Raw genomic sequence first — 112614 nt, forward strand, 5'->3', positions numbered from 1 at the left:
AGGCACGACTTCTGTCTCCGGCGGGACACCCTCGACCACCGGCACGTCGGGCTGTGACGCCTTTACAAAGTCAATGGCGCCCTTCCGCGTCAACATGTCTATATTTGCCCGGGCCCCAGACTTCGCCGCTTCGGTCAATGTCTTTTTATACTCCGCCGACATCTTGAACGCTTCAACGGCGGCGGCTGCAGAAGAACTCTGTTCATTTTTCAGGCGGTTGACCTCCCCGTCCAGCCGCTGCATCTCACCCAGTCTGGCGGCAGACTCCCGCTGCACAATAATGAGCTTCTTATCTTTAGCGGCTATCCGCTCCTGCAGCAATGCGATCTCCTGCTCCAACTGGGAGACGCGTTCATTCCTCTCCAGGTCCCGCCTTATGGCCGCATTAAGCTTGCCGCGGGCGTCCGCATAGTCACACTCCGCCTTGGCCAGCCCCTGCTCGGCCTCCGCCAATCTCTCCTTGGCCTCCGCCAGCTCCCTCTGGAGACCTCCGATCTCCCCCCTGAGCTCTTCCTCAATCCGGGGCTGCTTAGACGCCGCCTCGAACATATCATGTAAACCCGCAGATATTTGACCAAACGCCGAGCTGAAGGGCGATTGGTCAATTGCCGTCGGGCGCGATATGCCCGCCAGACCCCCGAACCCCAGCCGCTCGCACAAATGGAAAAGGAACGCCCGCTCCCCTTCTGTCATGAATGGCGCATACTCGGCAAAGGAGTCCAGATCACTGACGGCTGCTGCCTCCCCCTCCGCCGCTGCACCCTTCGACGCAGCTTGTCGAGCCTTCTTTTGTTGGCGGACTCCGATCACCACCTCTTCTTCCTCTTCCTCGACGGGGGAGTCAGGCTGCCGGCGTTTTTTCTCCAACGCCCGTTGTGTCCCAGCAGCGGTCCTCGTCACCCGCACCGGCGGCTCACCACGGGACTCGGTGGCAGTCCCCGTCGGCTGCACCGTCTTCTTTTGAGGACCGCGCCGGGTGGTAGGCATCCGCTCCCGCGGCCTTGTACCAACATTCCCCCTCTCCCCGCCACCCACTTGGGTGTCCGCCTGCACTACCGGCAGGCCATCCTCACCAAGATGGGAGTGGTGCGGCATCGGCAGCTCCACCGCAACCTCAGACTGGCTCAGCACCAGCGTCTCCGGGTTCACCACCGTCTGCTGGGCCGCCAACCCCTCGGCATACATAGCCTCCAGAAAATTTTCTATCTCGGCACGATCCATTGCTTTTTCGAAAGCGTCGCGACTAGATTTGTTACCGGGCGGGGTTTCTGAAAAGAAAAACACAAACACCCGTCAGTCCGGATCAAAAAAAAAAAAAAAAATGATGAGGTGTGGCGGAGTGGCTCTCACCAATAGAGCGAGTGAGCCCCAGGTCGACCAGCAATTCCCAACCGGTCAGAAGACGGAAGTCAAGCAAATTGCGGTTCCGCCAGCAGCCGCGGATCCTCGCCACGCGACACTCCTCTTCGCGCGTCAGAATATACCTTAGTCCCGCTGCACAAACACAATAATCATTAGCAAAAACCGCAGGTTTGTAAAAGTTTGAAACCGCCAGTTAGTTTTAGCGGAAACCAGTTGCCAACCTCGGATGGGCTGGAATTCCGACTTAGTCTTAAACGTCGGCCCCTCCACATTCGACCTAGTATGGTACTCCCAGCCATCTGTGGCGACGCAGAAGGTCCCCCGCCAGTAGGACATTGAGTCCCTTAAGTTCTCAATCAACTTGGGCGCTCCCTGGCGGCGGCTCAGGTTCACGCACCCTCTGCAACCTCGGCGCTTCACATACACTAGCTCGTAGAAGTGAAGCACTTCCGCCACGGTAGGCCCCTCGCACCCCGACAAGCGCCACAGGGAGTTCATCGCCAACAGCAACCGCCACATGTTGGGACAGATCTGCCCAAAGGCAAGACCAAACTCGCACACAAGAATTTGGAGATTGGGCACTAGCGGGAATGTCACTCCTTGGCGGAATATGGCCTCATGCACGGCAGCACATCCCGCTGGGAGCATCGAGGCCTTCTCATCCGCTGTCGGGGGGCGCAGCTTCACCGAGCCCGGCAACCGGAACGTCCGCTTCATCCGGTTAACAGCGGCGGCATCCATCCGCCCACCTGCCTCGTCGACGGCGGTGCCATCTGAGAGGTACCACGCCGACTCGACATTTTGGCCCGGCGCTTCCCCTTCGCCAGCGGAGCCGCTCGCAGCACTATTGCTCGCCAAGCGCTCGTCGCGCCTAGCCAACTCACCCGCCCTAGAGCTCTCTGGACGCGAGCCACGATCCATAGCTATTTCCCAGGGGATGGTCCGAAGTGGCTCAACTTCAAGCGGTTCTGGCAGTGAGGTTCCTGCATGGGCAGACGGACGCAACGAGTCAATAAAGGTCATATCCGCCACGCTGAACGACACGTCAGACCCGGAATCCTCACTGCTCGAAATATCTATGACGTTGGCCATCCCAAACCCTAAAACCCACATCAGTTAGCACAAATACAGATCTAACCTACTCTCACATCAGATACAGCCAAAGATGCCAAGAACAACTACCCACAAAAATACCAAAACAAAAACAACCGCACGCTCAACCCAGATTAGACCGTCTAGCAAAACCCAAAACCCCAACTTTCTGTCAAACACCATAACCTCCCTCAAATCTCTCCCTACACCCTCCGAAAACAGCACAGAGGCAATATCATACCATTAACAGAAATACCAAAACCCAGAAACCACCATTGCAGATTCAATGAAACAGGAAGAGGATCCGAAATACCAACCTCACGTCGAAGACCTTGGAGTGCAGTTCGTCTTCACTAACAGAGTTCGTCCTCTCCAGTCCGACTACTCCACGCAAACCCGGGGATCTCCTTCGCAATTCGCAGGCGAACAAGGCTCGAAGCAGGCAACTCAGATTTGAAGATTTTCCAGAAATGTCGAAACTCGCTCAGTTCCCCCCTTTTTATGTCAACATCAAATAATCCTGAGCCGTCCGCTACAAAACTACATCACGTACCAACCGTACACGTGTCCCACGTCTTCATTAACTCCCTGGATTAACCGAGGCGTCGCCTCGGTTACGAGATCCATCATTACTCGCATTAATGACGAGAAGACGGCTAGGCTTAGGAGGCAAGCCTCCAGACGCTAACCCTCTCAGAGTTAGCCACGTGTCCACCGTCATCATTCTTTGGCTTCCAAGGGAAGTCACCACCTGACAAGTAAACCCCCCAACCATGGCAAGTCTCCGCTGAGCGAAACCCCGCCAGCGGATCCTCACTTACATCTCCCAAGTGACGGAGTCTCCGCTGAGCGAAACCCCGCCAGAGGATCCTCACTTGTCATCTTCCAAGTGACGGAGTCTCCGCTGAGCGAAACCCCGCCAGCGGATCCTCACATCTCCCAACTGACGGAGTCTCCGCTGAGCGAAACCCCGCCAGCGGATCCTCACTTACATCTCCCAAGTGACGGAGTCTCCGCTGAGCGAAACCCCGCCAGCAGATCCTCACTTGCATCTCCCAAGTGACGGAGTCTCCGCTGAGCGAAACCCCGCCAGAGGATCCTCACTTGTCATCTTCCAAGTGACGGAGTCTCCGCTGAGCGAAACCCCGCCAGCGGATCCTCACATCTCCCAAGTGACGGAGTCTCCGCTGAGCGAAACCCCGCCAGCGGATCCTCACTTACATCTCCCAAGTGACGGAGTCTCCGCTGAGCGAAACCCCGCCAGCGGATCCTCACTTGCATCTCCCAAGTGACGGAGTCTCCGCTGAGCGAAACCCCGCCAGCGGATCCTCACTTGTCATCTTCCAAGTGACGGAGTCTCCGCTGAGCGAAACCCCGCCGGCGGAGCTTCTCTCCTCATTTGGTAAACGGGGCGTCCTCCGCTACACAGCGCACCGCTGGCTGACCCCATTTCTCATCTGACAAGCTGCGTACTTTATTCAGCGCAACACCGCTCAATAAAATACCAAGCACGTCTACTTGACGCTGCTTCCTGCTACATCTAGCGGGGGGACTTCCGCCAGCGGCGGATCCCGAGGCCACGCCTCTCTGACAACGCCGCCACGCGGAGTTACGGTCAGAATGTCCCTACGGGACACGGGGACTAGTCAACAGTCTACGACAGCCCTGATCAGGTACGTTGACCCCCGTCACCTGGGTGCTAAGATTGGGCTCGCAACCCAACACCCTCTGCTCCGTGCAGCGCTGCTCCGTGCAGCTCCCCCTCAACAAACAATAACAACGACCATCCGGAGGTCCATCTTAGCCGGGGAGTGGGGGACTCCCTGGGGGGCCTAGCAGGGGCCCACCCGAAAGGGCACAAAGCGTTTGCTCAGTAAATCCATGGTTGACAACGCACTGACGCTAATTATGCTTCTGCAAAGTCTAGCGGGAGAAACGCTTCAAACCGCCGATCAACTCCCCAACCAAGATTGCCCTCCTTGACTGGGGATTTGGGGGACTTGTACATGCATGTCCATTTGCAAGCATAATTAGCTATAATGAGCCACGCTCATGGTACCACCAGGGGTACCAACGCCCACCATATGGGTGACTGGCGTAAAGACAATTAGCCGGGTTACCGCCTGAGCCCCGGATCAACCCCAAAGCACCGCCGACGCGCCGCCACGCGCCGTGTCAAGACGGCATCAGAAGCTACTGAAACTGGGAACTGAAGCACCATCAGTCCCACATCGAAAACAAGGAGAAGATCATCCTCTTCCTCACCTATAAAAGGTTCTCTCCTCTCTCCTCATTTATTACGCATTCAATACTTACCTACTATTACTTTGTCAACATAAATACATTGACTAACTTAGGCATCGGAGAGTTGAAGACCGCCCGGCGCGGTCTCCCTCTGACGCCCATTGTATTTTATTTGACAGGTAACGGGAACCACTCACAACAAAGGTATCGATCCGCCTGCCGGATCAGCGGTAACTAAGGTCCAGCTACCGCTGGACTTTTAGACATTAACAATTAAACATACCAAAACACCACTTCCAAACCTCTAACACTGCTGGGCATCCCAAAAATCACCAATTTTCAATTCCTACCCCACAAAGACTACACCTAGAATAAAGTGAAACACCCATTCTCTGAAGCCTCACATCTGTAAGAATTTTCTTCTGTAAAATTTTCCAAGAGAAAATACTCTTCCGTGGCTGGATCGTTGCATGCCAAATTAGAGAGCCCCAAGCTAACGGGGGAGATAAAGAGGCCAGAGTCAAGTAAGCCTCCCTTGATGTCAAAGTACCAGAAGAAGATTCAGTCCAAACCACTTGATCATTAGTTGGCACTAAAGGTAACGTAATGGAAGTAAGAGACACATCTATCTCAGGAAACACTTGAGCAAAAATGTCAGGAAGTACCCACTTACCCGCAACAATGAACTCACTAATAGTATTGTCAAGGTTAGCTAATTCCTGGGAGCCCAAATTAAATGCTTCTCCCAATATCTCTCCCAGCCAATTGTCTTTCCAGAGCCTGACCAAAGCGCCATCACCAACTATCCATCGAAGCTTGGAGAGGAGAATCCTCCAAACTCCTTTTAGCCTAAGCCAAACTGAGGACTTTTTATAATAAGCACATGGCTGAAACCCACAGTAAGAAACCGGTCATGCAAAAAGCAAGCTGTAGGAGAAGCTCTAGACACCACCTCCCACCCTTTTTTTAAGAGAAGGGACTGATTTAAAACAACCAGATTCTTAAGACCCAAGCCTCCTCTATCCTTAGGTTGACAGATGTGATCCCAAGAAACCAGTGCAACACCTTTTTTGAGAGGATCTCCAGTCCAAAAGAAATTACGAATCCACCGTTGCACCTCCTTCAAGAGAGTACGAGGCCAGGAGTAGATTTGAAAACTATAAATAAGCACACTTTGAATAACTGACTCAATTAATTGCAATCGCACTGCCTGAGATAACAGCTTTCCCTTCCAGGAAGAAAGGTTACATCGAACTTTGTCTGCTATTGGCCTTAAAAAATCACTCTTTGGTCTACCTTGAAATATGGGAACTCCAAGATAAGTAAAAAGAAGTACACCAACTTTGCCTGCCGGTTTAGCGCATACTTGCTCAGGAATAAGAGAGATTTATTTCGATTAACCACCTGCCCAAAATTAGCTCCATACTCCTCCATAAAATGATTTACAGCATTAAGGTCTTCTGGACTAGCCTGCATGAACACCATTACATCATCTGCAAAAAGGACATGCGAAGGGGGAGAACACATACTAGGAGCTGCAATGCGATCAATCATGTTGTCAGCAACCAGTTTAGACAAACCTCGACTCAATACCTCATCTGCCAGGCAAAACAGAATTGGCGATAGAGGGTCACCTTGTCTCACACCCTGTGAGCAAGTAAAGAATCCACAAGACTGACCATTAACCAGAATAGGGAGATGTGCTGACTGTAGCACACAATGCACCCAACGCACAAAGGTACTAGCAAAATCGAAGCCCGAAGAACCCAAAGAAGAAAGTTTCAGTCTACGGTATCAAAGGCTTTAGCAATGTCAAACTTGACAGCAATATTCCCAAACTCACACCTGCGGTCCAAAAGATTCATGCACTCAGAAGTAAGAATAATAGGGTCAGTGATTGAACTACCACGAAAGAAGGCACTCTGATTTTCTGAGATTATTCTTGGGGCAATCTGACCTAATCGATCTGCCAACAACTTGGTTATTACTTTGAACACAAAATTTGCTAGAGCAATAGGCCTGTAGTCAGAGATACCCTCAGCTTCCAAACTTTTGGAATCAGAATAAGAAGATTAGAATTAAAGTGAGGAGGAATGAAACCTGTCTCAAAGAAGCTTCCAACAGCAAGTATGACGTCACTTGAAACCATAGTGAAACCCCCCCCCTCTAATCCATCCGGGCATGGGGAACTTCTACCGTCCATGGACATGACAGCTGAAGAAATCTCTTCTTCACTAGGGATAGAAATAAGAGACAAATTTTCTTCATCTGTAACCAACTGAGGAATTACTCTCTCCACAAGACCCGAGTCAATGATACCCTAATCTCGAGTAAACATAGCCGTGTAGTGTTACACAATGTGATTAGCAATAGAATCATGGTCTTCCAAAATGACCTGCCCGTCAGACAAAGAAGTGATCAATTTATTTAAACGGCGCACCTTAATCATGTTGTGGAGAAAGGAAGTATTGCGATCTTCGTCTTTAAGCCATTTCACACGAGCCTTGTCCTTCAGAAGAGTGTGTTGCAAGGAAAGCTCATACTGATATCGGGAAATTGCTGCATCTTTGCGAAGAAATCTATCTTCTGAAGGTCCCAAGTTTGCAATCTCAGCTTGGATAAAATCAAGACTCTGTCTAGCAACATCAAGCCGAGCATGCACATTACCAAAATGGGATTTATTCCAATACTTAAGCATACCTTTAAGAGCTCGTAGCTTGGAACTCAAAATAAAATTCGGGCAACCATAAAAGTGAAGACCGTCCCAAAAATCTCTAACAAGCTGGATAAAGTTAGGAGCTTACAGCCACATATTTTGGAATCTGAAAGGGGATCTGTGAGAAACCAGGAACTAAGAGAATGAAATTATAATTGGACAGTGATCCAAGGTTGACTTTGTCAAAGTACGACACTCCAGAACCTGCCAAGCCTCCAACCAATCAAAGTTACCTAGAGCTCTGTCCAGTTTGACATCTGTCCTACAGTTAGACCAGGTATAAGCAGGGCCAGTTGTAGGGATATCTATGAGTCCACAAGCAATACACATCTTGGAAGTCTAAGAAAGAAGCCTGATTTGGAGTACTGCCACCTCGCTTCTCATGCGCCCCCAAAACACAATTAAAATCCCCAAGAACCACCCATGGGCCCTGAACATGAGTTGTGCAAATATGAGAAAGATCTTGCCAAAGAGACCTTCTGCCCGCTGTAGTGGTTTTAGCATAAACCGCAGTAACAACGCATAGCAGACCATCTAACATACAAGAAAAAGTGACTTGTTGAGAAGTGGACGAGAGAACTGTAGGCTGAAGAGCTTCCTGACAAAGAATCCATAAATGAAACCTTTAACAAAGTTAAGTTCTTAAGTCCAATTTTGTAAAAAAAACATACACATGTCAAAATTTGGTTGGGGCGTCACACGACTAACATGGCATGATAGGAGCAAAGAAAAATTTCTTGTACTTGTGGCTCATTTACTGTTTGGTTAAAAGCTTTTATGAAAGTTGATGACGAATTTTTTTAGGCGGGAATTATATTTGGTTTGGTTTTGATAGAAAAAGATCTATTTAAATACAGTGACAGTTTTGTTGAGACATAAACGGAAACAAATCATTATCATTATATTGTTTTTGTCTCTAGAATAAAATTGTGTAGAGTAGAATATTCTTCTTGAAAAACAATTCATTGTTCCTATATAATTGTATTCTCACAATTAATTAAATCATTAATATAATAATATCTTTCATAGCAAATTTAATTGGTATCAGAGTCGAATTTGGCTCCTACCACGCATCCTTTAATAAACCCTAGCCTCCATTCACAAGCTTCTGTTCTTAACTTGATTTAAGTACACCTTCAACCGTATATCAATTAAATTACTCCATCATGGTGGTGATATCAAAGCCACTTGTTAGAGATAAACTACGAAATTTAGAGATTACCTAAGTTCTTACTACACCCAACCAACTAAAGTTGTTGTGGAAGTAAAAAAGAAAGTTGCCAGCATAAATCAGGATTGATCAAGTACTTCAATCTTGGAGTCGTTCAGCATAAAAATAAACCAGTACACAAAATCAAGCAAGACTCATGTTTTGAACAAATAAAGTCCATTGTGCGTACTTATAGTATATCAATACAAAGAATCATTGAAGTAGTGTAGCATGAAGATTGCTCTAAAAAACAACTCTAAGAAGATGTTCCTTTTTATTCATTCTCTCAACGCCAATCTAATTTGTCAGATGCTTGGATACTTGGTAGTGGCGCTACTAATCTTTTCACTTGTACATCCTCCATTTTATCAAATAAGATGTCCCACAATGCCATCTGTGCTATTCCCAACGGTGCACAAACCTATATTGATTTTATTGATTCTATTTATTTCAACTCTAATCTCAATCTTACAAACATCTTTTGTGTACCATCATTCAATGTTAATTTAACATCAATTGAAAAACTTACCCGCTCACTAAACTGTCGTACAATCTTGTTTCCTGATTTTTGTCTTTTGCAGAAGTTGGACTCGAAGAAGATTATTGAATTGGGTGAACGTTGTGGTGATCTATATTTCTTTTTCCCTACCATGACCAAACCTCCACTCTCAAGTTCTTAGCCACCAATTTCTCATACCATCTCTCTCCAACATGATCTTTGGCATAAATTGCTTAGACATCTCTCCGCTGCTTGCCGTAGTCTTTTGTCCAAAAATGTTTAAAATATTTTCTTTTGATTCTAACATGAAATGTGATTTTTGCCCTTTGGCTAAACAAACCAGGCTACCCTTCAATCCAAGTCAGATTTTCAGTGAAGAACCTTTTGAAATAATTCATTATCAAATTTAGGGACCCTATAGAGTTCATTCTCATTATGGAGCACGTTATTTTTTTTTTTTACCATTATAGATGATTTTACATGTTGTACTTGGGTATATTTGATGAGTTTTAAATTTGAGACTCAAAATCTTCTAAACTCTTTCTTTGCCTTTGTTGCTAATTAGTTTAATCGCTAGGTCTAAAATATCCATGTTGATAATGGTGTTTCATTTCCTTCCATGAAAAGTTTTTTGTAGATAATGGCATAATTTTTCAACACACTTATGTCTACACCCCTTAACAAAATGACATGCTTGAGTGTAAACATCGACAACTTCTTTAAACGACATGAGCAGTCCATTTTCATGCTCATCTTCCTCGTTCTTTTTGGGGGGAATGTGTTCTCATTGCAACCTATGTGATGCCCCAGAAATTCGTCATTAATTTTTGATGATTTTCCGGAGTTTATTCAATGGTTGTTGGTATGTAGTTCGAGTATGATGTGGAAGTATTTCGGACAAATAATTACTCGAAACGTTTTAATTTTGAGGGGTCAAAAGGTTGACTTTTTATTTATTGAATTTCTTCAAAAACTTCATTCACAAAAGTTGTAGAGCACGTCGATACAAGTTCGTGGACATGCAGCACATGTAAACTAGAGTTCGTATCTGAATGTTATGATCAGCGAAAGTTATTTGCATTTTCAGAAATTTTTGTATAAAAATGAAATTTTCGGAAATATTTCACAAATTCCAAAACTTTCCATTTTGGTACTGTTTCCAGAAAATTCCAGAAACCGATTCTTTCTCAACTTTTCAGTTGACCCGACCCGAACCCTGATTAAAGACATGACTTTTTCAGTGAACTCTAGCCAACCTAGGCCACGGATCGACCCAGTTCTGTTCGCCTCCTCCGTGCAGTCCTCCCTATGGTGGCGACTTGCCCTGATTCCCATCCATGGCTGTAGATCGAGAGGCAAAGATTAGCGGCGTCGGACCCAACCGGAACTCTATCCTTCGGCAGCGGTTGAGCACGAAACTGGTCTTGTTTTGCTCATGGGAGCATCCTCTTTCGATCCATAGTGGTGGTTTTGATCGATTTGTACCAGAGAAGCTTTAACACGAGGTTTATAGTGGATTATAGCTTTCGAGCTTGATTTCGGCTCATCTAGGCAGAACCGGCGAAAACCCCAGGTATTGAAGTTGATCCTTATGGTGAGCTCTCCAAGTTGGACGGTTGGATTGAGCTGGTTTTGAGTTTGGCACGGCGGTGCGTGTGATGCTCGTGCAGCCTCCTGTGGCGGCGTGTCCGACCATGTTTGGGGTAGTTTCTTACTTTATATATCATCTACTCATCGATACAAGCGTTTTGATATATGGGTTGTAACATTTGGAGATAGTATGAGCATGTTAGGATTTTTACTGGCTTTGATTATCTCTGTTTTTGATCCATGAGGATCTGGCTGTTCAATCAGCTTTTAGTTTTGTCATATCGATCGTAGAAGTATTCCGGAGATTTTGAGTGGTCTCAGATGAGGTTCCTCCTCGATTGGCTTTACCTTTAGGGTTTTAGTTCAAACATGGGTTCAAACTTTAATCGCTTTGTGTTTCATGTACTGAGATAAGACCGCATGTGATTAGGTACTTGACAGAATTGTGTTGAGTAGATTGCGACAATTTGTGCTTATTTTAGTTAGCATATGAAGACGTAGTAGGATTCTGAGGTGAGTAAATCTCACAATGTGCATTTACGGGCAAGTTACCATATTGTCATGGAGTTATTTGTTTAACTGTGACTATAGTTGGTATTAGTGACGTTCCTGAGTGGATGACTACGTATATATATATATATATATATTTACGTGAAATATATATGTATTGGTACATTTATTGTGATATGAGCAGTATATGATGTATTGAGTTTATTATCGTTTGGAAATAGTAAAATTGTGTATTGAGTTGTGATTATAGAATATCATTTGTTGAGATTGCAAACAATGATTGGAATTGAGTTCATTATTGTTTGAGAATATTGTGAATTGAGTTATGATTATAGAATATCATTTGTTGAGATTGCAAACAATGATTGGAATTGAGTTCATTTTTGTTTGAGAATAGCGAAATTATGTATTGAGTTGTGATTGTAGAATTTCATTTGTTGAGATACCATGGGTCTAGTATGACCATCTTAATTGGGATTTAAGAATATGGTAGCTTATATAGGAATATCTGCGTAATGATTGGTAAAATCAGTGTGATGATCTTTGTGATGATTTCTGTGTGAAGAATGTGGGAATATCTGTGTGATGACCAGTGAAATTTGTGTGATGATCACTGTGATGATCGCTATGTAAAAAGAGTTGAATTGTTATTGAGTTAACAGTGAGCGAGAGGGTTGCTGTGGTGATTCTCTATGAAGGAGGTATGATTGTTATTAAGTTAACAACTAAGGGGGTGATGATTGCGTGTGAAGATTGGAGCTACCCACAGATGTGTAAGTATGAAGTTTGGATGATTTCTATGATTTAAATAGATTGTTTAATGTAGCCGCCTGAACAAAACTATATGCATGGGTTGCTATGAATTTATTTACCTTTGTTTGATTTATGATTGCCTTGTTTTCTTCTTGGAATTTCTGTTGAGGGTTTGAATGATTTGGAAGGCCATAGTGGCGACGAGCGTTCCCGGTGGGGAGGATAGGAAGGTGATTTAATTGATTTTCACCTTTGATGTCACGTTAGAGACAAAGGCTTCCGGTGGGGAGGAAAAGAGTGTGATTTTGTAATTCGCTGTAGTGCGTTAAAATGATTTCAAACATTACTTGAGGTGGTTTCGGTTTGATTGAAATTGTGTAATTGGATGCTAGGTTGAAACCAGAGCTTGTGGTTTTTAGTCATGAGTTGACCTATGTAAGCATGATATGGAAGGATATGAAACTAATGGTTGTAGTTGTGAGATATGCTTATCGTTTGTTTAGGTTGAGGTGACTTATGCATGTGTTCTCGCTTTATGGTTTTGAGTTTACTCATACAACCTTTCATAAACTTAACGGGTTTGTTGGATGGCAACCCAGTACACTATTTTCTAGTGTAGAGGTTAATCCTACAGGTGAGGGAAATCGTAGCTGAAGTTGAGACCTTATAGCAGCTGATCGTGTAGGAAGCTATTTTTGTGGTTTTACTGTTGTTACGACTGCCGCTGTGTAGTAAGCTTTGAGGAGCGGTTACTTATTATTTTGTTAACGCAATTTAATTTGTAAACTTTATGTAATGTAATATGTGACTCTAAAGAACGAGTTTCTATTTACATTGAGGGTTCGGGACATCGGTGGTTGTCTTGTTTAAAAAAAAATATTAGTGGTATTTTGTATTAGTGTCCGAACCATCACGTCCGGAGTTCTTGGGTTGATTGAAATTGTATTATTAATTGTTATTGAAATTCTGGGCGTGACAACCTATTTGATCAATTATTTATCCACACAAGTTTTGTCTAGTAAACCACCCTATGAATTGCTTTTTGGTTATAAAGTGTATATGTAGGAGTAAGTTTTGCTCTATGATCCGTCCACATATACACAATTACATGTTTTTGGTTGTCTTTATTATGCCACTAATCTTACACCTCCCAACAAATTTGATCATAGAGCATGAAAGTGTATTTTTTTTTGTCATCCTTTTGGACAGAAAGCTTATCGTTTATATGATTTAATCACTCACAAATTCTTTTCTAGAGATATTGTTTTCCATGAAGATACTTTTTCATTTCAAACAGATAATCAAAGCCCTACATCAAAAGTGTCACGCCCCTGATTTTACACACAAGAAAATCGATAAATATATATAATCCCATAATTATACATGCGTGAACGTTCAGTCATCAATACAAAATACCTGGAATCTTTTCCTTTTAACCAAGTACATACTGATGCCCTGAACCCTCAAAGTTAATATACACTCGCTCCATAGAGTTATATATAATACAATGCTTACGAAATAATTTGTCAACAACAAAATAAAACGTAAATGCAGCTCAGAGTAACTATACAATGGAAGTCCTTATCAACGGTAAAGTCACAAAGATGGCTTCCTACCGTAAAGCTGCAAAAGCGCCACCTCAGCTTCAGCCACGATTTCCCTGACCTGCAGGATTAACCCCTACACCATTCCATTGAATAGTGCACCGGGTTTCCACACAACAAAACCCGGTAAGCTTATGAAGCTCGTATGACTAACTCAAAACCAATTACACAAATTTCACCAAAAGCCTTATGCTCATAACCTCAATCCTAGCATCCAATTACACAATTTTAGGTCAAACAAGACTTCCTCAAGCAATGTTTGACATCATCCTAACGCACTACGGCGAATTCCAAAATCACACTCATTTCCCCTTTCCCCCTAGGAGCTTTTGTCATCAACATGACATCAAAGGGGAAAATCAAAGAATCACCTTCCTATCCTCAACACAGAGTACAATTCGTCACCACTATGCTCTTAAGATAAATCAAACCATCAATCAATACAATCAAGAAGAAACAAGGCAATCACATATCAAACAAGCAAAACGAATCATAGTAACCCCTGCATATAATTTAGTTCAGGAGGTCACATTAAGTCAAGCAATTCAAGACAAAGTAGTCATCGAAGTCCCACACTTTGACGTCTGTAAGTAGCCCCAACCATCATAGCAGTCCTCTCGATCTTTGTTAACTTAATAACAACTCAGCTCCACTACCGAGCAATCATTACACTGATCATCACCTAGATTTCAAGGATCATCACATAGATTCACGCAGATCTCGCCAATCATCGTACAGATAGCGATCATCACATAGATTTCGCTGGTCATCACATAGATAGCGATCATCACATAGATTTCGCTGGTCATCACATAGATAGCGATTCATCACATAGATTTCAACCATCCTACTCATATTCCTACACAAGCTACACATGACAATCATCACAAAGATTCACCACGAAGTCACTAATACATGAATATATATGTATATATATATATATATATCCCATAATATATATATAGACACACATAGTCATCCACTTAGAAATGTCACTAATACCAACTATAGTCGTAGTTAACCTAATAACTCCAAGACAATAGGGTAATCATGTTCATAACAAATATCGATCATATTCATAACAAATATCGATCCTGCTCATAACAAACATCGATCCTGCTCATAACAAATATCAATCCTACTCATAACAAATATCAATCCTGCTTATAACAAATATCAATCCTACTCATAACACATATCGTGAGATTTACTCACCAAACGATAAAGGTATTCCATTCATTAATGAACCTTGTGAGATTACTCACCTTGAATCTCCCACTGCGTCTTCAATACAGAACAAGGCAGCCAAATCCACAAAATAGCCGTCCGAGGAGTACTACGTCACGTACCTAAGGAATTACAGCTCTCATTCAGTTAACGAATCACAAGGGATAACGTTCGAAACCCTAAATCGAACCAAAATTCCCAAGGTGACGCCAAATGAGGCGAAACCACATCCGAGACCTCTCAAAGTCCCCGGAATACGTCCACGATCGATGTGACCAAACCACATGTCGATCGAATGCTCAAATCCTCAAGGATCGAATAAATCGATTGGTATGAAACTGCAAAAATCATAACAATTCCATACGAACTCCAAAATTTACATATTATATATCGAAACGCTTGTATCAACGACTAGAACATATATAATACCAAAACCAGTTCCTTAAGTGGCCGGAACACCGCCAGAACGCCAGCCAAAAACACATTATTTCACAAAACTCCCAACATCAAAGTTCTTCATCTAAGCATGCTTGTGAATTCTCATAACTAGCTCGAAGTCAGAAAACAAGCATAAGGGGTCGAAAACTACCTCACAAGCCGTGAACAGTAATCCAATCCGAGTTGATCGAAGTTTCACGTGAATCGATCCAAACAACCACCAAGGATCGATCGACGAGGCCGCTCTGAGTTCAACCAAGAAGACTTGAAGCCTTGCCGACGTCGGAACAAGGAATTCCAACCGGGTCCGAAATCCACAAACTGAACTGCCTTGCAGCATCGCCGTGGAGGAGAATCGGCGCTCGAGGACACCAGAGGGACGACCAGACGGAGGAGAAGATCCTATCTGGAAAGTTTCGTAGCCGGAGACAGCCACAGTTCGCCGGAAAAGTCGGGTCGGATCGACCGAGTCCGGGTCGGGTCAGTCGGTTATGAAGGTGCAGCCGAGAGAGAAGAGAGAGAGAAAGTAAACTTCCGAAAATGGAAGTAATGAAAATAGTAAGTTTCCAACTTGGGAAACTTCTATTTATACCAAAATGGAAATTCCTTCCAATGGCCATAACTTTCTCATACGAACTCCGATTTCTGCGTTCCACATGTCCACGAACTCGTATCGATGCGCTCTACAACTTTTGTGAAGGAAGTTTTTGGAGAATCCCAACGAATAAAAAGTCAACCTTTGGCAACCCCCCTAAAACCATATTCTTCAATTAATTATTCGCCCGAAACACTTCCGCTCCATCCACGAGCCATGAAACCGTCCAATAGTTGTAAAATTAATTCCGGAAAATCCTCGAAAAATAATTACGAATTTCCGGGGCATCACAAAAATGCACAGTCCTACCATTACCCCTACACGAAGATCCAAGTTCAGATTCCTCTTCACCAACCACAGTACCATCTTCTTAGCAAAACAATCAGCCTATACTCATATCATCGCCACCAAGGATTGAAAGCTATTTTTTGATCATGTTTACAAGCCCTCATCCTACATTACCCACAAAAAGGATTGCAACAACAGAAACAATCCCAACATCAAACTGGATTGCAGTACCAACTTCTATCCTACCATCTTCGTCACCACTACCACTAGAACCAACTGGCCATTCCAAGCGAGTTCGCCAACAATATGCTATTCTTAAGGATTTCCATTGTTACCAGACTTCTTTTAATCTAATGTCTTCATTGGGTTCCACTTTTGCAAAAGGTGAAAGCACTTATTACCCAGTTTCTGATTTCTTAACTATCATTAACTATCTTCCACTCACCACTCTTTTGTAGCAATTATTTCTTAAAATATAAAGTCCACTTCTTTTGCCCAAGCTGAGACATATCCTAAATAGCGTGAGGCGATGAACATAGAGATATAGGCCCTTGGGCAAAATAAAACTTGGACACTAACATTTTGCTTGCTGGAAAGAAAGTTATTGGTTGCAAATGGGTTTGCAAAATCAAATACAACTCTGATGGTTCAATTGTGCACTATAAGGCATGCCTTGTGACGAAAGGTTATACAAAAAGAAGGCTTGGACTAAAAAGAGACGTTTTCCCCTACAGCAAAATTACTCACTTTGAAGTGTTTGCTTGCCATTGCAGCTGTGCGTCATTGGTCTTTTTATTAACTTGATGTTCAAAATGCATTTCTCCATGGTGATTTGGATGAAGAAGTACACTTTTACATGCTCCCACCTTGTGGCTTTAGTTGACAGAGGGAGAATTTGCTGTGTTGACTAAATAAATCATTATTTACCATAAAACAGGCATCCAGGATTTGGTTTGAGAAATTTACTATTGCCCTTCAACAAGCAGGCTTCAAACAATCTTTAGCAGATTATTCATTATTTACTAGGTCTACTAACTTCTCATTTACTACCATTTTGATTTATGTGGATGACATTGTAATTACATGAAACAATCCTAAAGTTATCCAGTCTGAAAGATTTTCTTCACCAACGCTTTCACATTAAGGATCTTGGTAATTTCAAATATTTTTTTTAGCATAGAAGTGGCATGTTTCGAGAGAGGAATTTTTATCTTTCGAAGAAAGTATGCCTTGGATGTGGTTGATGATGTTGGACTTCTTGGAGTAGGTCGTATTGTGTTTCCTATGGAGCAATACTTGAAAACTTTATGCCACTAATGGAGAATTGCTATCCCTCACGTAACCGAAGGTTAGTAGGACGCCGCATTGATCTTACACGGCATGACATTATATTCTGTATCCATATACTAAGTCGTTTCATGCACCAACCAAGAAAGCTACATTTAAAAACTGCACTACATTATTTGAAGGAACTCCAGGACACTGACTTTTATTTTTACTAGACAATCATCTTGAATTAGAGACATATTGTGATTCAGATTGGGCTAGCTGTCAAAACACAAAAAGGTTAGTCACTTGGTATAGCACATTTTTAGGGAATTTCTTACTTTCTTAGAAGACAAAGAAGCAAGAACAGAATATCAGTCAAGGGCAGATGCTAGTTGTGAGCTTGTTTGGCTACAATATATCTTGAGAGATCTTGGCATTGATTGTTCAAGCCCAACAAGATTGTATTGTGACAATCAATTAGTGTTATCCATTACAGAAAATCCAGTATTTCATGAGAGAAGCAAGCATATTGACTTAGATTACCATATGGTGTGACAATACATAAAATGAAGGAAGATACATATATATAGCTTACACACCTTCCTCACAACAGATTACAGATTTCTCCACCAAACCTCTTGTGAATTTATCGTTGGCAAGTTGGGAGTTCACAATAATCACTCTCCACTTGAAAGGGAGTGCTGAGACATAAAATGGAACAAATCATTATTAGTATATTGTTTCTATCTCTAAAATAGAATTGTCTAGAGTAGAATATTCTTTTCTTGGAAAACAATTCATTGTTCATATATAATTGTATTCTCATAATGTAATTAAAGAGAAATTTTATTCACACACCTCTAAATACTAAATACACATTCCTTTTTTCACACATCCAACATCACATTTTATGGGTAAGTTAAATTACCAAAAGAGATATTTATATTAACAATAAAGAAACATAGTTTTTTTTTTTAGGAGAAAAGAAAAATTACAAAGAAAAGCCTCTCGGGCAACCAAAGCTAAACTTATCCCAATAAAGAGCAGGGAGAGCTGAAGCAGGGAGACACTGCAACCAAACTCTAGGAGGTGATCCAGAACCCGTAGACGTAATAGCATCAGCTACAAAGTTCGCTTCCCTAAAGACATGAGAGAACGAGATACTAGCGAAGGAATTAGCAATAGAAGCTATGTCTTTAAGGAGAGAGTGTAAAAGCCAAGGAGCTTCACACTTGAGGTTGACACAGTTGATAATCAGGGACGAGTCACCCTCCACTAATAAATGGTCTAGGTTGAAGCGCTTAGCAGTTAACAGGCCATCTTTAAGAGCTGTACATTCAGCCATAGGAATTGTGGAAGAGCCAATTGATCTTGAACCAGCCACAATAGGGTCACCAAAATGGTTTCTGATAACAAAATCCGCAGCAGCCAAGTTTGACGAAGAAACTGACCCATCAAAGTTGAGCTTGACAAAGCCTTCAGGCGGGGGGTGCCATTTAATGACTTCACTTAAGGTAGTGGATGAAGCAGCAACATGGGGGTTGTGGGTTCTGTAGGCAGCACAAAAGGAGGTTGAAGCATGCACTACAGAAGCCGGGCAAAACCCCGAAGCTCTAAACAGAACATCATTTCGAGTTTTCCATATTTGTCAGCAGAGAAGCAAACATCTTTCCAAATCATCAATTTGAGCATTCTGGAACATTGAAACAATCCAATCATCAAAACAATTAAAGGTAGTAGGGTTGTGATTCAGATTAGAAATAGTCCAAACATCCCAAACTTTTGGGCATGACCGAAAAATATGATCCGAGGTTTCCACATCATTGTTACACAAGCCACAGACAGGATTGATATTAGAATTAAAACGAGAAAGTCTTGCTCTAGTTTTTAGTCTATCTCTAACAAGAAGCTAAGCAAAGATTTTTGCTTTTGGAGGGAGATTAAGCTTCCAGATTTTGTTCAGTAAATTTGCCTTAGGATGAACATTCTGATTGCACTGAAACCAGGTGGCTAATAAAGAAACATAGTTGGAATTAAGAAATATATGCAGTTTTTTTTTTTGTTTCCAAGTCTACAGCATATGGATATCATGAATTTGATTCTCAATAATTTAGCATGCATGGAATCGAACCTTCTTATCAATCTAATTTAAAAAATGTATTAACTATCCAAATGATATGGACAAATAAGAGTAAGTGAAAACCGTTGAAAAATTCCTCAAGAATTCTTGTGATGTATTGTTTTGTTTCGCTCCAATTTCATCATCAGTAGTTCACAAATCTCAACAATTGGCATATGAATATTGTCTTGGTCAAGTCCTCAATGACAAGCAATTCCCCATTGGCATTTGAGTATGTTCAACCCAACAAGTAAAAAGCAATTAAAATATTCTTTGGGTGCCATTGTATTAACTTTTGTGATGACCATGTGATTTACCGAAACTCTCACATTGAGCCACAACTGCAGCAATGCAATAAGTAGTCTCTCTTGTATAAGAAAAAAAATAGGTAATCTCTTACCAGATATTTATCTCAATTTATTTCAGCAAAAAAAAAAAAGGATATGTGTTTAATGAAAAGATATTGTGTATTGTGAATGAGGATAGTTTAGGAAGTTTGGAGTTGTGTTTCTAGTAAAATATTAAAATAAAAAAGTTAATAAGTTGTGTATTAAGGGGGGTGTATTTTATATGGAATTAGTAGAACTTTTAAAGAAATCTATGAAATTTAAAAGTCTGGGTGTATTCAATATAGACTTTTAACAGTCCATGAAAGTCTTGAGGTATTCAATTAGGATTTTTAAAGACTTCATGAATTTCACCAAAATCTAGGGGTATTCAATTAGGATTTTTAAAAATGAATAAAAGTACAGAGGTATTCAAAATATCATTCATACTTATGGAATTAGAAAATCATGGACTTTGTAGTGTTAACTATACATACCAAACTCCAATAATTTTCCAGCCTCCAGACCAAAGATTTCAAAAAGTCCATCAAAGTTTCCTCTTCAAAAAAAGAAAGAAAAGTCTATCAAAGTTCTTCTCTCTACGCACGAAGAAGTTTGTCCTTCATCATCTCTCTTTCTTAATTTTTTGCCTTTTCTCTAATCTTTTATGATATCAACCTTTTTTGATACCCAACATGTTCATTGTAGTTGTTGAATGCGATTTTTGTTTTTGTTTTTTTTTTTCAATTGTGATACTTCAAACCCTAATAGCAATAAAAATAATTTATGAAACCCTAAAACTCAAATATTGTGGTCTAACCCTAAGACCTTGAACCATACTAAATTTTATCTTATTAATTCATTATTCTCATTAATTTGAATTTATATTATGGTTCAAAAAAAGGTTGAACAATTGAATTTCAATTGATTGATTATAGATCAAGACATTGACCAATATTGCTACAATATATGTTAATCGGCGAAAACAAAATTGATGAGAATAATTAACCATAAACATCAAGTGATCTATATTGTATATTTATGTTGTTGGGAGATTAGGAATGAGAACAAACTCGCTAGACAGACTAACAATCATTTATTTGAGTCAATTTCTATTAGAAGATACTGGAGCATTGAAGAGACAACAAGTTATTATTTTGTTTTGTGTTTGGGCTGCATTTGTTTTATTTTTTTTTGTTTTTTTGTTTTTTGTTTTTTTAATATTTTGTACATTTTAGGAAATCTGTAGAAGTCATTCATAATAAAGTATATAGATTTTCATGAATCAATAAAAGTCTGCTGCTAAAATCAATGGTTTTAAGAAATCCATAACAGTCTATCAACTTTTTAAAGAGTCTGTGGACTTTTCAAAAAGTCTGTCATTTAAAAAAAGTCTGCACAAATCCAAATACAATACACCCCCCTAAGTAAGAGATATGTATCTATCATTTAGCAATGTATGAATAAATTTTCTCCTAAATAGTCAATACAATAATATATTTCATACCAAATTTAATAAGTTTCATAATTATCAGTATTATAAACCTATTGAATACACAGTGGCAATTAGGTAATTATCAGCAACTTTAATGTTTATTCTGATGTGTCAAGTAGCTAAATGGTCTTCATGGTGCAAATTTGAATTGACTATCTGCATGGTCTCTGTTACCTGTACTCTTTACCTTAATTGTTGGTAAGTGACCTATTTACCTTTATTTTTTTTTACCCTCATCACCTCTTGTCTTCTTCCTCTACACTCTCTTGATATCTTCCTCCTAAACTCTTGACCTTATTCTTCAACTCCATCAAAACACCTCACTCTCCATGAACGTCATCCTCTGCCTTCAGAAACCCCATTTGGGTTCTTCGTTCATGGTTTCTAGGTTTGTAAGTTAATTATAGAAAGAAATTAAGTAATGATTAAATGGTCCATCTACAAATCATGATCCAAAGATCAACCTTGCTATGGGAGTTAGCAACAGAAGCCAACGACAGAGACTTAACTTTCAGTGCTATCCTTCTGATTTGCTGACTCATAGCCCTAACCCCCATTGTCTTGCTCTTCAATTTCCCACCCATCATCGCTTTTTCTCTGGTATCTATATGCAACTTCATTGGAACCCCACCCTTCCACCTCAAATCCGATCTCAGAGACTTGACTGCCTCCAAATTGAGTTCGAAAAAGAATGAAAATTTACCAAGTAAATGTCCCTTATGAGTGGGCACGCCTTCGCCTAATCAGCAGTTATCTTCTCCATGCACAACATCAACGATTCAATCCCGCTTCCCTGTCAAAACCCTAACCTACATGGCAGCTTCCATTGCCTGCATCGATAACTCCCTCAATTGCGAGAAGAAACGCAATCGCAGCCTTCGATTGAGACTGCCTTAGTGGTCAAATTCGAAGACGAGCTGAATTTGCATATATCTGAATTGAGTTGTAGAGATATAATAACAATGGCGATGAGGGTTTGGGTAAAGGACAAGCGAATGTGGCCAAGGCAGAATGGTGTGATTCCTGAGATTCTGCTTTAATCTATATTGGTATGGAAAGAGAATAAATCAGGCTCTAGGAAAAAGGAAAAAGAGAAAGTGAGAGAGGAAAAAGTGTTTTAATAAATCTGAAGAATTTCTTCATTTTTTTAATAAAAAAAGTTCAATAAAACAATTTTATCCTTAAAATTCAAATCATATGTGTGGTATGTGCTTCATTTTAACAGCTTCGTGACGGAAAATGGACGGAGATATGACATTGATAAGAAAAAATAAGTCCAAGTATCACACTGATAACTTTGTAAGTTTCGGATATCATTTTGAAAGTCACATGAATCTCCAGACACTTTTTTTTTAGAGAATCACTGTTAATTTATAATGAATTAGTAAGTCGATAGCTATACATACACTTAAGAGGAATCAGGAAACTAGTCTTTCATGTTGACTTCTTCATTAGGCAATTATCATTTATTACCGTCAAAGTTGAGCATGTTTTTTTGAACCAAACATCATTTCATTCAATCTCAAGCTAGAATGGCACGGATACATACCTTCCCTTGTCATACCTTGGACAAGTTTAGGACGTGATATGCTAGCACCACCCATTAGACAACCAGTGCTCACTTTTTCAAAAGCGAGTCTAAGAACTATGAAAGCAATACATAGCACTTAGGCAGAGTTTAGAAATAAAAACAAAAATTAAATTTTCTCCTTGCCCTTAACAGTTGGGCTAGGAGGTGTGGAGAGATAAGCAAAACAAGTCTCTTGCGCATCTGCAACCTTCTTTGACTTTGGAGGATTTTTATTCTTTGCTATCAGAGGCCTTCCTCTTTTCTTCTTTGTACCAGAGCTTATCAGCATCACATCTTTAGGCACTAAAATATTTCCAGGAGCTTCAACCATACCTAAGGATCTGGCAGAGAACTTAGTTGTAAACATAGGCAGTTTTTACTTCTTTGCCTGGACATTTGGCAGCAATGGTTTGAATAATTCTGGCAGTAGAATCTTTAGTTTTTGGGGAGACTTAGAAGTAGAGGGGGGGAGGTGACGTTGATCACCTCTACTCTCCATGTTCTCTGCTTCAACTGATACAGCTGGTTCTGTATACTTAGTGGCCTTCGTGCTATTGCTTGTAGACCCTACCTCCTTATCAAAATCCATGCCTTCACTTGGAGCGATAAGTTCAAAAGATGGTACCTCCAGGTCCGGAGCTGCAATTACTGCCAACGCTAGAGGTTGGTGCACTTCCTTCCCCATTTCTGTGGAACTCAGGACTCTGTCACGCAGTATGATAGGTTTGCGTGCTTTAGAAGCTTCCTTAGGCTGGAATAAGGACCTGTAGATGGATGGCAAAATAGGTGTCTACACACCTTGAAAACGGAAGGTTCCATCTACAAAAGTGTTAGCCGCAAACCCTAGAGAAGGACCAACCAAATCCTTCCTCTGTTCTCCAATGCTCCGTCTTGTACCTATTGTGGCATGGCTACCAAGAAAAGGGCAATAGTCTCCCTCATGATAAATCAAATTGCAATGATCACACTTGCTCACCAGGTTTTCAAAAAAATATGAAATTTCAACCTCAACTCCAGGTGCTAGTTTTAGGGTTTTCTTGAGGAAAAAAGGTTTCAAAATATCATGTGCCACATGAACCCTAACCTTACCTATATTTGCAAAGAGTTTAACATCCAACTCAAGATACTCACCAGCCACCAAAGCGATACCTCTGATCATGTCAGGCTCCTCAAACAATGGCGGAATATTACTAATTCGAACCCAGAAGAAGAGGACATTCAATTCAACCTCTTCAATAGCCTTGATGCCATCATACTCCTGAAGCACAACCGGAGCCTGATTAAATCGCCATGGTCCACCCTTTAAAACCTTGTTATGATCCTTGCGCAAATCAAATTCCATGACAAAACTGTTTGGAGCCCGCTCTTGAATCTTGAAACCTTTGTCAAGGACCCATACTCGCCGGAAAAAATGTTTTAGATCATTCAAAGTGGCCAGTTTCTTCACTAGAGGACGTGCCAACAGAAAAGATTGCTTGGCACGTCGCTGGATTCCATTCGAGGTTCTTGAGACATCCACCACATCACTACTAGCAAGCGTAAGTGATACAGCAAAGGACGAGGTTACAACATCAATGTTGGACATGTTGACGTGTTTAGGATCAATGGAATAGCGACGGAGGTCGCTTTGTTTGTTTGGTTTGGTGGCGGCACACATAGCGCTGCCCTAGGGTTTTTCTTTTTATGGTCGACCTACTTGCGAGGCAAAGCAACTTAATTAATTAGATTCAAAGTTAATTAAGCATGTTAATAAAAAAAACTATACAAATAAAAAATAACTTTGTGTCTTTTTAAGAAAAGAATTCTCGTAAATGCTGAGAGGGAAAAAATCCTATACTCTTTAGGAAAGTTCTGACATGCCTTGAGGTATCAGTACCTTGAAATTCATAATTGCATCTGGGTCGTCTATTTTACACTAGGAAATTCAATGGTCGTAAAAAGACCAAAGCAATAGACTAGCTACCTGCTATGTAGGTAATATTACCGTTAATCACTAAGAATCGTATTTAGGAGATGGAGCAAGCATGACATCTGATGCGTTTTCAATCATATTTCGCAGGTGTTTCTGGGTTATTTTGAATTTTATGTCTGGTTTCTTGAATAGGGGAGTGGGTGATAAGTTTGGGAAATTTGAATGGATTTTGTAAGAGATTTTGAGGGGTTTTCGAGAATGTGGATGAGGCATTTGTTAGTAAAGAAAATCAATTGGGTTGGGTTTAAAGGTTTAATGCTATGTAGGTAATATTACCTTTAGGAGATGAAGCAAGCACGACATCTTGTGCATTTTCAATCGTATTTCGTAGGTGTTTCTAGGTTCTTCTAAATTTTGTGTCTGGTTTCTTAGATATGGGAGTGGGTGATGAGTGTTTGGGAAATTTGAATGGATTTTGTGAGAGATTTCGAGGGGTTTTCAAGAATGTATATGATGCACTTGTTAGTAGAGAAAATCAATTGAGTTGGATTTAAAGGTTTGATGCTGGGTAGGTAAAATTTGTGAGTTGGAGAAACTTGACTCTAGAGAATTTGTGAATCCTACTCCATACAAGCAGTTAGTTGGAAGTTTTTGTTATTTGACTAGTGGTGAACATATTCCTTGCAGCTACTTGCTAATGTTATACCTAGAATTCTACAATTTAAAGGCATTGGAAATCAATTGAGTTAGGTATGAATTGGAATGTGGTGAGAATGAGGTTGGGAGTGAGACAGCTTTTTGAGATGAGTGTTAAATTCTCTAATTACTGTTTTTCTTTTTCACTCTGCAGATTTCGGGAACATGGTGCTTTCATATTCTCTAAGTAGGTAGCACTGCTTACAATCTCACCAGTCAGCACTCTTTTCACTCTCCTCTTCATATCTCTGCAGTCTCACTATCCTGTCTTTCTTCCACACTCCTATCCCCTCTTTCAAGCTCTAAAACATAAATAGTGATTTTCGTGAAATGATTCATCCGAAGAGAAGGAGCGTATGCCGTAAAATCTTACATAAAAGAGCACACCCACAGACTCCGCATGTACAATTGAGTCTCCATTCTTGCAGTCACACAAAGAAGTGAAGGAATTAGATCTGTCCCGTTCTAAAGCCATGCATCGAATTACATTGATCTTCTTTCGTTGTCTGATTTACATTTATACTTATACTATGCATTCTTGCTCAAATTCAAAAAATTCCAAAAAGTTATATTTGTATTCAATATGTGGCTTTGTTGCCAAAAACTACATATATCAGCAAATGATTTACAGGCCAATAATGGCTTTACATAATGAATAAATGCAATATGTTAATCTAAGATTTTCATTTGGACTCAGGATTCAATCTTAGTTGCTTGGCGGTTGAGACATTTGAGGCAGATGGTAGAGACTGATGGGTTAAAAGAGCCACAAGAGTACCTCACGCATAGAGTAGCCTATCGAAAAAATATGAGGAAGAAATGAAAGAGCCCCAAGAGTACCTATAGCATTGCCACTGTTTTACTTGTGTTTGATCATCCTTCCCCGTAAAGCCAATAAATTTCCTGCTAATGGATTCACATATAGAATGTAGAAGTCCACTACCAGAACTGACTCGGTGTCTGCTATAGTTTACTGTCTGCCTACGTTGAAACGCTTGAATTATCAGCCCAGTCAAATTAGTTTGCGCAGCGACTCACAAAATGGTTGTAGTCACTTTCTTTCCAAAGCTAATAGGCACCACCTCAAACTTGCCTACAAAAAAATACACTAGATCTACGACTTGTCTAACTTGGACTACTACTATGGATACGATGGGCAGCTGGTGATGTCCATGTAATGTCATTATTGGAGTACATGCAAATTGCAGCATAGAAAAACGTATTGCACATCCTCTTTTGCATTTGCACTTTATATAATGAGAGATCTGAGTCTTACCCTTGATCTGGGCCTACAGTTTCGTCAGCCCAATCAACTAATAAGGTCTAAGGATTACATAGTGTAATTCAAAATGGTCATAGACCATTTGTTCCCGCCAGTAGTACTGACGGTCTACACAGAAATGAACATATACTACTCCCTCCCTATTGCGGCCTACTACTCGAAATTTTCATGCATTACTTGTGCTTTTCTTTCATTATATAACATTTCATACAAAAGCAGAAATCCTATAACATTGACACTGTTTTACTTGCGTTTGATCATCCTCCCGCGCAAAGCCGATAAATTTCCTGCTAATGGATGCAAATATAGAACGTAGAAGTCCATTACCAGAATTAACTCGGTGTCTACTTTGCCCGATCAAATTAGTTTGCATAGCAGCTCACAAAAAGGTTGCAGTCACTTTTTTTCCAATTGTAATAGGCACCATTTCAAACTTGTCTACAAACAAATATACGAGATCTACGGCTTGTCTAGCCTGGACTACTATTATGGATACGATGGGCAGCTGGTGATATCTATGTACGTAATGTCATTGGAGTACATGCAAATTGCCACAACATAAATGTATTGCACATCTACTTTTGCATTTACACTGTATATAACAAGATATCTGAGTCTTAATTAACCTTGGTCTAGGTCCACAGTTTCATCTGGGCCTTTAGTTTCGTCAGCTCTGAAACAGTTACTGATTCTCTGCATTTGTATGTAAGTTGTCTATACCGCGATTGTTGCCTTTAAATTCGATCTCTCAACTGCCCGGTCAACCAAGAGGCCACACACACCTGGCCCTATAAATAGACCCATTTGGGAAGTAGAAGTGTATCGGAAACCACAGTGACAATGGCTTTCCAAACAATGTTAATCCTTCTCCTTTTCTAAAGTCTCCCCCATACAAGATAGGCTTCAGCCTCTAAACACTTGGGATTTATAGCGAAATCTCATGCCTCGGATAGGCTTTATAGCTTAATCTCAGGCGGACTCTGCTTGCATCATTGGGGACATAGTTTTATGTCAATCAGTTAAAGTTTGATACTGCAACCACTTCTGATGAGAAGCAGAGATACATGAAGACCTCTAATCAAGATATATTCGAAGGGGGGATGAGGAAGCGTTGGCACACAACATCTCGACTACCAAGCAACCAAGACTGAATCAAAAGTCCACATGAAGACCTCAGATTAAGATATTGTATTTTCTTATTGTGTAAAGCCATTGTTGGCTTGTAAACTTTTATTATATCGTGCTGATATGTATTGCCTTTGGCAGCAAAGCCACATATTGAATACACATAATGCATTTTTTATATTCTTTAGGCATTTTCTTGAAAGAATAAAGCCTAGTGTTTAGAGGTTGCCTAGAAAATATATTGAGGATGTCTCTTTTTTTTTACTTTTTATCCCATGCATGAGATTTCGTTATAAAGCCTAGTGTTTAGAGGTTGAATGCTATTTCATATGGGGGAGATTTTAGAAGGAGAAGGAAAAGGCTATTTCAACAAAGATAAGAAAGCCACTATTGCTTTTAGTTCTGATTCTCTTCTGCTTCCCAAATGGGTCTATTCCTAGGGCCAAATGCGTGTGGTCTCATGCATGATCGGTTGGTTGAGAGGTCAAGTTTAATGGCAGCAATTAAGGAGGTGGTTAATGCCATTATCTCGGAGAGATAACCTACAACGAATTTATTATCGAGATAACCAAGAGTCCAAATTTGATTTCTTGTCCTTCACTTGCCTCCTCGACTCCCAGCCAATCTTGACTTTTTCCAGATTCACTTGCACTTGGCTCTATAAATAGACCCATTTGGGAAGCAGAAGAGCATCAGAAACAACAGCCTCCTTCTAAAATCTCCTTCATACGAGATAGCTTGCAGCCTATAAACATGGGCTTTATAGCAAAATCTCATGCTTGGGATAGGGTTTGGAGCTCGGAAAGCTTGTTCTAAGTTGTCCCTTCTTGTGTCCCTAAAACTCTAATTGAGTTTCACGATGGAGGACTAGGAGACTCTTGAGCTACTAGAGAGATCAGGGACCTTGTCTCCCCAGCGGGTTATTCTGGGCTTGAGGGCATGGAGACATGAAGCTATCATCTGCCTCCAATATCTCTACTGCCAAGCAACCAAGACTGAATCAAAAGTCTACATGAAGACCTCAGATCAAGATATTATATTTTCTTATTGTGTAAAGTCATTGTTGGCCTGTAACTTTTATTATATCGTGCTGATATGTATTGCTTTTGGCCACAAAGCCACATATTGATCATATGCCCGTTTATCCCATTAGGGTGCAGAATCAAACTTCAACTCATTGCACATCGTCAACTAACAGCACATCACATATTGTCAGTATCTCCACACTATTGGGGCACATAATCAAACTTTAACTGAAACCCATAATCAAATCCGACTATTTCTCTTCAAAGAACATAAATTTACAACTGAATCATTTCAGAAACCCCAGCTTGGAACGGTTTCAAGGTCCTTGGTGGCAAGACGGCCAAGGAACAGTGTTTGCGATGCCTAGAAGAAGAAACAGTGTTTGATTTCAAAATTTTGAAATTGCATTGTTGAAACCTGTTATAGCAGATTACTCGGTAATCACATGCAGTGGACGTGCATCCGCATGTCAATTTAGCTGTGTAAAATGGACAGTTTGATGCAATTACTAATTTTAAGGTACTGATACCTTAAGGTTCTTAAGGGGAACCCTCAACCCTTGTCTTTACGCTGCTAGCCTGTGTTCCCCCTCTGTCTAGCGGCTCATCCTTGTGATGTGGTCGTCAGACATGAATCACATGATAATGAAGGAGCCTTCCTTGGTTGTTTGTGTGGACGATGGTCTGAAATCCATGATAAGATTGGGAGAAAGGGAGAACGCAGAGGGTCTGGAGGGTTTGTGAAGGGACGATCAGATCCCTACCTTGGAGTTGGGATGGGAAGCACAGTCAAATACAGGTTGGTTGCTGAAGGGATAAGGATGCGATTGGCAGGGTGCAGGTAGATATGCATTCATTAATTGAAGATGGTGTATCCGATGTGGCGTCGATGACAGAGATCCGACGACAATGGTGGGATGGCAGAGGGAGGCCGCCAGCCGGAATGGTCCATTGCAAATGGTGGTTCAAGAAGGGGCAGAGTGGCTACGACTTAGGTATAATCTCCTTACCCTACGTGGATGGGTCTTGGGCTAGGTTTCAGACATTGGGCCCCATTTGGGTTGTTTTGTTTTCAATTCATTGTTACTTTGGTTGTTTAGTTATAGTTTACTGTTTAATTTCAGTAAGTCTATGCCATACTCTAGTAGGAGTGTACGGGCTTTGTCCCGAGTTGCACACCTTGTGTACCTTGTCTGTTCCAGGTTGGAGGCGAATTCCTTACTTTGTCACTATTGCGTTCATCGCCTCTACGAATTGGATAATAAGATGTTCAATAAGGGTGTCATACAATTTAGGGTTATGCATGATATTGCAAAACCAATTATACTTGAACATGTGATGAAGCTGCCACCAAGAATTGAAGAAAACATTAAATTTGTGTATGAGAATCTGACAGGTCAATGCAAGGATTGGGATGATTTTCCATCCCTCCAAGCTGTGTGGACATAAGAATGAAGCCAAGCAAGTTGCAGCCCCTCCACCTTCTATTATGTGTTTTGAGTTAGGATCCAATTAAGTCGAAGTTAAGAATGCTACTTTCAAGTTTCCTACTCAAGTAGCTAGGAGCATATCAGACTCCATGTTTCTCCAATCTGTAGCAAGTTCTACTCCTTAGGAAGGATAAACATCTGTGATGGTTTGGCAATTTGAGGCTCGACTTGAAAGAGCTCTAGCTTTGGTACCAACGGAGGAGCCCCTTATATGTAAACAGCATAGAGATGCAGTTCTTATTGCATCTCCCAAAAAAGTAAAATCCACAGTAAAGCTAGGGTTTAACTACAGTACATTGATGGAGCTAATAAAGAAGCTTAAACAATCATAATTCACTTCAAAGTTTATTGCAGACCGTTGGTCTCGTTGAAGCACCAAATGGTGTAATGAAGCCAGTAGAGAAAGAAGTTGTTGTAGCAAAAAAGAAAAGAGACAGGACCCTTGGAGCAAAGAACAAGATATATCCAAAGCCCAAGCAAAAGTTAGTTGATGTTCCTCTCCAACTGACGTATCTTACTAGAATTTCTCGCCTTAGCTCTAAGGGTAAGGAAAAACTTGTTACTGGATTGAAGAGGCTTTTGGAGCACCACTATCATTGGTGAAGGAAAACTTATTACTTTTGATTTTGTGTTAGAATGCTAAACATATATAGTAGTGGTAAGCTTGCTGAATAAGTGAGTTTCATTGTACTAGTCGATGTTACTAGTCTTTCCTAACTTGCTTCGCCATGATGTGGGTACGAGCATTAGAAATGATTGTAAGTTCCTTTCTAGCTTGAAATAAAGGGAAAAATCCTTATATGGTACCTAGACTATGGTCTAATGCACATTTTGGTACCTAAACTTTCAAAACTACCCTGATGGAACTTGAACTATTGCTCCGTTTCTCCATATGGTACTTCCATTCAATCTGCGGTTAACTTTGCCTACGTGGCTCATTCTTATAGGATGGCATTCATCTCCCAAAAAAAAAAAAAAAATAGGCAAAGTTAACGGCAAATTGGATGGAAGTACCATATGGAGAAATGGAGCAATAGTTCAGGTATTATGAGGGTAGTTTTGAAAGTTTAGGTACCAAAATGTGCATTGGACCATAGTTTAGGTACCATTTGAGGATTTTCCCTTGAAATAAATGACACTGCTATGATGATGTTGAGGGAGAAATTAAAATTATAAAAATAAATAAATGTTAAAGGAAAAACATATTATGTGCCTTCGTCAAAGTAACTGACGAAGAAGGAATCAAGAAATCAGTGATTACCAATCAATATGCATAAAAGATAGATCAATCAGCATTTAATATCATCATTGTAATCAATATTTCCGTTGTAATTTCTTCCCTATATAAAGGGACTATGAAATGAAATGAGTAGACCATTCCAATCCATTTTTACTTTTACACATTATCAGCACGCTCAGAGTAAATAGCCAAGAGAAAAAAAATCTAGTTTTCTATTTTCATTCCGTCGAACAAAAAAAAAAAAAAAAAAACCCTAGAATATTTTTTTTTTTCTGCCGCAATCCCAAAAAAAAAAAAAATCCCGTGCAGATCGGCCTTAGCCCACCCAGCGACCACCGCCTGTATCACCGTGCCTGCGCTCCCCCTCCAGCCTCGATTCCGTCGCTGCTCCCTATACCCGCGCTGCTGCACCTTGTCTTCGATCCTAGCAGCCCATCGATCGCCTAGTCGCTGCCTCGCCCCAGCCCAGCAGCGCAGCACCCTTCACCGGCCGAGCAGCCCCAGCATCCTTGCAGCCCACTGCCTAGCCCAGGCCACCACCCCGCCTGCGCGCACAGACCGGCCTCACCTCCCTGCAGCTGCGCCGCGCCCGGACACCAGCGCCCAGCTGCATTCCAGATCGACACCCAGCCTCTAGCAGCCTGCTGCAGATCCCAGACCCGGCTGCATCACTTCGATCCCACATCGATCCCAGATCGGCGTTAGCCCATCAGCTCGCTGCCCCACCTTGCAGTCGCTGCCTCCAGCCCACGGGCCTCCAGCGCGCATCCCACATCCGGCCAAACCCCCTGAACTTCAAGAGCAAACTGGAAAAAAAAAAAAAAAAAAAAAAAAAAAAAAAAAAAAAAAAAAAAGCGGAGGAAGAAAAAAGAAAGAAAAAGAGAGAAAAAGGTCTGACCCGGCCCAATAACCAAAAAAAAAAAAAAAACTGGTAGGCCAGAAAAAAAAAAAAAAAGAGAAAAGTAAAGAAAAAAAAAGGCTTTGAGGCCCACTGCTAATAAAAAAAGAAAAAAAAAAGAGGAAGCGGCCCAGTTTTTCTCAAGTCCAAAAACATCGCTACGCACGCTTGCATCAACACGCGCGTGTGCTAGGATTGTTTTATCGAAATCAAGTATGTTTTCTTTATTTTATTTTATGATTTTAACAAAGCATGCTTTATACTTTATTGTTTATGCTTTTATTATATTTTGTTATTAAGCATGTTTAATTAGATAATTTTGATTGTTTTAAGCATGCCTTATTATTTATGTTTTATATCATTATATTTAAGCATGATTAATAATTATGTTTAAGCATGCTTTATATTTTATTGCTTATGTTTTTATTATGCAATTGTGAGCATGTTTTGTGAATTTTATTTACTCTTATATAATTATTCCTAAGCATGCCTTTATATTATGCTATTATTTATATTTTATTTTACGCATGATATATTATTACTATTATTATGTGTAGTATATAATTTGTTGTATATTTGTGAAATTTGAGCATGCCATGTAGTTCATTTTTATATGATATATTTAAATGTACTATGATTATTTTTAATGCAACATATCAATATTGTTTAGCCATGATAATGAAAATTCATGCGCATTATACACACACTTACTGTGATAAAGTATTTTCACATAGCATCGAAAAAAAATGTGACCATTACGAATCTTGGTCTTGAAATCTAATTCATATGTTTGGAAAATAATTTACGTTGATGTCTTTATGAATGCGTAATTTATATCTTCTCTCTTGTTTTATGTAGATGGCTGATCCAACTCGACCTGAGTTTGACATCTTGGACTTAGAAGGACTTGAGTACCATCGTTGGGTTTCCGATATGGAAACTGCCTTTGTGGCAAAAGACTACACTGCCACCATTACTGATCCCAAAGATGATGAATTATCTAATAAGGTAAAAGCAGATGCCTTAATTTTTCTGAGGCGACATATTGATCCTAGCCTACGCTGGGAGTACCTTCAGTTGAAGACACCCAAAGCACTGTGGGATGCCCTTAAAGGACGTTTTGGGAACATTCACCATACTTTGCTCCCAGGACTGGCTGTTCAGTGGAATGGAATCCGCTTGCTTGACTATAAAAAGGTCAATGACTTCAACAAGGACATGTTGCGCTTAAAGGCACGTCTCAATTTATGTGGAAGGGAAATCACAAAAGATGATATGATCTACAAGACTCTTACCACCTTTCCTAATTCAGCTTTTATACTAGCGAACCAGTATCAGTTGGATTATGACAACAAAAGAATCACAACCTTCAATAAGTTGATAAGCCTACTGCAAGTGGCTGAGAGACAAAATGAGATTCTCTTGAATAACAATGCCAGGCCCCCTGGGACAAAGAAAATTCCCGAGGCTAATTATGGCAAAATGAAAGGTCGAAATAACTCCAATGCAAGGGGGTTTAGACGTGTTGTTCCCTACCCACGTGGCAACAATGCACCACGTGGAAAGGGACATGGGGATCATGGAAACAAGATGCAAAAGGAAAGAGTTGACAATGAACCATGCTATAGGTGTGGATTCATTGGGCATTGGTACAAGAACTGCCAAGCAAACAACAGAGTAGCAGCCAATTACAAAAGGTATAGAGAGTCTAAAGAACAAGTGGCTCACTATATGGAAGAAGGAGGTCATGACCTAGACGTCAACCTTACAGTTGCAGACTCCAATGGCAAAGAGGAACTTGCTAAGTCAATGGATGCTCTCAATCTTGACTGATCTGCTTTATTCATTTTATTTTCCAAAGACAGTTGTGAAGGCATAATGCCCCATTTTTAATTAGACTATTGTTTGGTTTTAAAGTTTATTTTCAATCATGGATTGATGAATAAGATTTCTGAACAAGACCTTGATTTGATTATCGTTGGCTTATTAATAAATTTTGAATTTTATTCTGAAGCACTGAATTTATTCAAATTTATTTACTATACACATATTTACATGGTTCGACATAGCACTATAAAGATGTAAAGCAATACATCTAGAGAAAAATTATTAGAATGAAAAGAATACCATTCTACGCAAAAAGAGAAATACTCTAAAGAATATGAGTTATATTTTCTAAATATCTCCCATTTATTTGTAGGAATGAATGGAGGAGAACTTGAGTGCTTAGATGATAGTGGGACTACCCACACAATATTAAGAAATAGGCAATTATTCATTGAACTAATAGCCTATAATTCCTCTGTGACTATGATGATTGGATTATCACAACTAATAAAATGCCGAGGAACTGCCAAATTTTTGCTGCATAATGGTGCAACATTTCAAGTCACAGACGCTCTATATGCACCAAGAGCTAATCGAACCTTGCTAACGTTTCAAAGCTATTTGTGCCAACGATTATCCAGTAAAAACACACCGTGAGAATGGAACTGAATACCTTGATATTACATCTAATGACTATGGAAGGAAACACATCTTAGAGAAATTTATGAGTCAATCTAGTGGACTGTACCTCCCTACGATTTGGATCATTGAATCATATATTGTCACCAACAATGAAATGTGGGACACTGACTCATACAGGCTTTTGCATGACCGCCTATGGCACCGAGGTCGTGACATGATGATCCGTATTTTTAAAGAACTCACACGGACATCCCTTATTTGGAGTGAAAAATGGGAGAAAAATCCGCCACACTGCAAGGTGCCGGTTCTAGTATTGCTCAAATGCAGTCATTGCCTTCTGAAGTACCAGAAGTACTACCTCCCTCCCATTATGCCTCATTGACTATTTCAAAGGCATATCACTCGTTTTGCAAAGCCTGCTCTTTAGCAAAAACAGGATCGAGACCTTCCTATGCTAAAGATACAAAACAAAACATTCCATTCTTACAAAGGATACAAAGAAATGTCTGTGGACCTATCCATCCAGAATGCGGACCATTCAAGTACTTTATGGTTCTGGTGGATGCTTCGACAAACTGGTCACATGTCATTTTATTGTCCACAAGAAATGCTGCAATACTCCTAGCACAGATTATACGTTTAAGGGCTCACCACCCTGATCACCCTATCAAGTCTATAAGGCTCGATAATGCTGGAGAGTTTACATCAAAAGCATTTGATGATTATTGCATATCTATTTGGATCGATGTAGAGCATCTGGTACCCCATGTGCATACACAAAATGGTCTTGCAGAAGCCACCATCAAAAGGCTACAGATGGTGGCTAGGGCATTGGTTATGCGCACCAACCTGCCTATATTTGCATGGGGTTATGCAATATTACACGCAGCTCTACTTATTCGTTTCAGACCCACTACTAGCCAATCATTTTCTGCGTACCAGTTGGTAACTGGATATGAGCCTGACATTTCACACTTATGCATATTTGGTTGCGCAGTATATGTGCCTATTGCGCCCTCACAGCGCACCATAATGGGTCCTCAGAGACAATTGAGTATTTATGTTGGATACTAATTTCCAACAATTATCCGCTAATTGGAACCCTTGACAGGCGATCTCTTTACCGCTAGATTTGAGGATTGTCACTTTGATGAGACAGTCTTCCCGTCGTTAGGGGGAGATAGGAAAAAGGATTTTCCAAAGGAACGACAGGAATTGTCGTGGTTTGTCCCCACTCTGTCTCATTTTGATCCCCGCACTTCACAAAGTGAAAGTGAAGTGAAAAGAATAATCGATCTTCAGAACGTAGCAGATTCGATGCCTGATGCGTTTACTGATATCGAAAAAGTGACGAGATCACATATACCAGCTGCAAATGTGCCTGCAAGGTTAGAAGTCCCCAACAAGGGGCATAGTGCCGCAGATAGAGGCACTGCAACCGCATTTAGTGGAGGTGTGGTTGAGGCAGTGGCTCCCCAAGGAAGAGGGGGAGGTCACTTGGTTCGATTGACACTCACCCAAGGAAGAAGAGGGTGAGTAAGGCACAAACCAATCATCAATGTATAGAATCCCTCTCATGAGATTGTCTCTGATTATATTTATGTCCATGAATCAATACTGGAGGATGCTCCGATGTTAAAAATGATTCCAGAGAACAAAGAAATCCTAAAGGATTACGAGAGTGCGTATGAGTTGATAGAAAGATCTTCCATACACATTGATGATATATACTGTTGCTCAAGGAATCATAGAGCACGATGATATCGAACCACGCTCTGTTAAAAAATGTCAACAAAGAGCAGATTGGCCTAAATGAAAAGAATCAATCCAGGTAGAATTAGATTCTCTGACAAAGAGACAGGTATTTGGTCAGGTAGTGCTAACCCCACCAAGTGTAAAGCCTGTAGGACATAAATGAGTCTTTGTCAGAAAGCGTAATGAGAAGAATGAAGTCCTGAGGTACAAGGCTCGCCTTGTGGCGCAAGGTTTCTCACAACGCCCTAGAATTGACTACGAGGAGACATACTCTCCCGTAATGGACGTTATAACGTTCCGCTACTTAGTTAGCTTAGTAATTTCCGAAGGACTGGAAATGCAGCTCATAGATGTGGTTACTGCATATCTCTATGGGGATCAAAATTCAGAGATATATATGAAAAGTGCCTAATGGCCTTACAATACCCAAGTCAAGTGACTCTAAACCACAGAGTGCGTTTGCAATTAAGTTGAAATGCTCACTTTACGGATTGAAACAATCCAGACGGATGTGGTATACCCGTCTAAGTGACTACTTGATTGGGAAGGGATATAAGAACGATGAATTATGCCCCTGCGTATTCATAAAGAAAACAAGTTCCGGATTTGCAATTGTAGCAGTATATGTCGATGATATGAACATAATAGGTACTTTTGATGAAATAAGAGAAACCGTGAGCTACTTGAAATCTGAATTTGAGATGAAGGATCTTGGGAAAACTCAATTCTGTCTAGGCCTTGAACTAGAACACCGAGTTTGTGGAATACTAATCCACTAGTCTTCATATGTCCAAAGGTCAGGCGAAATAACGTGGACAAAGCACATCCTGCTAGCACTCCCATGATCGGTCGAAGTTTGGATGCAAGGAAAGATCCATCTCGTCCAAAGGAAGATGACGAAAAGGTGTTGGGAGCTGAAATTCCCTATCTAAGTGCAATAGGCGCATTATTGTACTTAGCCCAATTTACTCGACCAGACATTGCATTCTCAGTGAACTTGTTAGCTAGATTTAGCTCAGTCCCAACGCAGCGTCACTGGAATGGTATCAAGAACATTTTCAGATACCTAAAATGAACCATTGACTTGGGACTATTCTTTCCCTACAGAGAGACAAGAGGGACCGCAGATGGAACTGCAATCCCTGAAGGAAATATTGATGGCGAAAGTGCCACTCACTACACCAAAATGCCAAATGATGTTTTGGTTGTTTTTGCTGATACTGGGTATCTCTCTGACCCACATAAAGGTCGTTCCCAAACTGGTTATGTATTTACCATTGGGAACACGGCGATATCTTGGAGATCAACCAAGCAAACCCTTGTGGCTACCTCCTCGAACCACTCAGAGATCATCGCTCTACATGAGGAGGTTCGTGAGTGTGTATGGTTAAGAGCTATCATCACACATATTCGAGAGACTAGTGGTTTGAGTTCTACCACTGAAGAGCCTACTTGCATTTATGAAGATAATGCAGCTTGCATCGAACAGATGAAGATAGGATATATCAAGGGTGATAATACAAAACACATATCGCCAAAATTTTTCTACAATAAGCAACAATAGGCCCTCCTCATGATTCAAGTGAATCAAGTAAGGTCTGAGGAGAATGTGGCAGATTTGTTCACCAAATCATTGCCTAAGGCCATATTTGAGAAACATGTGAAAAGCATAGGAATGCAAAGACTTTCCAAGCTCTCTTGATTAATGTAAAGATCAGGGGGAGATGTAGACGTCAGGGGGGGTCTAACACACATATGTCATTCTCAAATGTAGAAGGTGCGTTGTGCTCTTTTCCTTCGACCAAGTTTTATTTTTTGTCCCACAGGGTTTTTATTGTTACTTGGCCAGGTTTTTAGTGAGGCAACAACTTATGCACCATTTCGTCTTTGACTTGGCACAAGGGGGAGTGTTAAAGGAAAAACATATTATGTGCCTTCGTCAAAGTAACTGACGAAGAGGGAATCAAGGAATCAGTGATTACCAATCAATCAGCATAAAAGATATATCAATTAGCATTTAATATCATCATTGTAATCAATATTTCCGTTGTAATTTCTTCCCTATATAAAGGGACTATGAAATGAAATGAGTAGACCATTCCAATCCATTTTTACTTTTACAATAAATAAATTCAAAAAGAAAAACTTTTTTTTTTGGCCATGGATAAGGCAAAAAAAAAAATTCAAAAAAATCTATATGACTTTCTGTGTGAGTAATTAATTATTGGACTAAATACTTGTTACTCCTCAAACTTTTCCCTGAAAAACAGTTTAGTCCCTCGTCTTTTAAATTAAATTGGATAGCCCTTATTCTCTCTAATTCTCACACAACAGATCCACAATAGGTCCACAATGACTATTATACCCTCACTTCCTCTTTTTTATAATTTTTCTCTTTTTTTTTAAAAAAAAAATTTCGCTCTTTTTTATCTTTCATTTTTTTTATTCTCTCTCTCTCTCTCTCTCTCTCTCTCTCCTTTTATTTCTCTTCTCTTTTTGATGTTCTTCACTTCTTTGAAACCTTAGCTTTGCTTCTCCGGCGAAGTCTCTAGTTTTCCATGACCACTTTTCCAGTAAGGTTCTTCGGTTGTGCCCCAAAATGTTAGATACATTCGGCGAACTTCTTTTTCGATCCGAGACCTGGTTCCACAAGAGATTTGGTGAATTTTGATTGAAATTTGATAGGTTTTGCATCTGTGGATGAATCGGAGACGGAGTGGGATCGAGAAAGTCTGGGCTGGAGAGGGGTTGAGATCGGAGATGGAGTGACGGAGGGTCGGCTGCTGCGGCAGCAGGGAGGAGTTGAAGTGGGTCGGGGACAGTGAGGAAATCTTGGGTGGGTTGCAATAGGGAGAAATAGGTTGGTTTATGACGGCACCGGAGGGGAGTAGGGGTCGGAAATGCAGTGGCGGATAAGGGGGTGGTGGTGGTGGAGAGGAAGGGAGATCTTGGAGTAGCCAAATGGGTTTTTCAATTTCTTTCTTTGACTTCTTGGTTGTTGCAGACCGAGCTGGGTTGGCTGGAAATGGGATCAGAGCTGAGCTGGTCGAAGCTGAAATTGGGGTTGGGGAACTGGAGCAGGGAGCTGCAAGAGTGGCCGGAGCATTTGTGGGTCTTGTCGTGGAGGCCATGGCAGAGAATCTCGAATAGAAAGAGAGAAGCAGGAAAAAAATAAAAAAGAAAGAAAAACGAAAAAATAAAATAAAAAAAGTGTAAATGAGGGGTATAATAGTCATTTTGGACATGTTGTGTGAGAATTAGAGAGAATAAGGACTATCCAATTTAATTTAAAAGGCGAGAGACTAAACTGTTTTTTAGGGAAAAATTTGAGAAGTAACAAGTATTTAGTCCTTAATTATTTTATACTTTGGGACTACCACGTGACATTATCATATATTGGTCTGGGTTAATAATATTACTCAAATTTGGTAAAAAATAAAAATAAAAATTAAGTGACCAATCAAGAATAAGTAACCAATGACATCAAACTCAGACTATCACGTGTACCATAATTCTGGACTGTATACTAATTCGGGCAAACGTTATAAATGGTCCCCGTGGTTTGGGGTCATGGCTACGTTTGTCCCTGTGGTTTAAAAAATATCTAATTTTGGTCATCAAGTTTGATAAATCAATTAATCTTTGTCCAACTATAACAATTCATCTAACACCATCAGGAAAGCACTCATGTGAGCGTCACAACCAGTCTTACAACACCACGTTTCAACTGCATATTTTTCACACTACTCTCAAGAGCACCAACAAGAACTGAATATGGCTCCTTATGAATTGGAATTTGCATCAAGGACTTTATTCGTTGATCATGGTGCAGGTCAAAGTATATCTCTCCCTTGATTTATAACAATTAGTCAATTAGGTTAATGCCTATGAAGAGCTCAAATCATGTTAGATGAGATGTATGAGTTTCAATAAGAGAATCCCATAAATGAAATTTGTGTTTCTTGTTTATATCGATATACCCTGAAAGTAGATGGGTTGGGCTAGGGCCGGCCTTACCCTAAATTTTAGGGCTTAGGGTTGGGCCTAGTGAAAGTCAACAAAATTTAGGGTCGGGCCGAGGCTTAAATATGCCTTACTCGCTAGAAAAGCCCGATTCGCTAGGGCCGGCCTTCCTAATAGGGCCGAAATGGGCCTTATTTTGTATAACAAAAAAAAACGTTATTTTTTTCCTCAAAATGTGGCTCAATGATTATATAGGTAATACAAGACTCATTGTTTTTTGTTGATCATATTTAATACATATACACACACATATATTGAAATTAACTTATAACATTTATTAATTTAGTTAAAGAAACTATCTCTTTGAATCTGTCAATATTAATTGTTGTGTAACAAGGAAAATAATAGTTAAAGAAAACAAAGCCTATGTAATAGAAAATAATAAAAATAATATATAAATTTTAGGGTTGGGCCGGGTAGGGCTTTTAGGGCCGGCCGGGCTTGGCCCTTACGAGCTCAATTGGGTCGGGCCGTAGGGTAGGGCCGGGCTTCATTTGCATGACCCTTACCCTGCCCTATTTGAGAAAGGGTAGGGCCAGCCCGCCCTAATGTAAGGGCAGGGTCGGGCTTCGGCCCTACGGGCCGGGCAAGTTTAGGGCGGGCTTAGGGTCGAAGAGCTAAATGCTGAAGCCTACCTAAAAGTGGATAAATCGGATTGTTAATAGGATTTCTATTGAACTACATGAAAGCTACTTGTGTTATGTATTTGCCACTTTGGTCTTGCAGAGGTTACGAGTCTGAGTTATCAATAGACAGAGGTCCAGAACTTAACACTTGACTGCTAATTAAGCTAGCAAAAAAGGATATGGATTAGGGTATTAAGATTCAATTAGTTGAGTTATTTTTATAGAAGAGACTCCGAATACTAAACTAGTAAAAGTAGTTCTGGTCTCTTCTTAGAATTTTCCTCCATAGAGGAATTGCATTGAGTTGTAAGCAGAGGCTTGAACATATGATTTCCTTAGGTTAGGATTCATAATCATAATAGCACAAACAAAGATTAGGATATTCTAATCTGGGTCAGGAGGCCATCTGTCGAGTTTATTTTCTCTATGAATCATTTGACCAAGAAGATACGCAATGGAAGTTGATTCTTTTGGTATTCCTCAAAGCAGTTTAAGAAGATGGAGAGATGAAACGTGGAATTGTAAACTAAGAAATAGGTAATTGTGGTTTAAATACAAAAAACAAAATTACTCTACCATGTGACCTTCACGTGAGGGCCTCATTAACGGTGTTAGATAAAATATTATAGTAAGACTAAAATTAGTTGATTTATTAAACCAAAGGGACTAAAATTAGATATTTTCAAACCACGAAGATCATTTATAACGTTTGCCCTAATAATTCAGTACACGCACAATGAAAGCAAGCCATGTCAACTGATGCTTACTCGAAAATCATTTAACGAATCACAATTTCCCACGTGTCAAGTTAGTCGCTCACACTAACAATCCCTGTCCAAGTGTTTTATACTCAAAGCACCTCCTTTACCTTAGCATATATACGCACATAACGTCAATTTTTAACCTCCCCGGTTCCCCAATCTATCTCAACCTTTTCTTTCTTTAATTTAAGCCCTTGTTTTGGTCTTCGTCTCCCACAGTGCTTCCTAGGGTTTTATTCTGACCTGCACTCAAAACGTGAATTAGGGTTTCATTCCAGATGTTTGTATAAATAGTATCTGTGCAATTCGAATTTTCGATCCAATTTGGGGTTTCGATTGTTTGATAATCGCGAAGTTAGGTTTTCTGATCGATCAAATTTGGGGGTTGACTCGGGAATTCGTGAAGGTTTGGGGAATTTGAATCGGAAACAATGCCTCCGAGGACGGTGAAGAGAGGTTCGGGGTCGGCGGGTACTAAGAGGACGACGAGGGCTACCAGAGGAGCTCCCAAGGCCCAGAACCAGGCCCAGCTCGATGTGCCTGACGAGTCAATGAAGGCTGAGGTCACGTTGCCGGTGGCTGAAGGTAAAGAGGAGCTCAAGGGTGAAAGGATTCAAGAGAAGCCGATTGTGGAGGAAGCTGCGGTGGTTGTGGAGGAAGATCCAGTTGTTGAGGAGAAGCCTGTTGCTATTGATCGCCCAGGGTTTGAAGTGGATGCGAAATCAGATCAGAACGGCTTCAAAAGTAAGTTTCTCTAATTTTGGATTACTGAATTTCCTCTGGATTGTGATGGGATTAAGTAGTTTGCCCTTGATTTCTTCATATGGCTTTTATGAGTTTATCTATTTAATTTTATTTTTTGCATTATTTTATGGGATTGTGGAACGTCGGATTAGTTTAATTTTTCTGTTTGTTCTGTGGTTTCTGACTGAGGATGTTTAGTTTGTGAATAATTTTTCTCCTTCTCAGAAAGGTTGTGTTTAACTTTAGGGATTAGTTTATCCTTTTTTTTTCTTTCTTTCCCAGAACTTAGAAAAACAGTTTAAACAATAATGATAAGTTTTGGGAAATCCTTGGGCTTGGCGCATAATTTTTGGAACTTGGTAATTCATTACTTCTGGCGGCTTTAATTGGAACTGGCCTGCTGGTTTTTTGAAGAGCAATTGGTTTTGTATGGGCTTAGAATACGGTAAAAGAGGATTACTGGACTTTGCTTCTAGCTCATTCATGTGCTAAGAGCCTAAGAAATTGGTTCTTGTGAGGAAGTTAAGGGTTGTTAATCTGGCTCATGCATTTTTAGCTTCGTCTTTGGTTCACTCATGTGTTAATACATTGGTCTTTTATGGTGCCTAGAATGGTAGTTTTATGGCTCACTACTGTGTTATACTGACTCAATGGTCATTATGGTAATTGTTTATATTTTAAAAAGGACAAGGACGGTCTTTAATTGATTTGCATATACAATGTTCACTACCATAACTTAGAACTTGAGTCTCTTTTCACTGGAGGAATCATCAACCTTGATTTTATGGCAGAACAAGATAAGGCTAAGGACTCTATAGATGATTATGAAAAAGATGAACGGCTAGAGCTGGAGGATAATGAACCTGAATATGAACCCGAAGAATATGTTGGCGTTGATTATGATGAGAAGGAGATTGAACAAGAGGATACCCAGGAGGCTGAGGATGAAGGAGATGAGGATCCTGAGGAGAATCTAGGTGAAGAAGAGGGTGATATGGCTGAGGAGGAAATGGAAGATGTACATGAAGAAATTGAAGGTGAAGAATATGAGGAGCGTGGTGGTGAGGACCATGAGCATGAGCATGAGCATGCACATGCACAGATGGTTGACGCCGAGGAAGAGGAGCACCATGAAGTTGTGAAAGAGAGGCGGAAGCGCAAGGAATTCGAAGTGTTTGTTGGTGGCTTAGACAAGGATGCAGATGAAGCTGATCTTAGGAAAGCTTTTGGTGTAGTTGGTGAGGTTACTGAGGTTAGATTGATGATGAACCCTCAGACTAAGAAGAACAAGGGATTTGCATTCTTGCGTTTTGCAACTGTGGAACAAGCAAAACGAGCTGTTAGAGAGCTTAAACATCCAGTGGTAAATTTTCATCCTTTCATAGTTTGAGTGGTCAATGAATTTTTCACACATTGATTTCAATTCCTTGAAATGATTTCAATTCCTTGAAATGATTTCAATTCCTTGAAATGATTTCAATTCCAGATCAATGGGAAACAATGTGGTGTTACTCCAAGTCAAGATAGTGATACCCTTTTTCTGGGTAACATCTGCAAAACATGGTCAAAGGATGCTGTAAGTAATGACTACATTTCAGAATTTACTGGCATTGTCTGGAGTTGCTACAAAGTTCTGATATTTTCCGATGGTTGTATTTCCAGTTGAAGGAGAAATTGAAACATTATGGAGTAGATAATGTTGAGGATTTGACAGTAGTTGAAGATACTAATAATGAGGGAATGAATCGGGGCTTTGCTTTTTTGGAATTTTCATCTCGCTCGGATGCCATGGATGCCTTCAAGCGCCTTCAGAAAAGAGATATTGTGTTTGGAGTTGAAAGGCCTGCAAAGGTTTCTTTTGCAGATTCCTTCATTGACCCTGGTGATGAAATTATGGCGCAGGTAATCTAAAATTTCTGCATTGGTCTTGGGATGTTAGGCATCCTGGATGAAAATCTTAGTGTCTCGGTCTTTTCTTACTTTAGGGTGAATGGACACAGTTCCGGTAACATCTCTCTTACCAGGTAGCATGGATAATAATTGGTCTGAAGTTATCAATAAACATGCTCATTGATCTGCCCTTGTACAAGAAGATTTTCTATATCTGTTGTTAGATTTGTTATATTGTTTATACACTTTTGTTTGTAGATGTAACTTGGCATCTAACATATTAGATTAGACTTCTTGGAGTTGATGATTCTGTTAATTATTGTTCACAGTTTATAATGCTTGATTCCTACAAGTATTTTAATCTTCTTTCTTCCCTTTTGTCAATAATAGTAGTATGGAGAATTGTGTACGGAGAGAAGCTCTGAGTTTCTTTTCGTTTGGTGGTATTATCCTCTTTGTAGAGGGGTTTTATTGGTGCCTGGTGGAGTTGCTGATCTCGTATTCTGAGTTGCAGGTTAAAACTATATTTGTGGATGGCCTACCTGCTTCTTGGGATGAGGATTATGTTCAACAGCTTCTCAAAGACTATGGGGAGATTGAAAAGATAGAGCTTGCTCGCAACATGCCTTCTGCCAAGAGGAAGGATTTTGGTTTTATTACATTTGACACTCACGAGAATGCATTGACATGTGCTAATTGCATCAACAATGCAGAAATAGGTGAAGGGGACAACAAGGTGTGTTGGGTTACAACTGCTCCTTTCTCTTTTAGATAATTTTTATGAGGTACTTGCATACTTCGCTTGAATTGCATGGCTTTAAGTTTGTAATTATGGTCATATTTCAGGCAAAGCTTAGGGCAAGGTTGTCAAGACCCCTTCAGAGAGGGAAAGGCAAACATGCAGGTCGTGGTGATTATCGGTCCCCACGGGGGGATGGACGAGTTATTAGGGGTTCATGGGGGCGCCCTACACCACCACGTAGTCTACCTATGCGTGGATTAAGAGGAGTTGGAAGTCGTATCCCACCAGCCAGTGTGAAGAGGCCTGTTGGACTGAGAGATAGACGCCCTGCGATCTCGTCTTATCCTGCTAGACCCAGGCCTTTGCCTCCTCCAGCTAGGTCCTATGACAGGAGGCCACCTGGTATGCAATATATGTGTATATATATTTCTTTTCTTTCCTTTCTGTAGTGCCTTTATTGGTTGTGTCGTGGTTTTTTGATTGGATAATTATGTTGGTATGCACGTTATTACAGTTCCGGCCTACCCAAAGAGTAGCTTCAGAAGGGAATATAGTAGACGGGATGACCTTCCTCCTCCAAGGAGCAGAGCAGCGGCTGATTATGGTTCAAGGGCTGTGCCAGAGAGACGCCAGTCATATAGAGATGACTATAGTACACGTGGTCCTGCCTACGTTGACCCACCAAGAAGTACATCTCGTACAACAGCGAGGAGAGCTTATGTAGATGACAGTTATGGACAAAGGTTTGAAAGGCACCCTCCCCCACCTCCTCCTAGTTACCACCGTGAAGGTCGTGCTCGTGATTACGACTCTATTTCTGGGTCAAAGCGTCCATACTCTGCTCTGGTTAGTGTTACTGTTGATAATGCAATTTATTTGGTCAAGTATCTGCATAGGAGTGGGCTAATATTTTTGCAATTCTTTTATTTATTTTAGGACGATGTTCCACCTCGATATGCTGATACTGGCATCCGCCAATCAAGGGCACGATTGGACTATGAATATGGAAGTGGTTCTTCTCAATATGGGGATGGCTATAGTGATAGGTTTGCTCCCTTGATTTTAATATATTTAACTTCTGATTTTGACATGTATCGATGTGTTAACTTGCCTTGTTGTGGTTGGCAGAGTTGGGAGGTCTAGTTTAGGATATGGGAGCAGCAGGACAAGTCAGGATTCACATGGACTTTATAGCAGCCGTCAGAGCATGGGTTATGGAGGAGGTAAGTTTGAGATTGATGGTAGTCTGAATGCCTGATATACAATCGATATGTGTTTGTGGGCTGTTGTTTTTGTAGTCAGAGTCTAATGTTCTGTGGCTTTCAGGTTCTTATGGTGGTAATGATGTTGGTGGGATGTACTCATCAAGCTACGGTGGTGATTATATGTCTCGTGGAAATGATGTATGCTTTTAATCTCCTTTGGTTAATCACAAGTGTAGCTATTTTGATTTGCCATCTCATATATATCATCATTTTATGATGCTCAATTGTAGGTTGGAGGTAGCTCTTACTCATCAATGTACTCCGGTCGTGGTGTTGGTGGAAGCAGTTATATGGGTTCAGGTGGTTCCGGCTCATACTATTGAGGTAATTTGTCTTATTGTCTTTTATTATGGTGTTTCATTTTCTTAAATATGAATGAAGTAGCTAAGGAGTGCATAATTATGTGCCCAAGGGCCCAAGTCATTACTATTTCTTCCTGGAGATTTTTGTTTTCGAAGACATGGCATCTCTTCTTTTGCTGTTAAGAGGTCATTGGTGAAAACAGAGTGATATGGTTACAAGTGAATTTGTCCATGGAACAGATCTGAAATGACCAAGAGGCGCTCTAGGATGGGGACTGTCTGAAGCTTTGGATTATGTTATCTAGCAGTTATGAAGAGACAATTATCTAAGAGCGTCTGCAGCACTGGGAAACTTTGATTGTATACAATAGGTCCAGCCCTGGTAGATTTTCCGTAGATCAGATATGTCAGGCCAAAGTTTTGATGCTGTAAGGAAGCTGAAGTTATTCAGAGATGAAACATACAGTGCCTTCTATTTATTCTCCTATAAGAACTCACCTGATGGAAAACTTGGTGTCATTTATGTACAGAATATGATAAGAGAACAAGGGTTTTCTTATTGTGATCTAAGGTATTTTGGATATTTTTTATGCTGAACCCTGTGGAAAGGTTTTGGATTTGAATAATAAGTCATTTTGGTCATTTTAGACCTGCATAATCATTTCAGCTTCATGACCTTGAATGAATGCTTCAGTGAGTTAAGGAACTATTGAGCATTGAGCACACTGTGATTTCTATGAGATTGGGTCAGGGAAGATTGACCTGGAATCTCCTTTGGTTGCAATTGCGAGTTAACTTTGCATTTGGTTGTTAAGGATTGGCTATGGTAAGTATGTGGTTACTGATAATTGGTACTGCAGACAAAGATGAGTCGAAGATCGGTTCAAGTAGCATACTGCAACTACCAGAGAGATCATGCTATGCTTTTCCTTAAAGGATATTAACTGACAAATAAAATTGCATTCATATTGTATACCTCATTTAACAGTATTGACCTTTAGTTGCTTCCCATCCTCTACTAAGAACCTTATACAGCCAATTACTAACCGACTCGAGTGCAAAATACAGACCAGATGAAGGCAGAAAAATAAAGTATGCAATGATCTTAATTTGAATAGTAAGTGTGGGGTGGATCATTTGGACTCGCCATGTTTTGTACAGTGATGTCCTAAACTAGAAGGATTTCTAGATTTAGAGCTTAGGGAGCTTGGATTTAATACTTAGCCCCATATCATTCACCACGGTCATTTCTCGACTAGCCGTGAATTCCATATTACTTTTGCTGGTTTGAATTTGTACCACAGGTGTTATTTTTGGTATATCCTGTATATACCAATTGGGTTAAGATGTAGACGTCAACTGAATGTGTTGAATTTTAGAGGCGCATCTGTATGGCATTTTGCCAAGCGGGGACGACTCATTTTGTGTTCTTCATATGTTTGTACGAAAATTCTACAATTCTCTGGCTCTGGCTTCGGTTCTATTGTTTTTCTTTTCATTTGGCAGTGTATGATACTTGGTAAATAACTTGGAGTAAAAGGTTGAACAAGGTTGTGTGTCTCCATTCTTGTCTGTGCAGAAGTAAACCATGGATGGTTTTATTTACTGTTTGGTTGTATAGGGTTACAGATAAAATGTAATTTCAATAAATCCTGGGAGAGCCCTAAATCCGGTCAATGCAAAAAGTATATAGCTTAATACGGACTAATTGTTAGCTCCACCGGACAATTATTGAGATTGACCAAGTCATCCAAATTACTTATTCCGTGATGTTGAGTGTGGTGTGATCTATAGAATCGAAGGAATGGTCTTTTTCTTTTTTTCTTTTTGATTAGGGAATCAAAGGAATGGTCTCTATCATGAGAATGTTGATTATTTTATCAACTTTGTTCTACACTTCTGCAAGACGATCCTAATTGATTTATAATTTTTAATCTATGATCAAGTAAACAGTTTATAACGTGATTTTACAATGGGAAAACTATATAAAAGAAATTCCTTGAGTAACACTTCATCGTTATTAAATTGTTGAAGGGTCAGGTAAGAAAAGATGTGGGTGCTTAAGCCTTAAACAAACAGTCCAACCAAAACTCACGGGTGTGGGAAGATAAAGAAAATAAAATTCATAGTCCCTATTTTTCAATTCACACTTCATTTTTATTTATTTTTAATATCTTAACATTACATGTTTTACCATGTACACTATAGAAAGATAATAAAAATAAAACACGGAATACAAGGAGTGTGAATTTTATTTGTTTATGGCAACAATTGAACGTGTAATAATTTAACGTGGAGACGCTGGTTTCACTCTTTCCATCAAAATCGTAGAGACCCCTCTTGTTAATGCTTTCGATCACGTTTAATCTCCTGAACCAGCAACATGTATCCGAAGAATTAAGCCAAATCCTTTCTGGGTCTTTCATTTCAATCCATAATCTAAAATGGGTCGCCGGCAGAACGAGTCCGACCTCGGCCGTTTTGCACTTCTGGCGCTTCTCCTTATGGGTGCAATCTCCTGCTGCATGCTCTACCTGTTCATCTCTATGGTCTTGAAACCCAATAGTGCCACATTTGCTCCAATTTCAGAGCTGGGTGAGAATGGTGGTGAGGTTGTTTTGGCGGGTAAAGAAGAAGGTGAGTGTTGTAGAGGGATCGAGCAATTGGAGCTTTGGGGTGATGCTGTGAAATGGGGGGCTGAGTTTAAGGTCAATTCTTCAAAGGAGTGCTGCATGGCTTGTAAGGATATGTGTGGGGATCCAAATGGGCCTTGTTTGTGTGATTCTTGGGTGTTTTGTGGGGATAGAGAGGCTTGCGGAGATAAGTTTGGTGAGGTAAGGATTCTTCTTTTCTGTTTTCGTTCTGTAGTTTGGTCTAATTTAGTAGACTCTGAAAAACAGTGAGTTTTTGGTTGAAAATTTGTATATTGGAAAGATTTTTTGTAATGCTGAATGACACATATTGGTGTACAAAATAAAGAACGGAGGAAAAGTGAGGAAGTTGTGTGTATTGAGAATGAGAGCTAAAAATATGTGTATTTGATTTCTGTTGCTCGCATCTTTTATCCTTATTGTGCCATAATCTTCTAACAAAAATCAGGGCAATGGGATGGTTAATGTAAGTAGATTGATTTTGTTTAAAATAGCATCTAAAATTTATGAGAATCGTCAAGACGAATCTGTCCTTTCTGTTATGAACTATGAGATGCTTGCCTTCTGTGTGTTTGTAGTGTTGGTTAAAAAAACAAAAGGATACATTGGAGCCTGATCGGCGAGACTCAGGGGATCTAGTTATGTGGACTTCTGGACATATATTTGGGAAAGGAGAGGTAATTCATGTTCCCGGCTAGTAATCTTTTCCTTGATTTAAGTTTAAGCTACCTGCATACAAGTCTCTAGCACCCATGAACCAGGTTGTATGTTTGCCAAAATGTTTTGATTCTTGTGTGATATTTTTTACTTAATGAGCATGCACCTCTGTTTCCTAGTTATGTTTTTCTTCACTTACAATGAACTTTCTCCTCTGTCAAAAGAGCTCAAAGACACAACCTGAACTGTAGTGCCGTAATTCTTCTGTTTAACAGAGAAGTCATATGGGAAGATCTATTACTGTGGACTGGCAATGGTCTAGTTCCCTGCATAATATAAAATGATTAAAAATAATAAAAGTGAACGGATATTATGTGAATGATTATTTACAGTTGTATGTGGAATTGTGGTGAGCCTGTAATCCAATGTGGTTCAGTATGAGAACAGAGTCCCCGGATCCCTTTTAGCTGACTGATGTTTTATTTGTGAGAAAGGTTAATTGAGTGGAGATGATAAGTTGAGATTTATAGAAATTATATAAGGAGCTAATTATTTGCCACTGGCAGTTGTTTTTATGAGAGGTAGAAAGGGGAGTGCAAAAAGGGAAAGGAGGTTAGAGGGGAGAGGTGGTATGTATGAAATACAAGGAAGTAACTTATGAGTGGTAGAGAAAGAAGAGGTTCATGGCTTATGGGACATGCAGCAGAAGGATTCATTATTTGTATTAGAAGACATTCCTCAGGCAGGAACAAAGTCTATCATCAATTTGAGACATTTAGCTTGTGCACAAAGTAACTAATTTGTTTGTATATTTTAGGAGAAGCTGTGGTGGAATTTGAGGTTATAACTTGTTTTTTCCTGGCATCATCTCTATCCTTACTTGTCTGTTCATATAATCCCTGCTTGTTTCTACTAATTCCTACAGGGTGTCGTTGGCTTGGAAACAGAATATGGTATTCTTCGTATAAAGGTAAATGATTTTTTTTATTAACAGGGTTAGATGTGTAATTTTTCTCATATCAGTCATATTGTCAAGTTCGATTACAATGAAGTGATGCTCATATCGTGTCACGTAAAAATTATATGGTATATTTGTTTATCACGTGTTGAGCTGACTTCATTGTTTCTGCCCCCTTTTGCATTTGTCTTTAGCAATCTCGACTACTATTTTGATTCTACAAAAAAAAAAAAGAAAAAAAAAAAAAAAAGAATTGAATGAAACAAAGGCCGGGAACTTATATTTTAGACCTGTATATCTATAGTTTAAATCTATTTGTTTTAAAGATGATATGTATATTAGTCCCTAGCATAACTGAACATTATTTTATATTGGTTATATTTTTGGCTTAAAAAAGGGCACCAAGACACTTTTCTAATCAAGGCAATCGGATTGATCAACGTCACATTTTAGACAGTCATTAGTTTCATTATTACTGTATTCAATGCCAGCCAAAGAACCTCTTTTTTGATAATATCACCTGAACGCTGTTCTTTCATTTTTTGATCATATCATTTCGTGTATTGTAAGCATTTCAATATGTAATTCTTGAGTTTTCTCATTTGTAGCCAAGTGGTTTTGTGTTGGATGATGCTCTGCTTTAACAATTTCCTTCACTTTGGCATATAGTTCTGTTATCTACAGTTAGTCTAGTTGAAACAAACAGTTTCTTCTAATCTTGTACTGCTATTTTGATTTCAAACTTATTATTGTATAGCTACAACTTTTTATTTCTGCTATCTTTAGCTGTTATGGAGTAAATGCAACGGAAAATAGCAAGTGTTCTTTAGTGTCTTCCCCTTATTCTTCTTCATAAACTGCTCCTTTATGTTCTTTAACATTTCTGTTATCATCTATGAAACTAATCTATATGGTTGGCGCATATAATTTTTCATTTGGTCCTTAATTTCAGCTCTTTGTTGATTGTGCCCCACATTCTGTATTCTATATTCTTGAGCTGTTGCGAGAGCATTATTGTGGAGGGTGCCAATTTTATCGTGCAGAAAGCCGTGGAAGCTTTTGGGATTCCATAGGAAATCATGTCCAAAATGTAAGTATACGCTTGATAACTTATGTACAAGTGCCTGGTTTAGAGTACCCGTAAATACATCTCCTCTTCCACCCATGTAGCACATATCTGCTTTCTATAGCACCATGGTTTAGCATGTGAGATGGCTTTGATGTAGTATTTATTCCTCATTCAGATGTTTCTCGTGTGAGCATAGGCTCCCTTTGGCCCTCCTTTTGGACTTGTACAAGGAACACTTGAAGCCCACGGGATTATATTTAAGGAGATTCCAAGAGAGGGTAAACACAACATCAGAAGGGGATCGGTTGCCTGGGTTGGTTCTGGTCCAGGTTTCTTTATCAGCCTGGCCAACCATTTTGAGTGGAAGAAAGCATACACCGTGTTTGGTTCTGTTCTTCCCGAAGACATGGAAATTGCAGAAAGAATAGCACAGCTTCCAACCAAGCAAGAGGTGTGGAGTAACATTGATGTCTCTGTCTTGGAGAGACCTGTTTCATTACAGTTCCAAAGAATCAAATCAAACTTATGACCTGGCAAAGGTTCAACACAGACATATGCAAAGAAAGTCCGAGTTTTTGTTAGTTTCACCTCCTTGCTAGGTAGATTTGTTGCCTACAAAAATTTGTACATAAACGAATAATTGGCAGAAATGAAATAGAATCACTATTGATCTTAATCTGGGTTTGAAATGTATGTTAGTTATGCAGTAACTAAAAGTTTATGTGCTTTGTTTATATATGGGTTTGGTGAATGGAAAAACTAAATTTAGTTTGCTCGTGTGGAATTGGGATGTTTCCCAGCTTCTGCATTCGGGCAGGGCACTGGCACTCTGTTTCTCCTTCTCGTGTGATTGCATTATATGCATGTTGGACCGCAATGTCTGCGCAGTCGGAAGTTTGCTTTAAGCAAGCAGCCGGTCTTGTCTTCGATCAAATATGGCTAAACCTTTGGTATGGGGTTGCGCCTATTTGGCAATTCGGCAGTAGTTGCATGTTGCTGTCAGACAGCGGTTTTAGTTGACTCCATAGCTTACTCTTGGTTGTGGAAGCACTGGTGGTAGTGGCGCTTCCTCTAATAAGCTATCTAGACATGGTGCTTTTGATGATGGTTCGGTGGTGGTGGTCCTTTAGATTTCGACCCTTGTGTTGCCATTGTTTATTACAAGTACAACAACTGGTTTGTGTGTGAAATAGAAGAATCAAGGGCACGAGAGAATTTTCGAGCGAGTTGGTTTATGTACCCTTTGGTTTGAATTGTTGTGCCTCTCCTCTTGGCAACAATGATGAGATGGCAGATAATGGTATCGCCGAAATAAGATGATGTGAGTTTAGTCGTTGTATAATGAAACTCTTATTACCTAACAAAAAACAGGAGATACCATCATCTGCCATGTCTAAAGTCTAAACATATGAATATATTATTTAAATAATTTTGACTTAAAACAACCAATTTAGAAAATATAAGTCTAGACACACAATTAAAATCATGAATTCATAACTATGAGCTTTTTGAGTCACAAAATATCTTTGACACCACAAACTTTTTATCTATCCATTATCAGTAGAAAAATGATATGTAATGATTAATTCTAGGGTGAGATAACTGGTAAATTGATATAATTTATTCAAAAAAATAATAATTTCATAAAAAAAATTCAAAAACAACACGAGATATTTTTTTGTCTCTTCCGTTACTTTACTATTTCAAAAAGAAATTTGGTAAAATTTTTCTATTACTTGACTAAAGTGGATTATTATTGCACAATTGAAGGTCTCCACAATGTGTGGCCCACCACGTGAACTTAACTCCTTCCCTCCATTCATCTTCTAGAAGTGAAACCCCAAATCAAAAAAGTCTCTCACTTCCTCAAATTCCCCATTATCTCATCTCCCTCCCATAAATTCAAGGTAGCAAACAAAAAACCTCCCCCCCTCCCCCACTTTGAATTAGTAACCACCACCACCTCCTGTCCCCCCCCCTTTCCCTTCTTAACCCAAAAACCCAACCCAACCTCCCAACTAAGCCCACTTACTCCCAAACCATGCCCCCCCAATCCCCCAATCACCACCCTAACTCCACTCATAACCACCCTCCCCTCCCTTGGCGGTGCTCCACACTCCCCTTGGTGGACCTGCCCGTACCCTATCCCTCCCCCCCTCCCCACCCCCCCTGGCGCAGGTTAGCATTCGGTCGCCTCATCCACCGCTCATCTTCCTAGATCTCAAAATCAGCCGCACACTCCTCCACCCACCCCTTTTAACCATGCCACCAAACACCCCCCTATCCTGCGCCGCCCCCTCTCTTATCCTACGCACCCCACCCCACCCTCTTAAACACCACAAATCCCTAAATCCCTAATCTCCTCCTCCTCCTCCTCAGCCATGGCTTCTTCCCCTCCCTCTTCCCCCCAAGACGACGCCCTCATTCCTCTCCAGTCCGATCCGCCGCAGGCCGTCCCCCTCGCCCTCCCGGCCCCTCCTCCGCCGCAGCTCACTCCGGCCTCGGCGCCTCCGCCCTCCTCCCGCCGCCTCCCCCCTCCCTGCTGGTCCCACGACGAGACCGTCGCCCTCATCGACTCCTACCGCGACAAGTGGTACTCCCTCCGCCGCGGCAACCTCAAGGCCACGCACTGGCAGGACGTCGCCGACGCCGTCTCCCGCCGATGTCCGGCCGCCTCCCCGGCCAAGACCGCCGTCCAGTGCCGCCATAAGATGGAGAAGCTCCGGAAGCGGTACCGGACCGAGATCCAGCGGGCCAAGTCGATGCCCTTGTCCAGGTTCACGTCTTCTTGGGTCCACTTCAAGAGAATGGACGCCATGGAGAAAGGTCCGGCGGCTTTGAAGAACGAGAATTCGGATAGTCCCGGCGAGGACGGCGAGGATGAGGAGAACGATGAGGAGGACGATCAGGATCAGGAGTTGTATGAGGAGTTGAGGTATGGGTCGAATATGAAGAGTATGAGTAAGATGTACAGGAATGGAGTTGGGGTTGGGGTTGGGGGGAGTGGTGGGAGCAGTGTTGGTGGCGGGAGTGGTGGGTTTAGGATTAGGATTCCGACTGGGGTTAGTATAGCTCAGCCTGGGAACAAGGTTTATCCGAAGATGGATGCGAAATTCGGGTTGAATTCACACCCGGGGTCGCATTCCGGGCCGAGTTATGCTACTGCTAAGGTGATGAGAGAGTGCAACAATAATTCAGGGGGGAGAAGTGGGGGGTTGGGGAAGAGGGAGAGGGAAAGAGAGAGGGAGAGAGACCCTGTCGCGGAGATGGTGTCGGCCATTAAGGTTTTGGGAGATGGGTTTGTGAGGATGGAGCAGATGAAGATGGAGATGGCCAGGGAGATTGAGACCATGCGAATGGAGATGGAGATGAAGAGGACCGAGATGATTTTGGAGTCGCAGCAGAGGATTGTGGAGGCCTTTGCAAAGGCTGTATCGGAGAAGAAGAAGAAGGCTAAGAGAATGCCGTCGCCTGAGGCTTAGATGATGTTGCGTTGGAGATTGGATGAAGAGTTGTTCCCAAATGGGTTTTGTTGTGTTTGCAGAATTTCAGAGTTTTGGGGAGTTCTTATGGTGGTGTCTTTGAGGATGAGTGAGCTTCCTGTTCATAGCAGCAGATGCGGGTTGGTCTTAATGAAGAAATATCTGAGTTTGCTAGTTTGTAAGTTTGTGTTTAACTCTCTTTCACACCACTTTTTTTAAGTGATAGGAGAATGTCGAACTTGGTCACTTTAGCCCTTTTGGATGATTGTAGCTTAATCTTTGTAGCATCATGTAGTACTGGAAATTATGTAGAATAGTTATTCTGTTCCTATCTCAGTTTAATGCATAGTAACTTGAACTTGAGCTGTTTGATCTTGAAGTTCCTTGTGCCAATTGTTTCTTCTTTTGCATTATATGGTATGAATGCCTGCTTTATGAAGTTTGGCAGAGAATTATTCTGTTGTGTTATTGGGCTTTTGATTTAGGCATTATAGGGTGCCCTTTTAAGAAGTCATTTGCCATATAGTGAAAAAGCTAGATGGGAATCAAATCAAATATTTCTCATTTATATGAATGTACACAAACACTTATGCACGTATCATTTAATATGGTTACTATTGATTTGTAAAATGATGTGTACTTGATATATTCTGAGAACGTATTCTGGTTCCATGGTCACTTATTATGATGATGACCAGAAAAGTTTCAGTTGATTTTAAGAATGCCGTCATTCGGTGCAGAAGTCACATGTGATTTACCATAGGACCGATTTTCTGCCCGTAAAGTTTGGCTGCCTGCTCTGTATTTGTAGCATCTATGAACTGTGTTTCCTAAAATGATTTCTCTGGAGCTACCTGGGTTGTAATTGGAAGATAACCAGGGAAAGAAGAGCCAGGCATCCTATCGCCTCATCATGTATGGTTTACCTGCAGTTAACCACTTTACTAGGCATGTGCATATTAATGTAATCATGATTTCTTACCAGGTACTTCCAGGAATTAATCCAATGATAGTTTGTCCTAAAGTTGACCATGACTAAGCCTTTGGTCTTTGTTACCCGGAAAAGTTGTGATCAAGAATTTGTTAATTGGTTGACATGGTGTATGTTATTTGGTACAAAAGAGGTTGATCATTTACCTTGGAATGGCTACATGAAACGAATTTGGCGGATGCTTTGTTTATCTTCTCTTACATGTTAGTTGGTTCATATTTCCTGTGTCATCCTAGACAATCTTTCACCCTTTCACCTAACAATCAGCTCTGTAATGCATAACGTGGGATTCTAACTATGGTTCTGCTTTCTCTTGAATGCATATGCTCGTGTGGATGTTGAACCAGGTAGCTTTTTGATACCCTCATCTATTCGTGTGGCATCAAATGGTATCAATCACCGTTTCTGATCTGTCTGGTAACCAAAGCTGAGCTGCTTGAAAAAGGTGGTTATCGGAACGACAGGGATAGGTAGCATCTGTTTGGTAACCAAAGCTGGGCTGCTTGAAGAAGGTGGTTATCGGAACGGTAGGGATAGATAGCATCATCTGATTAGGTTCTTTGTTGATCTGTTTTAGATGACGCAGAATTGTCGGAGGGATAGATCATCTGATTAGGTTTATTTGTTGATCTGTTTTAGATGACTCAAGAATTATCGGATATTATGAGAGATACCGACCAAAAAATAGAAGATAGTAATTGTGAATGCCATCTCTCCTCTCCATTCTACATTTACAAATAGCACTTCCATTGCTAGCAGTAAATATGTTGACAAGAGGAGTCGATTGTTCAAAATGATTCTTTAACTGCCCTTGGTGTTAGCTCAACTGGGTGAGGTGGAGTTGAGAATTGAGTTCGATTAGGAGTTCATTCTCCTCGATGTAACCAAAATAAATAAATTGTTCAACTAATAGAAAAAGGAATATAAAGCTTTTGTGCTTGAGGGATTATTTTTAGGGGTAGGCGCGGTGCGGTTCGATTCGGTTTGAGGCCTAAACTGCAACCAAACATTTTTTTTCGGTTGGCCTATATATCAAACCGCAACCACATTACAAAAGGACTGAACCGATTATTTCGGTTACACCATTTTTCGGTGCGGTGCGGGTCGGTTTCAGTTTGGAGCGATTTATTAATTTCAACTAGAAAGAGAGGGCTAAAATCAGGTTTATTTTTACGTAACAATTTCAATAAGGCGTAAATAAATTTTGCATGCATTTAAAGTCCACACAAATTGGCAAATGTCACCCAAATATCAAGCAACTTGCAGAAAGACCATAGCAACTTATTACACACACACACACACACACACACACATATATATATATATATATATATCAATGATCAAGAAAACATAGCAACTTATTACAAACTAAAAACTTAATCAAAAATGGATTTCTTATATATTGAAAACCAACATTTCCATCAATAGAGAAATAATAAATAAATAAAATGTAATTAAAATAAATTCGGTGCGGGTCGGTTTAAATCGGGCGGTTTATGACCTGAAACCGCAACCGAATCGCTTTTATACGGTTCAGTGCGGTGTGATCATAAAACGACACCGTTTTAGTTCGGTGCGGTTACCGAACCGTTTTTTAGGTGCGTTTCGGGTCGGTAACCGCATTTTCAGTACAAAATGCCCACCCCTAATAATTTTAAAGGAGGGGTGAAATTAACACACCTCTTTTTACTTTCTGCACTCCCACTCACTTTTGATTAATTGAGTTTCCAAATTTGCCCTCAAAATCAACAACAACTTAACCTCATACTTGTCCCCAGGAAACGTAGACCAGAGTCACCAAATCCTCTGGCATCTTGGGTCGTTGGTCTCTACATCGTCTTTTTCTTTGTTTATGAGGATCGCTGTAGAAATTATCGACCCAAAGCAGAATATAGACTAGATGTCATTGAAGATTAACAAAGCACCCTACTGGTTTCACTCTCTTCTTCAGTTTGTTTCACAAAACCAGTCTCTTGGTCCAAAGAAACCCTCTCTTAGATTTCAGCTCTATATTTCTTTGTTTGATACAAATGTTTACCTATATTTAATTGTATCAATGTAATGAAGGTTTCAAAATACTGTAATAAGCTAAACTTACAAAAAAGATGAAAAAAATTGAGTTCGTGCTTTCAAAAACCAATTGAACTTTTCAGGGTTTATGTTAATGGAGAAAGGGGACTAAGGACTGGGTTTCTAAGAAAGTTAACAAATAGTTTAGAAAAGTAAGAAATTTAGGTAAGGTGGTTTTGTTTTGTAATTGTATTCCAAGCTCAACTTCTTTAGTAACAGAGATCAATTAACATAGTTTTGACATAAAATTGAGTCTTTGGGTCTGTAGTTCTGTACTACAAGAACCCACTTTTGTCTGCTGCGTTAAGTATGTCGTCAATTTACATTTCTCTGTTAGAAGCAGAGATGGGATTCGAATCCCATTTGTCATCGGGCCTTTTGCACAATGCCAATCTCTATCTGTCTATTACCAGCTTGTGCTAGGCACCAGGGTTCTGATCCACCAGAATGACAATGTGTTTGACAAAGGTATATCAAAATTATTGCCAAAGGAATAATATGCATATGGAAGCCAAGGACTTCACCTCAGCCCAAGAGTGGGAGCCCTCTGTGGAGTTTTGGTCATTTGAAGAGAAGGATGATTGGATTGACACAGATTTTCCATCAACCAATTTCGAAAGCAACCTCAGAACTGAATATATGTTTTACTGGAGGCAGAGATGAGACTATGAGAGAGAAGCATTGCACGATTATTTGGGGCAAAATTGGAATTTCAATCAATAAATTAATACAAAAAAGTGAGTGGGAGTGCAGAATGTAAAAACGCGTGTGTTAATTTCAACCCCCCTAAACGACCATGCCAAACGATTTAAAAAAAAGGGTCCTTGACCCAAAACATTAAAATTGACCAAAATTATCTCACTTATTCTAGCGACAGATTTCTATTCCCACAGTCCTACTAACCCAATTATAAGTGAAATGACAACTTTGCCCTTAACATAATTAAGAAATCACAGCCACATCCACAGCCACTGCCACTCATCTCTCTCTCTCTCTCTCTCTCTCTCTCTCTCTCTCTCTCTCTCTCTCTCTCTCTCTCTCTCTCTCTCTCTCTCGGCTAGCGCATGGCCTTCAACGTCTGTGGTCTAGATGGTGGGCGGCGAGATGATGACGTCGACAGAGAGTTCGTGCAGCCGTGAAGGTGCAGCTGGCAATCGTCGTGCAGCCTAGAAGCCGTCGCCCGAACCCGAAATCGAAACCATTTTTGATTACTTTCTCGAGAATCTGATCGAAATCTCTCCCAGATTTAGATCCTAGCCAAAGACGGAGCTCCGATTCAGCAGTCACCATGACGGTGATCAGATCGCCGATCATGTCGTCGAAGTATCTTCCTTACTCCAACAAAGATATCCACAGCTTGAGATTGGAGCTTTTTTCGCAGTTAGCGTCGTACGCTGCAGAGCTTTTCTCAGGTGGCGAAGAGACTCGTCAGAGACTACATAGCGTGAGATCGGAGCTTTCTCTTGCTTCTCCATAGTTGGCTTTGCTCCGGGTTGGGCTTTGCTCAGGCAGTGTCGTTCAAGCTTTCTCTTTTTTTTTTTGGGTAAAATGGGGTAGAAGCCCAGAATGAAAGAAAAACAGAAAAAAAGAAAAAGAAAAAGGTTCTATTGGGGCAATAGAGGCCTGTTAAAGGTCTATTGAGGGGCAATAACGTTTTGGATTGATGTAATCTCCTCATTTTTTTTCTTTAATCAAAGTTTTATTTGTCTAAATTTAGGGAGATTAGTTCTTATTCTGGTGACTGAAAGTTCTATTGAGGGGCAATAGATGTTTTGAATTAATGTAATTTCCTCGTTTTTTTCTTTAATCAAAGTTTATTTGTCTAAATTGAGGGGGATTGGTTCACTACAACAAAATCGGGTATTAGTGACCAAATATTAGTGACCACTTCAATATTAGTCGCAAATACTATTGAGTTAATGACCAATATTATCAGTTGGTCACTAACACTTTTAGGACCAACTAAATTCATTTACCTGTCCATTGTTCAAACTTTAATGACCAAAATTTTTAATTCTAGTGACTATTCATGTTGGGTCACTGATAATTCTGAACTTGTTTCCGTTTAGTGACCAAAACTTTTCAGTTGGAGGGATTTTTTTCTCAAGTAGGCGGGTTCTTAAACACGTTTTTCAAAATTAAAAAATCAAAGTGTTTTCCAAGCGCGGCATGCTAAAGCACTATTTTTAGGTAAAGACCCAGAAAAATGAAAAGCTCTAGTTCACACTTCTCAGACATTCATAATGCGTGGTTTCCGTTTATCTTCATCGTCCTTCTCTCTCAATCCTCTATTCTGTTCGCGAGTCATGGTGGGTGGAGCCCTAAATTCGGACCACCTTGGACAGCCCACACGAGCCGGTGGCCGTGTCACTCGACCTCAATTTGCTGGACAGAGATCCCAGAGTTAGCCGCCATGTTATGGGCTTCGAGCCGAGCTATTCCGGTTTCGATATCCTGGATTATATGTTTGTTTTTGGTAAGTAAGCTTGGAGATTGGATTTGAGAATTGGGAATTTTTTGAGATTTTTTTTTTGGTGCTTCATTGATTTTTTGTTGCAGGACCATATAGAGGAAGCTGAGAAATCATTTGTTATGCGAAGCTGAGGTATGCACCAACACATGAGTCTGAAGCTTTATTTCTTTATTGATTTTGATTCATGTGTCTGTTTGACAGAAATATGAATACTCTTTTCTTTTGTTTTGGTATCGTAATACAAGCTTTGTAGTCTTTGAGAAAAGGGTATGGAAAGGGACCGGGTCGAGGTCCGGATGTGAAGCTGGCTTCAAATACAAGCGGGGGACGACGGCGAACACGAAGGTGAGTCTCCCACTTGAGACTTTGTATCATCATTTTCTACTTCTATTGTTTTTGTTTGTTTCTTTGTTCTTGGATATTATAAAGACACGTAGGACTTGGCTACACAGAAACAGTATCAGTCTTATCTCTTGTAACTGCTACGAGGACTTTCGTGGCTGCAAAAGAAAACCCTTTACCCTTTGTCCTCTATCCTCTATATTAGCATTGCGTCCTGGGCACATCTATTTGTGGCAGACAGACGAGGAGTGATCACCAAGAAAATAGAAGAAATGAATAAACTCAGTACTTGTCCTTGGGAAATGGCTTTGATTTGGGTAACGCTTGGATTGCTTGCACTTGTTTATGTCCTGCAACCCTGGACATGGAGAAGCAAGAAGAGGTTGCCTCCTGGTCCAAGAGGGTTTCCCATTTTTGGAAGCCTCAACTTGCTAGGGAAGTTACCTCACAAAGATCTGCATCAACTGGCCCGAAAGTACGGTGACATCATGTACATGCGGTTAGGCCTTGTGCCAGCCATTATCGTCTCTTCCCCTCAAGCAGCCGAGCTGTTCCTTAAAACCCACGACCTTGTGTTTGCGAGCAGGCCGCCTCACGAAGGTGCAAAGCATATTTCTTATGGCCAAAGGAACTTGACTTTTGCTGAGTATGGCTCTTACTGGCGTGACATGCGCAAGATGTGCACTCTTGAGTTACTTAGCACCCACAAAATCAACTCCTTTAAGTCAATGAGAAAAGAAGAGGTCGCCCTCATGGTGGATTCTATTCGAGAGTCTGCAGCCAAGGAACAACTTGTTTCGGTTGATCTGAGCTCCAAGGTGTCGTCTCTTAGCGCAGACATGACTTGCAGGATGGTGTTTGGGAAGAAATACATGGATGAGGAATTTAGTGAGAGGGGTTTTAAATCCGTGATTCATGAAGGCATGCAATTAGGAGCTGCCCCTAACTTGGGAGATTACATTCCTTGCATTGCTCCACTCGATCTCCAAGGATTGACTAAACGAATGAAGGCTGTTCACAGGGTCTTTGATGACTTTTTGGAGAAGATTGTGGAGGAGCATCTTCAATCTAGGGATCATGGAGAAAGAAGAACCAAGGACTTTGTTGATGTCATGCTGGGCTTCATGGGGTCTGAAGAATCTGCGTACCAAATCGGACGCTCAAACATCAAAGCCATCATATTGGTAAGTATATATATATATACACAATTAAGCACGTTCACATATCTGTCTTGGTATTCTTGTCTGAGATTCATTTTATTCTCTATTTAGGTTCCTTCTATTTTTTGTTTTTTTGCTGATACACTGTGTTCATATCCAGAATGAGATTGCTTTAAGCTCTAATTTAGTATATTATATTTCTAATATAAATCCCAATGGGTGACAAACTGACAATAGTTTCTTGATCTGAATGATTCTGACTTAATGCTTTACTCTATATTCACAAAGTGTCATTAGTGAAAGGAGAAACATATTAGAGGATCTCTATTCCACATTCTGTCTAACAACGGTGAATTTCTTTGCAGGACATTCTCGCCGCCTCAATGGACACATCGGCAACAACAATTGAGTGGGCACTCTCCGAACTCATCAGGCATCCAGAGGTAATGAAGAAAGTGCAAATAGAGTTAGCAAATGTAGTCGGAATGGAGAGGATGGTGGAGGAGTCAGACTTGGAGAAGTTGGAGTACTTGTACATGGTAGTGAAGGAAACCTTGAGGCTGCATCCCGTAGCACCATTATTGCTTCCCCATCAATCAACTGAAGATTGCACTGTTAATGGCTTCCACATACCCAAAAAGTCGCGCATTATGATAAATGTATGGTCAATTGGGAGAGACCCAAATGTTTGGACTGAAGCAGAGAAGTTCATACCTGAGAGGTTTGTTGGTAGTAGTATAGATCTTCGGGGAAACCACTTTGAGCTTCTTCCTTTTGGCTCTGGACGAAGGCGCTGCCCTGGAATTCAACTAGGCCTAACGGTTGTCCAGTTAGTGCTGGCGCAACTCGTGCATTGTTTTAACTGGGAACTTCCAGAAAACATGTCACCGAATGATTTGGATATGACGGAAGAATTTGGAATAACGGTTCCTAGGGCCAAGCATCTACTGGCAATTCCATCATATCGCCTTCACAAATGATCACGATGTGTATGTAATGGCTAGTTCCCACTTGTGGCGGGATTATCTTAATGTTCTATTTTTCTATTCTATGTGTAGTAGCATCTTGTGTTTGCTTTCTTTTGGATACGGGAAAGCAGTAATGAAGTAATATGGTGTAATTCAGTTAAATTTAGGAACGCTGTTTTCTTCTTTGTTGAATGGTGTTAATGGAGTATGTTTAGAGGTTTGCTGAGTTTTTGTTTGCACTGTAAATTGGTTTAATTAGATAGATTTTTGAAACTATTATCCAGAATAAAGGTCTCTATCTTTTTGGCATGTAGTGAGGCAAAATCTGCAAGTGCATTTTGAAGTGAGAAGGCTGCCTGGTGGTTTGGGACACACCATTTGCCTGCAGAGGTGAGTCTCCTACCACAGATTTGTTATGAACTTTTTGTTCTTCCATGAATTTTGTTAGTTTTGGTAGTTTTCATTTTCTTATTTTCAGATGTTTTAAATTTATTTCTCTGGTTCAGGAAAACCAAAAGGTTAAGTTGAGAGTTCAATAGAAATGTAACTGCATGCTAGAACAATTGAAAAGTTTATATCATGAATTCATGATTAACTTTAGGGTTTACACTTAACAGTAGTCCTCGACTGCTGGAACAATTTGACAATAGGTACTGATGTGTGATATCCCTGTCTAAACCCAGGTTGGAGGAATTGTCAAGGTTTCGCATTTAGAATCACCGAGATAGACACTTTAGTGATGCAGCAGGTAATTAGTTGAAACCAACCATCATCAAAACCCGTCTTAGTACGCCAACTCAAAACTTGGTTCATTTAGAACAGAATGGAATTTAGTGCAGGGTTGATATCATAATTAACTTTAGTTTATACACCTCAGATTAAGAACAGCACCTCAATTTCTAGGGACCGTCTGCAGAGAACATCTAATTGATGGTGGTGATCAAGTGAAAGAACATCGTCTTAACATCACCAGTAGTTAACTAGCACACTATAGGTCTTTCCATCCAATGCTGTTCTTCATTCTTACGTACAGCGCCAAGAGACCAAGAGTATTCATGTTTTGGTGATCAAAAGAATCATAGAGAATCTATGTTCTGGATCTTATTCAGCTCCGGTATTTATCAGCTCACTTGTTCTTCTAATCTAACAAAGTATCTTTGGACTGTGAAAAGAAAGTACAAGGATGTTGTGCTTTCCAAACCTCACCAAGATACCTGAAGGGAAATGAGGCTGTGGAGAACCACCAATTAGACATTTTACAGAAGCTCCAAAACTTAAAGAGTGCTTGCCCTTGAATTTAGTACTTTCGAGTAGGAGACAATGCTTTTCTCAGAAAGAGGCTTTCCTTGTCTTCCCCTTGATAAATTGATCTAAAATGAGTTGAGGGTGGAGGAGGGGACCATACCTACTGCACATTGAAGTTTTATCATTGCGAAAAATTGAGGGAAGTTCCAGATGGGCCTGAAATATATTGCTGCCCTCAAGGAACCAAGAACTCTGCAGTAGACTTGTTGAAGGAGGAGAGGATTTTGAAAGGATCTAAGATGTGCCTTCTGTTGTATTCACAAATATTCAAGCCAAAAAACAAAGGTGTGTAGAAGTAGACGTAGATGTAGATGGTATAAATTGACTGTTTATATACCATGTCTACTTGTGATATAATTAATATATTAAGAATTTATGTATTTACCTTTTCTGATTTCTCCTACTTATAATTAATGTACACTAATTTCTGGTGTATTTTGATTATCAGCTTGCTGTTCTGGTATTCGAAAGGCTGCAGCGAAGGAACAACAAGTTTTGTTTGATCTCAGCTCCAAGATGTTGTCTCTCAGCGCAGACATGAGTCACAGAATGGTTTTTGGGAAGAAGTATATGGATGAGGAGTTTAACGAGAGGGGTTTCAATAGTCTGTGATTCAGTGCTTGCAATTGAATAGCAAATGTAGTGGGAATGGAGAGTATGGTGGAGGAACCAGACTTGGAGAAGTTGGAGCTACCCAAAAATGTATGGGAAAATTGGGAGAGACCCTAATGCTTGAATTGGACATGACGGAGGAGTTTGGAATCTCGGTTCCAAGGGCCAAGCATCTAGTAGCTATTCCATCATATCACCTTCACTAACGATTATAATGCGTATGTACTGCTTACTTTCCTACTAGTGGATCATCTTGATTTTCTGCTTTTCTATTATACATTATCACTCTTGTTTTTCCTTTCTTTTGTAGCTTTTATATTATACATTATCACTCTTGTTTTTCCTTTCTTTTGTAAAGAAGAAGCTAATTAATATATTGGTTTAAATAAGTTTGGGAGGGAACGTGGGATGTTTATTTCCATTGCTGAATGGTGTTGTGCGTATGTTCAGAGTTCCATGAGTTTAAATAACTGCTCCCTCTAGAAATTGGTGTAACTGGGTAGATTTTTTAAACTAGGATCCAGAGTAAAAGAGTGAATATATTTTGCCTGTAGTTGAGTAAATTTGGAGTGGCTAACAAAGGTGTGTGCATGTGTATTTATATAATATCTATAAATAACCTCGCTCGAGAGCCTCTCTCTCTAAAAACTAGAGAGAGAAACCAGATCTCAAATTCCAACCCGCCTCCTCCCCCACTCTCTCACCCAAATCTTGATCCTTCCGGATTGATCCGGAAGATTGATGGTAGAAGAGTTGGGGGAGGCCATACCAACTCTGACTTGTATCCAATTTCTCTCCATCCCTACTGATCTTCTCTTTCATCAAGCTGTTCCAGCTTCTTTCTCACCCTTGTGGTGATTTTGTTACCCTCTGTTGTGTAGTTCTGGCTATGTCCAGCATGGGAGGACTCTGTTCCTCGTTTTCTTTCTTCTTTTCCTCTCACTGTCAAGCAATTCCATACGTTTCCAGGTCAAAATTTAATCAATCCCACAACACAGCTCCTATCTCTACCCAGAACCACCAAGACGCATGGATTTTTCACCCCCCCCCCCCCCATTCTCCATTGTTACTGTTACTGTTCTTGTTCTGGTTCTATGTCCTGGATCTCTGATCCTTGTCGGTAGCCATGGTTACTACTTGGTCTCGTTGGTGGAGAAAAGGATGCTTTTGTGAGGGATCTCATTCCTTTGGTTGTTGGTTCTCCTTTGATCTGTATTTTGGAATTGGTTTGGCATTGATTTATCACGACGGAATTTCTGGGTGTTCTGTGTCCCGCGGCACCTCGGCTACTGTGTGTGGCTCGTGGCGCAAACTGGGAAGCAGCAACTAGGGTTTCGGTAGTGGGTTGGGCTTCTCATTGGGCCTATGTTTTAGCTTTTATTGTTTTAAGGATTAATGTTCTAATACTGGCTCTATTGGAGCCTAGGAGAAAATTAATTTTCCTTTTTAGTTTTTGTCTATATGGGTCTGTCCATCAGACTGGTTAGATGTTTTCTTTTTCATGCCCATTGGGCTAGCTTGGGGCAGCTTAATTGATCCCATTTTCCAAATATATATATATATATATATATATATATATAATATCTATATATATTTATACAATTGGTCCATCTCAGGATCTCCCATTTATAAAGAGATTATTTATGTCACTCAACAAAAACAAAATTAGAAATAATTCTAGCTAGTATTATAAACTCAGATTGCCATACTTTATTTTCCTGCAGTTCTGCAACATGTCAATGCCATTACAGATGAAGCATAGGGTCACTCTGATATTATGTTTGATGGCAGACTTGGCAGTCCTTGCTCTAAAGAAGAAGAAGAAGCAAGAGCAACATACATAATTAGTGTTGTTGCTCTTCCTTTCCCATAGCTCAAGTGGATATGATTTGTTTTTCATTTTCCTGACTTGTTTGCTCTCTCTCTCTCTCTCTCTCTCTTTTTCTTTTTCTTTTTTTGGTTGTTAGGTTTCTTAGCAAACTCTATGGAACAATGCAATAGAGTTGAATCAGTTGATAGAAAGGAGATTGTAAGTTTTTTGGGACATAAATTATGATTCTAACTTCTTTCGCTATTTTAAGTCCGCTGCCAATTTCTTTTACCGTATGTTCTCCCAATTGAGGTGACTAAATCTTGCTCTTGGTTAATATTAAATACTGATCGACTCACTAAATTGTAAAGATTGGTTAGTTGGACATTAGCTAATCTAGCTTGGGCAGTCGAATCATCACTACTAGAATTATAGGTATAGGACACCATCAAGTTTCTGTGCTCATTGTTGACAAAGGCCACTGATATCTTCAATAGCCACTATGCAGCCACCAATCACATGTCAGTCCCCTTTGGAGCAGTTTCCATTGTTGCATAGACCACCATTTCAACATCGGTGGTTCTTTCTCATCATATTTTGCTTTAACATTTGAATAAAGTAAACCTGCCGAAAACTGCTGTGTCAGCTTTCGCAGTGGCAGTTCACACCATTTCCTATTCTCTTCGGTGTATTTGATTGGTGTCTAACATTATATTATATTAGTTTTTTTTCATCATGCAGTCACAATTAAAACGGTGTCAATGTTCATTTATTAAAAAAAAAAAAATTAATAGGCTCCAATCTGTATTTCCTATACCCATACCAGTTCCAATTACAACTAATGCCCGTCATGGCATGAAATTCATCTAATTTTATTTTTTGGCTTTCCTTCTTCTGGCCTTCACATGCTGTTTCAACTTTCCTGTCAATTACAAAGCAACAATGTGTAAGCCACATACAGTCACACTCATAAAGATAATGAAAATATGGACAAACTATTGATTTCACAAATACCTTTGAGCATAGTCTGTGGGCTGTTTGACCTGTCAACTCCTGCCTAGTTTTACCAACATAAACCTGATGGCAAACACCAGAGCATTAGAACTAATGTAAATAAACGCACACGAAAATATTAATGTATGTAAATAAACACTTATAAACTCCTATTTCTTTTGTAAGCAGAAATTAGAACAAATGTAGGATTTAACAGACATTATACTTTGTGATAGTAACTATAATGGCAGAAATTAATAACAATCCATGATCAACTTTTATAGCCTCCTAAACTGTCCATATGTATTAACATCAACCTAAGAAAAAGCTGACTCCCTAATTGCTACTAATATTAGATCTATGCAGAGTTACTGACAAAACCAGTAAAATGTAGAGTTTTTAACTTTTAACATACCTTCCTTCCACCAGGGACTGTATACCAATGACGACCAAGCACAGACCACAGAAGCTGGAACATCTGAAATATGATTCTTTTTTCTTCCAATGCTATGGTAGGATGATTGAGAAGTTAAAACTCCACTTCCATGCAATGGGACTTTAGGAATACTACAGGATGTTTGATATTGTGTTGACCGACGCACATCTGCTACAAATTTGGCAAACTTTGAAATAAACATATAATTTATGGTGTTCACTGACTCTTATCTTGCTCAAGTACAGACCACATACAGAGAGAAGCAAAAAAAGAAGCTTACAATCTGAACAATCAGTCAACTGCAACTAAATGAGATTGGGACTAAAAGTATCCCCAAAATTGGACCTGTCTACCAAAAGACTCATAACTTCTTGCATTGCAGATTGCATAGTGACCTGAACAATAGCTGCACCAAGAACAAAGCAACCAAAATCAGAAGGCAAAACCATATATGGCGAGACACAAATTGTAACTAACTCTGCCAATGATTAATCAACCGTTAAACCTGCTTGCTTATGCGCATAAATTTTACAATGATTGAAGAGTAGTTATCAACCCTAAGATTTAACCCAATTCCTTTAAACCATTTATTTACCATACATAGTTTCTTGTCATACTGCTAGCCTTTAAAAGGCATTGTAACAGAATGAAACCAAAAGTTTTTACCTTGTGCATTACCGCAACCCCAAATTATCAAAGTCAGTCTCCTTCATCAAAACACCCATTAAATTACATCCGCAAATCTCAACAAATGCTAGATTGTTGATCTTATTGGTTACTGCTGGCTTTTTCTTCAAATTTGTAAATAAAACAAAACGAGAAAAATTCACTTCCTCCTCTAAATTATGTTCTTCACATCATAAACAGAGACTGATCAACACCAACTAATAACAATCCCTCATTATTATTATTTTTCTCACAATTTCATCAAAAAAGATGAAAAATCAACTTTTTTTTTTTTTTCACAAAAAATCACAAAATCTCATCTCCACTCAAAACATCAATAAGCAAAAATCCAAAATATTAAGAGAAAAAGACAAAGAAATTACCTTGATAGTATCTTCGGGAGAAGAGAACTCTTCTATATCATCTTCCATACTCCAAAACGGCGACGGATTGGTGATGTAGATTAGCGCATAGTTGAGAAGCTGGTCCAGTGAGAGCCAAATCGAGTTGGTGATGACGTGGCAAATGACCGTGGTGGTCACGGCAACGCGATGGTGGAGATTGCTGTGGTGATGAGAACGGAGGGAAGAACGATTTGGAATGAGAGAGAGGGGCGGGTGGGTTGGGGACTTGAGTGATTTTAGATCCCTAAATATTTTTATTTTTTGGGTTGTTCGGCGAATGAAAACATCTTCTATATTTCTTCTATGAGCAATATTTGCTTTTTTATTTAATTTTTATTAAAAGTGTGTACTGGTCTGTCAAAGTATGGCACGTAACTTGTACCAAAGAAAAAAGTATGGTCGTCGAGCCATCAAATACATTTAAACTAGATAGTACTCCCGCGAGATGCTGCGGGTTTTTCTTTTCTCAAATTTGTAATAATGATCACAATCGTAAGCTAAAATCAATAACTGAAAAATTTGTCATTTGACACATTACAAAAGAATGTAACTCTTTGCAAGTAAGTATCGACTTATATTAAAAAAGAATGCTTGCATATTTACTAACAGAAGAATTCATGTAAAGCTATAGAGCACAAAGGAGGTACATTAATTCTCTGCCACCCCTGAAAGTTTAAGCTTGAAAACACAATAACATGCTTCTTTCCGCTGGGCACTGGCAGTAACATAATCAACTGAGTTCTTAGCAAATTCAATCATCATCCCCTGCTTAGAATTATCATTTTAATGATAGAATTAATGTGATCCCCTCAAAACATTCAAAAGTTGAGCACTACTTCAGGAAAGCAAAACAGTTTTAATGTACAGTAAAACGCTCCAATGTACCTTAACAACAGGAGATCTTTGTTGGATTATAGTCATTGCATCAGAAGATGAGCTATAAGCTGCAAACACCAAAGTTCACTTAATAAAAGAATAAATAATATCTAGTTTTGATTTGACTCTAACCTAATCCTATTGGACAATTGTTTTATTAGAAAACATATATATGTAGTACTAATTCCATGTTGCTGCTTTTCTAGAGGAGATCTATTTATGCAGAAGCAATGAGAATATGGAAATGATATTCCTATGGTGTTGTCAAATCAGATTTACATTGGAGAAAAAGTTTATTTCTATTTATTTATTTTTCTAGTTAAAACTGAAAGTGAGTATCTATTGTTACTTTGATTCATAAACTGGCCGAAGTTCAAAAGGGTTGAGAACATAAAGGTTATACCAGTTCCAAGATAATATTTACATCTCTGATGCTCCTGCAGTGTTTTGCTTATTATTTCAACCATCATCAGTGCTGAGATCAGTCCAACTGCTCCTGCGGAGAAGGATGCTACTATGGGATCAACTTCACTACAACTTGACAGGAAAGCAAGTCAGTCACTAAAACTGGAAAAGACATTATTATTGACATCATTAGCTTAATATTTGTTATATTGCTTCACTTTTTACTTATACTTTTGAAATTGTTCTTTTCATAATCAGTACCGAACTTCAAAAGGCAATATAAGAACCATTGGTACAAAAGATTATCAGTTGCCAAATGAAGCATTATAGAAAAATCGGCGTTCTCTAATTACATATCATTGTATATAATCTTAAAGTTTTAAGCATCGAGTTAAATACTAATAACAGACTGCAGGCATCATCAAAATAGAAACAGAATAGTTCAGAGAGGAAACTCACCAAGGGAGACATCAATGGAATGAATGGTGTAAAGTTCGGAAGTTCATTTCCTTGCTCCTCAGTTAACATCCTGAGCTCTGCGCTTTTAATCCTCTGTTGTATCCTCAGCCTACATACATACAGATATTGAAGTTTAAGTAAAAAACAAAAAACAGGCCCTCTATAGTTTAGAATCTACACATTCATATTAGAAGCACCAAACTATAAGCCACAATTTTATCTCTCAAAATCATTGCTAAAGTGAATTTACACCAAGAAAATCAATTCATAAACTAACCATTAAAAGAACAAAGATGATGAGAGAGCTCTCTATGCATTGAATTATGCTGGTGTAAGATACAAACAGAACCATCACAATCACTGTATCCACACCATTCTGATCTTGAGGGAGGCTTTACTACTCTATCAAACCAAATTGAAACAAAATGTAATAGATTTCTATCTTAATGTTTTGTATATTAACTTCATATAAATATTAGAACACCAGTAGGATCTTATCAATTCATGATGAGATTGCAGCAAGATATAAGCTTTTGGCACATATTCAAATTGCAGCACCGCTTTCGGTGTAATTTTGGTTAAGCAAAGGATCTAAAACCCATGTGAACCTCAAGTTATAACAAAGGAAGGGTTGCGAGGGCAGTATTATGTTTCGGGGATGGCTCAATATATCTTGGTATTGCCTTTTCTCTATGCTTTGTCCTCAATAAGGTACGTAATTGGCATTGTAAACTAACAATTCTGTCAACTAAGATGCATTGGCAATTTGACCCTTAGTACTGAATAAAACTCTAGGCTCTGTCCTCGGTGAGATCATTGGCACACAAATATACCAATGTCACTAACAAATCTTAGAATCAGATGCAGTGGCATTCAGCGATAAATGAAATTTCTAGTGAAAAAGGGAAACAACAGGAAAAAGATAGTGTCGGTCCAAAAAAAAAAAAACTTATATTTTAGGAATCACCAGAACTTACTGAATTTTGAAGTAGTTGACATATTGATCAAGTCCAACAATAGGTCCAACCTATAAAGCAATGAATAGAAAAAGTTGAGACCAAGCAAAAAAAAAAAAAATTACGTTCAAGGCTCCAAGGGAATGCAGATGAGTAACTTCTAGTCGTAAGTTTGTCAGTACCAACAACATAATAGCAGTTGGTTCACTTCTTCTGCGATGACCATTTGTTTCCTTTCATTTATTCCTCTCTTGGTCGTATACATGTACATCAAGTCATGGAAATCATTCTCATATGTTGTACTATGTTGTACATGCATGAATAATACAATGGACGAACCAAAGAATAAAAATTGAATTCACTGGAATCTTTTGAATTTATATATGCAGAACCAAACTCAATCCTGCAGATAATTTATATAAAGAACCTAAAGTATAAATAAGTACACAGAAGAGAGAGAGAGAGAGAGAGAGAGACTGAAACATGTGATAAAAATTAAACAATAAACAAACCCTGGTTTCAGTGTTCATAGCCAAACTGAAAACAGCTTTAAAAAGATCAGCATGCTAGCAACTTCTGTCCAGAAAGTACGAACTAAAAGCAAGTGAAGCAGAGGCACAATGAGATTTCATTCACATCCATTACCTGTATAGTGTTTGGCATAACTTTACTATAGTAAAATGCAACACCTCGATCTCTAGCAGAGTTTATTAAGTTCTTTTACCTAGATCTCTAAAGATGATTATTGAAAAATAATCAATCAATTTTAATTGTAGCATAAACTTTTAAATAAGAAAGTATATATGAACAAGCTATTTTCATTGTTTTTTTTACCAAAGGAGGTTGTCAAATAATGATATGTACCTCCAACTGGAGTCTCTTGCCAGTCAACATTATCTTGTCTTTGATGTTCAAAGTTTTGACTTTTGCTCTTTCCTTGCTTCATCCAAATCACCATTGATAAGCTACAATTAGATGATTGTCAAAATGATCAACATACAATATATAATAAAGAAAGTCAACAAAGAAATATCAAGAGATTCTTGTTGGATAAGTACCGAGATTGAATTCTAATAAGTGTAATCTAATGCTATGCTTCCTCCCGTTACAGAAATGGTCACTGCTGCTGCAAACTCTGAAGGTTTAAATTCCAAGAAGTCAATTCCTGCATTGAATTCCAACCCACCACAAACATCAGCGTTACTTTCATAATTGGTACAACAATTATTTCTTTATCTCACCACTAATTTTATATTATTATAGCAATATATGGAAACTGGGTGCTACAGAATTTCTAACAATTGAGAAAGACGGAATATTGGGTACCATTGGTTTTGCTCAAACTGATTAAACTGCTCTAAAGATTGAAGCTTTAAGTGGGATTTCGTCCTCATTGAGTTTAAGGAGGAAGCAATCTATGAATGAGAATGGAGTAAATACTTGCCTCAAATACATAATTTGACTCGGCCACTCGTTGAAAGCTCAAATCTTTAGGACTCAAAATAACTAAATCAGAAACTTAAAGAAAAATCGAATTAAAATGAGACCAATGCCTAACCTGTAAATCAAGGGAGATTGGGACATTAATCTCCTCCATTTTGGCTGCATGGGACAAACATGCCACAGCCAACAATTGCATTGTCAAAGCTTTGTCTTCTTTCCTTCTTTCACGTTTGCTCTTCACTTCATGAAAAGTATCTACACAATTGCAAAATACTAATTCAATGACAACCTTGAAGAGGAATTAAATCCAAAAGTAGTGGAAGAAAATTCCATCCATTAGATAAAAAAAAAATGAACTGAACATGCCATTAGAAACAGCAGATACAGCAATCAATGACTATCACTAAAGCTGGCTTTTTTTAAATACTCATGTCTTTAACGAAAACTTCATGTATGATAACTTTAAGTACTTTCTTCTATTTCTAATATAAAGCATCCCTCCGGTCCAATATTTTCTACCCAGAACAAAAGTTCAGAGTCATCAGATTTTTCAGAAAAGCCCAAGAAGGTAAAAGCTCTAAAGGATCCAAATTTACCTGGAAGTTTGCTTTTGCTGAAAATAAAACCCCTTCTTCTTTTGCTGAAGCCTCCAGATCGCCATAAGAGATGCAGTAAACAAAACCCCAATCTCCGGGGATGTTTTTCATCAGCAATAACAATTGGGCTATTCTGGGCACAGCGAAAACAAACTCTCCTTTTCTCTCCATTCTTCTCTCTCTGCGTCGAGCAAAAAAACCCAAAAAGGAGAGGATTCAAGAACGACTGAATCGCAGAGCCATAGTTAAGAAAAAAAAGTGAGGCCAAAACCCGGAGAAGAGAAGAGAGCAAAAAAGTCGGTCTAGGAGGCTTCTGGAGGAAGAGAGAAGAAGGAAAAAAAAGAGGTCAGTGGCAGAGGCGTAAAAAAAATCCAAATGAGGGTAGAGTCGTCTTTTTACCTACGAACGAACAGTTAACTCATCTTTTATATCTCTACAACTATAAATTGAGGCCCTCTTTTGGTGTCAAAGGGCTTCACCAAATTTTGAAGTGTCTATAATACCCTTTCATAACATAATTATTAAATTAAGTCAATAAAATATAAATAGATAAAAGTGTAAATTGAAATTAAAAATAGACAAATCACCACTATTCTATGTTAAAAAAAAAAAAATCCTTTTAGTCGACCATTTTCCCTTAACACAATGTCACCCGCGAGAAACGAGGGCATATTGCTAGTATGTATAATATCTAGGTTGTCAAGGGCGAGTACAATGCACGAGTAATATTTATAATTTAATATAATAAGACCAAGAAAAAATATAATATAATAGCAAAATGCCTTCTAACTTCAGTCCATTCCCAGTGATCATCAGTGGCATTGTAAGAGTTTGTCACTGAAGACTGAAACGGTGGAACACTAATTCAATCAAGCACCACTTGGCAACAGTGGCTAGTAATCGGTAGCCTTTGCCCAAATTTCTAGTAGTGCATATGAATTTGGTACCAATAATCTTCTTTATGCGGTGTGTAAAGATGTCAGAAACTTAGGAATGGAGGCTCCTCTTGTTATGTTCATAGTTCCTGATGCTTTCTTTTGAATATAACTTAATTTGCTTGGAATGCTGGTAGTGCTTTGGTTGCTTTAGTTTGCTTTTCGTGGGGTGTTTTTTCCTTTTCCTTTGGCTCTAGGCCTTGGTTCGTATCACACTAGGGATAATATAAGTAATCAAGTTAGTTAAAGAATATGCCAAGGGTAAACACTAGGTTTACCAGACTTCATATAGAAACGGAAGAGATTTTACATATTCAGTGCTCACAAAATTTCATAATCTAAACTCTAAACACAAACCAAAACACTGCTGGTTCCGTTGCTCTCTTTTGGCAAAGATCAGAAATATGGCTGAAGGCGTTGTAACAGTTGTGGCTGAAGGGATCAAGCCGCTGGGAGACTTCATCATTCAGCAAGCGAAGTTCTTGAGTGGAGTCAGCTATCAAGTTGAGCTTGCACAAGTTGAACTTCACTTGCTCCGGGGCTTCCTCAGAGATGCAGATGCAAGACAAGGAGAAGAAGAGGTAGTCCGCATTTGGGTTAAACTGATTAGAGATGCTGCTTATGACTTGGAGGATGTCATTGAATCTTTTGCCTTGAAAGTGGCTTCCAGGAGGAGAGGAGGTACTGTGAAGATTGTTCTCAAAAGTTTTGCCTGTATCTTTAATGAAGGACTTAATCGATACAAGATTGGGTTGGAAATTGGGGATATTATGACCAAACTTTCTCATCTGAGGTCGAGTTTGCAAAGTTATAACATAAGACAAGTAAGTGGGGGTGAAAGTGTGGCTTCTGTGTTAAATTAAAACTTGGCCTACTGCAACCAATATGCATAACAAGTATATAAACTAAAACATATTTCTATGTCAGACTAAGATCAGATATAGAGTTTAAGTAAATGACCAGTTTGGTTGGTGTTGTCCATTCCTTCTCCAAGATCCATACAACATAATCTCCTTGTATTGATGGGGATATATATAGAGAGATTAGATTATGCTCAAGGAAACTGTTTATAACTCCTTATCTAGTCAGACAAGGTCTTATCTTAATCATCAATGCATAATTTGAATGTTTGTATTCAAATCAGATGGCTTTAATTAAGTGTTTGTAAATGATTTTATAACTCAATTAAATCACCAATATTTTATTTAAATCCCAATAACTTAGCTTCATTTTCTTTTGCTGCTGCAACTCGTATTCATACCAGCTTTATATATCTAGTTCAATATGATCTTATAATCTCCCACATTTGAAGCAACCTTTCTTGTATTTTTCCTTGGATTTTGATGTACCCTTGTTACCAGATTTATCCTTCTTACTCGTCAACTGACCTGTCTCATTGCCCTTGACATGAAGGCCTCCTTCTTGGGAGCTTTCGGTCTCCCTACTCATCTTAAAATAAGATTGAATAGCTTCGATAATCTCATCGTACTTGAGAGAATCCTTACCGGAAACGAGTTTGGTGATGTAGTGCTCGAATGAAGCTGGAAAAGATCTTAGCAGCATAAGTGCTTTCTCCTCATCTTTATACCTCACATCCACCTTTGATAAATTGGCAACACAAATCTGAATTTTATTCAGATGACCCTGCAGATCCCCGCCTTCTTCCATCCGAAGACTATAGAGTTCGTCTTTCAAGAAGAGTTTATTCGTGTCAACCTCTTTGACATTGTCCAATGTCTTACTGCTGTCCATATTCTCACTAATATGAACCTTACCCGCATAAACCTTCTCGAGATAATCCCAGGTCTCCTTGCTGTTCATATTCCCACCGGCACTAGCCAATACATGAACCAATACATGATCAGCAAGATGTAGCTCTATAAAGCTCCTTGCCTTCTTGTCCATCTTCTGCCAAACCTTGTCTGCCATATTAGCTGCCTTATTCTCTATCCCGAGAATAGCCTCATACAAACCTTGTAGAATCAGGACACTTCTCATCTTCCTCTGCCATAATGTGAAGTTATCCTTCCCATTCAACATAATGGGCATCACATTGCTGCCTGCGTCTGCCATCTTAGAAACTCCTTGAGCGTAAGATTTGATACCACTTTGTAGTAAATATGCACCTTTTACCCAGAACCTTGTTTCTCTTTATAGGCTTATGACTGTGCAAACAATAATAGGATGATGATGCAAAATATCACAGCAGAAAACCACAGCACACGAACACAGAATTTTATAGAGGTTCGATAAAAAACTTTGTCTACGTCCTCTGTGTGATCTCTCTTGAGAATCACTAGCACTATGGAGAATAACAACTTGATTACAAGTACTTATTGAAATCCCTATGCTAATCCCCAACCTCTTTGCTAGATATCTCTATCACCCTTGGCTCTCCCTGCCCCTGTGTTTGTATGTTAACTGAGATCTCTCTTTGATCTCTTCTCTGATCTGAGGACACATTATATGAGCTCCCTGCAGCCCTATTTATAGATTATAGGTGCTGGTTACAAACATATCACATTAGGATTCCTAAAACTATTAGAACAAGGAAAGAGAGCTAGCTTTCCTATTCCTAACTAGAATAGAACTTACTTTCCAGGTCTAAATCTATAGGAATAACTCTTCCTATTCCAAAACCCATTAGGATACTAGAAGAATTCCTGTGCGCACTAATCTTCACTTAGCCATCTGGTTTTGCTTTGAATCCTAATCAATTTAGGCATATCAACGAGCCAAATTCACAACATTTATGCACGTGGTCATAATGCTGAGTCTTCCGATGATGAGTATCATGCCTTTTTAATTATAAGTCTGGAGGCTTGTATAATGGTCAGTCATCTTCTCTTTTATGATACATTAAACTTGACATGTTCTTTAATTTGTAGGTCGATAAATTTTTGTTGTTCAATTGCATAATGATTAATGAATCATTCAAATGTGCAAACATTTTTAAAATGATAATTATAAGTCACTTGTAAATCCTATTTATATGTTAGAGAAATAAGGTCTTTGGGTTAGGGTGTTGGAGAGGGCTCTCTAGTAGATGTTGTATGAGTAGTATAGATGACCAGATTAATAAAGTACAACCACAGACTGCTCCACTGACATATATATAAACATAATTAGAGTTTGGTATGTAATCACTGACATATTAATCAAGCCTATTGATAAGATCAAGTGTGAACTATATATACAGAATCACTGATTTTGTGCATGTGTATCTCAGAGAGGATGCAAAAGCATTAAAAATGAGGTTTTCAGGTGTCTAGGATCATGTTGGTATTGTAATGGATCATCTACCAAAAGTTACAAACTAGACCTAACTTTCTTTGTTTGTGCTTCAGCCATTTTCTTTTTTTATGCAGAAATATAATGCTGACCCAGCAGCAAAGGCAGCTGCTGCAACTATCCTTGGCATCCAAGTTGGGTGTGGATTCAGGTCTAACATTCCATGTAGGAGATGAATCTTTAGTAGCAAGTATAAGAGAACTTTAGCAGCAAATATTTTTCTCTTGCGACGATTTGATTGTATCATCTTTTTCTATCTTTCAATGAATTAGTTAGAATGCAGCAGCCATCAAGCTAGCTGGAATGCTTTCTATTTTGGTTTTATGGTATGAATGGATACATGAATGCTACCTCTTTTGGTACATTAAATGGTTGAATTAGAGTATTTTGATGCCTAAATCTTATAGTGCATTATTTTTGTGTAAATATTTCAGGTAAAGAACCGAAAATAATCAGACAACAATCAATTACATTATGTTGTAGGAATACGTATATATCGTTAATCACACAACAAATCAATTTTAATCACACAACGATACTTATAAAATTCTGTTGTCTCATTAATACTCACACAACAGAAAAAATAGGTATCAGTTGTCTAATGTTAAATCACACAACGGTCCCTATAAAATTTTGTTGTCTCATCAGTACTCACACAACAGTTGCCATATTTTTCTGTTGTGTGAGAAGTTAACCAACAACAGTGTTTACTTACTTCTGTTGTCTGACCACCATCAAAACAACAATTGAATGTGCCGCATCCAATTTCTGGCATTGGCATCCGTAGAATCGGTGCAACAGTTATAACAGATGCGTTGTGTCTATAATATTCACACAACGGTGTTTCACCGTTGTGTGAATGTGCTCATCACACAACACCGAGATAGACGACAAACATGGTATAAATCACACAACAGATTTCCACCGTTGTGTGATGCATTTTTTGTAGTAGTGTCAATGCATAATTTGAATGTTTGTATTCAAATCAGATGGCTTTAATTAAGTGTTTGTAAATGATTTTATAACTCAATTAAATCACCAATGTTTTATTTAAATCCCAATAACTTAGCTTCATTTTCTTTTGCTGCTGCAACTCGTATTCATACCAGCTTTATATATCTAGTTCAATATGATCTTATAATCTCCCACTGAACTAGATATATGTCTAAATGTAAAAATGAAGCAAACTATTGCTGTAGTGTGCACTGGATTTAAACAACATTCATCTGATTCTCAAAATTCTGTCAATTGCAATCAACTGTGCTGAATCAAAAGAATTGCAGTATGTTAACAACATAAAGTTTCTTGAAATCACATCACAGTAATCACAATTACATGAATTACCACAAATGCAAAGAACTGAATATGCTTAACATATATTGTAATCAACAATTCTTTAAGCATTATTGACTCCAGATTAAGCTTGGAAATAAGTCTATTATCTACTGCATAATAACACTGATTCATATCAGTACTTCATGTATACTTAAAATGATCATGCAGTTGCAATATTCAGTTAAATTCATACTATATAAAATAAAGTAATAGACTTAAATGTGATAAACAAATCACTTAAATATTGTAGTACTTATTAATACTGCAACCATTACACAGTAAACCTACAATTTCAATAACTTAAGCATCAATACTAGACAACACTCCCATCTTCTTAACATGCTCCACAAAACAAGCAACTGGTAAAGCCTTTGTCAAGGGATTAGCCAATTGTTCCTTTGTTCCTATCTTCACAATTTCCACCTCTTTGTCTCTCACACTTTCTCTTACAGAAAAGTACTTCACATCTATATTCCTAGATGCTGAAGTTCTTTTGTTGTTCTTTGAAAAGAAAACTGCTGCTGCATTATCACAATATATAGTCATTGGTTTCGCTGCAGAATCAATAATCTTCAGTTTTGAAATAAAATTCTTAAGCCACAATGCATGAGCTATTGCTTCAAAGATGGCAATATATTCTGCTTGGAATGTTGATGTTGCAGTTAAAGATTGCTTGCTTGTTTTCCAAGATATTGCTCCATCAGCAAGCATAAAGATGTATCCAGATGTCGACTTTAAATCATCTGGATCCTGCTTGTAAGAAGCATCTGTAAAGCACTCTACCTTCAGTTCTTGATCTTCAACTCTTCTATAGACTAACACATGATCTCTAGTTGCTTTCAAATACCTTAAAACCTTTTTCCCTGCAACCCAATGCTCATGACCTGCATTGGATTGAAACCTGGATAGCATATTGACTGCAAAAGCTATGTCAGGTCTTGTGCAGACCTGAGCATACATTAAACTTCCCACCAGCCTTGCATATGGAACATTTTCCATGCTTTTCTTCTGGAAATTGTTCAGTGGACATTGACCCTTGTGAAGCTTATCACCTTTTGACATTGGTGATTCACCATTTCTTCCTTTCTCCATGCCAAATCTATGCAGTATTTTATCCACATAATGCTTCTGAGATAACCCCAACAGATGTTTGCTTCTGTCTCTCTCAATTTCAATACCAAGTACATAGTGTGCTTCTCCCATATCCTTCATGTCAAAATTCATTTTCAGAAATTCTTTGGTTGATTTCAACAAAGCAACACTGTTTGTGGCAAGTAGAATATCATCAACATACAAAATTAAAAATATCAAATGACTCCCACTGATCTTGCAATATATGCATTCACCAAGTTTATTCTCTTCAAATCCAAAATCTGTGACCACTTTGTCAAATTTCAAGTACCATTGTCTGGAAGCCTGCTTTAATCCATAAATGGACTTCTTTAAACTACAAATCTTGTTCTCATTTTCCACATATCCCTCTGGTTGAAGCATGTAAATTTCTTCCTCTAAGTTTCCATTCAAGAATGCTGTTTTGACATCCATTTGGTGCAATTCCAAATCATAATGTGCCACCAAAGCCATGATGACTTTGAAGGCATCCTTGGTTGACACAGGTGAAAATGTCTCATTATAATCCACTCCTTCCTTTTGGTTGTAACCCTTTGCAACCAATCTAGCTTTATACCTCTCAATCTTTCCATTTGCATCTCTTTTGGTTTTAAATACCCATTTGCAACCTATAGGCTTCATTTCTGCTGTTCTTTCCACCAAGTTCCACACACAATTCTTTGACATGCTCAGTAGTTCATCCTCCATAGCCAATTTCCATTTTTCTTTGTTAACAGATTGCATTGCCTCCTTGTAACAAACAGGATCATTATCTTCTCCCAAATCAAATTCTACCTCAGTAGAAAATAAATGATAGTCATCGGAAATTACAGGCCTTCTTTCTCTTGTTGATCTTCTCACTGGAATTACTTCTGGAACAGCTTCAACTGCTTCATTTCCACCTACTTCATTCGCTTGAAATTCCACACCATTATTTGCTTGATTTTCAACTATTGCAACTAATTCATTTTGCACAACTTCTATTGGAATTTGATTTCCAATGATCATGTTTTCTTGAGTATAAGCATTATCTTCAACCACAATTTCTGGATAAACAAACCATTCTTCAAAAATATTCTCATTTTGACTTGCGCTTGATGCATCTTTTACTGCCTCACATTGATCAAATAGCTCATCAAAGAATGTTGCTCTATTTGTCTAAAAAATTCTTTGACTTCTTGCAGAATTATAAAACTTGTACCCCTTTGATTTTTCTGCATATCCAACAAAAAATGTTGATATTGACTGTGAATCCAACTTATCTTTCTTCTCCACATCATAGACTCTTGCCTCAGCCTTACATCCCCACACATGAAAATGGTTCAGGCTTGGTTTATAACCAAACCACTGCTCAAATGGAGTATTTTTCACAGCTTTTGTAGGAGTTCTGTTACTAATGTAATTAGCTGTCTTTAAGGCTTCTCCCCATAAAAATTTTGGCAGGCCTGATCTAACAAACATGCTCCTAACCATGTTCATTAGGGTCATGTTCCTTCTTTCAGAAACCCCATTCTGTTGAGGAGTGTAAGGTGTGGTGTATTGAGCAATAATTCCACACTCTTCCAAATATAAAGCAAAGGGTCCTTTATGTTGTCCCTTTTCTGAGTATTTTCCAAAATACTCACCTCCTCTATCTGATCTCACCATCTTAATTAATCTCTCAATTTGTCTTTCAACCTCATTTTTGAAAATTTTGAAACAATCCAACACTTGTGATTTTTCAGAAATGAGATAAATGAAACAATACCTTGAAAAGTCATCAATGAAAGTGACAAAATATGAATTTCCACAAATGGTTTGAACTGGAAATGGTCCACACACATCTGTATGTATTAAGTCCAAAAGATGCTCACTTCTTTTAGAATTAAAATTTCTGGAATTTGTCATTTTTCCTTTTAAACAGTCAATGCAAGTTTCAAAATCATTGAAATCTAATGCAGGCAAGATATTTTGTTTAACTAGTTCCTGCATTCTAAATTTTGAAATGTGACCTAATCTCTTATGCCATAGAAAAGAAGATGCATTTTGCTTGAACTTTCTTTTGACACCAGAAACTTTATTTATTGAAAACACATCAGTAGAACAACTGTTTTTGCAGAAAACTTCATTAACACAATTAACATGCCAATAGCCATCAATAATATCAGCATTACCAAAACAGAAATCAGCTTTATAAAACAACATCCTAATATTATTACTTGAAAAGCTAAAATCACCATCTTTTACAAATTGAGAACCAGATACTAGGTTTCTCTTTATTTCTGGAATACAATACACATTAGATAGTTCTAACACAAATTTATTCCTAAACAATAACTTGACAATTCCTACAGCTTGAACTTCTACTTTTTGTCCACTTGCAGTACATACTTTAGTCTCATTCCTTCTTGGGATTGTTATTCTGGATAATCCCTGCAATGAGTTCACAATGTGAATAGGTGAACTAGTATCAAACCACCAAGAATTGTCAGTTTCAAAACTATTTGACTCAACAGAGAAAACATATTTGAGTAAAAAGTTACCTTTCTTATTCAGCCAATTCTTGAAGCCATCACAGTCCTTCTTGAAATGTCCAACTTTCTTGCAAAAGAAGCATTTCACTTGACTTGGTGATGCAATGAGAGATTTACCCTTGGTGAAGTCAGATTTCACAGGGTTCTTAGATGAACTTCCCTTGAAGTATTTTCCAGAATTTTTCTTAAATTTGGGTTTTCCCAGGTAATTCATTGGGTTTCCCATGTAGTTTATGGTCATAGCCTTACCCCTCTTGAGTACTTCAGTCTCCTCCTATACACATATGGAGATGAGTTCATCAAGACTCCATTTTTCCTTCTGAGTGTTGTAGAGACTCTTAAGATGACTGTATTGGTCTGACAATGAGTTAAGTAGCAGATACACCAAGAAAGTATCTTCAACTGTCACATTTAGGCCCTTCAACTTTCCAGCAGTGTCTATCCCTTGCATAATGTACTCCCTGATGCTTCCTTGTCCATTGAACCTCATCTTGATCAGTTTATTCATCAAATTTCCAGTCTCAGCTTTGTCAGACACCTTGTACTTGTCTGCAATGGAGTTGAAAAACACCCTTGCATTTTCAGAATCTGGAATTCCTCCCTTCACTGCATCTGTCATGCTTTTCTTCATGCAGATCAAGGCCATTCTATTATGCCTATGCCACTGCAGGTACTTGTCCTTAGTCTCCTTGCTTGCATTAGCAGCTGGCTCCTGTGGTGGATCCTCCCTTAGCACATGATCAAAGTCCAGAATTCCCAGGTTTAATTCAATGTCTCCTTTCCATTTCTTGTAGTTTGATCCATTGAGCAGTTCAATGTTACTAATGCTCATTGGAAAATGCAGTGCTGCAATATGTATTGATGTATTCAGTATGGTATCTATATACTGTTGACTCAATATAATTTCCCAATTGCAATTGATAATTTGCGCGCATTTCATACAGCGTATATATATAAGATAAACATTTGTCAAAATAAGAGTGATATCATTTGTGATATACAATCTCAAAAGATAACTAAAAGTTCTTTCTTACATATACACATATCATCATTCTGATTTAATTGAAATGACTTCTTTGGAAGCATATAACAATTCAAATGATGTTATCTTGATTAATGTTTTCTTGCAGAAAACTATAATGCTCTTTTACTGTGACTACTTTGATAGCATACAGTATAACAACATTGGTTCCTTATATGACATTTCATAAACTTTAACATGTCAATCTATTCATGACTACTGTGGTAGCATATGAACTTCAATGAAATTACACAACATTTATTATAACCGAATTTAATTATGCATACAGGCGTTATCATATTACATATCAATATAATCATATAAGCATGTATAGCATTCATGTAATCTCATAATCATAGATATATCAATCTTAGTCTAAGCATAGATGCTCTGATACCAATTGTTAAATTAAAACTTAGCCTACTGCAACCAATATGCATAACAAGTATATAAACTAAAACATATTTCTATGTCAGACTAAGATCAGATATAGAGTTTAAGTAAATGACCAGTTTGGTTGGTGTTGTCCATTCCTTCTCCAAGATCCATACAACATAATCTCCTTGTATTGATGGGGATATATATAGAGAGATTAGATTATGTTCTTGCAGGGGAATCAACAAATCTGTAGAGTAGTTTTGTAACTGCTTTACAGTTATAGCAGTTCCTTCCATCAAGGAAACTGTTTATAACTCCTTATCTAGTCAGACAAGGTCTTATCTTAATCAATGCATAATTTGAATGTTTGTATTCAAATCAGATGGCTTTAATTAAGTGTTTGTAAATGATTTTATAACTCAATTAAATCACCAATGTTTTATTTAAATCCCAATAACTTAGCTTCATTTTCTTTTGCTGCTGCAACTCGTATTCATACCAGCTTTATATATCTAGTTCAATATGATCTTATATTCTGCTTTTAAGAGGCAGCGAGATAGGAGGCGAACTTACCCTCATGAAGTTGAAAGTCATATTGTTGGGTTGGAGGAAAACACGGAAAGACTGGTGAAAGAGTTGGTAAGAGAAGGAAAGTGTCACCGTGTTGTTTCTATTTGGGGGATGGGTGGCTCAGGAAAAACCACTCTTGCAAAACAGGTCTTTTCTCAAAATGAAGTTAAGCGTCATTTTGATTGTTCTGCTTGGGTCTGTATATCTCAACAATGGGAAGGAAAGGATGTATTGGAAGATATTTTAATTAAACTCAGTTCCCCAACAACAGAGAAAAAGAAAGAAATTTCCAAAATGAAAATGGATGAAATAGCAAGGGAGGTTTGTAGCATCCAACGAGAAAAGAGATGTCTGGTGGTCCTTGATGACATATGGACTCAAGAGGCTAATTGGCATTCGATAAAAGCTGGATTCCCAATCAATGAGGAAACAAAGAGCTGGATATTACTCACTACTCGCAAGAAAGAAGTTGCCTTGCTTGCATCCAGAAATGACTATCTACTCCAGCCTCAACCTCTAAATGATATGCAAAGCTGGGAACTGTTTGAAAAGATAGCCATATGTGGAAGTGACAAAATAGGTATTATTTCTCATCCAACTAATACTGTACTTTTCTAGCCTAAGGAAGTTTTGCATTCCTTAGAACACAAAATCTTGACACCGTAGTGTTTCATATGCAATTGTTACGTACTAACTTTTTGTTTCAACATGATATGCATGTTGTAAGTGTTACAAATCATATGCAATGTTTTAAAACGCTGAGGCGTAACCCGAGGCATTTTTGAGAGAGCCTTACAAAGGCGTTAGCCTCGAAGCGTAAAGCGTAAGCCTTACGTATAAAAAATATATATATATAAATACATATATAGAACAACAATAATATAGCTTTTCCTTTGGTATTATGCTAAATTTTACAGTTGTGGACTTTTGTATAGAAATATATTCTTAGTAGTTTGCTTGTTATATAGTTTTTGGGCAGTCATAGCTTGATTACTTCGTTAAACCCTTGTGACTCAACTTGTATCCTTCATGCAAAACCACCATTTCGGTAATCACAATACAAAACTGCTAAATGATTCTTGAGGTGCAAGCCTGCAAGCAACTTAAAGAACCCCATTTTATAGGAAAGTAGGAAAGTATTAATTGTTATTAGGTTTGCTGAAGTGATAGTATAGAATCCCTGATTTGTTGGGACTTGATAGAGTCCTGTTCAATGAACAAGATTTGCTATATATCCAAGAATCCAATATCGACTTTTCTTTCCAATTCTCTAAATGCTCACGATATGACTACACCTAAAGTGGAGCTCCTATCACGGCAGCAACAATGTTTCTTCCACAGCGACTTGGATACCAAAATCAAATCTCTCAATCCTGTATTATTAGTAGTCATCAGTTTGTCTGTTTTTTTTTCCCCTTCTTCTTCTTCTCTGGACGTACGCCTTCATCACGCCTTTTGCGCTTTCACCGCCCTGCTCATACCCTTTGTAAGCCTCTAAGCCTTGCCATCAAAACTGGCTGGCTTTTTATCTAGGAAATTAAGCCTTTCACGCCTCAAGGCACGCCTGAGGCGCACTTTTTAAAACACTGATCATATGCAAGAACAACAATATTTTTATGTTCAAGCACATAACATTATATCTACTGAAAAGTAAATATTGGAAAATAAACATTGAAAAAGACTCTTTCGCTTGTTCTTCATGCACATATTGATAAAAAATGGTGCATTGTATATGAAGATTCTTGATTGGAGGAACTTTTACTTTGATCTATAATGTTACCACTATGAACTAATCAGTTTTCAGTAATGACTAAATCCCTCTTACTGAAGTACTGTTTCTTTTCTTTTCTAGACTTGGATGTTTATGCAAAGAAGAGAGAATTAGGAAAGAAGATGCTTGTACATTGTTCAGGTTTGCCATTAGCCATCAGTGTGCTTGCTGGTCTTCTAAGTAGACGAGAGAAAGTTGAGGAGTGGGAGACTGTACTTAGAAATGTTGATAAATACATAATGAGAGGCTCAAATGTCCTTGAAAGAGAAAGCACAGGTCAAGAGTATGGTGTATCGAGTGTCTTGGCATTGAGTTATGATGATCTGCCATCTAACTTAAGACTCTGCTTTCTATACTTGGCCCAATTTCCTGAGGATCATGAGATACAGGTAACAAGATTGACTCAATTATGGATTGCAGAAGGGTTTATAACTTCAACATCAGAAATATAGGGTTCAGAGGAAATAATGGAAGATCTGTCATATGGTTGCCTAACTGAACTGGTGGAAAGATCTATGGTTCAAGTTGTAAGCCATGGTTTAAGTGGGAAGGTGAAAACTTGCTGTCTCCATGATCTTATGCGAGACATGTGCTTGCAAAAGGCGAAAGAGGAGAACTTTCTCGGTATTGTTAACTTTTCTCTGGGTCTGGTATCTAATGCAACACTGATCGGTAAGGTTCGAAGACTTGCCCTCTATTTGGACAAAAATGTTGAATATGAGTTCAGTCGTAAGGATGGAAGAGATGGCCATATTAGGTCTCTATTAAACTTTGCCCCAGAAAGCTTCAACGAAAAGTGGATCAAAAGAACAATACGATTAGTATTCAATGACTTCAAATTGCCTAGAGTCTTGAAGTTTGAAAATATATGGAGAGAGTTTGAGTTACCAAAGACGATTGGGAATCTAGTCCACTTGAGATTTCTGAGTCTAAAGCATAGTACATTTCGTGCCTTGCCATCATCTGTATCCAATCTGGTATTTTTGCAAACTCTAGATTTGCGGTCTGATGCTCTATTTATCAATGTTTTAAAAGGCTGAGGCGTAGCCGAGGCGTAGCCGGGAGAGCCTTAGCGAGGCGTCTGCCTTGAGGCGTAAGGCGTAAGCCTTACGTATAAACTAGCTGTATTTACGTATAGAACTAGTCTTACATATATAACATGTATTGTAACAAAAAACAATAAGCATTGTTCTACAAACCAACTTGCAATTTCTGCAGATTCAACAAGCTGTCAATAAGCATTGTTCTACAAACCAACCTGCAATTTCTGCAGATTCAACAAGCTATCAATAAGCATTGTTCTACAAACCAACCTGCAATTTCTGCATATGCTAAATTTATACCCCACAATAACATTATTCTTCACATAAATTTTACTTCATGATTCAAACTCAGCTTGCAAAATTTACCCGGAAGAAATGGCAAGACAGAGGACGAACTTGAATGCAAATGCAGAAAATTCAAGCCATATCTATAAACAACCAGGTATACCGTAATAGACAGTTAGATACTACTCAAGCCATAGTTATTGCAAGAGGAAGTGTAGAGCAGGTTCATCAAAGCAGTGAGCCAGTGACTATATTCAATTATTCAGTAAAAAATTAAGAATACATAGATGATTGATGTCCAAATTCCAATTCCAAAGAAACACATAACAAAGAAACACAAAACCATCCAAAGAAAACAAGGAAAGTTGATCGAACCATGATCATACCTTGAACTCCTTTTCTTCAATTTGAACTACAACTCTCCAACTCTCTTCAAATCTTGCTCCAATTCTGCAAATAGCCTCCTTTCGAACCAAATTCTTGAGAAAAGTTATGGGCTCTCCATGATTTTATCAACTTTTCAATTAAGGGATTGGGATTGAGAGTGAAGAGTCGGGGAAAGCTGTTTGAGCAATTGTGTTTGAGAGATTTGGGGATCGGCTCTTGTACAAAACACGACCTAAATAATCAAAACTCTCAAACAAACCAAAACGACATCGTTTTGGCTTCCTTAAAAAAAAAAAAAAATGTCAGGCGTTCGCTTCCGACGCCTTAAGGCGTGTTTTCACCGCCTTCTGCGCCTTCGCCTCCTCTGCGCCTCAGCTGCAAAACAGAGGCTTTTTCCAGCACGCTTCATGCCTTTGAAGCCTTAAGGCGCGCCTGACGCGCGCCTTTTAATTCATTGCTATTTATAGACTCCTATTTTTTTTTTAGGGGAGAGAGGAGGACCAAAATCAGAAATGTGTTTTGGAATATGGAGCAACTGAGGCATTTGTATTTACCTTCTATTTACCGTGTCAGTAGAAAACTGTCATTTGCAAGATTGTGCAATTTGCAAACGTTGGTCAATGTTTCAATTGAGAAGTGTGATTTGGATGGTCTTGTCCAATTGAGGAATCTGAAGAAACTACGCATGAGGCCATCAGAGTCTAGTCAGTTGGAAAAGCTGAAGGACATGTTGATATCAAGCAATAGAACATTTAAACATCTACGGTCTCTATCTCTGGAGGTAATCGGATCCGGTGAACCAAGTGAGATAGTATGCAGAGGTGTCCTCATTTATACAAGCTGCGACTGTATGGGAAAATGACAGCGTTACCGAAAGAGCTCCCAAACCTCACCAAGTTAACGCTGGAATATACAAGACTGAAGGGAGACCAGATTGAAATACTGGAGAAGTTGCCCAATTTAAGGGTGCTTTGCCTCACTTGGGATTCTTTCGAAGCAGAAACGATGGTTTTCTCCCAAGGAGGCTTTCCTCATCTGGAATTTCTTACCCTTGAAGGTTTGCATGACTTGAAGGAGTGGAGGGTGGAGAAAGAAGTCATGCCTAGTCTTCAGAGACTGCGCATTCATTACTGCAAAAAATTGCGGGCAGTTCCAGATGGGCTTCAGGATATTACTACCCTCAAGGAAATAACAATTGACGGGATGCCCAGTCGATTCTGCAGTAGGGTTGGGGAAGGAGGAGAGGATTTCTACAGAATCAAACATGTGCCTTCTCTTATAATCACAAATATTCTTGATTCCGTTGAGAAAGACGAGGAGCCAGAAATGGAGGAAGCTGATGACTGAGGAATCGACTGTGGACGGTACGTGACTAATTGAATCAATCCCATTTTATCTTACAACAACCTTGTATTATTGTGTGATCAAGTTAAAGATTTTATTTACTGATCACTCCCCTCTAACTTTGATTAATAAATTCCTGCAGATATGTCTTGATTATGACCAGCTCCTCCTCCTCCTGCTGATGAGAAAACAGAGGAAATACAAGTTGCATCCCCTCCTAACCTCCCTAGTTAAATCCACGACCTGCTGGTTTATCAATATTTGGGCTAGCTTTATTTTGTATGGCCCGCCTATAAGTTCTTCATTCCTCAGTCCTTCCCCGAGTCCCCTCACCGCTTCACACCGACAGGTCACACAGGTGCGTCTCTTTTCTTCTAAATTATGCTTTCTTTCCTGACCTAAGCTTTCAGATTAGGTTTCAATACGTTTCTTATTTATCCTTCAAATTTGATTTTACGGTATAATTACTACTTTAGGTTTTGTTTTAGAATATCATTTCTGGTTAGTCATTGACTCTTCATAGTTCATACTGAAATTTTGTACTGATAATAAAACGACTATCCATCATCATCATCTCACAAAAATTTTCACGATTGTTTTTTGTCCTTTTAACTGTAGAAAAGAAGAAGATTACAGTATAAAGGACCAAAAAGTTGATCATGTAGAATGATCTTTAGTGATATGGATAAGCAACTTTTGGTACACACGTACATGCGCAAATATGGATTTTCCAGTCATGTTTGCCACAATTTTTATTCTTGTAATTCCGAAGATCCCCTCACTAACAAAAAGATGGGTTTTATAATCTTTTAGGTAAAGGATGGATTTAACTAAAGAAGAAATTATGAGGCTTTATCGAGTTCGAAAAACAGTGACGCATATGCTGAAAGATCTGGACTACATAGTTTCAACATTGCATTGCCATGGTTTAAGAACATTTATGGAGAGAACATGAAAAGGGAAGACTTTACTATCAATAGAAGGAAGCAAGTCACGACTCTGATCAGGTATTTGATGATGCTATTTGATGCGGTAGTAATAGTATTGTTCAGCTTCTAATTGTTGGTTCTTGTGTACTAGATTTATGTGTTTTTCCCTGACGAACTAAAAATAAAGTGGTCAAGTCGATCAAGAATTACATGAAACGCTTGGTTCAGGAGGATGTAGACAAAGCCATCGTGCTTATTTAACAAAATCTGACTCCGTTTGCAAAGTGCTTCATAACTGAGATGATATCAAAATGCTACTTGGAGGTTTCCCAGGTGAAGTTTAAAATTGCTTAATTTTTTGTTTGAATCGACTGTTCTTGAATTTTGTAAATGTCATTATCCTCTTTTAACTTTACGTAGAGGTGGCAAACGGGCCGGCCTGGCCTGACCAGGCCCTTTTTAAGCGGGCCTAGTCGTGTTTCGTGCCGTGCTTGGGCCGGCTCATTTATTATCGTGCCGGGCTCGTGCCGGCCCATTTACTTAAACATTAAACCCGATCCGGCCCATGGCCCTAGCCCATATCGTACCGGGCCGTGCTCGTGTCGGGTCAATAAACGGGCCGTGCTCGTGCCTACCCACTATAAAGCACGATTTTAAAATCTTAATTTGAATAAATAAAAATTAATTTTATTTAACTATTTAGAAAATTAAAATAAATTAAGTTCTACAATATTTTTCTTAATCTTAGCTTTTTAAGATTAGTTTTCTAATATTTTTTTTATATTGCACTACAAGAAAGAAAGAAAGAAAAAAATAACTCAAAATATATTGCTTGTAGTATATTATTGTGAGATTAATCTTTATTAATAGTATCATATTATTCTTTTCTTCATTCTATAGTTATATAATTATGAGATTAGAAAAAATACTTTATGTCAAAACAAGGATATAATGTTTTATTTCACTATTTTGACAATATAAAGAAATAGCATTAGTGGAATTGTCATGAGATTTTAGATAAAGAGGTCTAATATTCAAATCTCATCATTATGGTTTTTAAATATTTAAAAAAACAAAATGAAATTTTGTGTTTGTAACGGGCCGGCCCACAATATGTCGTGCTCAGGCCGTGTCGGGCCCATTACGGGCTCGGGCCGGGCCGGGCCAATGGGCCAATATTCCTAGGCCCAACCCTGCCTGTTATTCTAACGTGCTCGGGTCGTGCCGGACCACTAACGGGCTTGGGCCGTGCCATGCCTCTTTTAAACGTGCCGTGCTCAGCTTAGCGGCCCGTTTGCCACCTCTAACTTTACGTATGGACATGTACGGTACTAGAAACTTGGAATCAAAAACATGCAGACTATAAGATTACAGGTCAATGGTGGATAGCTTGCTTAGTTTTTTAGTATTCCAAAACCTCTTAAGGTTGACAATTAATGCCATCACTTGCTTAATAGTATTGTTGTTCTGATGAGAAGGTTCCACCCTAAATTAAGAAATACTAATTGGGTGCATAGATTCTATATAGAGTCTGAACAAACAATAGTTGTACTCGAAGTCTTTTTGGTGTGGAAACATAACATTTATTTATATGTGGCTTCTCTTTAGTATGCATTGACATTAAACGAAACATTAGTTATTCTGAATCTATTCTTAGTTAATTGTATTGGATCAGGAGGCAGAATTGTTGGTTCAAGAGCATGTTCTAGTTCCAGAGTATCAGGAGCTTAAAATGAGGTAAAGAAGAGGTAAACTGTGGAAGAAACACAGGTCAGTCCTGACCAATGCTAAGATATATATTTGAATACTATCCATGTTGGCCTCAAGTTAGATGCATATATGCGCACACTAACAACGTCCGACTTGCTTATTTACTTCAGTTATCAAATTGTTTCAGGGGTGAACAAATTATCTTTGCTAGAAAAGTTTCAACAAGCTTGACTGGAGCACTGGAAATGTCACGAACATTCAACCACTATGAGTAGGCTTATTACTTCTTATCAAACTCAAGCAAGTGCCTCTGATGATGTAATGAACTAAGAGTTTATAAAAGTTGAACTAGTAACATTATACAAGAATTATTGCTCTCAAATTTTGGATTCAAGTGTGTTAATTTGTATACAAATATATAAAGCCTCACTTACTAGCAATTCTTCCCATTACTTTAACAGAACTCCCCTTTTGTATCATCAAACCAGCACCTATTAATACAACACCAACAATATTTGATCTAAATTCAGAGCAATGCATGTCGTACCATCTTCAAATTACTATATCAATACCATAAATACGAGCAATGCCATCTCTCACTTGAAGTTCAATACCGATATCTAACATCTTTACCTCTCGGTTATATAACTCAATATATTCGCGAATATAATACTAATTTCATCCTCTGGTATGGTTAACCTGCGTCAACGGTCAATCCTACCAACTGTTACAAAATAGACCGACTTCAAACCGAACACGATGTCGGTGTCGACAAAGTCCGTAATTGCAATAGTTTCTACAATCCCAAACATTCATAACAAATAGCCCGAGTGCTTAACGCTCCCCCTTCCGCAAGTTGTTACCAACACACATTTTTGCATTTTCTAATAATAAATTATCCATAATACCTTTAAATTCATTACGTTTGCTCTCATCTCCTTTGGGCCGCATTGAAAGACTCCTAGGTATCCTGGCCTACATTCTCTGGGCTTTTCTACCCAGCCCATCCCAGACCCCCCTTTAAATTCTTCATCCCGCACGGACAGAGTTTGTGTCTTCTGTCTCCTACTCTCCTCCTCTCTTCCCACTCAGCCAAGTTCTTCACTTTCTTCTATCTTCTCATTTCTCTTCCTCACCTTTTACTTGTTTTCATATTACCTTTTACATACATCTGTTCGAATTTACACCTTTACGGTTTGATTCAGAATTTTAGGTTTTGGTTCAGAGGAAGTTATGTTTACATTGTAATTTCTGATTAGCTTGACTTTTCATACAGGAATTGAAAGTTTTCGGACTTTTTCTCACCGTAGAAAAGAAGGAAAATGCAAATATATGATGTTATGCATATTGTAGTTGATCATGTAAAATGATTTTTATTGGTATGGAGAAAGCAACTTTTGGTGTCAACATGTTTGCGACAGTTTTTGTTCTTTGTAATTCCAAATAAATCTCACCAAGGTGGGTATTGTAAATTATCAGGAAAGATGGTTTTGACAGAAGAAGAACAAGTTACGAGGCTCTATAGGGTTCGAAAGACAGTGATGCAAATGCTGAAAGGTCAGGACTACTATCTAATTGTTGATCATGATCTCAACATGACAATGTTGCAGTTTAAAAAACAAACATGGAGAGAACATGAAAAGGGAGGACCTTACTATCAATACAAGGAAGAGAGGTGACGAGTCTGATCAGGTATTTGATTTGGTATTTAGTGTTCTTGAAGTAGTATTGTTTCGGGTCCTAACTGATGGTTGTTGTGTACCAGATTTATGTGTTTTTCCCTGACGAACCAAAAGTTGGGGTCAAGACAATGAAGAGTTACATCACACGCATGAATCAGGAGAATGTGATTAGAGCAATCTTAGTTGCTCAACAAAATCCAACTCTTTTTTCAAAGACCTCCATTTGTGAGATTGGTTCAAAGTACCACTTGGAGATTTTCCAGTTGAAGTTAAATTGTTTAAATTTTTTTTTTTTTTAAATGAAGTTTTGTTTTTGAAATATTGTCACTGTCATGATAGTCTATTACCTTACATATTGGAAACTTAAGGTACCAGAAACTTAGAATAATTAGAATGTGAAAACTATACGCAGATAGGCCTATGCTGAATAATTAGAATGTTACTGCCCAACCATTTATGCATAGGAGAGCTTAGTTTATCTCTATTCTAATGCCCTTTTTGATTCACAAGTATTGTGATTGAATGCGCTTAATAGTATTGTCATTCTGACACTTAAAAGTGACAATTTGGATGCATAGGGTTGTCTGATAATGCTTGTTAATAGAGATACCCAACTGACAAAAGCATCAAACATTAACTAGGCCTGTCTTGGGTTCCAAGTGAAGCCGAGAAAGATGTTCTTATTGCTATCTAATGCGGCATATCTGTGTGGTGTTTGCACATTTGGAGAACAAAATAACAATCGGCTTCTTCCACTTTGAGCTTATTTGGGGAAACTATTTTGTGCTTTTTCCATTTGGCTCTGGACGAAGGTGTTGCCCTGAAATTCTACTAGGCCTAATGGTTGTCCATTTAGTGCTGGCACAACTTGTGCATTGTTTTGATTGGGAACTTCCAGAAAACATGTCGCCAAATGATTTGGGTATGATGGAAGAATTTGGAATAACGGTTTCTAGGGCCAAGCATCTACTGGCAATTCTGTCATATCGCCTTCACAAATGATCACAATGTGTATGTAATGGATAGTTCCCACTTGTGGCGGGATTATCTTAATGTTCTGTTTTCTATTCTATGAGACCACTATTCTAGCATCTTGTGTTTGCTTTCTTTTGGATACGGGAAAGCAGTAATGAAGTGATATGGTGTAATTCAGTTAAATTTAGGAGGGCTGTTTTCATCTTTGTTGAATGGTGTTAATGGGTATGTTTATAGGTTTGCTGAGTTTTTGTTCCCACTGTAAATTGGTTTAATTAGATAGATTTTCGAAACTATTATCCAGAATAAAGGTCTCTATCTTTTTGGCATGTGGTGAGGGAAAATCTGCAAGTGCATTTTGAAGTGAGAAGGCTGCCTGGTGGTTTGGGATACTCCATTTGCCGCCAGAGGTGAGTCTCCTACTACAGATTTATTGCAAACTTTTTGTTCTTCCATGAATTTTGTTAGTTTTGGTAGTTTACATTTTCTTAGTTTTAGATGTCTAAATTTATTTCTCTGGTCCAGGAAAACCAAAAGGTTAAGTTGAGAGTTCAATAGAATTATATGAGTCCTGGGACTTTTCAAAAATGTATATATGCAGGACTGTAGGAGTTTTGTAGAAATATAACTGCGCTAGAACAATTGAAAAGTTTATATCATGATTAACTTTAGGGTTTACACTTAACAGTAGTCCTCGACTGCTGGAATAATTTGACAATAGGTATGGATGTGTGATATCCCTGTCTAAACCCAGGTTGGAAGAATTTTTCAGGTTTGCATTTAGAACCACCGAGATATACACTTTAGTTATGCATCAGGTAATTAGTTGAAACCAACCAGCATCAAAATCCGTCTTAGTACAAAAAACTCAAATCTTGGTTCATTTAGAACAGAATGGAATTTAATGCAGGTTGATATCATAATTAACTTTAGGTTATACTCCTCACATTAAGAGCAGAATCTCAATTTCTAGGGACCATCTGCGGAGAACATCTAATTGAAGTGGTGGTGATCAAGTGAAAGAACCTTGTCTTAGCATCACCAGTAGTTAACTAGCACACTATAGGTCTTTCCATCCAATGTTGTTCTTTATTCTTAAGGAGCCAAGAGACAAGAGAATTCATGTTTTGGTGATCAAGAAAATCATAGAGAATCTATGTTCTGGTCTTATTCAGTGCCGATATTTTACAGCTCACTTGTTCTTCTAAGCTAACAAAGTATCTTTGGACTGTGAAAAGCAAGTACGAGGAAACCCTGGTACTCGCACATATGGGTGCAATGCAGCCTTTATTGTATTAGGCAACTGACCAATAGTAACAGAGCTTCTGTGTAAACTCAACCTTTTATACCGAGTTATCATTACTTCATTAGTGATGGGCTCGTCAGTTGGATCCAAATTGCATTATTGTAAAATTTTACGTTCACAATTTCTAATTGCATAAATTGTAGTAAGTGGCTTCATATGCAATGAAGAGATATTAATCTCTTGTCTGAAATCAAGAAAGGCACCAGGCGAAATGGTGCTTCAGGTATCTTGGCCTTGAGTTTTGATGACTTACCATCCCACTTAAAACTATGCATTCTATATTTAGCTCAATTTCCTAAAGATTATGATGTACCGGTGAAGGGGAGGTTGACTCAATGATGGACTGCAGAAGAGATTATATCTTCCAGAAATGCATGGTTCAGTGGAGAGTGGAGACAATGGAAGATGTATCGTATAGTTCAAGTTGTAAAACCTGCTTTAAATGGGAAGGTTAAAACTTGCTGGCTCCATGATCTTATGCGAGACTTGTCCTTGTTAAAGGCTATAGAGTAGAATGTTCTCCATGTTCTTTGATTTTTCATCTGCAGGCTCAGTAACCGAGGCACTAATAACAGGTAGTGTCAGAAGGCTTGCCATCTATTTGAAAGGAAAAGTTGAAAAATTACCTTGACCAAGAGGTGAAGGAGATGGCCGCCTTCGGTCTCTGTTATATTTTTACCCAAAAGTGGACCAGAAAGTTGTTACCATCACATTTCAAGGAGTTCAAATTGCCTTGAGTTTTGAAGTTGGAACAAATGGAGGGAAAGATTGGGATTCTAGTTCACTTGAGGTTTTCAAGTCTAAAGAATAGTGTGAGGGAACCCTTGCAATCATCAATAACTAATTTGGTATGTCTGCAAACTCTAGACTTACATGTGTGCAGGGTGTACAAAATGCCAGAAGTGTTTGGGAATATGAAGCAACTGGGGCATTTGTAATTACTGCAAGATCATTTACAAAGTGAGAAATTGTCATTCTCTAGTCGTAGCGATTGGAGTCATCAAGAGAGTTGAACATTGGAGGAAATCCTGAAATCAAGAAGAATCACATTTAACCAACTTCGATCTCTATCACTGGATGTGCAAAACGTTGAAGAGATGGAATCACAGATTTACTGGAAGACCTGTTGTGCTTTCCAAACCTCACCAAGATACCTGAAGGGAACTGAGGTTGAGGAGAACCACCAATTAGACATTTTACAGAAGCTCCAAAACTTAAGAGTGCTTACCTTTGAATTTAGTACTTTCGAGTCAGAGACAATGATTTTCCCAGAAAGAGGCTTTCCTTGTCTTACCATTGATAAATTGATCTTAAATGAGTTGAGGGTGGAGAAGGGGACCATGCCTACTGCATATTGAAGTTTTATCATTGCAAAAAATTGAGGGAAGTTCCAGATGGGCCTGAAATATATTACTGCCCTCAAGGAACTAAGAACTATGTACAGTGAAATCTGCAGTAGACTTGTTGAAGGAGGAGAGGATTTTGAAAGGATCAAAGATGTGCCTTCTGGTGTATTCACAAATATTCAAACCGAATAACAAAGGTGTGTAGAAGTAGAAGTAGATGTAGATGGTATAAATTGACTGTTTATATACCACATCTATACATACTTGTGATATAGTTAATACATTAAGAATTTATGTATTTACCTTTTCTGATTTCTCCTACTTATAATTAATGTGCACTAATTTCTGGTGTATTTTGTTTATCAGCTCGCCCTTATGGTATTCGAAAGGCTGCAGCGAAGGAACAACAAGTTTCGTTTGATCTCAGCTCCAAGGTGTTGTCCCTCAGCGCAGACATGAGTTACAGAATGGTGTTTGGGAAGAAGCTAGTATATGGATGAGGAGTTTAACGAGAGGGCTTTCAATAGTCTGTGATTCAATGGTTGCAATTGAATAGCAAATGTAGTAGGAATGGAGAGGATGGTGGAGGAACCAGACTTGGAGAAGTTGTAGATACCCAAAAATGTATGGGCAAATTGGGAGATACCTAATGCTTGAATTGGACATGACAGAGGAGTTTGGACTCTCGGTTCCAAGGGCCAAGCATCTAGTAGCTATTCCATCATATCACCTTCACTAACGATCATAATGCATATGTAATGTTTCCTACTTGTGGATTGTCTTGATTTTCTGCTTAATTATATTGGTTTAAATAAGTTTGGGAGGGAACGAGGGATGTTTATTTCCATAGCTGAATGGTGTTGCTTCGTATGTTTAGAGTACCGTGAGTTTAAATAAATGCTCCCTCTAGAAATTGGACTTTTCTCCATTACATATGTCATGGCTGCAGCTTACAACACATGGCTTTTCTGTTATCAGGGGCTTATTCTCTGTTGACCGAAAAAGAAAAGTGCGGTCCAATGAGAATTTTACATCAGCCCATTCTCATGACAGACCATTCCCTTGTGATCCGAGCCCACAACCCGGAGAGCCCAATGAAATGAAATTTAAGGCAAACGGACGCGCGCAGCGACATGGTGTTGGTGATGGCAATGCTTGGCTAGGTTCCTGTAGAGCTCAGGGAACGCCACCGACGTCGATTGGAGAATGAGGATATGAACCAGTGAGGACGGTGGGCACGTCGTCCACCGCCGAGCCAGCTATGCATCTTGGTCGGAGATGTTGGTTGTTAGCTAGGGTGGATTTGGGCGAGGAGTGGACTGGGATGGGTAGAAGAGTTGGGGGAGAAATGTTTGTCGTTTATTTGTAGGAAGTCAAGTGCAGCTTGCTCTGGTCACTTTGTAATGAGGTGGAAGTGGAGGTAAAGCACCGAAAGAGTAAGATTCCTTGGGAGTTAAGGTGTGAAAACCAAGGTGTTTGTTGAGGTCTTGTGCATGTGGAAGGAAATTAAGGTGTGGAAATTCTTGCTAGGAAACATTGAGTGGAAGGAAATTAAGGTGTGAAAAATTCTGAGGGACAGTCAAATTGGAGACAAATGATTTACCTCCAAAGTTGATGAGCCCATTAAGATCACAAAAGCTAACTATCTCGAAAGTAACTAGTTGAGGCCGGGGATGACGACAAAAGGAAAATGAAAAGTAGCACCCACGTACACGGTACGTTGGCTGACTTGGCTCCACCTGTCAGCCTTATTTTCAGACTGCATTAATGGAGGAAACTACTAAGAAGCATCTTTGCAGATAGAAGAAAATTTGTTTTCCATCCACTGCTAATTAAGAAGATTAATTTCACCAATTTGAGAGAGAGAAAAGAGAGAGAGAGAGGGAGGATCAGAATGGCTGAAGGTGTTGTTATTGTTGCGGCTGAAGGGATCAAGACCCTCGGAGACTTCATCATTCAGCAAGCGAAGTTCTTGAGCGGAGTCAGCTATCAAGTTGAGCTTGCAAAAGTTGAACTACACTTGATCCGCGGCTTCCTCAGAGATGCAGATGCAAGACAAGGAGAAGAAGAGGTAGTCCGCGTTTGGGTTAAACTGATTAGAGATGCTGCTTATGACTTGGAGGATGTCATTGAATCTTTTGCCTTGAAAGTGGCTTCCAGGAGGAGAGGAGGTACTGTGAAGATTGCTCTCAAAAGGTTTGCCAGCATCTGTAATGAAGGAGTTAACCGATACAAGATTGGGTCCGAAATTGAGGATATTATGACCAAACTTTCTCATCTGAGGTCAAGTTTGCAAAGTTATAACATCAGGCAAATAAGTGGGGGTGATAGTGTCGGCCGTGTCGCTTCTTCTTTTAAGAGGCAACTAGACCGACGGCTAACTTATGCTCATGAAGTTGAAAGTCATACTGTTGGCTTAGAGGAAAACACAGATATACTAGTGAAGGAGTTGGTGAGAGAAGGAAAGCGTCACCGTGTTGTTTCTATTTGGGGGATGGGCGGCTCTGGAAAAACCACTCTCGCAAAACAGGTTTTCCTTCAAAATGAAGTTAAGCGTCATTTTGATTGTTTTGCTTGGGTCTGTATATCTCAACAATGGGAAGGAAAGGATGTATTGGAAGATATTATAATTAAACTCACTTCCCCAACAGCAGATAAAAGGAGAGAAATTTCCAAAATGAAAAAGGATGAAATAGCAAGGGAGGTCTTTAGTATCCAACGAGAAAAGAGATGTCTGGTGGTCCTTGATGACATATGGACTCAAGAGGCTTGGCATTCGATAAAAGCTGGATTCCCAATCAATGAGGAAACAGAGAGTCGGATATTACTCACTACTCGCAAGAAAGAAGTTGCCTTGCTTGCTTCCAAAAATGATCATCTCCACCAACCTCGACCACTAGATGACAACCAGAGCTGGGAACTGTTTGAAAAGATAGCGATGTGTCGAAGCGACAAAACAGGTATTTTTGTTTTCAGCCAACTAATGCATATTTATCTGTACTTTTCTAGCCTCGGGAAGTTTTGCATTCCATAGAACACCGTAGTTCATATGGGGGAATTCATTGAAATTCCTATAGAATCTAACGGAAAAAAACCCACACATATTATTTTTTGGGATTTTGTCCATTTACCCTAATTTTAGGTCATTTATACCACTTATCCCATTAAGTTTTTTTTTTTTAATTCCCCCGTACTCATAAACACTCTAATAAGATCTACCTTAATACCCAATTAAGTTTTTTATTTTTTATTTTTTGAGACTATTTTACCCTCACTCCTTTGTTACATAGAGAGAGAGAGAGAGAGAGAGAAGCCATAAGAGACTTCGCCTGAGTCTGGTCACTGGCCAACGATCGCCAGATTTCTATTACCGATCACTGGCTATTGGACTTCTCTGGAAACTAAGTCGAAGGTCTCCAAAGAGGTCGTTGGAGATCTCATAGGTCACCAGAGAGGTTTATTTCCCCCTCCCCCAATAAACCTTTATTGCCCCCCAATAGACCTTTATTGGGGGGCAATAGAAGTTTATGAAACTTCTTCAAAGGCCCCCAAAGAAGTCTTCAGAGATCTCATATGGGGCCGGAAATATTTATTGCCCTCCAAATAAACCTTTATTGCCCCCAATAGAACTTTCGGTCGCCGGAATGGGAACTAATCTCTCTAAAATTAGACAAATAAAACTTTGATTAAGAAAAAAAATGAGGAAATTACATCAATTCAAAACATATATTGCCCCCCAGCAGCACTTTATTGCCCTCGATAAAAATTTCTTTTTTCTTTTTTGTTTCCTTCTGGGCATTCTTCCCTCATTTTACCGACATTGGATGATTGATTAAAGACCAAAACAAAGCCTAAAGAAGAGACAAAAGTCAAGACAAAAACAAAGCCCTAAAATGAAACTTGTGGACATAAACAACAACGTGCATTCAATCCCCACCCATTATTTAAGACTCAAAATAAGCCCAGACACCAACATCTCCTCTTTCTCTAGAATAAATGCGACAGAATAGAATTCACCATCTCCCAGTGGCAATTTGTAACACCATAGCCTCCAAGCATTCATCTACTTCCACATAACAACAGCGGAACATAACCAATCACCCGTATCAACGTTTCATTACTCCATCCTTCCTAAACTAAAACCTTACATCACTTGAACTGGTGAGCTTAGAACTACCGGAGCCGGTGATAATGGCCGAAATTTCATTTCAGAAGATCTGAACCCGCTTCTGAATGGAGGTGGTGGAGACCGACCAGATGTGGTAGGCGGGCCGTGCGGCTACGACGACCTGATGAAAGCCGGTTTCGGAATGGCGAAGATGGGGTTGAGGAGGCCAATATAGTGTGATCATCAGAGTCCGGAATCGAAATCAGGTCAGGATTTGTGTCCGCGACTATCTGCGGCTTAGGATCCGACAAAGGCCGGATGTTCGCACTCTTCGAGGCCGCACAGACCACAACCCAGTCATCATTGGCTGGAGCCTAAAAAACAGAGACGTGGACGAGCTTAAAGGAGCGGTGGAGTAGTAAATTGAGGAAGAAGATGACAATGGAGCAGAGGAAAACAGAGGAGCCAAGCTCTCTCCGCGAGTGGGCAACTGAGATGAGGCCGGAGAAGCTTTGAGAAACATGGTGACGATTTCGGAGAGAGCAAATTAGAGTTTGATGTGGGATTCAAAGGTTGAAGAAGAAGAGAGAGAGAGAGAGAGAGAGAGAGAGAGAGAGAGTGGCAGTGGTTGTAATTTATTAATTAGGCTGAGGGCAAAATGGTTATTTGCTGTTAAAGTGTGTAGGTAGGAACAAAAATCTGTTGCTAGGGTAAGAGACATAATTTTGGCTCATTTTGGTGTTTTGGGTCAATGACCTAATTTTTTTCAATCTGCACCCAATTATTTTATTTTATTTTTCTAAATTACATATATTGCCACTAGTTAAAGCTGATAAACATTAGACAACTAGCAAAATTAACGTTCTCTTTAATTACCTTAATTTTAGATTATTTTTTTTGGGTCCCATTATTATAGCATTTTTCCTTCTACTAATCATTAACGCTAGAATTATGGAGCCTTTCTTTACATATATTTTTTTTGAATTCAAAGGCTTTATTGATTTAAATGAATTCAAAGACTTTTTAGTAATTTAAACTTTATATATTAAAGGTAGATTTTTTGTTTTTCATCAATTTACTTGCAACCTGACTTAAAGGTAGACGTTTAAGTATTTAACCAATCTAATAGGTTTTTATTTTAATTACAACCTAAAGATTAGACGCGTACGTTTAGCTAACCTCACTTCTGGGAATTTTCATATCAACCTCTTTCTTAGGTATTCTATCATTGCGAGTTGACCATATTCTTAGGTTGAAAATCTCTAACTTATCCCTATATGCATGCATCTATCGATTAGGTAACAATTAAGAATGAACAATGATCAAATTAATATGACAATACACAAAAGAAAAAGTTCAAATCTAGAAATGGTTACTTTACCATAAGAAAATTCGGGGCACAATGATGAGAAAAGAAAAGATTTGAAAAACTAAATCTCATGAATAACATACCTTATTAGTAGATATCATACTTTCTAAAGAGAATATGGTCATGAATGCAAAGATGATACACAAGTTAACAACAACAAATTTGAACTTCTTTCTTATGGTCTACATGAACTGAACTAGTATTTGTATTTTTTTTTTTTTTTTGAAGAAGAAGGCAGTAGCCAATATATTGATCAAAGGCCAGAATGACCATTACATACCCTTCCGCTGTCATATAAGACAGACAAGAAGATGTGTTAGTACCCACAGTGGTACATAGAAACTAGGACACTCATTTGACATTGAATACATCATAGATATAGCGGAATCCTCCTTTGGTACTACGCAGGAGGCGCTAGAAAACTAGAAGGATCCAACCCCCCAACCTAACCCAGAACACAGTACATCTAGTCGCCTAGAGACCTCAATTGGTGTACAACTAGATATACTGAGAATTAAGTCGACAAGACTAAGACCCAGTACTACAACTAGATAAGGAAAAAACCACTAGAATGCCCAAAAAGGCCTTAAAAAAACTAGAAAATAAAAGAAGTAAAAAGCCCGCCCACCAGATACGGCCCAGTAGCCAAAGGGAGACCCAAAGGCCCAAGAACCAAGCCAAGGAGGGCGGGTCGGAGTGAACCCGCCTGTGTAGCCGGACCAGCACCGCGGCTTCCGACAGATCATCGTCGCCGCATCAAACCGCCACCAACTGACGATGTCGGCAGGAACGTCGTGGATCACGATTCTAGACCGAAATTTGATCCGATACTGGTTCGATCACCACAGCCTCCGTCCTCCGTCAGACCTTCTCAACCCCAAACCAGGGCACCGCAATGACAACCTGCCTCGGCCGCGCACCAGAATCCATCCGTCGCACCCCCCCTTGCTCGAAAAACCTCCGCCGCGCAGATCGGAACGAAAAACAAGGACGAGCCCCTCTGCTGGTCGTTCTCTCTCCGGATGCGACCAAGCCTCCAGGCCTCTGCTCCTGCCCAAAAACTCTTGGTCCTCCTCGGTGGACTGACACAACTAGTTCGCCCGTCCGACGACGACGTCCCATGGACGCACCGCCGGACGCGGCATAGAAAATTTCTTAGGGTTTTCGCTGCTCCGACTTTCTTGGAGCTCTAATATGTCTCTTTGAACTAGTATTTGTATAGTTTGAAATCATGGTGCTATATATAAAAGTTTTGCTTAGTGAAAATTTGAAATTGAAGCATGCATGAATTAAGCCATAAATCACATACTTTCAAAATGTTACTATTATACATCAACACTCTGTAAGGAAGGTTGCCTAAGGGTACATCAGGCATATAGAAAAACAAGAAGAAAAAAAATTAATTAAACATAAACACTTTACAACGATGGTTGCCTACGTGGATTAGGTGTAGATTAATAGAAAAATATGCTTGGGTTTTTCCCGATACCTCTTTAGAAAATTGGGTTTATATCTAATTTTTTCTTTTCATATATATGCAATTGTTTCTAACTTTTTGTTTCAACATATCATATGCATGTTGTAAATGTTATAAATTATATGCAAGAACAGCAATATTATATGTTCAAGCATATGATGACATTCTATCTACACAAAAGTAAATATGACAATCAGTTTTCAGTAATGACTAAATCTCTCTTACTGAAGTACTGCTTCTTTTCTTGTTCAGACTTGGAAATTTATGCAAAGAAGAGAGAATTAGGAAAGAAGATGCTTGTACATTGTTCAGGTTTACCATTAGCCATCAATGTGCTCGCTGGTCTTCTTAGTAGACGAGAGACGATTGATGAGTGGGATGCAGTACTTCTTAATGTTGATGTATACATAATGAGAGGCATAAATGTCCTTGAAAGAGAAAAGACAGGTCAGGAGTGTGGTGTTTCAGGTGTCTTGGCATTGAGTTATGATGACTTACCATCTCACTTAAAACTATGCTTTTTGTATTTAGCCCAATTTCCTGAGGATCATGAGATACGGGTAAAAAGACTTACTCAATTATGGATTGCAGAAGGATTTATAACTTCAACGTCAGAAATGCATGTTTCAGGGGAAATTTTGGAAGAATTGTCATATAGTTGCCTAGTTGAATTGGTGGAAAGATCTATGGTTCAAGTTGTAGAATATGGTTTAAGTGGGAAGGTGAAAACTTGCGGTCTCCATGATTTTATGCGAGACTTGTGCTTGCAAAAGGCAGAAGAGGAGAATTTTATCCGAATTATTAACTGTTCTACGGGACTGGTATCTAAGACACCACTAATTGGCAAGGTTCGAAGACTTGCCCTCCATTTGGACGAAAATGTTAAATATGATTTCAGTATAGATGGAAGAGATGAGCACATTAGGTCTCTATTATACTTTACCCCAAAAGGGTTTGACCAAAAGTGGAACAAAAAAGTAATGCGATCAGTATTCAATGACTTCAAATTGCTTAGAGTTCTGAAGTTTGAAAAAATAGAGAGAGAATTTCAGTTACCGAAAACGATTGGGAATCTAGTCCACTTGAGGTTTCTGAGTCTGAAACATAGTGCATATAGTGGGTTGCCATCATCTGTTTCTAATCTGGTACTTTTGCAAACTCTAGATCTGCGGTATAATTATTATTTATATGAAGGATCTTGTTTTGGTCGGGAGAGGGCAACCAGAATCAGAAATGTGTTTTGGAATATGGAGCAACTGAGGCATTTATATTTACCTTGGCGTCACTATATAAGTGAACAGAAACTCTCATTTGCAAGGCTGTGCAATTTGCAGACGTTGGGTGATCTTCCAATTGAGAAATGTGAGTTAAATGATCTTGTTCAGTTAAGCAATCTAAAGAAAATATCCATAATCGTATCACAGCCTAGTCACTTGGAAAAGTTCAAGAACATGTTGATATCAAGAAGTATAACATATGAGCATCTTGGATCGCTATCTTTGAAGCTAAACCGAGATGATAATGAGGATATAGCAAGAGATATAGTGTTAAGGTGTCCTTATTTATACAAACTACGACTGCTTGGGAAAATGACGGAGTTTCCAGAAGAGCTCCTGGGCTATCCAAAACTCACCAAGATAACGCTGGTTAGTACAGAACTGAGATGTGACCAGATAGATATAGTGAAGATGCTGCCCAAGTTAAGGGTGCTTTACCTGGGTCGTGATGCTTTCAAATCAAAAACAATGGTTTTCTCCCCAGGAGGCTTTCCTCATCTGGAATTTCTTACACTAAGTGCTTTGTTTATGTTGAACGAGTGGAGGGTGGAGAAAGAAGCCATGCCTAGTCTTCAGAGATTGCATATTGAATGGTGCTTACAATTGTGGGAAGTACCAGATGGGCTTCAGCATATTACTACCCTCAAGGAATTAACAATCAATGTGATGACCAGTAGATTCTGCAGTAGGGTTGGGGAAGAAGGAGAGGATTTCTACAAAATTAAACATGTGCCTTCTATTATAATCACAAATATTCAACCGGACTACAAGAAAGACAAGGAGCCAGAAATGGAGGAAGCAGCAGGTGCGTCTCGAGTAGTTGCTAATGACTATGAGGAATCAACTGTGGATGGTATGTGACTAATTGATTTTGTCCGTTTTATAACAGCATAGCCTCTTATATTGTGATCAAATTAATAGTTTTATTAATTAAATTTTTTACTTTTATTCCTGGTGTATGGTAATGTATCTTGATTATGAATAGCTCCTCTGCCTCCTGAAGAAAAAACAGAGGAAATACAAGCTGCATCCACTCCTTAATTAGTTAAATCCACAAGTTCGACTTTATATATGGTCAGTCTTTTCTCCCAGTCCCTGATAACACCCACATATATTTATAGTTCTTTGTGTTTCACATAGAATCAGACTAATGTGATGTATATATCTGGTGTATTACTCGTTGCAGCTATTACAACAGATGTGAACAAGGCTATACGCTGTTTGCAGTGCTAGATGTCCTAGCTTTGTATATATTTGTAAATTGTAATCCGTCCAACAACCTACTTTCTTCGCAGATTGATTACCCTTTCATTTTCAGAACTTCCGGATTACTTCACCTATAAGCTGTGAGCAAAATAAAAGTAGTAATTTCATTGTATCAGTAACCAGTTCTTTTTATTGTGGCCTGTGTTCAATATCTGGGACGCTGAATATTATTGGGTAAATACTAAATAATAACAAAAGGAGGGAAAATTGGGCTATGTTCTTTGGGCTTTATCAGATAGCCTAGTCGAACGGCCCGCCTTTAATTCTTCCCCACCCAAGAATCCCCAATTCCCTTCTCTTTCCTCAGTCTTTCTTCCCCGATTGGCTTTGCACAGAAAACAATCGGTTTTTTTTTTCCTGAATTATGCTTTCTTTCCTGACCTAGGGTTTCAAATTAGGTTTGAATACGTTTCTTATTTATCCTCCGAATTTGATTTTTACGGTATAATTAGTTCTCTAGGTTTTGTTTTATAGTGAGTTATGGGTTTTATAATCTTGATGGATTTAACTGAAGAAAAATTATGAGGCTTTATAAAACTCGAAAAACAGTGATGCAAGTGCTGAAAGATCGGGACTACGTAATTTCACATTGTGATATCAACATTACATTGTTACAACTGAAGAACAAATACGAAGAGAACAAGAAAAGAGAATACGTGCCACATGTATTAAATTTAAATGCTGAAATTATAACAATTTAAAACTGTGCACTTATCATCAGCGGTCAGGTACACTTGTTCCTTACATTCCTTCCTTTAGGTGAGCAACTCTGTAAAAATATTATTACAACCAATCCAGTTGTTTTAAGCTACTCCAATATTGTACTAGACTACTAATCATCACCCCTGTAATTAAATAGATGTATGTGTATCTACTAGCTAGCTAAATTTGTAGCAGCTACAATGGAGCTTCCTACATGCTTCAGTAAAAGGAATACTTAATTTTTTACTCGTTCTCGTTTTGGTTGAACTAGCTTTTGTTAGTGTGAGTCATCGTTCCCTATTAGGAATAGACTACAAGGGAATATATTGTTGTAACTACTTACCTTGTATATGTTGTGTAGTACAGTAGTACACAATAGTTGTCGTATGTTGTAGTACGATTGTAATCTGTTTATATACACCACAGAATGGGTGTAATAAGATATCAGAAAATTCATTCTCTATATCTCGTCTTATCTGACTTGGTATCAGAGCAAAGATCCGAGAGGACTTTGTCTCTTATTTTCTATTTTTATTTTTCTGAATTATTTCAAAAACCCCATTGTTAGGGTTATTGTTCTCTTAACGGCGTTACTCTCACGTCCGTTCAAGAACGACCAGATCGTCTTCTTCTTGGACTTCAACGTCATCAGACCAGCTACCTCCATCGCCTGTCAACATCGGCTTCATCTTCCTCGTTCAGACCCAACCTTTTGCTTGGGCACCAGAAATCAATTTCTCCAGAAAAGTTTCCTCCACCGCACCGTCCGACCGTTTGCTTTGTTCGGTGACAACATCATCAGATCGGGTTCACATTAGACCAGTCGAAATCAGACCCGACCCGCTACTTCCTTAGCCCCGTCGCGTCGAGCTCCTCAGCCCCAGATTGACAAGCGACGTCATTCAACCAAGCTGCTCCAATCCCATTCCAGACGGAGCCTGAGCGGGAGTTTATCTTCCACCTCTACTAGTGGCTAGGTTTCAGTGGGCTAGAGGGAATCATGCGCTCAACCGCCGTTGATCAGTCGCCCTACAGCTCGGCCTTCAGGCACTTGTCTGTTGGGCTACATGAGATGTTCTTGGCAACCTCAAAGAAGCCCCGGGTGGAGTAGCAGCTCAGGGAGGAGATCGAGGGTCTCCAGAGGGAGCTGGCGGAGGCCAAGGACAGGTTGGCGGATAAGGAGCTGCAAGCTGTCTGTCGCCGTTGAGCGGGACGTGGAGCAGAATGACCATGTCTCCAGGCTAGAGCAAGACATAGCCTTGTTGAAGGATCAAGTGGCGGCAAAGGTGAAGAAATTTGAGATCCTTCAGCGGAATTCTGCCGCTAAGTCTGCTGAGGTGAAGAGGTTGGAGGATGAGGTTGCTCGTCTAGGAGCGGAGGGGAGTCGTGCGACATCTGCAGCAGTGGAGGCGTTTAAGCAATCGATGGAGTACAAGAAAGCATTGACTGAGGCGGCGAAGGCCAGTGCTATTGCCAACGTGGAGCTGCTGAAGCAAAAGGGCGCCATTGACTGGGTCAAGGCGCCCCAGTCCGTTAGGTCGTCCAGTCAGAACGCACCGCCCGCGCAGGCTGTGGTTTGCGCCGAGGTTGAGGTTGCCCGTTCAGGTAGTTGGGAGAGTGGTGTGCGTCCCGCGGACGACTCTCAGCAAACACCGCCTCCTACTCAGTCCGAGGTCTCCCGTGCTGGCTTCCTGGCCGCCCACACCCGAGTGGATGGTACCATTATAACGCCGAGCCCTACCACTCATGGGTCCGATCAGACGAGCCGTCAGTCCGAGCAACAACAGCTGCCGAAGGGCGAGACTGCCGCGGATGCCCCTCGTCTATGAAGATAGCTCCACAGCCTGAAGTAGTGCCACTGAGGCCTTTATCTTTTTTTTTTTTTTTTTTTTTTTTTTTTTGCGCCGCTAAGGCCTTTTGTAATTCAACAATATTCTTGAGCGGGGAGTCCCAACCCCTAAAATTGCAATTGGTATTTTGCTTTTGAGATGAACGTGTTTATCGATTGTATGTTTGCATGATTATGGACTGCTAGAGTTTTGACTGCTGTTTTGTGACAATGAAACATTAAAGGGATTAAAATTGTTCCAAGTGCACGGTGTAGCGGACGTAGTCCGCTGAACTTTGTTGGCGTTGCCCTTTAATTCTTATGCTTGGACTTGCGACAATGGTTTGAATAATTCCTCGTTTCATTGATAGCTGATATGTTAGCGTTTTACAAAAAGCGAGGTTGTACCCGTTGGGTAGCTTCCCTTAGCTAAATATTGTGTCAAAAATTTAGCTAAGTCAAGATGCTCTAGGGTAGCGGGATGTCTACTTGTAATAATACCGAAGGTGTTCGGTATTCCAAGGGTGGGTCGTTGTGACGCCATCCTTGTCCATTAGGTAGAAGGTGCCGCGGCTAGCGACTTCCACAATTTTGTATGGACACTCCTAAGTTGTGCGAAATGTTGTTGGCGGTGGAATGACTTTCTTCATTACCCAGTCCTCGAGTTGGAGGTTCCAGGCTTTGACCCTGGCGTTATAGAAACGCGATACCCGCTGCTTGTTTTGAAAATTGTGCAAATGGGTCTTGTGTAGTTTTTCCTCTAGGAGGTCTCTGTCGAGGTTGACGCCCTCTCCGTTGGTCTCGGGGCAGTAGCCTTCGACCCTAGTGGTAGGTTGAGTTACCTCAATGGGTAGGACGGCCTCAGTTCCGAACATCATACAGAATGGTGTTTCACCAGTGGCGGAAGTTGGGGTAGTTTTGATGGCCCACAGAACTTCCGGAAGCTTCTCCGCCCATAAACCCTTGGCGTCGTCGAGTTTCTTTTTTAGCAGTTTCTTGATTATCTTGTTTGCTGCTTCGACCTGGCTGTTGGTTTAGGGATGGGCGACAGATGCGAAACTCATCGGGGTGCCTAAGCTAGCAGTGAAAGATATGAGTTCCTTGTTGTTGAACTGTGTGCCGTTGTCTGTGATGATTGTGTAGGGGACACCATAGTGGCAATAGATGTTCTTATAGAGGAAGTGAGTTACCTTGGCGGTGGGGATTACCGTCAGTGGCTCTGCCTCTATCCACTTGTTGTTATAGTCGATGGTAACAATGATGTATTTGAACTGGCCCTTGGGGGTTTGGAATTTTCCCATTAAGTCCAAGCCCCATGTGGAGTGAATCCATGGACCAATGATGATCGACAGTGGTTCCGCCGGGGCATGTGGGAAATCAGCATACTGTTGACATTTGTGGCAAGATCTCGATACCCTCCTGGCGTCGTCACCGAGAGTAGGCCAAAAGTAGCCTTATTGCATTGTCCGATTGGGCAAGGATCTGGTGCCCGAGTGGTTTCCACATTCTCCGCCGTGTATCATTGCCAGAACGACCTTTCCCTCCTCTGGGGTTAGACACCGGAGGTTGGGGTGGGTGAACCCCTGGCGGTAAAGCTTGCCATTCTGGATGTTGTAGCGGTTTGCTCTCCGCTTGAGCTGTCGTGCTTCAACCTTGTCCTCTGGCAATGTTCCATTGCGCTTATATTCGATGATCTTGTCCATCCAACTGGGATTGACCTCA

General features: G+C 39.4%; 7 protein-coding genes, 1 long non-coding RNA gene and 1 pseudogene across 26 annotated transcripts; 7 read left to right on the forward strand and 2 right to left on the reverse strand.

Annotated features, from left to right (window-relative positions):
- Positions 1–42340: 42340 nt before the first annotated feature.
- LOC112197100 (RNA-binding motif protein, X chromosome) lies at positions 42341–51404 on the forward strand. Of its 5 annotated transcripts, none has more exons than XM_040512510.1 (12): positions 42341–42953; positions 43745–44316; positions 44440–44529; positions 44616–44855; positions 45358–45579; positions 45690–45987; positions 46100–46431; positions 46522–46631; positions 46714–46808; positions 46912–46988; positions 47081–47174; positions 51386–51404. In XM_040512510.1, exons 1-11 carry the CDS (start codon positions 42641–42643, stop codon positions 47171–47173), a joined length of 2442 nt encoding a protein of 813 aa, XP_040368444.1. In that variant the 5' UTR covers positions 42341–42640; the 3' UTR covers position 47174; positions 51386–51404. The 5 variants fall into 5 exon arrangements, with proteins under 5 accessions (XP_040368444.1, XP_024193440.1, XP_024193451.1 ...); XM_024337672.1 differs by lacking the exon at positions 51386–51404 and adding an exon at positions 47393–47807; XM_024337683.2 differs by lacking the exon at positions 51386–51404 and adding an exon at positions 47263–47320.
- Positions 47958–53163, forward strand: LOC112197129. The gene is made up of 5 exons (XM_024337704.2): positions 47958–49986; positions 50382–50480; positions 51386–51430; positions 52371–52508; positions 52684–53163. Exons 1-5 carry the CDS (start codon positions 49597–49599, stop codon positions 53014–53016), a joined length of 1005 nt encoding a protein of 334 aa, XP_024193472.1. The 5' UTR covers positions 47958–49596; the 3' UTR covers positions 53017–53163.
- A 1297-nt stretch (positions 53164–54460) lies between these two features.
- On the forward strand, positions 54461–56348 carry LOC112197138 (trihelix transcription factor ASIL2). The gene has a single exon (XM_024337716.2). The coding sequence runs from the start codon at positions 54869–54871 to the stop codon at positions 55967–55969; it is 1101 nt and encodes a 366-aa protein (XP_024193484.1). The 5' UTR covers positions 54461–54868; the 3' UTR covers positions 55970–56348.
- A 4874-nt stretch (positions 56349–61222) lies between these two features.
- On the forward strand, positions 61223–67964 carry LOC112197146 (cytochrome P450 71AU50). Of its 6 annotated transcripts, XR_005805495.1 has the most exons (10): positions 61223–61506; positions 61590–61635; positions 61749–61848; positions 61956–63029; positions 63371–63994; positions 64288–64363; positions 64657–64721; positions 64851–65563; positions 65727–66108; positions 67615–67964. XR_005805495.1 is itself a non-coding variant. In XM_024337748.2 (2 exons), the coding sequence occupies exons 1-2, from the start codon at positions 62118–62120 to the stop codon at positions 63983–63985; spliced, it is 1527 nt and encodes a 508-aa protein (XP_024193516.1). In that variant the 5' UTR covers positions 61956–62117; the 3' UTR covers positions 63986–64198. The 6 variants fall into 6 exon arrangements, 1 of the variants encoding a protein (XP_024193516.1); XR_002935570.2 differs by lacking the exon at positions 67615–67964 and having other exon boundaries at positions 65727–67442; XR_005805504.1 differs by lacking the exons at positions 64851–65563; positions 67615–67964 and having other exon boundaries at positions 65727–67444.
- On the reverse strand, positions 62007–75346 carry LOC112197175. 9 transcript variants are annotated; one of them, XR_002935577.2, is made up of 13 exons: positions 74935–75346; positions 74454–74593; positions 73954–74060; positions 73760–73860; positions 72917–72966; positions 71940–72048; positions 71479–71612; positions 71085–71143; positions 70179–70359; positions 69410–69535; positions 69109–69297; positions 68715–68777; positions 68583–68622 (listed from the first exon to the last, which is right to left on the reverse strand). It is a non-coding gene; the product is annotated as an uncharacterized LOC112197175 (long non-coding RNA). The 9 variants fall into 9 exon arrangements; XR_002935576.2 differs by having other exon boundaries at positions 69109–69300; XR_005805597.1 differs by having other exon boundaries at positions 69109–69535; positions 73760–73835.
- A 9046-nt stretch (positions 75347–84392) lies between these two features.
- On the reverse strand, positions 84393–84950 carry LOC112166189. Its single transcript, XM_024302964.1, has one exon. It carries the CDS (start codon positions 84948–84950, stop codon positions 84393–84395), a length of 558 nt encoding a protein of 185 aa, XP_024158732.1.
- A 1437-nt stretch (positions 84951–86387) lies between these two features.
- LOC112166198 (putative disease resistance protein At1g50180) lies at positions 86388–90435 on the forward strand. Its single transcript, XM_024302973.2, has 4 exons — positions 86388–86667; positions 87940–88247; positions 88311–88615; positions 90060–90435. The coding sequence occupies exons 1-4, from the start codon at positions 86388–86390 to the stop codon at positions 90433–90435; spliced, it is 1269 nt and encodes a 422-aa protein (XP_024158741.2).
- Positions 90436–91737: 1302 nt separating this feature from the next.
- On the forward strand, positions 91738–94892 carry LOC112166206 (annotated as a pseudogene).
- A 5066-nt stretch (positions 94893–99958) lies between these two features.
- On the forward strand, positions 99959–108457 carry LOC112182280 (putative disease resistance protein At1g50180). Of its 2 annotated transcripts, XM_024320725.2 has the most exons (4): positions 99959–101825; positions 106072–107949; positions 108082–108170; positions 108283–108457. In XM_024320725.2, exons 1-3 carry the CDS (start codon positions 100760–100762, stop codon positions 108135–108137), a joined length of 3000 nt encoding a protein of 999 aa, XP_024176493.1. In that variant the 5' UTR covers positions 99959–100759; the 3' UTR covers positions 108138–108170; positions 108283–108457. The 2 variants fall into 2 exon arrangements, with proteins under 2 accessions (XP_024176493.1, XP_040369094.1); XM_040513160.1 differs by lacking the exon at positions 108283–108457 and having other exon boundaries at positions 108082–108214.
- Positions 108458–112614: the final 4157 nt, after the last annotated feature.

This window comes from Rosa chinensis, chromosome 1 (genome assembly GCF_002994745.2).
Source record: "Rosa chinensis cultivar Old Blush chromosome 1, RchiOBHm-V2, whole genome shotgun sequence".
NCBI lineage: Eukaryota > Viridiplantae > Streptophyta > Magnoliopsida > Rosales > Rosaceae > Rosa > Rosa chinensis.

Excerpts from the sequence above, each read along its gene's own strand:
- LOC112197100 (XM_040512510.1), top strand. The coding sequence starts at position 42,641 with ATGCCTCCGAGGACGGTGAAGAGAGGTTCGGGGTCGGCGGGTACTAAG. Across the intron at positions 44,317-44,439 it reads GAGAGCTTAAACATCCAGTG|ATCAATGGGAAACAATGTGG; the intron begins GTAAATTTTCAT and ends TTTCAATTCCAG. Across the intron at positions 46,809-46,911 it reads GAGCATGGGTTATGGAGGAG|GTTCTTATGGTGGTAATGAT; the intron begins GTAAGTTTGAGA and ends TGTGGCTTTCAG.
- LOC112197129 (XM_024337704.2), top strand. The coding sequence starts at position 49,597 with ATGGGTCGCCGGCAGAACGAGTCCGACCTCGGCCGTTTTGCACTTCTG. Across the intron at positions 51,431-52,370 it reads ATGGTATTCTTCGTATAAAG|CTCTTTGTTGATTGTGCCCC; the intron begins GTAAATGATTTT and ends CCTTAATTTCAG. Across the intron at positions 52,509-52,683 it reads TAGGAAATCATGTCCAAAAT|GCTCCCTTTGGCCCTCCTTT; the intron begins GTAAGTATACGC and ends GTGTGAGCATAG.
- LOC112197138 (XM_024337716.2), top strand. The coding sequence starts at position 54,869 with ATGGCTTCTTCCCCTCCCTCTTCCCCCCAAGACGACGCCCTCATTCCT.
- LOC112197146 (XM_024337748.2), top strand. The coding sequence starts at position 62,118 with ATGAATAAACTCAGTACTTGTCCTTGGGAAATGGCTTTGATTTGGGTA. Across the intron at positions 63,030-63,370 it reads ACATCAAAGCCATCATATTG|GACATTCTCGCCGCCTCAAT; the intron begins GTAAGTATATAT and ends ATTTCTTTGCAG.
- LOC112166189 (XM_024302964.1), bottom strand. The coding sequence starts at position 84,950 with ATGAGCATTAGTAACATTGAACTGCTCAATGGATCAAACTACAAGAAA.
- LOC112166198 (XM_024302973.2), top strand. The coding sequence starts at position 86,388 with ATGGATGAAATAGCAAGGGAGGTTTGTAGCATCCAACGAGAAAAGAGA. Across the intron at positions 86,668-87,939 it reads ATGTGGAAGTGACAAAATAG|ACTTGGATGTTTATGCAAAG; the intron begins GTATTATTTCTC and ends TTTCTTTTCTAG. Across the intron at positions 88,616-90,059 it reads GGAAGAGATGGCCATATTAG|GGGAGAGAGGAGGACCAAAA; the intron begins GTCTCTATTAAA and ends TTTTTTTTTTAG.
- LOC112182280 (XM_024320725.2), top strand. The coding sequence starts at position 100,760 with ATGGCTGAAGGTGTTGTTATTGTTGCGGCTGAAGGGATCAAGACCCTC. Across the intron at positions 101,826-106,071 it reads GTGTCGAAGCGACAAAACAG|ACTTGGAAATTTATGCAAAG; the intron begins GTATTTTTGTTT and ends TTTCTTGTTCAG. Across the intron at positions 107,950-108,081 it reads TGAGGAATCAACTGTGGATG|CTCCTCTGCCTCCTGAAGAA; the intron begins GTATGTGACTAA and ends GATTATGAATAG.